We start from the raw sequence: 144,179 nt of genomic DNA on the forward strand, positions 1-144,179 counted from the left end.
CCCTAATTAGAAAGAGATACAACGGCCCACCTTGACTTCTCACGTGGACACACTTTGTGGCCAATGTACTATATCCAGATGATATCCAGTTAACTTTCTACGTACGTGCCTATTTCATATTTCAGTGCAATGCAATGGGGCCAATGTTGGACAATGAATGACCAGCATATTTTTTATCAGTGGCTGATTAAGTTAGTGCTTGAGCTTGTACTAGTGAAGAATTTTAAAACACAAAAAGTAGATACTAAATGTCAAAATTTTCATCTTGAAAATATTCTGATACAAAATTTGATATTTTTTAACTCTCTCCTGTATTCCTTTCCTTGAGATGTGCGCGATTCCTAATTCGGGAAAAAAATGTGTGATAAAACTGACATTTATCTAAATTAGAGTATTCATAATACAATAAATAATCAAAACATAAATTTTCCTAGCTAGAATTTAAACATATTCTAACATGTTTTGAGTTCTAAACTTCTCATTCTCATCTTCTCATTACCAAATTACAAGTGTATTATGAAATATTGTGCTAAATTTTGTTGTTTATTGTGAATAATATACGAAAATGCGGTTGGGCGTGTGCTCGGCACCCATTAGGTTGTTGATCAGTATTTTGGTTGTAGAATGATGTGTTGGAAGTGAAGTGTGGGTGGGGAGGGGGGGAGGGGGGAGAGGGGTGGACAGCATGAGGTTCAACAAGCAGGAGCTGCAGGCGCTGGCGTCCCAGACGTCGCAGAACTTCGATAAGGAAGGAGTGTTGACCTTCAGAGAGAGACAGGATGGTTTCTTTCGCAGATCTGAAGGTGAGATATTATGCTTCTCTTTCCATAAAAAACTCAACACAGCATAACTTGTAGTGTAACATTCTGTGTGTGCTATGTAATAGGGAATTTAAACAGGGTCTAACTTTTACCTTTAGGTTTTGTACTTAATTATGTTAGTATAATATTGCATTGTTAATGAATAAATACATTTAATGTTACATCATACAATTTGATGAGGGGCCTGTCAAAATGATATGTTAAACTAATATTAATACAACTACCTTGAAACACATCTGAGCAAATAAAACAACAGCTAACATAAGTCTAAAACACACTATTTCAAATTTGAAACTATTTTTGGTTTAATTTAAGCTATTAAAACTAGAGATGGACCAAATATGGACTTTGCCGAATACGAATATCGATATTTGGTTGGACTAAAACTCCCTAAAACCACAGAATAATTAATAGTACAGTCATCAGCAATAGTATCTTACACAACTAGGGCCGCAAAAATATGTGACATGTTCTTATTTGGAGCGCAATAAAAGCGCGTCATATATTTTTGCGGCCCTAGGTGTGTAAGATACTATTGCTGATGACTGTACTACAGTGCAGAAAGGAAACTTCCTACAAAACTGAAGTTTGACAGCGGTTCAGGGTCGAATCATGCTGTTCCTTCCTAATATATGGCACTATCCCTTTCGGCTATTTAGGGTTGTCAAAAATCAAGTGATTATCTTATCTGTGATCGTGCACCCAAAAGGAAGTCAAGTGGTGCCAACCCTAATAATTGCTCAGAGCAATGCTGAGCCGAGCAGAGCCGAGTTTGACTGAAGTCAGGAGTTTCGCACCCCTGCTAAAACGCTGTAAACAAGTTGATACAAGTCTGCAATCTGCACTCTGCATTTGTTTTGACCTTTCCCCTCTGGACCGGCCCGGAATGTTTATGAAAAGAAACGGAACTGTCTCACACCAGGCCGCGCCCAATACGAACATTGAAAAATATGTGGAATACCAAATAATTACTGAATATTCAGCCCATCTCTAATTAAAACAAAAGATGACTCTAAAAATGCATAATGTAATTTTTAGGGTTCCGTAGCCAAATGGCAAAAAACGGTACTTTTATGGATTCGTCATTTCTGTCTATCTGTCTGTCTGTCTGTCCATCCGTATGTCACAGCCCCTTTTTTATATTTATTCCTCATAGCAAAGCAGTAGCAAAAGAAAAATCTTTTAGAAAACCATTTTCGCTCATGTTGTCTCGGATATGGGTGAATATGGTAGGTGTCTATGCATTCAGTGTATTGTCCTGAACACAAATATATTAGCTGGGGGTCTAAGGTCCACCACCTTGCATTTTGGAGACAAAGCAAACCGCTTGGAACAGGTGTTCCTGGGGGTGATCTGAGCCGATTAAGCCCGGTTGCCAAGAGGTTCCACCCAGCAGGTGGGCAGGGGAGGGGGGAAAAAGTGGCTCCGGCGCGCCTCACTCTAAGCTATATATCTGCATACATCTAGCAACTATATCAAGTTTGGTGTCTTTTTCGTGTAATTCGAGGTTGAAGAATTTTTTTTTCGAAAATCCTGTACATAATTAAAACTGAGGATTTGCTCTAGAAAAAAAACACCTGTGAATAGCCCAGTTATCCTACTATATAGAATAGTAAACTTGTTAAACATTTATTTTCATAACTCTGTTAAAAAAAATGTTTTGTGTAGCGCGGCGAACCTGCATTGTAAGAGCGATATGCAGCGTTTAGGATTTTTAAGTATGTTTCGATGGTTTCTGATAAGTTGTTATTCTTCTGGTTGTAGAAAATTACTTCTGGACGTGATATATATACAAATATAAATTAAATGCATAAATATAGATGTTGGGAAAACTTTCGCCAATAGAGTTATTATAAATGTGATAAAATTAACAAAGCAGATATTTGACAAAAATGCGGGTTAAAATACGAGTAAGATATATATTGTTCGCAATTGCCACTACATGCCCATGGGTCCGTGCATTTTAGTTTTTTCTTAATGCAGTTGCACCTCCCTGCGCATTTTGTTTTGCAGCGGCAACGAATAAGCTTTTCCCGCAACCCTTTTCCTGCTCCACATTAACGACATGCTGCAACCCAGCATTGTAGGTTATGCAGATGACAGTACGGTTGTTGAGAGATATTTGGCTAGTGCAGGGGACAGCAGGGAGGATATACTCCTTCTTTCCGGGGTGCATCTGTACCTATTGCCGACAGCCTGGAACTCCTCGGCATGGAGCTGAGTTCAGTCCTCAGCTTCGGCAGCTTCATTGAGTCTAAAGCACAAACTGCGGCCAGAAAGCTGGGCGTCCTAAATAAGGTGAAGCGATACTTCACACCTGGACAGCTTCTAACACTTTACAAAGCTCAAGTCCGGTCGTGTATGGAGTATTGCAGCCACCTGTGGGATGGCTCAGCTAAATACCAACTCGCCGCTTTGGACTCAGTGGAGCGCAGAGCCAGGAGGATGATTGGCGACAAGAAGCTAACGGCTAAGCTTCAGTCTTTGGCCCATCGGCGGAAAGTCGCCAGCCTGTCGGTATTCTACAGGCTGCACTTCGGGGAGTGTGCCCAAGAGCTACACGAGCTTATTCCACCGTCCCCATTCTACCATCGGACTTTTAGACGCACGGCCGGTTTCCATCCTTACATGGTAGATATTCCACCAATTCGCACGAAGCGCTTTGCTTCTACTTTCCTTATGCGCACTGCCAAGGAATGGAATTCCCTGCCGGCGCCTATATTTCCGTGTTCTTATAACCCGGCAACCTTCAAATCAAGAGTGAACAGGCACCTTCTGGGCGAGCTCGCTCCATCGTAGGCCACGTCTACGCCTCGGCTAGTCTGTGGCCATGAGTAAGCCCATTCATAATAAAAAAAAAAGCTCTAAACAAGCAGCAGCCGCCGCAGGTAGGCTTGTACATATGGGCTCCCAATAACCATTTTGTTTGGACCAGCTCCAGTCAGCAGGACATGGTAGCTGTTGCTGAGGGGCTATAATCTGTCCCCAAACATAGCCTCCTTGGTAAACTGCACGGAGAATATGTTTACGTAGGTAGCGCATCTTCCATTGGAGGCAGATTCTCTAACTGAAGATTTCTTTTTGTAAAAAGTACTTTTCGGCACTCTTTTACACTTGTACTTGTACCTGATCCGAACACAGTAACACAATGCATAGTATCAAAATAATGTCTAAGGACCAATTCACATCTCATAATTCAAATCTGTTCAGATTTTATATTGTAAGACTCTTACTTGTCATACAAGACAATAACAATTTTTTCCAAAATTGGGTGCTCAATGTTGTTTTGTTTACCGTATTTAAATCCCTCCGGAACATTACAAGGACCACTAAAACCAGGATTGTCAGATCCCTCATATTTCCCACTTTTCTGCATGCTGTATGTCTCACATGGACACTAAGGGCATCCAAAAAAGAGAAAGTGAATGCACTAGAGATGTGGTGCTGGAGACGAATGCTGGGCATATCATGGACTGAGCATCAATTATTGAGGAGCTTGGCATTAAAGAGCGGTTGCTTTCTACGGGCAAAACTCGGTACTCAACTTCTTTCGACACGTGTCTCGTCGAGACGGAACATCTACAGAACGTCTAGTTGTGCAAGAAAGAGTAGGAGGTGACAGGGCTAGGGGAAGATCTCTAATGAGATGTACTGACCAAACCAAATCAGTGTGTCGGTCAAAGTAAGCGAATGCTTACGGAAAGCAGCTCTACAGGAGGAATGGCGACGTGTCGTTAAATGAGTCGCTCAAAAGTTTTCATAATGGCCACGACCACTCTATCAAGAGTGTAACGAAGAAGAAGTCCCTCCGTTACAGCAGGATATGCGCTTTAAGCTTGATATACGCTTTTTTTCCCTTTCCACACACAAAAGAAACTGTGTTGTAACCTGAAAAGGCGTGGAAGAATGGCAAGACTACTATCCTTTCTGGTCCTGTAAAATAAATCATATATCTATGAGTTACAAATAAAATCATATATTTAAAGAAAGTTTGCAGCACGTGACCATTAGCCCAGTTGACCTGTCTCTTATTGTGGTGACATATTTATTTATTTTATTTACAATGAATGGAAGAACTACAAACGTTAGCTTAAGAAAATGCAATAGCATGGCAAGAGAGGAACAGGTGATTCTTTCCTGTGCCAATCCTCCATTAATTGTAAATAAAATAAATATGTCACCACAGTATACGAGACAGCTCACCAGGGCAATTGGTCACGTGCTGCAAACTTTCTTTAAATATATGATTTTATTTGTAACGCATAGATATATAATTTATTTTACAGGACCAGAAAGGTCAGAAGTCTTGTCATTCTTCCACACCTTTTCAGGTTGCGACACTGTTTCTTTTTTGTATGGACAGGGAAAAAAGCGTATTTCAAGCTTGGAGCGCATATCCTGCCGTAACGGAGGGGTTTAAATACGGCAAACAAGGCAATATTGAGCAGGCATTGCCAATATTGATAAAAAATGTTATTGTCTTGTATGGCAAGTAAGAGTCTTATCTACAATAGTAAGTATGGATAGATTTGAATTACGAGGTGTGAATTGGCCCCTAGACGTTATTTTAACAAAATGCATAGTATTTTGTTACTGATTTTACGAGTAGATCAGGTACAAGTACGAGTGCAAAAGAGTGCCGAAATAGTATTTTATACAATCGTGATATAATAGAGAGCTTTTCAGTCGAGTACCGTGTTTAGGCAACGAAGCTTGCTGAGTTGCCTAAGTCAGGTACGAGATTGAAAAGCTTGATTATATCACTATTGTATACAATACTTTTTCTACGAGCCAACAAAAATAATACTTTAAACTAGTAGAATCATACAAACAAACCAAACCAAAAGTATACACAGCTAAGATACGCAAGCAGCCGCGATACCTTCATACTGGAACGCGCCCCCGCCGCCGCGCCCGGCGCGTTGGTCAACGACACCTTCTCGTAACTCATGAGGCCCTGGTACTTGCTCCGCGCTAAATTAAATTTTTAGACAGTTGTTTTCTCGATTTTGGCCACCGTAGCCTATGGAGACTAACAAGCAACACTAAGTGGTTTTCGTAGTCTATGAATGTTGCTATTTTAAGGGTATCACATGCGCGTTTCTGACTTATGAACCAATTGTTTCTACTATACAACCTAAAATAAATAATTAATTTGAGCTATGGTTTTGTTTCGTCCTGTTGATCGCGGAGAGCTGTGATTGGTCAATTTCATTATAGTTGACTAAACTGTATCGTAATGAATATTATAGTTGAGTTGGGAGCCCACACATTAAACATACCCAATTGAAGTTTGGTATAAGAAATCTTAATTCAAGAATTATAGTCGACGAGTAGAAAAAGTACTTTTTACAAAAAAAAATCTTCAGTTAGAGAATCTGCCTCCAATGGAAGATGCCCTACCCACGTAAACATATTTCTCCGTGCAGTTTACCAAGGAAGCTATGTTTGGGGACAGCTTATTCGTTGCCGCTGCAAAACAAAATGCGCAGGGAGGTGCAACTGCGTTAAGAAAAAACTAAAATGCACGGACCCATGGACAAGTAGTGGCAATTGCGAACAATATATATCTTACTCGTATTTTAACCCGCATTTTTGTCAAACATCTGCTTTGTTAATTTTATCACATTTATAATAACTCTATTGGCGAAAGTTTTCTCAACATCTATATTTATACATTTAATTTATATTTGTATATATATCACGTCCAGAAGTAATTTTCTACAACCAGAAGAATAACAACTTATCAGAAATCATCGAAACATACTTAAAAATCCTAAACGCTGCATACCGCTCTTACAATGCAGGTACGCCGCGCGACACAAAACATTTTTTTTAACAGAGTTATGAAAAAAAAATGTTTAACAAGTTTACTATTCTATATAGTAGGATAACTGGGCTATTCATAGGTATTTTTTTTCTAGAGCAAATCCTCATAGTTTTAATTTTGTAGAGGATTTTCGAAAAAAAAAGTGAAAAGATTTTTTTGGAATTTTTAATTTCTCGATTTTTTTGTATGGAAGAGTGAAAATTTAGTCACAGAAATGAATTCTTCATCCTCGAATTACACGAAAAAGACACCAAACTTGATATAGTTGCTAGATGTATGCAGATATATAGCTTAGAGTGAGGCGCGCCGGAGCCACTTATCGATATCATTTTATCGACATATACCCCTGACTATTTTTTCTTTGCTATTTCTGGTATCATTTTATTTGTCAAACTTATGTCAATTTAGTTCGCGAGTTTCTGGAGGCAACTGTAGTGCAACCTGTATAGATAATATTTTCACAGATATTTTTCCTATTGCTAAAAAAGTTATCAGCAATTTAGAATCAGACCAGGCCAATTAATGGTATTTGAGGCATTAAGGAAAAATACCATGAGAAAACAAATAACTTTTGTACCAGTAACCTCGGACCGCGTGGAAAGAATGAAGCTAAGTTTACTTCAGGCGCTACTAGGGCTTGCATTCCGGAATTCCCGAATTTCGAAATTCCGGAATCTCGGAAATATTTTCCGATATTACAATTCCGGAATTGAGACCACTGAATATCGAAAATTCCGGAATTAGATTTAAGTACTTTTATTAGATTTTAGTACGTTTACTATTGGAGATTTTTTTGGAATTTTTAATTTCTCGATTTTTTTGTATGGAAGAGTGAAAATTTAGTCACAGAAATGAATTCTTCATCCTCGAATTACACGAAAAAGACACCAAACTTGATATAGTTGCTAGATGTATGCAGATATATAGCTTAGAGTGAGGCGCGCCGGAGCCACTTTTCCCCCCCTCCCCTGCCCACCTGCTGGGTGGAACCTCTTGGCAACCGGGCTTAATCGGCTCAGATCACCCCCAGGAACACCTATTTCAAGCGGTTTGCTTTGTCTCCAAAATGCAAGGTTCCCTTAGAAAACGGGACCTTAGACCTTCTGCTAACATAACCGAAGTTTGACAGCGGTTCAGGGTCGAACCATGCTGTCTCTTTCTAATATATGGCATTGTCAAAAATCAAGTGATTATCTTATTTGTGGTCGTGCACGCAAAAGGAAGTCAAGTGGTGCCAACCCTAATAATTGCTCGGAGCAATGCTGAGCCGAGCGGAGCCGAGTTTAACCGAAGTCAGGAGTTTCGCACCCCTGATACAGGTCGACCTAATAAAAACTTGGTTCTGTCAGCATCATCAGATCAGCTCGATGGTACCATAATATTGCATTGTCATCCGATTTATACATGCAAGCAAAATTTCAGCTCAATCGGAAACCGGAAAGTGGATCAAATTTAACTTGCAAGATTTCATTACATAGTTACATACAGGTCGACTTAATAAAAGCTTGTTAAAAAGAGGTTTTATTGCCTAAGTTCAATTGTTTCTTTCACTTAAGATCTACCTAATTATTATACTGTTTAAGTAAATGCTTAAGGTAATAGTTATTTGTACAACAAGAGATCAAAGTTTGATATTTCTTCGTTTGCTCAACCTAAGCCTGTGTGACATTTTACCACAACAGCATGTAAATGATAATATTGATAATAGCTCCTTCCACACTACACAACAAAGCACACCTCAACCTAATGTTATGTTATTATGTATTCTGATGAAATTGGAAGCAATATGAGCTCATTTTTAAGCTTTTACCTAAAGGGACTTAGTACAATCAGTAATTGCCTGCCTCACAGTAGCTTTGAAAATATCTTAAAACAAAATTTTAAATCACAGTAATATTAATTCTAAGACAACACTGCTTATTCTTATGGGGAATAGGGGTAATGTGAACAAAAATAATTTAATAAATACTTTGAACAGTTAAACTCGCTTGCAGTGCACGAAATTATTTTTTTCACATGATTCCCCTATTGTGAGCAAATGTCAGAGGCAGAGAATACAGTGAACGCATATATTTAGTATGGAAGCCGCCTTTAGGAACATTACCGTTCAAATTCTCGGGCCAAATTAGCACACTTACAAAATTACGCCTACATTTAAATAAGACGACGCGTTTACAGAGCCTGTAATCAAAGCTGGTAAACAAAATAATAGTCATCTTCATTACACTAATGGTACATAGCTAAGTGTAGATGAAATGCATATAATGTCAATAACTACCAATCAGCGACATTAATCCGCTAATAACCTTCTTGCTGTACGTACTGGCCGCTGAGAGTTTGCGGTTCATATTTGATTAGAATATGACTTGGACAGGGATAGGTTTATGCCATATGCCGGCTACATACGTAACGATAAATCGTTGCGATAAAACTGTGCAGTCCGACTGTGCAGATAAATCGAACCGTGTGTATGACAAATCGTTGTCGATTATCGTAACGATTTGTCATACACATGGTTCGATTTATCTGCACAGTTGGACTGCACAGTTTTATCACAACGATTTATTCATATTTCATATTTCATTTATTGCATAGTCATGAACATAAATTACATAATAAGATGTTACAGTCAAGTTGGCCAATTCATGACACCCTGTTAGGGCACACAATATTTAACTTACTAGCTAATAGGTACCTATTAAACATTTCATTATAATATATCTACCGTATAATTAGCGTGTATAAGAAAAAAAAAGTCCAATAAATTTAACATTGTAAAAGTCAACAAAAGATAAATTAAATAACATAGCACACATTAAGTTTTAGCAATAGTCAAAGTAATATAATTACATTTCATGCAATAATTTAAAATTCAATGTCACAATAAATAAGGTTAATTATAATAATAAAATAAGAATTATAAATTATCATTAAAAAAGTCAGTAACACAATAATAACATTTATCTAGTAATAAGTTTTTTAATTTATTTTTAAAGATCGCATTTTGAGGTTCTTGCTTAATCGAGTCAGGAATTTTATTAGTTATTAGGATACACTTGTAATGTGGACCATTTTTACACATTTGTAAGTTCGTTTTGGGTAACAGCAATTTATTCCTGTACTGTGCTCTAGTTGTTTGCTTATCCTGTTTTAGTTAAAATAAATGAGGGTTTTCGCGAACAAAAAGAGCAGCTTGCAATATATAGATGCAGGGCAGTGTTAAAAGTTTGTAACGAACAAAGTACGGACGGCAGCTATCTGGTATACGCACATTCGCCAAAATTTATCGTTACGTATGTAACCGGCAATACATTGAAGAACCTATACCTATTATACTTACTTTACTCTTTGCCCCAGAATCTCGCGAACTAAATTGACAGGTCAATGTGCACAAATGATACCACAGTTTGGCCAGTGCTGTTCATATCGATATTTTCAAAAAAGTTTGAATTAGAGAATATCGCGAGAATTCACCGCTAGCGGCGCTACTGTTGCGCGGTCAGTTAAAATGTATCTTTAAGTAATTTAAATTATTTTACAAATGTTACTTGGTATTTCGAAATTTGTGCAATATTATAGTAATAGATACAAGGATATTGGATAAACATATTGTAGGTAATTAAATAAATATGTTAGGTTATTTGTTAGGAAAACTTACAGCTAGACTAGCTAGAGTAACAAGTTGTAGGTGATAACATAGAAACAGTGATTTTGGCTCAAAATCCAACCCAGACGGGGAAATAAGATAAGATTTCTCATTTATTTTGTGTGGTTTGGACGTAAAAATTAAATCGTCTCGGTGATCCCTATAGCTTCGATTGTAAAAAAGACCAGTGGCCTATTTTATAAAGCTACAAGTTACAATTTACAAGCGGAAGTCTCGTTCTAACACATAGGGTTAGAAAGAGACTTCCGCTTGTAAATTGTAACTTGTAGCTTTATAAAATAGGCCACTGGTCTTTTTTACAATCGAAGCTATAGGGATCACCGAGACGATTTAATTTTCGGAAGTCTCGTTCTAACACATAGGGTTAGAAAGAGACTTCCGCTTGTAAATTGTAACTTGTAGCTTTATAAAATAGGCCACAGACCAGTCCCTAAACTGGACATTCAAGTTGACAATTAGGTCAGAATTTAAATACAGTTAGACCAAAAAAAGTGTGCAGCGATTTTAATAGCCCACGCAGGGCAAGTATTATTTTAAAGGTCAAAATTCTATGAAATTATGACGTATAAAATAACAGTTGCACTGCGTGGGCTATCAAGATCGCTGCAGACTTTTCTTGGTCTAACTTTAATTATAGATCAATCTCATCTAGCGGTCACATTGTATAAAATTAAATCACCAATTTTAGATTTATAGCGACAATCGCGAGCCCTTGATTTATACAACTTGCCCCCAAGCCTGCATATTAAGAGCCAACAGGAGTGGTCGAATCTCCATACAAACGTACTCGACTGTTTCCTCCGTGGATTTTGATGCTAGAGTAATGTTTTTTTCAACACAGATTAATATTGTCAATATCTGTGTCCGACCGTTTTGCTTTTTTTGATATTTTTGTTTTTTTAAGGCGCTAGAGCCTTTCAAAAATGGCCAAAATGGCCTCATTGACTATGCCGCAATGAGAGGCGTAGTATTCAAAACTGATATCAATTAGCCAAAAAAGCAAAACAGTCCGGCACAGATAATTTCATAATCATTTAGATTTCCAAATTTGCTTACGATTGGTTAAGTTTTGGAGGAGGTTAGCGAGATGGGTATATTTACCTAAAATATTTAAAACTCGGCTCCTGTTTCGTTTTAACATTGAAATTTGTCAGTTTCACATCCGCACCTCCTGATTTGATTGGTAACGTCACAATCTTACAATCGAATCAACCACTTTTCTCGTCACATTCATACAAATCGAAATCGTTTGTGACCCCTTTATAATTATCACATGGGTAGTAAGTGCATCTTACTTATCGATATCATTTTATCGACATATACCCCTGACTATTTTTTCTTTGCTATTTCTGGTATCATTTTATTTGTCAAACTTATGTCAATTTAGTTCGCGAGTTTCTGGAGGCAACTGTAGTGCAACCTGTATAGATAATATTTTCACAGATATTTTTCCTATTGCTAAAAAAGTTATCAGCAATTTAGAATCAGACCAGGCCAATTAATGGTATTTGAGGCATTAAGGAAAAATACCATGAGAAAACAAATAACTTTTGTACCAGTAACCTCGGACCGCGTGGAAAGAATGAAGCTAAGTTTACTTCAGGCGCTACTAGGGCTTGCATTCCGGAATTCCCGAATTTCGAAATTCCGGAATCTCGGAAATATTTTCCGATATTACAATTCCGGAATTGAGACCACTGAATATCGAAAATTCCGGAATTAGATTTAAGTACTTTTATTAGATTTTAGTACGTTTACTATTGGAAATTGCCAAGAAACTACACTATGCTGGTGGTATTAGTCGTGGCTGACAAAAGTCTGATGTCTAGCAGCATGCCTCAATAAATTAACCATTGAATTTTTTACTTTTGATACTTGCTAAAGCAAAGCCATACATCTACTTGCACAGAATCCTACCTACGCGAAATCTTTGAATTAAAATTTATAAATATTTGGATATTTATTTCTCGGTTCAGAAATAAATTTCCTCAATGACAGATTTCGGATCACAAGACTAAATGAATGATAATACAACGTGGGATTAATTTTATTGTTATTCGAAATGATTATTTATTTATTAGGTATATTTGATTATTGATGAGGAAATGGATATTCCGATGTAATACTTTCTACTTCTTTTGTTAGTTATGCTTTTTTTTGACATTTAGATTTTATTCTAGAAATTCTAGACTAGTATTTGTTTTGTACAATTTTTTAAATGTTCGACGATCCTTTTGTGAAATTCTTAGTGTTAAATTTGATATGTATAATAATCCAATTTTATTATGGAACTAGACGGGCCCGCAGCTCCGCTCGCGTAAATGAAATAAAGAGTTTATCTTATGTTTATTTAAATACCGACATTATTATGTATTCAACTCTGCTAGGGTTCATAACTGTGATAGGGATTCCTTATTTAATTGTAGCCGTTATTTGGATAACTTAATTCGCAAATTTCTCAAACAATGATGTGATGTGATTTCATAAAAGGCAAGATTATATTTTTTCATTTATGTAGGTATTTATTTAAAACTTGTTTCTACATAAAATTATTATTTATTTTTATAAGCCTATAGTTCGTTTTTTTAGCATAAGAAAGAACTTGCAAGAAGGTAAGCGATCTTGACATGTCTTTTAATTGACAACGCTTTTTAAAATTCAAAAACTATTACTTATGAAAGCAGAAGAATATAAATGATCGTATTAGATTCATAATTGTTACATATTTGCCGTAACTTATTTTTAAAATGTGTTTTTCAATTAAAAGACACTTCAAGATTGTTTACCTAATTTCTAATGCTAAAAAAACGAACTATATTTGCAAAAACGTTCATTAGATTAATTTCCGCCTTAAGAATTAATATGAACGACCACCGCCCATAAATCGCCTTTTCATACAAACGTAGTCCCCATTTCCCTTTCTGGATATTAACATTATACTTACCTACTACGGCTACGGTGACGCAACGACGCAAAGTGAGTCCTGGCCTCCGACACCGGATCACGGCATGTTTCTCGGTCTTGCGATAGGTCTCGCTAGTCGGAATGGCGGAGGTTGAGCAGGTCTTGAGCAACTACGTCGTTTATGCGGTACCTAATAGGACGTCCATCGGCTGTCTCTCATTTCGTTGTCCCAAGTACGCTCTCGGCACGATCCTCTCCCATTCTCTCAGTGTCCGAGCCGCTGAGTTCTCTCAATATTTCGCCACTATGTCAGAACACATCCTTATTTCTATGGCAACAAAGTTATATTACGATATTTGGCGGACTGCTGACGGTACATTTGCTTATTTTCATCTGGTCGCTCAAAAATATCTGAACATGCACTTTATCTACCTACGTTATAACTTGCTATCAACTTTGTATTTTTGGCCCATCTCGGCAGCCCGTTCTCCGGACGAATAACAATGTTTGCCGAAGCTATAAAAGTCATTCTGAATAGGTAATATAACTCAAAAAGAAATTTAATACAACAAAATACATATTATTAATAATATGATAATATTAACTTGATTGATAAGTCATAAATGGCATATCACACAATATGTCACTCGTATGGGGGGCATAACTAAGGTTAAGGTTGACATCACGTTTTATTTTACTTCGTATAAAAACATGTAGAAATAATTGTATACCAACATGACAAACATAATTTAGATTACTTACACCGAAACGAAACGAACCGAGAGTTTCCGAAAATAGTCGATAGTCGTAAAATGAAGAATGTTATGAAAATTTCTTTTGCTTATTGTAAATTAAACACGCATCGAAAGCGGTCGTTTTTATGTTCTAGTTCTAATCTCATATAATAGATAATAGATTGGAACAGTTTTTTCTTATCATACGTGCGTCGTATTTGAGAAACGTGTCAAAAACTTTTTTAGAAATTTGTAAGGCGCTATCTCGCTTCTTCCCCCGTTTTTTGTCCCGTTCTGGTTTTTCAATTTTATATATATGATAGATAATATTAACATCAATAAATTGCTCTTATAATTAGATTAAGATTAATTACGATTCATAAGAGCTTGTTGCTAGGCCTACATGAATAAAGTATATTTTGATTTGATTTTGATTTGAGTGCTTATTTTGAGTCACGTGCAAGCGAAAGATTCTATAATCTAATTTACAATCTTCAGCGTAGTAAGGGACTCAAAAGCGCACGAGATGTAAATAACTTTGATCTCGTGTAGTACTCAAAGTTTTTCACCCTAAGCAGTGAGAACATACCTATTAGACAACTTGCAAAATGTAATCCTTCTTCATCACTTAATACCTGCACGCATGTATTCTTAAGATATACAATTAAGTTTAATTACCGCAATCAAACACAAAAACAAAACGTAATAATACATTTCAGTAAAATTATATGGAAATAACGAACACCAACTGAAACTTCAATAAACAACTTTTTTTTGTCAAAAAAAAACTTTTTAAGATACGGTCCGAATTGCGGATACGTACTATTTGTCAACTACGGTAGAAATTCTTAAATGTAAAATAATTAATTTTGCGTGATAATCTGTATATAGGTATTTTTGGAGTTCATTGTTTTAATTGTACAATAAAATACGTAAAATATAGTATTTTATCAGTTTTTATCAAATCTTTAACTTTAATTTTATTAATTAATTACTTAGAGGATATATATAACCAACGGAGACGCCATGTCTAAAATTGTCGGTGTTTTTTCGGGGGAGGGGCACATCAAATGTATAGGTACGTCATGTCAGATAAACGTCAGTCCATACATATGGTTGACATGTGGTTGACCATTGGCCGCCTATTTTCGACAGAGGGGAACGCCTGTTAATGGCGGCTCCATTGTTAATTACTCCGAGATTAATTACTAAGAATTCCTACTGGTACATGGTTTGGAACGATGCGGTCTGAAGTTTTCGGGGGTCTATTATAAACCGTCAATATACCGTTGAATGTCGTTCTAACTTTTTTTGTCCGTTTCTTTTTGCTAACAGTGTGAAAGGGACAGAGATCATACAAGCCAAGTATTTCGAACTTGTATTAGACCCCGCATGTTAAAATGACATTTGACTATAAAGGTCACTTGAATGTCATTTTGTCTCACTCAGTGAGCATAATGGCATTTTGCTCACTGTTTTTAAGAAGCAAAGTACCCTTGTTCGAGCTGCTGAGGTGAAAAAGTTATTTTAGTAGTTGCTTTGGAAAACCGCAGTGTTTGGGGTCGCCGGCAGATGACATCTTCAGGAGCGCTGCCCGACAGTCGACACAGGCGTGAGTAGGAACCACAGCAGAATACCTTCAAGTATTATACAAGACATGCTCTATACCGACCGATACGACCTACACACCTTCAATAAATGTGCGTACATCCCATCCCCAACCCCTCTGGAGGTGTCCATGGGCGACGTTAGGTAGAGTTACCCCAAGACAACTGTGTGACGATTTTAATAGCATACGCAGTGTCAGTGTTATTTATACGTTATGATTTGACTTTAAAATAAACACTTGCAATGCGTGTGTTATCAAAATCGTTGAAGACTTTTCTTGGTTTAACTCTAATCGCTTACCATAAGGTGATTCGTGTACTCGTTTGCCTCCAAGTTAAATCCTTTATACGTTGTCAGGCAGATCCGTTGAATCATAAAATAAATATCATAGCTCGGTTTTACGGAGGTCTGACCTCTGTCGTTGTACAGTCCACGTCACAGATATGTTTACACTTTTGCACCTTACTCCAAGTTTTAAGGCGAAAAATGTAAACATGTCTTTGACGTCGACTGTACTGACTTTTACTCTGCAAGTGTTAACAACATCTTGATCAAACAGTATATACGGCTTGGCGAACAGGACATTCTTCTTGTCCAGTCGTTCCCTCAGTGTTGAGGATCGTGACAGCATGTCCTTCCGTTGAAAACCAGGTTAGATAGGCTTCTGTTCCTCGCCAACTGCATGACATTATACAGCTTGTTTTTGTTATAGGGTGCTCTCTGCGCTGGTTCCGCCTGCGCGGCAACTTGCTGTTCTACCTAAAGGGCCCCGAGCCGTGGTACGAGCCCATGGGCGTCATAGTCCTGGGCCACCACCATGTCAAAACCCAGCCGCCGGATGAGAACGGCTACTGGCCTTTTCAGATAGGTAAGTTTGTCAAAAATTTAAGGTAAAAATGTAGGCCACATCTCAAGAATTGAAAAGGGTTAAAAAGAAGAGAAGGAAAGAGAAGAGAAGAAGTTTATTATTTTTCTCAAACATGCAATGAAATGTCGTCGCTCCGAGCGTTATAACAGGCTTCGAAGTATTAGCTCGGGAAGTAGTGTCATAAGGTGTAAACTTTGGTATCGGATGAATTCACTTAGCATAGATGTAATATATGTAAAGCTAAGCTATTTGAGCCCGGTTGATATCCGCCACCCCCTGGCAGGTAGGCAGGGGGGGGGGGCAGTCAAAGTAATTTGTAATGGATTCAAGCTTTCAACTCCTTTTTAACCGCGTTAGAGGATGAATTTTTAAAAACGCTGAAATTACTTTTCTTGTATTCTAATAATGAGACCCATCGCAAGATACCTAACACTCCTCCTCGCTTCGCTCGTCGTCGTACCTAACGGTGACTCTGGCACTGTATTTCGTTTTTGACAGCGAGTTAGGTGTGTTGTGAATGCAACTTCAAACACGTATAAAAAAACTACGCGTCTGCTAGATACAAATCGGGTGTCATTTGAATGGGGTGACCAACCCCTATAAAATGCCATCCTTCCCCCCGCCCCTCCCTATAATGCGTGATTCAAATGCTAAGTGCTAACTAGAGAGGCCCCGAATAGTGAATTTGGCCGAAAACTGGCCTCACCTCTCGGCCGAATACTGCATATTCGGCGACCGAATATTCGGCATGAAATGCGAACATTTCGAGTCACAATTATTATGAAAACTGTTCGCCAACAAATCACAACGTTTGCTAACATATATTTTTATGTTGAACAGAATCAATTAATGTAGTTAGAGTCAATCAAATCAGACCCATGATAAAAATAAAATAATCTGTAATCAACAAATGCTCAAAAACGTACCATGGTATTTAACTAACTTTCCAAGAATACATTTGTATACCCAGTTTTTGGTTATTTTTTTGTGTAATTTTTCTTTTTAGGTAGGTGCAACAGGTATTCGGTATTCGGCCGAATAGTAGGCAACATTCGGCCGAATACCGAATATTCGGCAAAGTGGCCGAATAGGCCGAATACCGAATAGTTGCCGAATATTCGTGGCATCCCTAGTGCTAACCCAAAATAGTTATTTATTTTTATAAGCCCAATTGCAAACACTTTGCGAATAATTTCCGCCTTAAGACGAATATGTACGACCACCGCCCATAAATCGCATTTTCGTACAAATGTAAATAGTCCCCATTTCCCTGTCTGGATATTGACATTACATACGACGGCTACGGTGACGCAACGACCGAAAATGAGTCCTGGCTTCCGACACCAGATCACGCCATGTTTCCCGGTCTTGCGATAGCTCTCGCCAGTTGCCATGGCCGAGGTTGATCAGATCTTGAGCAACCCTTGAGCTCCAAAATATCTGAGCATGCACTTTAACTACATCATAATTTACATTGTTCAGATATTTGTGAATACCTCAGCCGTTCCGATATAATATATCTGATGGTGACTGTTCAGCAAGAAGAAAAAATCCTACCTGGTCGAGTTATTTATTTATTCGTATGGCATTTACAGAGTCGCTAATTATCAATTACAATATTTACAATACGATATCTAAATTCTTCACCCATTGGGCAGCGTGTGCATTAGGCGAGTGAAGGTCTAGGGCCTCTCCGACATATTTCCGTTTCGGGCAACTATGTATAATGTGGTGTATAGTCTGTACTGGGGCCCCGCAGTCACATGCTGGTGAGTCTCGCCAACCACACTTAAACAGGTAGTCCGCACAGGGTCCATGTTCGGTACGGAGTCTGTTTAGTTGGCACCATTCCTTCCTAGATGCTGAAAAGCCATACGGCTTTTTGGTAGGATCGTAGGCATTTAGGCTGGGGTTTGGCAGGTTAGATTGCCACTCATCTTTCCAAGCGTCTTTTATATTGAAGCCACCTTGCGTCAGGTTTTGAGCGGTTTGATAGGGCGGGTGTCGAGACTTCAGACGATGCTGTGGTGGGTTAAGGAATTCCTGGTGGCTCGGCAGGTTCGGGTCGCTGTGAATTTTGTTTGCTTCTTTTACCAGTGCCAATTGTCGTCTAAGATGAGGTGGTGGGATGTGGCTTAGGGTTGGGAGCCATTGTACGGGTGTGGATTTGATCGTGCCTGATATACATCGCTTAGTATTACGCAGTTGCACGTCAACTTTCTCTATGTGTGCGCTATTGAGCCAGACTGGTGCGCAGTATTCACCAGCAGAATAGACTAAGCTCAGCCCAGTTGTACGAAGAACGTCCGCTTTTGCTCCCCAAGTCGTGCCAGTTAATTTGTGGAGAATGTTGTTTCGGGTCACAAGTTTTTTGCTCAGCTTTTGAAGGTGGGGACCGAAAGTAAGTGAGCGGTCCAGCGTAACACCAAGATATTTAGGGTGCGGGTTGAAAGTTAATATTTCACCATCAAATGCTACCGTTGGAATATAAGCAGCTTGCTTGTTGTTGAGGTGGAACGTCGACACTTCCGTTTTGCTGGCATTTGGAACAAGCCGCCATTTCCTAAAGTACTCGTTTAGAGAACCTAGATCTTTGTTGAGCTGCTCTTCAGATACCTCGAATGTCTTGTGCTGGTGCGCAATGGTGATATCATCTGCATACACAAATTTCCTAGAGACTGTTTTAGGTAGGTCATAAGCAAAGAGCATATAATCACTACGTTTTAAGAGTCGGCACTCTCGAACAATCCTCGAACCGAATTATGAACGTACATATCCCAACACACCAAATACATGCTTAAAGATCTCGCATCCAGGCCATAATTGTTAAAAAAAGAAAAACCACACAATACTACCAACACAAAAAAAACAACGCTAGGGCTCGACACTTCCAGTACCTACTGTTTATCGATATCGATAAATGTGCGATACGTGCTGCTGTATTTACCTACTGTACTACCTATTAATAAAATAAAAGAACATTATATATATATGAACAATTTTATTTTACATGATAAAAATAACATAGTTTATTATTCAAGTAGGCATATTACAATATGCTGAATTCGGGCGCATTCTTTTTTAATCTGGTCCCTTTTTATTGAAGGCACTGGATGGAGAATGATTTCCACAAATGAACTTGTTTCCATTCAGCTTTTGAATAGGTAAATAAATATGCCAAATCCTCATTTCCTTTTCCTCAGCTTTGCCCATAATCGACATCTGAAATAAAGAGATTATCGATAAAATTGGTCGTACACTATTCGTGTCATAGGTTACTTAGTTTTTTACTTAAAAATACTTTATTCACAAAATATTTTCGTTTTAATCATGGATTGTACACGACTAAAACTAATTAAATTAGTAACTGTTAACGACTCAAAGTAAAAAATGAAAATATTGCATACAAACATCAGTTTACCGACCTGTTCGGATCAAGTTGGAAATTTGGCCAAAAATGCGTCAGTAGTTAGTCTTCTTACACACCCACTACAAACTTCACATTTCCTTAAAGATTTGGCCCCCATTTAAATAACAGCTAAAGTTATTTTACCAATTACAATAAAAAATAACCACGTATTTCCACGTTCACGACAATTCAAATGACGTTTGACGTTTTACTACCAATCATACCAACCTAAAGAAAAGTAAGTATAATACGTCTATGTTAAAAGCAAGTATGGTATGTGCCACCAAAATGCAACAGCAGTCATTTTAATTCGATAAGATTATTTCTATGCCTCAATGTTGGTAACAAGGGCTTTCATAATTTATCAAAGTATGGGGTGTCGATGGGCTGGTCATAAGTATATAGATTAAAGAGCAGTGGGGCCAGTGTAGATCCCTGTGGAATGCCATTGTTTAAGGTTCTAAGGCGGCTTTGTTTATCTCCTAGGTGAACTACAAAATTCCTGTTCCTAAGCATATTGTCAATCAGGCAGGTAATTTTACGACACGGAACAGCCTTCATTAGCTTATAGTAGAGTCCCTGTCTCCACACAGTATCATAGGCTGCACTTAAGTCAATAAAAGCAGCTACAGTTTTCAAGTTCTTCTGGTAGCCAGCTTCTATATGCGTTGTGAGAGACAGAACTTGATCCGTGCAGTTACGTCCAGTTCTAAACCCTGCCTGTTCGACGGGGACCATGCGATCGATGAGAGGGGTGATCCTATTCGAAATTAGTTTTTCCAGGAGCTTGAATAATGCGCTAAGTAGTGCGATAGGTCTATAGCTTTTCGGGTCTTCAGCTGGTTTGTCGGGTTTTAGGATGGCTATTATCTTGGCATGCTTAAAGCCTGGGGGCAGCGTGTTTCTTTCTAATATGTCCGTGTAGAAAGCAGCCAACCACTTGCGGCAGTTGGCACCTAAGTTCTTAATGAATTCATTGTAAATGCCATCTTCTCCTGCAGCTTTGCCCAAGGACAGCTGTTTGATCGCGGTATAGGTTTCCTCGGCAGTGAAAGCTTTTGAGATATTTTCGTCCGGAGTCATCGTTTTTGCCAAGTTTCGAGTACATTTTTTAATCATCTTAGTGTGATGCTTGTCGCCCTTGACTCGAGATGTTTCAACAATACGGCTTGCAATGCTATTAGTCAGAGTTTGGGAAGTGCAGGGTGACCTTGTGCCTGTTTTACCCGTGAGCCTGTTGAGAACTCTCCATGCTTTCCTGCTAGACACTTTAAAATCCATCTTTTCTACGGTGGCAATCCACTTGTTCTGACGCTGGGTGTCTAGGGACCTTAACAGACTTTTCCCAATTTCTTGGTCTCCAGTTTCTTTGTACAGCTGATACAGGCTTTCACTGTCATTGTTCCAGCATGGGACATACACTTTTCGGAAACCTCTAGGAACATGTTTCTTTGCTGTAGCCTTAAGTAGCCCCACAAGCCTTGCATAGTTCTCTGATTTCCGAGTTATCTCTGATTACCGAGTCCATGTCAGCAGCAAAGGAGGCCCAATCTCCTTTCTGAAAATTCCATCTGGGCAGTGGCATGGAGTTGACGAGTGGGATTTGCTCTCCTACTTCCAGTAGGACAGGTCTATGCTGGCTGTTAGGGAAGTTTGAAAGGATTTTCCTTTTTGTCGCGAGGGGCATATCACCATCCCTTGAGACGAATGTTAAATCTGGGTTATAGTCTCTCTTCCATCTCGCCGATCGAAAGGAACCCTTATCTTTGGCATCAAAGACTAGATGGTAATTATTAACCTCAGCCCACTGAGTGAGTTGGATTTCATTTGTGTCATTGGCGTTATAACGCCATGTTGTGTGGTGACTGTTGAAATCCCCCGCGTAAATACATGGGTGTGGGTACACCGGTGGGCTGACTTCCCAAGTGGAGTTGGGCGGCTTGTAGATGTTGGAAATTATAAGGCCACATACTTGTATTGTAGAGATAAAGTAATTCGGATGTGAGTCTTGGGGTAGGACAGAGACATCGGTAATATTTTCTTTTACATAAGTTGCAATACCGTACTTTGGGTGGTTTATGGAGTGAACAATGTTATATTCTGGGATCTGGCCTCTAGACTTCAAGTTGTCCTCATCTTTAGCGTGGGTTTCTTGTACCAGTAAGACATCAACTTTATGTATCGTCAAAATTTTGTGTAGGTGTTCACACTTTGCCAGACTTATTCCCTCAATGTTTAACTGGCAGATTATTAAGTTAGGCCCAATATCTATTGTGGGAGGGGTTGTATTGGGACTTTGTGACATAGTGTTCGAAGTATCCATCATATTGCATTCCAGTGAAGCGACTCCGTTTACGTGCTGTGAGGTCTATTCAGACAGGTACAGCAGCCAAAGGTTGTTGCTCGATTAGCGCCACCCAGGGGACACGTGTAGGGTTATATGGTGGCAATTCCTACGGACGTGAGCAACTTCCATCCCCCAATAATATAACTCAAAAAGAAATTTAAAACAATAAAATACAAATTATTAACACGATAATCATACGATAATATTAATTTGATTGATATGTCATAAATGGCATAAGTCACTTGTATGGGCTATGGACTAAGGTTGAGGTTGGCAGCACTTTTTATTTTACTTCGTGTGAAAAAACTCAGAAATACCTGTATACCAACATGACAAACATAATTTAGTTGACTTTAACTTACGGATTTTTTGGTCTAATCTGTAGCACCGCCAAACGAAAGCAACTGAGAGTTGCCGAGAAATGGCCGATGTCGTAAAATGAAGATTGTTATGAAAATTTCTTTTCCTTATTGTAAATTAAATACGCACCGGAAGCGATAGTTTTTATGCTCTAGTTCTATTCGCATATTTAGATAATTGATTTGAACAGTTTTTTCTTATCATACGTGCGTCGTATTCGAGAAAAGTGTTAAAAACTTTTTTATAAATTTGTAAGACGCCATCTCGCTTCTTCCCTCGTTTTTTATCCCATTCTGGCCCCAATTTCACATCGGTGACAGGTGCGACGAATTGTAAAATCACTGTTGCTGACGTCACAGGCATCCATGGGCTACGGTTACCGCTTACCATCGGGCGGGCCGTATTCCTGTTTGCCACCATCATTGTATTATTTAAAAAATCTTTATTATATCGGAAAAAAACAGATATTTCTCCTGCGAAGTTTCTGACAATTGTCAAAGATTTAGAAGAATTGTAGGTAATTCTTGACAGGTAATAAGTTATATGTCGGAATTTCGTGACAATTGTAGTGTTTCTTGTGACAATTGTCATAAACTTAGCAAGATAAATATCTGTTTTTTTCCGATATCATAAAGTTTATTTAAATAATACAATGATGGTGGCAAACAGGAATACGGCCCGCCCGATGGTAAGCGGTAACCGTAGCCCATGGATGTCTGTGACGTCAGCAACAGTGATTTTACGATTCGTCGCACCTGTCACGTTGGTGAAACAGGGGCCTGGTTTTTCAATTTTATATATATATGATAATACATTATTATCCAAATTCTATAATTTTAAATTACAAATTTAACTACACAAATAAAAGCATTTAAAATATTTCATCTAAACGTTAGCGGTAAAAAGTTCTATCAAACACGCGTAGTTATTTTTTTAAATTGTTATGGAGGCAAAGTTGAAAAATTTTCATTCTGTATTTCTGTTTTATTGGATTTATGGTGCGTTGTTGATTTTTTTACTTTAATATGAGTTCCGACAAAATAATGAAATTAATATTAATTGTAATCGTAGGAGTTGGAATTGGCAGCGTAAGCAGAATTGATTTTAAATAACTTGCTGCCTTTGCCGCCAAGTCAAAGACGAAGTATGTATATGGTTGCTTATGGCAATTTTATTATTTGAGAAACTAAGAAAAATGGCTTACAGTTTATTAGAAACAGTTTTGTGGCATATTTTAAAGAAATGAAAGTAACTACAAAATCGTCAACACTGTGGAAATTATACTTATTTACTCAATGCATAAAGAAACGATGTATGTGAAACATATCAACATGAAAGACTATGTAAACTTATGTGACGAAAACGACAGTCAGACGGATACAAGGCGAAAAAATCAAAGATACATGAAAAATATATGGGTAGTAAAAATACACGACTCGTGTAAAACATACGCGTGATAAGTGTTAGTTATATTTTGGGTGTAGTTTACTTTTAGTTTTTTCAATGAATAAAACTTGAGTTTCGTGGATTTTTTATTTAATTTATTTCATTGCATGTCTGAGAAAAGCACTATACATACCTCGGCGGGAAATGGGGCTGCCCGCCTCAGACCTATCCGTCTTCGGCCGGCAACCCCTTTCGTCCCGGCCTCTGTAGTAATGTACTATTTCACCATGAATACTTTGGATGTTGGTGATTAAACTGTATATAATTGTATTTTTTTTCCCGCCATGAAAAAAAATTAAACCACAGCTAATTATGTCCCAATTCTATATGAACTAATCTTTATTCGTGTCCCGACACTATTAGCAAGCATGTTCTCGTACACTGTAGGTACAGGTACAGCTGCCATCCGATACTATATCGGAGTGACCGAGGTGCTCAAAGATATCTGAACAAGCACTGCAACGCCTTGACAATAGAGGCGTGTTGAGATGTTTGTACCTCGGCTGCTCCGATATATCTGATGGCTTGCCATGTGCCAGTTTTAATTATCTCTTCCCTTTCAGTATGGGACAACGGTGTGAGCTACCGCATGGCGACGCACCACGAGTCGGAGCGCACGCTGTGGCTGGAAGCCATACAAATGGCGCCCTACGACAACATCAAGGCGCAGATCGCGTCGTTGAGCGACCGGCTAAACAAGATACGACCTCATGTTGATATAGCCACCTATAGGCTGCAGAGAGGCATTGTCACTGGTAAGTATACCTTTAGGTATTTAGTAGAAAGACACGTACTGGGACCCAGATATATTCCCTGCGGTACTCCTCAATAAACTATAGGAAAATATCAGACTTCAGAACGCTACCTTGTGGCAGCCCCAGGACAACATTAATGAGTTATCACTTCGTTGAGGGACCGGCTTAACAAGGTCCGGCCTCTTGTTCATATAGCTACCTATAGGCTTCAGAGAGGTATTGGCACTGGTAAGTGTACTTTTATGCCATTTAAAAGTAGAAAAACATTGGGATCAGATATGTTCCCTGCGGTACTCCTCATTAAGATATATGACAATTGACATTAAGGCACAGATCGCCTCGTTGAGGGACTGGCTTAACAAGATCCGACCTCATGTGGATATACTAGCTACCTATAGGCTGCAGAGAAGCATTGTCACGGGTAAGATTATTCATTTAGTTGATATTATATAAATTCAGTATATAAAACATATTTGGGCCTAGATGTGTTCCTTGCGGAACTCCACAATAAGCTGTAGGAAAACATGAGGGCCTGCACGACTTTGTACGATGAAGACAATAGCTTTTCGTAGTCTTCCCAAATCAGTAAGCCTTACGGCATTAGCTAATAAAAGTTAGCATAATGAATTATCCAGGTACAGAGTGAAGGACGCCACTCCTTCTATAATACCTCAAAGTCATATTAATCAAAATAGTATGAATGACGTTTATATTGACGTTCCACACTTAGTACGTGTCCACATCTCTAAATGCCTTATTTGTTGGCAGACATGAACGAAGTGCCTCTCTGTGAGCTAGCGCTGTCCTGCGACAATCTCCTCTGCGATACGCACGGTCGCCCGCCCTCCCCTCTCGTGGTCCTCTACGTTCGCTACCCGAAAGGCCTCTGCGTTCGGTATGGTACCACCGAGGTTGTAGAGGTAAGTGCCTTATAGTCGTACAAACCTGTTTGCTAGATGATCTAGTGCGACAAGCTCTGCGACACGCACGGTCGCCCGCCCTCCCCTCTCGTGGTCTACGTTCGCTACCCGATACGCCTCTGCGTTCGGTATGGTACCACCGAGGTTGTCGAGGTACTTCTAGCCTTGAAGAGGCATTCACACTTGCAAATCTAGTTCTAGTATTAACGTTAGGTACTCTCAGTGCTCATCATTAGCCACTTGACAGATGATTGTTGCAGCGACAGTTTATTCAGAAGAGGTCTGTGCGCCCGTCGGAGATCGGAGGTGCGGCACACCTTTTCCTATGGCTGTAAAGTCCATTCGCAGCACGACACTTCCTGCCACAAAGAACGCGAATCTGTTGATGGTTCCTGTGACGCCTGAAGTCTTTTCTGCTTTAAATCATCGAGCCAGACTTCATCGTGCTTCGCTATTCAATTCAATTCAATTTATCTTTATTACAGATAACAAATGATCCATATTACATTAAAATCACGAACACAGCTAAGATAGTAATAAATAGGCTAGACTTAGCTCACGAGATAACCGCCATGTGGGATGTTGACTCGACGATCATTGTTCCTATAGTCGTGTCAGCGAACGGTCTCATAGCGAAGAGTCTCGACCAACACCTAGAGAGACTCTCGCTGGGTGGTTGGATAAAGGGTCAATGCAGAAGGCGGTAATTTTGGACACGGCGCGTATAGTACGTCGGTTCCTCACTCTGCGGCCCTGACCACCGGCAGCTTGGGCCCTGCCCCGCTGCCGGCGGCACCCTAGGTTAGGTTTTTTATAATGTGATTATATGTATTTTTTATTGTTTTGTAAGTGTTTTTATATTTTACTTTTATATTCATATTATAAAAACCCTAGCCTAAGAAGAATGACGAATAAAGAAAATAGGTAGGTACATTTAAAAAATATTCAAATAATAACAAAATTAGTAGGAAATCTAGAAATTCCTTTAAGGTCGGCAAGTCACGTGGGTTCTTTAATGTTGCGAAGACGACGAGTTGCGATTTATTGATAACCAAGGTGTATGAGTACTTGCTAGGATCACGTATAAACGTAAACTTATTCATAAATCGATGTATAGCGTAATCGCAACTACAGCAATTATTATAAAGTCATTATATTTAATGCTGACGCGAGAAATGTGCGATGCTTGCATTGTACACTGGCACTGCATGATGCTGTCAAAATCTCTGCAGACTTTTCTTGGTCTAACACTAGATAGGTACACTACCTACTAGGGCTTGCATTCCGGAATTCCGGAACTTCGAAATTCGTCACGTCCAAAATTAGTCACATTAAATCAAATTAAAATATTAGTTATAATACAACATATAAAGGCTAAAATTCAGTCAAATCACTACACGAAAACTGTTCCAGTGTCTCGCTATGGGGGAGTCCAAACTGATGGCGATCACGCCTAGAATGCTTCCGCAAACATGCCCGATGCGCTGCAGTACCTGGGCAGTCCCAACAGCATCCTGAGTGTGTTATTATATTGCACCCTTAAGGCACTGACTGCCTGCTGAGTATAGTGCACCCACATGCAGGCATCACGAATAAAAAGACTGGCAAAACGCCTTAAACAAAGTAATTTTAACTTATTCCCCCGAACAGCCAGCGCCCTACGCTCGCTCTCAATGTCCAGGTCGTCCGAGAGACAGAGTATTATTCTTTTGGTGTTGGTTTGTTATATTTATTTGCATATAAATTTTTGCGGTGGGAGGGTGGGAAAATTAATTGCATGCAAAAAATACGCAAGTAGTTAAGTATAACGGGTTAGCACTGATTGACTAGCACGTTATCTTTTTACGCGGATTAGCAAAGTAATATTTTGGTTTTAATTTTTACTCCATTTAATATAATATTCGGGAACCTATCCACTTTAAAACCGCGCGACTGAAATACGAGTACCTCACTCTTTGTCGTGTTGTACTTAAGACGATAGGTAGGCCCAATGCCCTTGAGCGTCTGGGTGGAGCTAAGCGCTCTGTCCCCGCACCACCCGCTTACCCCGCTCACTGCGATCGTACGTGAATTTCGTATCGCTGCACCGCCACGACGTTCAAAGAATAAGATACAGCCTAGAGGCGCGCAGTTGGCGCTATACTCGTATATCTTTTGTTTGCAGATATTTTGTTTTCAAATATGATGATGTAAGAGTAGATCATGGATTTAGTGGAGGTCATAAATTACATTTCACGGTCAATACGACAAATATAAATAAATCATTGTTATAAATTAATTATACCTAACAATGATTGTCAAAGAGAATTAAAGTTTACTGATTTTTAAACCTGCCTACCTTTGTAACTTTCTTAATACATGTGATTTTGCTTATGTCCATGGGCGACGATGACCGCTTCCCAACAGGCGGCTCATTTGCTGACTATCACATAAAAAAGAACATTTCTCGGAAGAAGATATTTATAATATTACACATGGCCAGGATATCTCTATTATATGCCTGCCGAGTATGATTTTAATTAAAGTCATTAGATATATACCGTAGCCACCAAGGTCGCTCAAAAATATCTGAACATGCACTTTAATTACATAATACATAATTTACATGGTTCAGATATTTGTGAATACCTCATCCGCTCCGATATATCTGATGGTGACTTTCAGCAAGAAGAAAAATCTTACCTGGTCGAGTCGTATCGTATTACGCGAGAAAACAGTTCCCGAATTGATTATATCTCTAAAGTCATCCCTTGAACTGATGGACTTCATATTAAATTAACGTATCAACTTTTTATTTTTTGGGCTTTCTCGGCAGCCCGTTCCCCGGACGAATGGCAATGGTTGCCGCAGCCGTAAAAGTCAATCTGAATAATATAACATTTTAAACATTTGTTTTGGTTCTTGAACCACTACAAATGTTTAAAATTTTTTGGTGAAACATAACTAATCCGAATTAAATTTATTTGAAATAAATATTATATGTAAAGATTATTTTGCTAGGTATTTGAAATTACTTGAAAAAAATTCTGTAAAACGAAAATCTGCAGAAAAATTGCTGCCTAAATAATGGTAAACCTTATAAGGTTATAATTGATTATCCGACATGGAGTTAATTACAATACCGGTGTCTTATTTAATTTAATTTTAATACCGCAGTTACTAAATTTAAGTTCAGGAATGCACCCTTGAATTGAAATTAACGAAAAAAAAAACACGGTGTACTTACTGAATATTTTAGCGGAAGCAGTTATAAAGTTGACCCAAAAATTTTTTATTAAGCTATGAGCTTCATCACATATGTTCCTTGAGTAATTCTAAGCATTTCAAGCCTGGGAGCCAATAAGAAATGTGTGTCTACTCGGATTTGTAATGGATTCAAACTTTCAACCCCTTTTTAACCCTGTTAGGGGATGAATTTTACAAAACGCTGAAATTACTTTTCCTGTCTTTTAATAATATCCCCAAATACAAAGATTCAAGTCCCGCGTTCGAAAATTTTTTTGATATCCATACAAACTTACAACTCCTTTTTCACCACCTTAGGGGATGAATTTTCAAAAACGCTGAAATTAGTTTTCTTGTATTTTAATAATATATCGTTTTACGAAGTTTCAAATTCCTAGCTTAAAATAAAACTTGAACCCCATACAAACTTTCATCCCCTTTTTAACCCCCTTAGGGGTTGAATTTCTCAAAATCGCTTCTTATCTCTTGTACACTTTATAAATGTAATCTAGTGTGCAAATTTCAACTTTCTATCTTTTGTAGTTTCGGCTCCGCGTAGCAAAAATCTCCAACCAAATTTTTCACCTTTTTACGTTTTTCTTGTAAAATTACTATGAAATTGAAAAAACAAATATCAGCAATGAATTCTACGTCTTTGGTTTATACGAAAATGATACCAAACTTGCCCTAGTACCCACCAGGATCAGAGTAGATTTTTTTTAAAGATGACGGATGGCGGCCGTCTTTGTACCCCACCCTCCCCCCCACTTCAGGCTAGAAATGCTTAGAATTACTCAAATATCAGATGTGATGAAGCTCATAGCTTAATAAAAAATTTTTGGGTCATGTATGGCAGCGTTACATAACTGACTCCAGTATTTATGTCGATTCGGTTATTGATTTTTTTTAATGTCGGAGGTAACTAGGGGAATTTATTTTACAGACGTGCAGCAATCCCTGCTTCTCAAAGACCATACTGTTCCTGGCGAGCGACGGCCTCACCGGGGACGCGGTGGTACGCATAGTGGTCTACGACGTCAAGGAGAGGGTGTCGGAGACTGCCGTGCCTATGGGATATACTTCGCTGACACTCGCTACTATACAGGTACTTGTAGTCTTGTAGTGGATCAAGACGTGAAGTGGCCTGAGACAGACGTGCAGCAATCCCTTCAACTGTCTAGCTATCACGGTTCGTGAGATACAGCCTGGTGACAGACAGACGGACGGACGGACGGACGGACGGACAGCGAAGTCTTAGTAATATGGTCCCGTTTTACCCTTTGGGTACGGAACCCTAAAAAATCGTATGTGATACGTTACAAAAAAACCGGTAAAGTGAGAGTCGAACTCGCGTCCCAAGGGTTCCGTACTGCACACATTTTCGAACGAGCGAGCAAAGCGAAGTTCATAAGTCAAACATCAAACATCAACATTTATTCAGCAAATAGGCCACAAGAGCACTTTTACACCTCAACATTGAATTTACATACAAGCAAAAATAATCTTCTTCTTCTTCCTAGCCTTATCCCATTTACTAGGGGTCGGCTCGCCTTATATGGCGTCGCCAGGAGCGTCTGTCCTGGGTCGTCTCTGGTGGTATTCTTTTTTCTTTAAGGTTCTTTTTTACAAAACCTATCCATGTTGTCTTGGGCCTTCCGCGACCCCTAGACCCCTGACGTGGCCATACCATCGGAGTCGATTTTCGGTGAGTTTTTCTTCGATTGGCGCTACTCTGAAACTGCCTCTAACGTGGATATTCTTAACATGATCCAACAGCGTTACTCCGCCAGCCCATCTCAGCATCCTCATCTCCGCTGCATGCAGTTTAGCGACTTGGTCTTTTTTGAGTGGTTACGGTTAACGATATCTGCATCTATGGATCCGTCGTTTTGCATGTTCGAACCAAGATATTTGAAGCTCGTTACTTCGTTCAGAGGGTTGCCGTCCAAGTTAATTGTGCTGCGGACGTTGGCACCACTGAAGTTGGAGTGCATCACTTCAGTCTTCTGTCGGCTTACTCGCAGTCCGCCGTTCTCCAGGGCTACTCTCCAAATTTCTAGAATGTTTTGCAGCTCTTTTACGTCTTCGCTTATCAAAACTATATCATCTGCATAGAGTAAATCCCATGGGGGTGGACGTTGTATGTGCGACGTAAGGTGGTCCATCACCAAATTGAATAACAACGGGCTGAGAGCTGATCCCTGGTGGACACCCACCCCCACATAGAATTCATCGCTATTGCCAGCAGGACTTCGGATGGTTCACTTCACGTCTTTGTACATGTCCATCACTATAGAAATACTAGGCGGGCCCGCGGCTCCGCTCGCGTAAATGAAATAAAGAGTTTGTCTTATGTTTAGTTAAATATCGACATTTAATATTATGTATTAAGATGAATGTGGACGACCACCGCCCATAAATCGCCTTTTCATACAAATGTAGGTAATAGTCCCCATTTTCCTTTCCGGAAACGTCCAATCGGATGTCTCTCATTTCGTTGTCCCAAGTACGCTCTCTTCACGGCACGATCCTCTCCCATTCTCTCTGTGTCCGAGCCACGGAAGCTCAGCCGCTTTGGTCTCTTCAATACCCAAATATATCGCCAAATAGTTATATCGGAACACATCCTTATTTCTATGGGAACAAAGTTATATTACGATATATTTGGCTACTTTAGCCGTCACTATCTATTTCATACTGACTGTACATTTGCTTTATGAATGTGTAGTCGCCATTAGATACATATCGTAGCCACCAAGGTCGCTCAAAAATATCTGAACATGCACTTTAATTACATTATACATAATTTACATGGTTCAGATATTTGTGAATACCTCATCCGCTCCAATATACATATCTGATGGTGACTTTCAGCAAGAAGAAAAATCTTACCTGGTCGAGTCGTCTCGTATTACGCGAGAAAACAATTCCCGAATTGATTATATCTCTAAAGTCATCCCTTGAACTTCACTTCATATTAACGTATCAACTTTTTATTTTTTGGGCTTTCTCGGCAGCCCGTTCCCCGGACGAATGGCAATGGTTGCGTAAGCCGTAAGAGTCAATCTGAATAATATAACTCGAAAAGAAATTTAAAACAACGAAATGCAAATTATTAGTAATACATTAATACAAATATGATTAGTCATAAATATGACAGAAATCACTCATATACCAAGGTTGACATTGACAGCACTTTTTATTTTACTTCGAGTAAAAAAGGCCGAAATCACTGCATACCAACATAACAAACATAATTTTGGTTATTTGAAGTTCAAAACGAAACCTACCGAGAGTTTCCGAAAATGGACGATGGGCCCGGCCACATGTCAGCGGCGCGTCGCCGCCACCGTCGCGCGGCGCGGCACCGCAGAAATCTGCGGTGCCGCAAACCGCTCTGCGGCAACGCACGCCGCACCGCAAAATTTAGCGGTGCCGCCCGGCGGCGCCGTAAGGCGGTGCGCGGCGACGCGCGCGGTGCCGCCGAGCGGCGCGCGCGGCGCGCTGCATAGTAAAGAATAAAATTCGACTAAGGTCGCCTCCAGAAACTCGCAAACTAAATTGACATGAGTTTGACAAATAAAATGATACCAGGAATAGCAAGAAAAAATAGTCACGGGTATATGTCGATAAATGATATCGATAAGTAGGTAAGTTATTGCAATTACTACCCAAGTCATAATTATAAAGGGGTCACAACCGATTTCGATTTATATGAATGTGACGAGAAAAGTGGTTGATTCAATTGTAAGATTGTGAATCACACAATTTGTGATGTGACGTTACCGACCAAATCAGGAGGTGCGGATGCGAAATCTATCCTAGAGTCGGACCAAGAAAAGTCTGCAGCGGATTTGACAGCCCACGAGTGTAAGTGTTATTTATACGTCATAATTTCATAAAATTTTGACGTTTAAAATAACACGTGCACTGCGTGGGTTATCAAATCCGCTGCAGACTTTTCTTGGTCTGATTCTATGCAGGTTTGGGGGCAAGTTGTTTATTTCAATAGCTCAGTTGTCGCCATAGGGGCTGTCCATAAATTACGTCATCGATTTTTGACGATTTTTGACCCCCCCCCCCTCTATAATCATCCAAAAATCATGCTTCAAATGACCCCATTTCCTCCTACTTCATGGTACCGTCATCCGATGCCCAGACCCCCCCCCCCGTAAAATGAAAAATTTAAAATTGGTGATTTAATTTTATACATGCGGCCAGTAGATGACACAAATTAAATGAGAAATTAATCACATTGTACGAAATATTTCCCCGTCAGGGCCGGCCTTGTTTTGAATTTTGTGCCAAAATCACTGTTTCTATGTTATCACCTAACTTGTTATTCTATTTGTATTTGTAAGTTTTCCTAACAAATGAAACAAAATAAATAAATAGATATTTAATTACAATATGTTTATTAGAGATGCCACGAATATTCGGTAACTATTCGGTATTCGGCCTATTCGGCCACTTTGCCGAATATTTGCTATTCGGCCGAATGTTGCCTACTATTCGGCCGAATACAGAATATCTGTTGCACTTGCACCTACCTAAAAACAAAAAGTACTCAAAAAAAAAACCAATAAGTAGGTATATTTCATATTTAAAACGTATTCTTGGAAAGTAGTTAAATACGAAGGCACTTATTTGAGCATTTGTTGATTACAAAATGTTTTATTTTTATCATGGGTCTGATTTGATTGACTCTAACTACATTAATTAATTCTGTTCTACATAAAAATATATCTTAGAAAACGTTATGCTTTGTTGGCGAAAAGTTTTCATAATAATTTTTACTCAAAAGGTTTGCATGTCATGCCGAGTATTCGGTATTCGGCCGAGAGAGGGGCCGAATATTAGGTATTCGGTATTCGGCCAAATTCACTATTCGGGGCATCTCTAATGTTTATCCAATATTCTTGTCTCTAATACTATTAAATTGCACAATTTTCGAAATACCAAGTAACAGTTGTAAAATAACTTAAATAAGCAGAACACGTGTGAAGGGATCCATGTCTGCCATGTCTGGTAGTCGAATTTTATTCTTATGCAACGCGGCGCGCACGACGCTCGGCGGCACCGCGCGCGTCGCCGCGCACCGCCTTGCGGCGCCGCCGGGCGGCACCGCTAAATTTTGCGGTGCGGCGTGCGTTGCCGCAGAGCGGTTTGCGGCACCGCAGATTTTTTGCGGTGCCGCGCCGCGCGGCGGCGGCGGCGACGCACCGCTGACATGTGGCCGGGCCCGTAAGTCGTAAAATGAAGAATGTTATGAAAATTTATTTTGCTTATTGTAAATTAAATACGCATCGAAAGCGATAGTTTTTATGATCTAGTTTTATTCTCATATGTAGATAATAGATTTAAACATTTTTTTCTTATCATACATGCGTTGTATTCGAGATACGGTATCGTCTTGGGTCGTCCCATTCGTTTTTCGTCAAGTTCTTAAATTAGTCCTATTCTGCTTTTGTCACTCATTCTACATTCATCACAATCGTCGGTGGCTTTCATTGTAGAATGAGTGACGAAAGCAGAATAGGACTAATTTAAGAATTTGACGAAAAACGAATGGGACGACCCAAGACGATACCCGAGATACGAGTCAAAAACTTTTTAAGAAATTTGTGAGGCGCCATCTCTCTTCTTCGCTCGTTTTTTATCCCGTTCTGGTTTTTCAATTTTATATACATATATGATAGTAACTATTCTGGTACATTTTTGGCGCGTAGTGAATGCCAAATGAGTTTTCTGGGCACGCGGTCGAAAGCTTTCTCCAGATCGATGAATACCATGTGGAGGTCGGCTTTGTTATGTCTGTAATTTTCAATCAGTAACCTGAGTGTGTGGAGAGCATCAGTAGTGGACTTTCCGGCTACAAAACCACATTGGTTCTCACTGATATTGGTCAACTGGCTAAGTCTTTTGCTTATAACGCGTTCCCAAATTTTGAAGGAGTGTGGTATTAGCTTTATTGCTCTGTAGTTCCCACAGTCTCTCAGATCACCTTTGTTTTTGAAAAAGTAGTAAGAAAAGTAGCTACGCCTCCAACTCCATTCGTCCGGAATACCATCTGTCAGAATACCATTAAATAAATCCGTCAGATAAGAAACTCCTTCATCGCCAAGCCTTTTCAACAGTTCCGCTGGAATTTCGTCAGGCCCAGTAGCTTTGTGATTGGCCATCTTTTTTATAGCGGTCTCGACTTCTTCTTTGCTGATGCTCGGTATTGGCCCTTGTACACAAGGGATTTCTGGTAGTGGTTTACAAGGATAGGTTTCGTTGAGTAAATTCGAGTAATACTCCTTCCACGTCTCTTGTATTTCCTTATTTGAAGTTAGTAGTCGGTCACTTTTGTCTTTAATGTATTTGATGGTTTTGGTATCTTTTGAGTTGTTATGCCTTTGCTTAGCGATTTGGAAGATCTCTTTATCAGTTATGGCTGCTTCGAGTTTGGTATAGAAATCGTCCCTTGATGATGCTCTGGCTTGCGCAACTGCTCGTTTTGCTTCCTTTTTTGCTACTTTGTACAAGTCAAGAGCTTTATCGTCCTTGCTATGTTTCCAGATTTTGAAAAAGATTTTCTTTTGATCAACATCTCCTTGCCACCACTAAGTGTCTTTTTTGTCGTGAATGGGGCCCTTGGACATGCCTAGATGATGAATGGCTCTTTCAGTGCATAGCTTCCGAAAATGGTCCCATTTTGCGTTTGTCGAGTCTAGTTTTTGCATTTCTTTTAGATGGTTAATAGTGATGTCTTCCGTTAGATAATTACCCTCTTGCCTGTCCAGTTTATGCCAGCGTATATTGGTGAGCTTATTTTTGACAACGTTAACAGGTTTAGGCATTGTAAACTCAGCAACAAAAATATGATGCTGTGAGGTTAGTGGCTCGCCCGGGATCACCTTGCAGTCCTTGAAGGTTTTCAGCCGGGGACGATCTGCTAAGATGTAATCTATTTGGGTACTACCACTTCCACTTTTGTACAGTCAGCAGCAGAAGTCGCTATACACTCCAGGTGCTCAAAGAGAGGTAAACGTTTAAACTGTCAAAAAGTTGTTGACTGTCATGGTAGTATTTACTTGTGAGCGCTCAACGTGTCACAAATATGTTAACAGTCGCTATTCATTAATTTCTACTCTTACAACAAGTCATTGATACCTTAGCTGTCAAAAAACCAATGGTATCTAAGCGGTCAACGTGTCAAATATATCTGAACAATATGGAAAAATAGACTTTAAAGCATACAAGTATGGTCGAATATTGAATAAAAGATAGCCATGCTAATTTCAGGTAAAGCGTTTTGACAATCATCGAAAGCAGTACAGTCTTGTCATCACATACATCTATCTCACGTTTTGCCCTTCAACCGACAGGAGCCTCTCAAACTATTTCTTTTAACAGAATCGTCAAGACGAATGACACATAGCAAAAGCTAACTGAAGCCGAATTTAGAGCCAATTGTCAAGGCACGTCGTGGTCTCAGTAACAGGCGTTTGCTTTTCAAAGCAGAGACCGCGGGTTCAAATCTCAGTCGTACGCACCTAGAGATTACAGCTTTTTGTTTTTTTTGGGTTTCACATCTATCTTATTAATTTGTGTCTTCTGGTTTTATGTTAATTTCGCATTAGTTTATATAATTTTTGAAGATAATGTCACATGTAGCGTATGTACGACTTTATATCAGGACGTTGTAGGTTTGAACCCGCAGTGCGTTACTTAGATTACTCCTGTGCGGAATGCCATTTGATATTTCCTACTCAAAAATCACGTTTGTTGTATGGGAGCCCCACTTAAATCTTTATTTTATTCTGTTTTTAGTATTTCTTGTTACTTATAATAGCGTCAACAGAAATACATCATTTGTGAAAATTTGAACTGTCTAGCTATCACGGTTCCTGAGATACAGCCTGGTGACAGACGGACGGATGGATGGACAGACGGACGGACAGCAGAGTCTTAGTAATAGGGTCCCGTTTTACCCTTTGGGTACGGAACCCTAAAAATGCTGGTCTCTCCGAAAACTGACTAAATTAAATTAAAGGATATGAAAACAATGCATTTTATTAATTTCAGACATCATGTTTCATAGTAACATTTATTGCTTAAGACCTACACAATCGATATCTAAATAGAAATAGTCTTAGTTTTATTTTTCAAAACGTTCGGGGTTCGATTCCCGAGCTGAGTTCACATTTTTTTTAATGTATGAATGCAGTTTTTCGTGTTACTAAAATCGATGACATGATTCCTAAGAAGAGATCGGTGTATATCGTATAGTATCAGATTTTCCCATACTGGCCGATCTAAATGGGCCACCCTGTATAGTATATTTTACTACAATAAGTGGGCTAAATAAATATATTAACATAGGTATATAATATGCTCTACGGTTTGGAAGAACAGCTGCATATGACAGTTAAAATAAAAAGACCGATCATTCTAGTAGAACCTACTTATTTATTGTATAAGTTTGACACTTAACGATAAAATACTTCTTTAAGAAATGAGGTGTCAATTCGTAGTGCTACAGTATTTATTTTAAAGTTAAACAGATAAAATGTTGATGCTTGGTTACCATTGAAATAACAACTGCTTAGCAACTGGTGGCACCCTGGCTGCTGACGTACGTGATTGGCAGTGCGTGTAGGTATTCATGACAGCAGCTTGAATATGATTGCTTAGTTACAACTGACTTTTTAACCGTTATTGTCATTGTGATTAAATAAGGGTGTATGTGTTAAAGAAAAACTCAGAAGTTAAGGTATTTGTGACGAACTGAAAGCCTACGTGAAAATGACATCTTAGATGTCTTTATTTTTGTGACGATTGAAGTGTATATGTTTTCTTGGACACCTTGCCCGCTCAGGTATATCTGCTGCTGACTGTAGGTTATGAGATGTTTTAGTGGCTTGGCAAAAAAGGTATTAACAATAGCAAGGTCATGTGTTATTGCAAACTGCAGTATGTTCTCACCTTCCGCATTCATCTGGCCTATCCCGAAGTTGCCGTGAACTCTACGGTAGGAAGTTGAGGTGTTTCCAACGTGGCCATTCAGGTCTCCTCCTATGTATTTTGATTCGTTCGGGGGTATGGATTGTAAGGGATCGTCAAATTCCTCCCAGAAAATTTGTTTCTCATGATTTGAGCATCCCACTTGCGGCGCATATGCGCTTATGATATTCATACAAGATTGATCATCCAGAGCAAACTTGATAGCGATTATACGATCGCTAACCCGAGTGACTTCCACTAAGCGGTCTTGGAGGTCTTTATCGATCACAATTCCTACTCCGTTCCGTGGCCCACTGCCGTGGTAGATGAGTTTGTAATTATGGCCTATGGTGCGCGCTTTCGACCCTTTCCATTTCGTCTCCTGGATGCAACAAATGTTGATGCGTCTCCTGTGCAAGACTTCGCTCAATTCTGCGCTGTGTCCCGTCATAGAGCCCACGTTCCAGCTGGCGAAACGCATTTTAGGCTGTCTTTTGGTCTCTCTAGTGACGGCTCCGTCGTTTTGGCGCCCTAGCATTATTATTGCATCCTTGATCCTTGTCGTCGCCTACAATACATACAAGCAAAAATAATAACATCGACAATTTTATAAAATAAAACTAACAATTCCATCTAACGTATTACCTTCGACCTTCGCATTCAGACACTTGTACTATAATTGTTCTGTGTTTGAACACTAACCTCCCGCAACTCGGCCTTCGGCCGTGCGTTTCTAAAATCTGGGGTATGCTTCGGGCCTTCGGCCCTACGCGTAGCTCGGCCTTCGGCCTTCGCAAAAGCTGTCCACACCGAGTTTCACGTAAACCATTACGGCTGTGTCCCTAAAACAGCCCAATCGCGTTTTTTTTCTTAAGTCCGACTCACGCTTGACTCTAGTTTTATAATAGCCTACGCCTATGACTACGCCTCTCATTGCGGCATGGTCAATGATATTCGCCTTAATAAACAAAAATATCAAAAAAAGCAAAACGGTCCGACACAGAGTAATTTTTTGCATATTTTCTTAAATAACTTCTAAACTATTTCATATAAAATTATAAAAAAATATATTTGAGATCTTCAAAATAAGCCGTTTCATTTAATATGTAACACGATATGGATTGCAAAACTTTGTTTTTTTTTTCTTATATTCCCCTTAAAAGAGCCCCATATGCTTAAAATTCATTTGTTTTTATTACATGCCCGTCTTTGGGTCACAGACTGCCATAATATATGTGTACCAAAGGATGATGATCCGCTCCCATACAAGTTTGGCCTAACACTCGCTAAACATGGGTGGTATATTGTTAGGCTCCAAACATGAAATGAAAGTCCCGATAGTTATTAGAAATTCACGGACACTTCACAGATTTAAGCGGAGCGACTGCCCAAATAAAAAGAGTGTATTGTTTTCAGCGTTCATGTTTGTATGTATATATGTGAGTTTCTTTATTCCACCTTAACTTCTGAATGCCTTAACCGATTTAGACGTATGATACATCATTAGAATCCTTACGTCATCCCGGGTGACATCATTGCTATGTGACGTCATTATTAAAACCAATAGTGCGGACGTAATACCCAATTTGCGTTACGTTTAGAAAAAAAATAGGCGCAGGTAGCCCGACGTAGGTGGCGCGCTGCACGCGGTCCAAGGGCAGGTGCCTTCGATTTTCTCATACTAATAGTGTCGAGCGTAGCCAGACGTACGTGACACGTTGAACGCTTACCAAAGCAAAAAGAATGTGAGATCTTAAAGTAGGTTAGATTTGACTTCGCCAGTTTTCATTACATGAGTCATTTTATAAAGTTTTTCAACATAAAAACTGGCCAAGCCAAATCTAACCTACTTTAAGATCACACATTTTTTTAAAATAACAGCAATTGTTATATATAGGTATCCAATAAAGCAAAGAAATAGAGTTTAATACTTGTTTATAATGTTATTTTGTTCCTATAAATACATATTTGGATTTTGCATAGAACTTGGCACTCATTTAGATCTCCATTCTTTTTGCGACGAAGCCCAAGCATAATTTTTGTATTGAACTTGGCTCTCCTTTTACATTTATGTTTTTGGTGGGATATCAATACTTTTTGTAAAGAATACTAGGCAGGTATTGAGATTTAATGTTTTTTCTTGTGTTTCCGCTGCATGGTTTTTACTTCTGTTCTTTGTATAATTATGTGGTGCCGCGCGCCGCCGACGACACACCGTTGGCCGGTTGTTTAGCGCGTATTACAAGTTTTTTGTATGGGGACACCACTTATTTTTTGACAACTTTATTTTTATATTTCTTTTACATAGCAAATATAATAATACATATATTGGGATGTATGTATTACGCTACGGTACGTCCTACGCTATTTGTCTACGGAACGTCCAATTTAGCAAGAACCCAAAATGGCATAACAACCCCGTGTGGTGTACTTACTGTACGACCTTTGCTGGAGAACCGTTTGATTCACTCTTGTCATAATCTTCGCACTCACAATATTCCCCCCCACAGGATTCTCAACGTGTACGAGTAGCGTTATCAACCCGCGAGAACAAGACCGTCGGCTTCGTGACCGTCAACGGCTGGAGCCTGGAGCCCTCCTACATCGGCAGCCCAATGCACACAGACAAGAGTGTAGACATTCACAGGATACAGTGTCACCGACGCTCGCACTCCCTACCGCCTCGATTGGGCTTGAAGCTAAAGTTCCCGGCGTACGGAAATGTGTTGAAGCAGAACTTCGTCAACAGCCACCAAGTGACGTACAGGTTCCACTCGGGCCTGGGCGGGGACATCACGGTGCACGAGGTTATGGCTGAAGCCAAGATCTGCTTCCAACTGCCGGCTGAACTACTGTAAGCAGTATTTAAACTCATTTGGACCTAAGTGTTTTAAGATAAGAAGCCTTTCTGAGCCGGCCGCCGTCTACACTAACTCTGCACTGACTTGATCTTGCAAGCGACCGCGAGCAAGGGCTACTAGATAGAGATACGTCAAGTTCCTATGAACATATCCAGTTTATAGGGGCGCTGCTACACTTACTCGATGCCAAGATGGCGTAGAGTTAGCTAAGACGGATGCTAAGGTGACATTTTGATTGCCCAACCGATCTCTTATTGTAGTCCAAATTGGGCTTTAAAAACACAGATGAGCGAGACGGCGAGGCGAGTCAGCTGCAGAGACAACTGACCCGCTCTGCATAGAAATTTATTTGCAGGTTTAACTATCTCTGGAGCTGACTGTACATAAAAATTGTGTTCTAGGTATAAAATGGTGTAAGATTATAACACCCTAGTTCTTTTCGCGGCGTACAGGTCGATTCACAAAAGCTGGCACGAATTGGAATGAATCATCATCATCATCATCATCATCTCAGCCATAAGACGTCCACTGCTGAACATAGGCCTCCCCCTTGGACCTCCATTCGTACCGGTTGGAAGCCACCCGCATCCAGCGTCTTCCGGCGGCTTTAACAATGAATGAATGAAATGAATGATTGGAATGAATGAGTGAATGAAAATATATTATGAATGAATCACATTAACCATCAATAAAATGGGGGCTCTAACTGTATACCGATGCAGGTGTCACTCATTCAAGTTTCGTTGATTCCATTCGTGCCCAGCCCCGTGGCCAACATGCCAACCGCTATCGCTACGTAGCGAACGAAACACAACTGTCACTCACACTAATCTGGAAGAGTGATAGAGAGTCACAAAGCAATTCGATGGCGAAGCGCAAGCGATCGTCACCTTGGCTAGGCCGCCAGCTTTCGTGAATCGACCTGTAGTATTTTACAGGTAAAGGTGTACCAATGTGTAGTGACCGCTTATATACGTTAACCTTTCATAATACTGTCTGTTGAGTCTGTGTCAACAAGTTGCTCTTCTCAGGGACATGTTCATCCAGCGCGAGAAAGAGTTACTAGAGCAGCTCCTCTCCGTGGGCGAGATCTGTGGGCACTGGCAGCACAAGCAGTTGGAACTAGTCGGGGCACATGTGGCCCTGTTGAAGCATTACTGCCGGTGTCGACGGTGTTTGGCCACTCCGGAGGCGCATTATAAGCCGAGCGCCAAAAAAGGTAATGTTGAATCATTTGAAATAAACGTTATCAATAGGGAATATTAGGCAAAGCTCTGCGTAGGTGGCACCTTTGTGGCACATACAGTATACAAACCACATTGACACATCACATGCACGTCACGTCAATCACATGGCCTACCGCGAAACAAGAAAATCGAAATTTCGTTATCTAATCTCTCTATCACTCTTGCATATTCGAGCCATAAAGAGGCAGATAACTAAATATCGATTTACCGGTAGGCTGTTGTTAACCCTTTACCAGGCTGACAGTTCAGAAATAACAATCGAATGTCAGTCTTAATGATCGAAAATAGAACACATGTTAGAAGTGCCGTATGTGGGAAATATATATCCCTTAGCCTGGTAAAGGGTTAACAAACCGCCTTGATGCATCCGCTCGGACTGCCGGACTTCGCCACATTGACCTTACTGGGTGTAATCGTTAAGTGTAGCCAGGCGATAACTCCGTAAATGTAACAGATATCAGAAAACAGGTTTGAAGTTAATGTTTGGGATATTTATGCTTTTATTTCAAAAAAAGTTATTAATGTAATTCTAATTTTACTCAATGGGTAACGCACTTTCAATATCAATTTGAAGTTTTCTGATATTTGTTATATTTGCGGAATTATCGCCTGGCTACACTTAACGATTACACCCTGTATGCTAGCTTTTACGGGTCGAAGCGCACTTCAAATCTACTTTATTCATTTTTATTACATAAAAGTATAGCACATTGTAGGAGAAGCAGGAAAACCGCTCAAAGATGGACGAGTAAGTTTGAGTCCTCAAATAATACGAGTCCATCTTTAGCGTTTCCGGCCGAGGCATTACATAGTGCTTTTCACGCCTACTGCGAGGAAATAAGAAAACATTTGCATAACTATTAAGTACTAGGCCGCGATTTCTCTGATAGCAAATCACTAGCCACTGCCTGTGCTGTCTCTTGAATTTCGGTAGGCGTCAGCGTAAGAATATCATTTTCTTCACTAGAAGAACTTATTTTTATAGCGAGCGTAGATACGTAGTGTTTATTGTATTTTTTAGTCAAACACAATTTACACTATCCAATTGATTAAGTATTTTCCGATCCCGCCTTTTTTACTTTTATATCACTTTTAAGAGGCGTTTTTCTGTTGTTTGGTTCAAACCGACTCTAAACTTAGAAGCATTTTTGCTAAAAAAGACACAGACAGCTACAAAAGTAAAAACGCCTTAAGCATGAAGTAAATGGTTTTGCGTTTCCTTTAAAACAAGTAATTGGTCCTATAAATAACCTAATTTTATTTTTGAAGGAAAAAGTTGCGCCAAAAAAGACATTTTATTGATTTTTATGTTTTAAATGATACTCATTGCTGTAGCATCTGAGCCATCACCAATGACAGATGGTGATGATAACAATGAAACATTGTAGTAGTGGTGGTTCGGGTGCTACAGCTATTGCCTACTTTCCAGCTTGGTTTTAGACCATCTATTGTCACATTTCCAAAGTGGCGTGAAAAATACATTCCTGCCGTGGTCTTGGCTACCTATCTATTTGAGTTAAAATCACATGAATGAGAGTCTCCCATAACCTTACATAGAGTCGTTATTAGTTCGTTCATCCTTGTTCACAGAGCACGTGAGCCTCGAGTTCGCGCCGATCAACCTCCACCTGCAGCGCATGTGGGTCCACAACGACACACTCAACAAGTCCGGCTTCCACGACGTTATCACTGCCGGTGCATTCGCCGTGCATACTAACAAGAACGAACGCACCGGAGGACTTATACGGTGAGATGCTTGCTCTTATTTGCCATGTCATTTCGCCATGTCAAGTCGATCAACCTACACCTGCAGTGCAACGCATGTGGGTTCACGACACCCGTTCTCATCGAGCATACTAATAGTAAGCGGTTTTGACTTATTCTTAGTGTTAGTGATAGTATTTGCTATAACTATTCCAAGGTACCTTACCTACATCAAACGGCTTTTGAGAAAAACGCATTTAACCGATTTGCAAGACCGAAGTGATCCCACAAGAGCACCGTGAACAAAGTTTTGTTAGGAGCACTAGTTAAAATTGAGCGCGCAGGGAGACTTGTACGGTGAGACAGGTCGCCATGTAAGTTTCATATCATTATCGGAGGGGTATTCGCGGTACATAACTACGAATGGGCATACCGTTGGGTACCATAAGGTAAAATTAGACCAAATTAAGTCTGCAACGATTTTGATAGCACACTCAGTGCAAGTGTTGTTTTAAACGTCAAACTTCTATGATTTTTTTTGATAGCCTATATTGTGTCCCACTGCTGGGCAAAGGCCCCCCCTGTATGAAATTATGACGTATAAATTACCGGATCCCTTTGTTTGACATGATTTTTGAAAGTCATAATGTAATGATTGTCAGATTATCATTCGTCTTAATTCTGAAACCGTTAACTTTTCAGGATTTTCGTAAGCTTCAGTTCGAAAGTACCATATTTTATTTTATTTTATTTTATTTATTTGGGGCATCAACAGCAATACAAAAAGTACATGATACATAGCACAGTGAGCAAAAAACAAAGCCAATAACAGATGTCCACAATAATACAGTTAATATACAATAACTAAGTGGAATCAATATTATTGTATTGTCATCAGAACTACGTACAGCTGCCAATTTTCATAACGCTCCGATCCTTGGAAGATGGTTAAATTAGTTACCTTAGATTCCATTACATAGTTAGTTACATACATGTTGACATTCCTATGGCCACCTCCTGTCTCCATCATCAGATCAGTTCTACAATACCATATTATTGTATTGTCATCAGAACTACATACAGCTGCCAATTTTCATAACGCTACGATCCTTGGAAGATGGTTAAATTAGTTACCTTAGATTCCATTACATAGTTAGTTACATACAGGTCGACCTAATAAAAGCTTGTTAAAAATGCAGACAAACAATCGGCGACGGAATATATACAGGGTGATCAATCCAAATGGGTCAGTATGGAGAAGTCAGAAACTATAAGAGATAGCGAAATCTGTTCTTAGGAACCATGGCGTCGATTTTAGATCTAATAATAATGGCATTCAATTTTATTTTATTCTATCATACATAACCGGGATTCGAACCTGGTCAGTATTTGTTTGTATGGCAACTTTTAAACGATGCGTGATAGGTGGGGGGTGCTCGACCAAATATCATAGAGGTCCCCGAGACAAAACAAACTACATAAAAAAAAATTAAAATGGCCGACTTTTTCTTTTAATTTTTTCAAGTTGGTCCGAGCGCGCTGAGATTTGGCATGCGGCGAGCCTTGGGCCCAAGATAACTATGTCAGAAAAAAAATTGGAAAAATCCAGAATGGAGGCGGACACGGGCAAAGTCAAATTTCCAAGTAGGTAAAGCGAGCCCGAAGGGCGAGCTTCAGGCCGGGAGGCCGAAGGCCCGGAGCCTCCACCCCGACTCCCAAAACCCGACTCGCAATAGGAAAAGTGTTGGGTCGTCTTTAAGCTCCAACTTTCCCCTCTCATGTGACTACGCGGAACTCGGCCTTCGGCCTTCGCAAGCCTCGAGACTTCGCCGTCGGGCATTCGGCCCGCCGGATTCCCTCATCAAGACAGTTGACTTGGTAGAACGCTTGGAAGCACCGCATTCACGCAGCTCGGATTTCGGCCTCGCGTTTTGGGAGTCGGAGTGGAGGCTTGGGCCTTCCGCCGGGGTCGGCCTTTGGCTTCCCGGCCTGAAGCTTGCCCTTCGGGCTCGCTTTACCTACTTGGAAATTTGACTTTGGCCGTGTTCGCCGCCATTTTGGATTTTTTCAAATTTTTTTTGACGTGTTAAACTTGGGCCCCCGGGCTCGCCGCATGCCAAATCTCAGCGAGCTCGGACCAACTTGAAAAAATTAAAAAAAAAGGCGGCCATTATGAATTTTTTAAATGTTGTTTGTTTTGTCTCGGGGCCCTCTATGATATTTGGTCGACACCCCCCACCTATCACGCATCGTTTAAAAGTTGCCATACAAACAAATACTACACGCGATTACATAAAGAATATTAACCAGGGACGAATCCCGGTTATGTATGATAGATTAAAAAAAATTGAATGCCATTATTATTAAATCTAAAATCGAAGCCATGGTTCCTAAGAACAGATTTCGCTATCTCTCATAGTTTCTGACTTCTCCATACTGACCCATTTGGATTGATCACCCTGTATAGACACATCGCTCTCCATAGAAAATTGCCTTCCAAAAATGACCCCAGCCACACTGACGCTGACAGCTATTCGTTCTCTATGTAGTATGTCTAATGGGACATATTACCTGCTTTTAATTATATGAATTATTATATCCAATAAACAATTTCTGTTGTCTGTCTGTCTTATGTTTCTTTTTGTACAATAAAGTATTATACTACTGCTACTAGTACTACTACTACTTAAATTTCCCGCAATTAAAAAAATTGTGATTAGTCATTGTATAAGATTTGATTGGCTATAATGACATTCTATGCGTCAAACCTCTTGCGCGGCGTTACAATATTTTGGAGTTGTCAAATCTTGTAAGGATGATACTAACCAGGAGGGAACCAATTCATATATGCGTATTTTTTGTTAAGATTACGCATGTTTATACTTTATGTGTATATCGGTACATTCAAAAGTTGAAATATAATATTAATGCCTTATGTATTTTGGAACAGTGTCAGTACATACATACAGATTTCTATAATATGCCAGTGGTCAACGTTTCCCAATTTTATTTAAAACGCTTTTCGATGAGTACCTACTAGGTACTACCTAGGTATCGTTAAAATGATATACAAAATCGTCACTTCAATTCGTGGCACCTATTGCTGTGTGGTTAGATTACTTGTGAGTCACAACGGGTTAGCTCTAATTGGCTAGCAGGTTATTATTTCGCCATTACAAAGCAATATTGTTGTGGGGTGTGCTAAAGAGTAACAGTTTTTATTATATACCTACTCGCTTACAGTTATATGCGTGCTTCGTGGCGTGATTATTTTCAATACGAGATTTTTTTTATTAAAAAGTAAGTAGGTACCTAATTGTCACCAGAAAATATAGTAATACATATGTATAAAAAAAACTGAACAGTTTACGTGTACATTGATCATTAATAAGCGTTTATCGATATCACACCGAATCATGCACATCCCTATCGCATGTGTCAACCTCATAGTCGAATATTTTATCTTATCGCATTCACTCTTGGAAAAGCCATGCAAGTGTAAAAGGGATAGAGCATAAATGACAATTTGTCAATGAATTGTGTATTTTTACAATAAATAAAAACCGTAGTGCAATTTCGACATAATTTTCTTGACTGTAAAGTTCAAATTACTGTGATGGGCAAGGGCTGATAATTCCTTTCGAAATAAGAAAATATGGCCAATTTTTGTGATAGCGTTTTGGCGACATAGGTTCTCATACTAATCCAGGCACATGCCGTTTCCCGTCAGAGCGCGGCGCGCTCATTCTTTCTTCCGTGTGTTTTACTATAAAAAAACCTTGTTTTTATAAACCAATTTAGCATGTGTCACTGACTGTCATCTCGGTCGTACTGAGGGTGCCAATCGAATAGTTTGTAAGTACCGCCTACAGTCGAATAGTTTACGTTGGGTCATAATTGAGCGGACAGAATACTTCCTTGTATATTCGTTCACTGACTGAGTGAGGTTCGCAAACTATAGGTATTATTTAAGCTCGTAAATAATTACGACAATGTGGGAAGTCGACATGTAGCGCTGTATATCGCAATACTGCAATGTTTACAACTCCTAAACAAATGTAAACAAATTAGGAGGTTGGTGCTCTATATAGGTACATATTTTGATACTTAGTATTTAGCATATTTGGCATAGTACTTATAAATGTATTTTTTTTTTGTGATGGATTAATATTACCGTATTATCGAGCTAGGTCTTATTTACACTAGGTACATTTCATTTTTCGCCTTGTTACAATGGTATATGGTGAGAAAGTGTTAACATATGTGTTTATCGTTGACTGTGCTGTACATAGTGGTAGAAATGATGTGAGCTGACGTTGACTTCAACGTATATTTAACTCATATCCTTGGATACCTCACGTGTGCACAGAAAATCAAAAATATTTTCTAGTATCAAAACTATAATTCCTACAGTACTACACAAAGTGTGACCAGCTCAAGATTTTTTGAATTTCCCGCCAAACATTTGTGGAATATTTCAGCAGCCAGACTCTATAACATATATTTGAATTCATCGTTCCCCAGATTACTCCAGCAAGCCAAAGACGTGAATAGCACCAAAGCCGCCATAGATTCAGCCACCGCCAACAAGATACAAGCGGAATACGACACCGTACTGGCCATTAGGACGCTTCGGGACGAAATAGCGGACGGCGCCGCGCGCGTGTGCATGTATGTGCAGGCCGGACGGGGGGAGGAGGCTACGGCGCTTGTTGACGGTACGCCATACATTACAATATAATATGTCACTTCAAATTTTTAGGATCGACCACTTTACACTTACCACTAGGTGATTTGCCTTCTATTATCATCACAAACGAAAAATGATAATAATAAAAAAACGTAATTGTTTACAGATATAAAGAGCAAAGTAAAGAAAATGATCACTCTTTGGGACCCGAACGCTATAGAGGAATCTCTCTCAGTCATCGGGTGGCCTCAGAAAATCAGCAACGAGTCGGAAATACAGGTAACCATAAGAAGACAAACTGGCATCGTCAACATACCTAGGTGTATTACGTGGACTTATACAAATACAACGAACTACATACACACATACACCGTTTCCAATAAGTCCGAATACACATCTTTTTACCTTAGCTCCAAAGGCATACGGATTACAGGCCATCAAATTCGTTTTTTATTTAAAATTTTATTTTATATTGATGGTGGATCTTGGATGCCATGCTTGATAAAAAGCGGCCAAGTGCGAGTCGGACTCGCCCATCCGTAGCAGCAAGTAACATAATAAAATTGCGGTTTACGATTTATGACGTATTAAAAAAGTTTGCATGGTAATGTACAACATGTTTATTTTTTATTTTTATCATTATCTTATTTTGGAAGCTACAAGGGGGGGGGGGGGCACATCTTACCACTTTGGAAGTGTCTCTCGCTAAACTATTCAGTCTAGAAAAAAATGATATTAGAAACCTCAATATCATTTTTGACGACCTATACCGACACGTACCGTACGTTTGAGTTTCAATTCTAAGTATGGGGAACCCCCACAGTTTATTGTTTTATTTTCTATTTTTGTGTGAAAATCTTCATGTGGTTCACAGAATACATCTACTTACCAAGATTCAACAGTATAGTTCTTATAGTTTCGGAAAAAAGTGGCCGTGACATACGGACGGACAGACAGACATGACGAATCCATAAGGGTTCCGTTTTTTGCCATTTGGCTACGGAACCCTAAAGAGAGTGCAAAGATCTAACATAATACATTTTAGGCACGCAGGCGACGAGTTTGTTTTTTCTGACGAGAAACTGTTTGTGTTAGAACAGCCTCATAATGCCATAAATGATCGATTGTGGGCACCACGGATAGAAGACATTTCGGACATTTCGGACCCAGAAAAATGTTCCTAGGTTCCAGAGCTCACCATCGGTCATGTTGTGAGGTGAAGTATGTAAGAGGGATAAACTAGTTTTAGTATTTATAGATAATACTAGACGGGCCCGCAGCTCCGCTCGCGTAAATGAAATAAAGAGTTTGTCTTATGTTTAATTAAATACCGATATTATTATGTATTGAACCCTGCCAGGGTTTATAACTGTGATAGGGACTTCTTATTTGTAACCGATATTTGGATAACTTAATTCGCAAATTTAAATAAAAATATGTGATTTGATAAAAGGCAAGATTGAATTTTTTCATCTACGTAGGTATTTATTTAAAACTTGTTTCAACATAAAATTATGGGGTTGCATTACGCATTATAGGGAGGGGGGAGGGAGTAGGACCCCCCCCCCCGAACCCATCCCCAAAGTGAGGAAATCAATAGTTACCACTGTGGCGTTTAGCGTCACATGTAGATAGAGATGGATAGGTTAGAAATGAAAGTTTATTTTAGAAAAGGTATTTAATATTATTTATAATTACAGGAAGTTAGCTAGGGTCGTGAGTCCGTAAAACTGAGCTGACACAGAAAGAAATATAGAAACATGTCCTTAAAAGAAGGCACTTTCCTGAGGCTCTACATCGTAGGCGGGCCGTTGTAGATGGCTCCGCGGTACAGCGCAGGAGTCCCAGTTGGTCCAGAGTAGACTAGGATGGCTTCCCGCTGTGGTTCAGGATCCTCAGCTCGGAACGGAAACCTTCCGGGATACAGAGCTTGCGCATAGCGCAACCCGGGGTAGTGCAGGATAGAGGGTTTTCAGGCAGGGTGCAGGCAATTTCAAGCCAAGACTTGATCCCTAGTATTATTGGTCATATTAGAATATGCACACAACAGTGACTGCTACATCCGGCCCACAAGGAAAGAAATATCAGGAAAATTAACCTTTCAGCATTATTTTAGTGTCCACGGATGAAGCAGTCAGAAAATAACAGATTAGTTAACAGTATAAAAGAATACAACGTAAAATTATTCCTAGTAGTAACTTAAATGAAATATTCACAACACTTACCCGATCCGGGGAAATGTACACAGCATAATACCAATAAGGCACGATCTAGATAGATTAAGTTAGGTAAATTATATTATTTTAGAGATATTTAGTATCTTATTTGCAAGAAATTGTCGTAAATGTTCATCAATTTTCTTCAAGTGACAGATTCCAGAAAACTATTTAAAAATGTTTTTAATTTTTTTTTACAACCGGCCAGCACAAAACGCTTAGCGCAAACGAGGTTTTTAGCAAACCGTTACACCACGAAAATATATATTTTAATTTTTTGAGGTTATGTTCAATAATACAACCAAAGCGTACGAAAGGGTAACCAATTTGGAATTTTGTATACATATTTTATGCTAACCCAAAATTATTATTTATTTTTATAAGCCCAATTGCAAACACGTTCATTAGAATAATTTCCGCCTTAAGACTAATATGTACAACCACCGCCCATAAATCGCATTTTCATACAAACGTAAATAGTCCCCATTTCCCTGTCTGGATATTGACATTTGACATTACTTACGACGGCTACGGTGACGCAACGACCGAAGATGAGTCCTGGCTTCCGACACCAGATCACATCATGTTTCCCGGTCTTGCGATAGCTCTCGCCAGTCGCCATGGCCGAGGTTGATCAGATCTTGAGCAAACCTTGAGCTCCAAAATATCTGAGCATACACTTTAACTACATCATAATTTACGTTGTTCAGATATTTGTGAATACCTCAGCCGTTCCGATATAATTTATCTGATGGTGACTGTTCAGCAAGAAGAAAAAATCCTACCTGGTCGAGTCGCATCGTATTACGCAAGAAAACAGTTCCCGAATTGGTTATATCTGTAAAGTCATTAAAGTATAACTATCACACACACATTATTACGGGCACCATCCCTTAAACTGATGGGTTCTCTGGCCCATCTCGGCAGCCCGTTCCCCGGACGAATGGCAATGTTTGCCGAAGCCGTGAAAGTCAATCTGAATAATATAACTCAAAAAGAAATTTAAAACAATAAAATACAAATTATTAACACGATAGTCATACGATAATATTAATTTGATTGATATGTCATAAATGGCATAAGGCACTCGTATGGGCTATGGACTAAGGTTGAGGTTGGCAGCTCTTTTTATTTTACTTCGTGTAAAAAAACTCAGAAATACCTGTATAACAAAATGATAAACATAATTTAGGTTACTTTAACTTACGGATAATTTGGTCTAGGCTGTAGCACCGCCAAACGAAAACAACCGAGAGTTGCCGATGGGCGAATATCGAAAAATCAAGATTGTTATGAAAATTTCTTTTACTTATTGTAAATTAAATACGCATAGAAAGCGATAGTTTTTATGTTCTAGTTTTATTCCCATATGTAGATAATAGATTTAAACAGTCTTTTCTTAGCATACGTGCGTTGTATTCGAGATACGTGTCAAAAACTTTTTTAGAAATTTGTAAGGCGCCATCTCTCTTCTTCGCTAGTTTTTTATCCCGTTCTGGTTTTTCAATTTTATATATATGATTAGTTACAATTAACGCACTATACTATAAAACCGAGGTTTTGGAGAAGTTGTTGTCCCAAATTTAAAATGTATGTTTGGGAATGGATATTATGTGTTCCAACAAGCTCCTTCACTTACGGCAAATGCTGTTCTAGCTTGGTGTCAGGCTAATTTGACAGATTTTTTGCCGAATCATGAATGGCCACCCTGTTCTCCAAACTTGAACGGATTAGATTATTTTGTATAGTCGTACATGCTTTTGCTTTCGAAGCGACATGATTATAAAACCATAAACTTGGAAAAGGTTATCGATCGTATTTGGGACGAAATGCCAATGGAAATGGCGCGTGCCGCGTGTGATTCGTTCGAGAAGCGTTTGAGGCTGGTAAAAAAGTTAAAGGTGGTGTTATACCGAAACATTTGTTGAAAATATATTATTTAAGTGTGCCATTAATAAAATATAATTTTAATTGTAGTAACTATTCGTAGGTACAGTCATCTGTAAACATATGAGTGTACAAATCATCTCAAAAATATGTCCCATAACATAACTCGTATGTCAGTGAATTAAGAAATATGGGCCATATTTTTGAGTAAGTTGTCTTCACCCATATTATTACAGTTGACTGTACATGTATTTTATTCGATATTTGTACTGTATTCGGACTTATTGGACACGTTGTAGAGGTACAGGTACTAAATGCAGAAAAGGGGAGTGAATGAGTGAATATGATTTAGGTACACGCGGCGACGGAATGTATATAGACATCGCTCTCCATATTGCCGATTTACAATCGCGGCTCGTGGTCCGGCTCGCGGCTGGTCTCGTATCTTGGTAACAGCTCGTAAGCTCGTCGTGCTAATCGATTTTAAACAGAATCAGCACGGTATAAGGTTTAATCGAATGAACGACAGCCGAACGCAAATGTAAACAGCAAGCACGCGTCCCGCGTGGGCCCATTTGACTCGTGCTCAAAAAACCGTTGCTCTACGCGAGCCGAGCCGCGAATGTAAATCGGCTTATAGAATAATGCCTTCCAAAAATGACCCCAGCCACACTCACAGCTAGGTATTCCTTCTCTATTATTTTTAGAATTCCGTACGTCAAAAGGAAAAAACGGAACCCTTATAGGATCACTCGTGCGTCTATCTATCCGTCTGTCACAGCCTATTTTCTCCGAAACTACTAAACCAATTAAGTTGAAATTTGGTACAGATATGTAAATTTGTGACCCAAAGACGGACAGGTAACGTAAACAAATGAATTATAAACATGGGGGCTACTTTTGGGGGGTAAATGAGAAACTTAAAAAAATAAAGTTTTTCAAACTATATCGTGTTACATATCAAATGAAAGTAAGTGCTCATAGTGAGAATCTCAAATACATTTTTTTATAATTTTAGAATAAACAGTTTAGAAGTAATTCAAGAAAATAGGCAAAAAATGACCATTCCCCCCCTTTATTTCCGAAACTACAGGGTCTAAAATTTTGACAAAAACATAATGTAGGCCTTTAACTATAGATGACAGGAAAATCTATTAGAAATATGTAGTCAAGCGTGAGTCGGACTAATTGCTTAGTTTTTGAACCGGCCCCTACGGGTTTATTAAAGGCAATTCACTCGCGTTTCACATATAAAAAATACTTTGTTAAAAAATTGAGTAATGTACCCTTAGAACGCGAGTCCGACTCGCACTTGACCGGTTTTTTATTATATCCTATCCAGCTTTTAACCTCCTGAGACTAAATTTAATGTACATTACAATGTACATATTCATGCAACCTAATTTGAACCAAATAAAGAAGCATTTCTTTTGTTTCATTGCTTTTTAAAACAAATAAAATTCGTTCTAATTTACTTATGATTCGGTTAAATTGTGTTCTAATGTATGGGGAAGACAAACTAATTATAGCCAGCCTTTTATGAATGTAGTATGATACCTGCCCACTACACCGTATCATACCATGACCGTGCTATGAACGTGTCAGGCAAAAAAATATTCTTTGTAAGAAAAAGTATGAGACTATGCCCACTAGCCCGTTCCGTCACCGACCATGCCCGTCGCGTGCCATGCACGGACCGGCAAAAATAGTCGGCGAGGATATTTTACCGGTGCCGAAACGCTCCGTGCATGGCACGCAACGTTGCCAGAACGGTGCGTGCATGCGGCGAAACGGTGGGCATACGGGTTTTAACCGCGTATGGTGACCGTTCTAAGCCCGTTATAAACGCGTTGCTATATTTCTTGCTCGCTCTTACCAGTCTGATAACTATTCGCTGGCTCTTTCTGATGAGTATTGCTCTCGCGAATAAAACGCGGGTACTAAGGGAATGAAACGCGGATGCTACGGGGATTATAGGCGGATGCTATGGGGATTATTGCTGTGTGGTGTCGGCCTTTAGAATAGCACCAACCCAACTCTTCCCGTGGGTGTCGTAAAAGGCGACTAAGGGAAACATAACCGGGGGGTGGGCAGCAGCGCCCCCTGCAGAATAATTACTAAACTGCGATCCCCAACCCGCATGCCCAGCGTGGGGATTATGGGCATTACCCCCAAATGAATAGACACGCCAAACGAAAATGGCCCCTAGTTCCCGGCCGCCTCGCTATTCCTGGCCATGGCACCGGCCACGGTAACGGCGGGGCAAGGTGTGCTAAGAATCCCCGGGCTACATTAGGCTGCCATTCACTACATTATTCGACCCTGGCTACGTTTAACGGACGCACTCTGAGGCTTGACCACCATCTAGCGCAGTTGGAAGTGGAGTTAGAGAACATTAAATGGCATGTTTTGGGGTTATGTGAAGTCCGTAGAGAGGGGGAGGACACCGCGTAACCCTAGACTCGGGCCATCTTCTCTACTTTCGCGAGGGTGATAAAACATCCCAGGGTGGCGTAGGTTTCCTCGTCAATAAGGCCCTCTCTAACGTTGAAGAAATCTCCAGTCTGTCGACCAGGGTAGCGTACCTGATCCTTCGGCTGTCCAAGCGCTAGAGCATAAAGGTAATTCAGGTTTACGCACCGACCTCGGCAAACTCGGATGATGAAGTGGAGGATATGTACGAAGACATATCCAAAGCCTTGCACAACACCACCAAGGCCCACTTCAATGTTGTTATGGGGGACTTTAACGGCAAGGTGGGAACCAAGATTGGCAACGAATCCCGGATAGGCCCGCATGGTTACGGAGTTCGGAATCACAGATAGAGAAAGAGGGACTGTTCTTAATGAACTCCTTCTTCAAGAAACAGCCTCAAAGGAAGTGGACATGGCAAAGCCTCGACACTGTGACTAAAAATGAGATCGACTTCATCATGACGGATAGCAGGCACATATTCAGAGATGTCGCAGTGATCAACAGGTTCAATACCGGATCTGATCACCGACTCCTCCGAGGCTCTCTGAATATCAACTTAAAGGTTGAAAGAAACCGTCTGATGTAGTCCACGCTCCGTCCTAACCCAACCCAAATCATGGCGGGTACCGAGAAGTTCCAGCAGCTTCTCAGGGATAGATTTGTTGCCTTGGAACCCACCGATGACGCTGACGAGACCCTACATAATCTGATCGAAACTCTTGAGGGACGAGGGCATCAAATTCTGCAGAACGCAGCGGAATGGCAGGAAATCTAAACTCTCGGCCGAGACCCTCGGCTTGATGACAAAAAGACGGGAAACTACCCAAGCGACTTCGTCTGAGAGGTCAGACCTGAATAAGCGAATTGCGAGATGGTACGGCGTGACCTTCGGAGCTCCAACACACGCCTCATTGAAGAGGCGATAGAGCGAAACCGAGGGTCCAAAGTATTCACTCAGCAGCTTGGCAGGAGCCACCTGACGAAGCTTAAAGCGCGCGACGGTAGAACCGTATTGTCGAAACCGGAGATCTTCGACGAGATTGAGGATTTCTATGGCCGACTATAGGCTGCACATGCCCCACATTTCCGACGAGACGGTCGCGATTCCAGAGCCACCCTGACACGCCACTACACCGACGAACTGCCAGACATCAGCCAAGACGAGATAGTGTTAGCTCTGAGGCAGCTTAAAAATGGAAAAGCCCCCGGTGAGGACGGAATAACATCAGAGCTTTTGAAAGCTGGAGGAGCCCCTGTAAGGCACTGGTCCCACCGCGAGCTAGTAAGCTATGAGCTATCGGCTATAGACACGAACAAAAGATAAGCACTCCCGTGTAAATAAAAGAGACACGGCGATATTTATAGCTCACCGCTGGGCGAGTAACTATAAATATCGCCGTGTCTCTTTAATTTACACGGGAGTGCTTATCTTTTGTTCGTGTTTATAGCCGATAGCTCATAGCTTACTAGCTCGCGGTGGGACCAGTGCCTTATACAGGAATTACAGAACCTCTTCAACGCCGTCCTTCACAGTGGGAGAACTCCAAAGGCGTGGAGCGGGAGTTTGGTGGTGCTCTTTTTTAAGAGACCCACTCGCTCCTGAGCCACGTCTATAAGCTGTTCTCACGAGTGGTCACGAACCGTCTCGCTAGGAGACTCGACGAGTTCCAGCCGCCAGAGCAGGCAGGGTTTCGCGGAGGATATGGCACCATAGACCACATTCACACAGTGAGGCAGATTATACAGAAGTCCGAAGAATATAATCAGCCCCTGTGTCTAGCCTTTGTGGACTATGAAAAGGCCTTTGACTCTGTCGAGACCTGGGCTGTTCTGGAATCCTTACAGCGATGCCAAATAGACTATCGTTATATCGAGGTGTGGAGATGTCTTTACGAAGCCGCCACCATGAGCGTCCAAGTATAGGGTCAGCAGTCTAAACCCATCCAATTGCGCAGAGGAGTGAGACAGGGGGATGTTATATCCCCGAAACTGTTCACAAGCGCGTTGGAAGTTATGTTTAAGACGCTGGACTGGAAAGGTAAGGGCATTAACATAAATGGCGACTACATCTCACACCTACGATTCGCAGATGATATAGTCTTAATGGCGGAGTCGCTAGAGGAGCTGAACCAGATGCTGGACGGCCTAGCTTCAGCCTCGCGTCGCATCGGTCTTGGCATGAACTTGGATAAAACCAAAGTCATGCATGATCAATGGCCACATTGATCCAATACCGATAGTCGTAAATGGTCACCTTCTCGAAATCGTCTACGAATACACTTACCTCGGGCAGATTCTGCAGTTAGGTAAAAACAATTTCGAGAAGGAGGCCAAGAGGAGGATCCAGCTAGGCTGGGCAGCGTTTGGGAAGCTACGCCGAGTCTTCTCGTCATCCATACCGCAATGCTTGAAAACAAAAGTTTTCAATCAGTGCGTCCTACCTGTCATGACCTACGGAGCCGAGACATGGACACTCACGGTAGGGTTAGTCCACCAGTTCAAGGTCGCTCAGCGAGCTATGGAGAGAGCTATGCTCGGAGTTTCTCTGAAGGATAGGATTCGTAACGAATACATCCGACAGAGAACCAAAGTAATCGACATAGCTCAAAGAATTAGCAAGTTGAAGTGGCAGTGGGCTGGCCATATCGCACGAAGAACCGACAACCGCTGGGGTAAACGCATTCTTGAGTGGAGACCGCGACTTGGCAAACGTAGTGTAGGACGCCCCCCGACCAGGTGGGATGACGATCTGCGAAAGATTGCAGGCAGATGCTGGATGCGGCAAGCTGAAGACAGGGCGCTATGGCGCTCTTTAGGGGAGGGCTATGTCCAGCAGAGGACTGCTCTAGCCTGATGATGATGGGGATGATGCGCGGTTACTACGGGTACTAAACCCGTTATGTACAATTTGGAAACTGTCTAGTGGGCATAGTAGGCCGTATCGCGTTACATTCCGTGCCTGATACGTTCATAGCACGGTCATGGTATGATACGGTGTAGTGGGCAGATACCTTTACGGTATGGTGCTTTACGCACACTAGCGTCCCTTCCCCTCCCCCTGACGCAACCCCCCCTTTTTGCATGAAAAATGTCCCGGTTCACAGTTTTTTACATTTTTTGAGGAAAGTTTACATTTTAGGAAAAAAGTGTCAATGAAAGAAATAATCCTTAATAAATTCTTAATAAAAAAGGTCATATTTTTTTTATATGATGTACCATATTCATGTATTAGCTTGTTAAAATTCGAAATAACATAGTTTCCACTCAGGGTTCGAAACTCATTTACGGTGTAACATGAGGAAACCGAATAATTATAACAGCGTATTCCTGATCATATTTTTTTTTTGTTCTGTTTTGAACTGCCATCAGTCGGTATCGACTATAATCAGTTTTGCTGTATATACCTATTGTTTTTGGGTTTTGGAAACCATCGTCTCACTTAACCACTACTTTCATATTGCACAATGTGCTTCCTTTTAAGTCTTTGCACTGTTTCAGTCTTGTCCAGTAATTTTGAAGCCAGTGGATTAGGATGCTTTGCTAAGCGCTCAATGTAATTCTTAGTGAATTTTTTGATCTCTTCCTTTATGGTGGGCATATTGAGATAGTCGTGTACTTCATCGTTACGAGTGAACCAGGGTGCATTGGCAATCACACGAAGGATGGCGTTCTGTGCTCTTTGATTATGGATCATAATGATCTGCGAAACTTTCCACGGCCCAGGAAAATATCCTATTCTGAAGATCGCGTTGAATAGGCAGGCGAGGAAAGTGATGGTTTTTTAGGCAGTTCTTTAAGAATCTTAGGTGTGATTAGATCATAGCCTGGTGCCTTTTTGCTGTTTAGGTTACGGATCATCCTTGAAATCTCCCTTGGCGACGTTGGTCTTATAGGCAAGCATAGCTGTAGAGTTGAGTATCTTATCCACTTCACTTTCGTCGTTGAGACTTTCGTCACGGTTGGGCTGAAATACTTTTGACAAATGTAATGCAAAGGCTTCTGCTTTTTCTTGGTCGGTTCTTGCCCAGCAGCTACCAGTTTTTATAGGAGGACAGTGCGATTTTGATTTGTCAACGGTTCTGGAGGCTTTCCACAGTTAGTGTTGATTGCTGCCATTTGGGGACATCATTTCTAATGTGTCTTTCATAATATTGTTAGAATGTTCATGTAACATGGTTTTAAGCTCCCTTGTAGCTCGATTGTAGCTAGTTTTATCGGCTGGATGATGTGACTGTTGCCATTGTCTCCTTAAGCGTCGCTTCTCTTCGAGTTTCTTTTTGATCTCTAGGGGAGGCGCACAGGTTTTGTGTTTGTGTGAGACTGGTAGGTCGGGTGTGTTTTTCCAGGCAGCCACTTGAATTAAGTTAGTAATATTTAGACACGCTTCCTCCACATCATCACTAGATTTCAGTGGAACTTTCAAGTTTATATTTTCATCTAGATAGGAACGAAAGCCCTCCCAATCAGTTTTAAAGTTGTGCAGGGACTCTGGTTTTTCGTAGCTGATCACGTTTGAACACAAATTAAGGATAAAAGGGGTATGATCCGATGACGCATCCAGAAAAGTTTCAATGCTTGTGTAAAGGTCACTTAAACCTTTGGCGATAAAAAAAGTAGGTAAAGAAAAAGCTAAGGTAGGTAAGGTAGGTAGTAGTAAAGTAGGTAAGGTAGGTAGGTAAGGGTTTTTAGAGTAAGTGAGTTGACGAAGCCTGTTGCGGATTTTATCGCTGTAGTTTTTTGTGACGATGCCTGTAGCTGATTGTAAATTTGTGTTTACCTGACGAAGCCTGCGTTGCGGATATAAAAGTTTGGTCTCTGAATAAATGATAAAAAGGTCAAGAAGATCTGGCATTCTATTTGGATCAGAGGGCCAGTCTGCAGTTTAATTTTGTCGACGCATTGTTTAAGTACTCGACCTCTCGTTACCGTGCATCGTGAGCCCCAGTATGTGTTCTTAGCGTTCCAATCGCCACCGGCGATATAGCGATGGCCAAGTGTTTGGAAATAATCGAGAAACATTTCCTCGGAGATTCGATGTTTCGGTGGGCAGTAAACCGCTGAAAGAACAATTGGTCCTGCACGGTTCTCTAGCCTTATCGAGGTGGCTTGTAAGTGGTCAGTGGAGTAGGCTTCCAAGAGAGAATGTTTCAAGCATGACCTTATAACAATAGCCGTTCCTGCATGTGCTCTGCCGTCAGGATGAGGAGTTATATACACTTGATGCCCTCTGAGGCGGAAGGAGCTGAGAGTAGTGACATGAGATTCTGACAGTAGTGCCACGTCAATTTTATTATTTGGAAGTATAGTTTCAAGTTCTAAGATATTTGGGGATAAACCATTTATATTCCATATAGCTATCCGTAGTGGAATAATTTTGGAACTAGTTTTGAAATAAGTGTTGTCAAAAGTCCCATAAGGGAGCTTATTTGTTGTAGGAGTATGTCGAACTTTTCACTTTGTTTTATTAATAGTTGTTCTACCATAGTAGGTTGTTGATAGTGCATTTTAGTCTCATTTGGTAAATTTTCAGTGGGTCGAAAGTCAGGACTTCGTCTAGCAGCACCTGAGTAGTTTTGATGCGAGTTCTGAGGAGCTAACGGAGGTTGGAGTAGTCTTGCGGCATTCACATCAGCATGTTCGGTATCCGGGGGATTTTTATCAGTGGCCACGCCAGGTGTTGGTTTGCTGGAGCGGGATTTCTGCCGTTTCCTTTCAAGTATTTCTTTGTACACCTGACAGCCTTTATGGTTAGCTGGATGGTCTTGGAGGCATAGTGCACATTTCGCTGCTGTTTTTCTATCTTTCTTGGGACATTCAGATGACTTGTGTCCCCCAGCACACTTAACACACCGATAGGGTCGCATACAATAGTTCTTTGAGTGGCCGTATTGTTGACAACGTTGACACTGGACTATTTGTCGTTGATTTGCGAGGGTCTTCTATTTTAATGCGTTGGTGGTAAATGTATTGAATTTTTTTGACTTCTTTATTGTTGATGCCCGGTTCTACATTAACGAAGAATGCGGAGGTTGGGATTTTGTCAGGGCCATAGCGTGCGTTTATAATTTCTCCTTTTACTGTATTCCCAGTGTTCTCAATAGCTTCTATAATAGCTTCGTGAGGAGTTGTGTGGTGTAGGTTTTTTATAACAAAGCGGCTGCACTTTGTGTCTTTTCTTGCAAACGTATGGCCTATAAGACCCTTAGCTCTTAAAAGGTCCATTATCTTTTTATAGTTTTCGATAGTGTTGACCGTTATGCGAAGATGGTTTTTATTTAGTATTTTGTATTTAAAATATTCTGGTTTGACTATAGTCTCCAACAGATTAGTAAGTTCATTCACGTCTTCAATCCCGTAAAGGACGATGTTTGGTGGTTTGCTAGGAGCCTTGGGGGGAGGGTCACCACCCTGGTCTATAGGAAGTCCTTCAAATCTATTTTCTATTCGAGTGCTTTCAGGCGAGGGGGAATCCTGACAAATTTTGCGTTTTTTGCTTATGGGCACACGCTGCCAGATTGGTGGTTGGTTCTGCCTCTTCGTTTATTCGAAGTATTGTGTTGGGTAGATGAAGCATTGCTTGAAGGTTCAGATAGTGATGATGATCGAGGTCTGCTCTCGAAGAAGCTTTTATGGAATACTTGCTGAGTGTATGTCTTGCGACTGTCTTGCTTATTGTTGGGATTGGGTGATTGATTGTTGGATGCGTTGTTTGGTTGATTGTTAGGTTGGTTGTTTAGTTGATTGTTAGGTTGGTCGTTTGGTTGATTGTTAGGTTGGTTGTTTAGTTGATTGTTAGGTTGGTCGTTTGGTTGATTGTTAGGTTGGTTGTTTAGTTGATTGTTAGGTTGGTCGTTTGGTTGATTGTTAGGTTGGTTGATTGGTTGATTGTTTGGTAGGTTGTTTGACTGGTTGTTTGGTTGATTGTTTGTTTGATTATTTTGTGCCATCATTTGGTTCCCACGAGTAGGGTCGATCTAAGTGGTCGCTCACAGGGTAACGCCCATTCCTATGAGAAGGCTCAATACACCAACGTTAGCCGGGTCCGTCGAGGTTGGCGCTTGTGACTGAATTCCCTTCAGCCATGCATCCTATCGGCACGGTCCACACCTTAGGATTGGGGTAATTTTTTAGAGAGGTTTTCTTCCTCGTGACCCAGGCAACTAAGCCAAGATCCCCGGTCTCACTAGGTTACGGGTTGTGAAAGTCATTTCCTACCTTCACCATCAGTGGCTGGTTAGGCCACTGGTCAGGTTAGTTAACCGCCGCCTGATGCTCGGCGTTGTTACTCGTTTCGCACCACTCAGGGGACACGTGTAGGGTGGGCCTAGGAAAAGGTGGTAAATCCTACGGACGCGAGTAACTCCATCCCCCTCCATGATCATATTTAGAGACAAAAATGTCCTATAAACTTTTTTCAAATTCGCCTAGTTTCAGAGTTAATTCCAATTATTAACAAAAACAAGTTTTTATTGTTACATAGTGCAAAACGCCTTTTTGATGGCGATCTTGCTACTATGGGATTTAGTCTAAATATCCTTATTGATAGATGTCAAAAAGTGACAAGTAGCACTTTGCAAAAACTAAGTTTTACGAAAAAAAAAAAATAGTTTACCAATAGCATTTACATCTTTTTCTTCTTTTGACCTCGTGTATACATTTTAGGAAATAAATGTCGATGAAAGAAATAATTCTTAATAAAAAAGGTTAAAAATAATGTGAGAAACAAGAAATATTTATTAAGAATATTGACAGTATAGTGAAAAGATCATTAACTAATCACGGAAGTTGACAAGTAAAACTCGTATGAAAATCGATACTCGCACGTACGTGAAAAAATGTCATACGAGAACCGGTTTAGACGAGTCGAGATGTATGTAAATATTTCCCTAGAATGCAGCTCCCCGTGTAAACTATTTCGCCTGGCGATAATCTCCGTTCGAGTATCGCATGACATTATCGTAAGCGAGTTTTTATTTCTCGCTGACGATTATTGCATACGATAGTGTCATACGATTTCTCGCCCCATAACGTGCGAGAAACTGGCACCATGTAAATGCGTCTTAAATTCTAATACCAAATCGCGACTCGCATATCCATTGTGAAATCAAAAAATGAGACGCCCGTTCTCTCCAAGCGGTCGCCAAAACTCGGCTTGCCGGCCGTGATCGACAAAGCGAGCTGAGTAAAAAAATCAAACATACTTGACGAGCCCCGAGCCCGGCTCGGCGGTATATAATACCGCGGTATTGCAATGATACACCGGCGAGCATTACCGATGAGCTGCACAACCGCGGTTTTACTCGCCCGTCGATCAGGGCCTTAACAGCGCTTGGTATTTTTTATTATTACATGATCCGTCACAACATGATCCGTAAAAGCCATTCGGTCGAATTGGCTGAAATATTGTGAAAATATATACTAGTGGTATAATAACGTAATAAATATTTAATGAAATAAGGCGTTTTCATAATACATACATAGATACCGCTAGTTTTAGTTTCATGCCGCATTGGTCGTAACTATAATATTGTGAATAAAATAACTCAAACTTTTTCCAGACAACGTGCACAATAAAGCGCCTAATCGAGCAGCTGACCTCCAGCGACACGCACAGCTCTGACTGCGACACGCTCTCCTCCTGTTCCTCCTCCAAAGACCCCTCCCCTACCACTGACCTCCCTCCCATCTCCTCGAGCGCCCCTAACATAAACAAGAACCTTGAGTTCCACAACGATTACTTCGAGAGTGAACGGAAACTGTTTAACCATTCATTCCGTTCAGTTCGTTCGCAAACGCCGAAATTGAATGAACAATGTAAGTCGCTGGACGCGAACAATAAGTTTGGCAGTGTGGAGCTTGCGTATAAGTGCTTGGATTTGAGTACGGGGAAGAAGACGGTGAGTGGGTTTTAAATAACAAGTTAACTATTTATTAATACCCAAAAGTGCCGAAAAATTTCTAAGATTGTCCGTTTGACAGATTTCAACGCACGAGATATCGTATGCGGACGTAACAAAATATTGATAGAAATGAAATAGATACCTATATTTGCTTTAATTATTTTTTATGTGTTTAAAGGACTTATTTACTTATACTAATAATTTTAAAATTTAGAATGTACCACGGCATTATAACAGCGCGCAGCGCCATCTAGTGATTACTAAAACTAAGAACCGCTGGAGCAGCCTTTATCAAAACGGCAACATGCATCGGTTTGGGAGCTACAGTTCCACAGACACGCATGTTAATCTTATATCACCACTCTTTTTGTGTTAGGTTAAACTCTAACCTAAGGGTTAGAGGCTCCCCCTTATTCATATACGCGCTACAAACCTCAATTTGATTTGATTTGATTTATTTATTTCACAACATATGATTACAGTACAAATTACATTAATGTCAATTTATAAGAATCTATATTGTGATCGTCAGAAATAAATTTAAATAATAGCAAAATAATCAAAATTAATTAATTTCATTAATAATACATAATATGAAAAATTTCACCTGAGAAGGATCGTCAAATAATAACAATAAAAAACAATTAGCTAACAATCGTTTGTCTTTATCTGTCATTATTACTTAAGTATTTGTAAGAAAGAAATAGTACATTATTGCAGAGGCCGGGAAAGGGCAATTCGTGGATGAGTTTCGATTTTGTCGGACGACGCGAAGCGGAGTCCGACAAAGAAGACGAATCCACGAATTGCTATTCCTGCCGAGGCATATATAGTGCTTTTCTCCAAACATGCGAGGAAAGAAGCTAAAATAATTATTATTTAACCATCAAGCATCACTCAAATCAAACCTTCACATCCAAAATGTCAAAAACAATTTCCCTCTTTAATTATTTTTTAAAAGTTAAAGTTACAAACTTATTCTGTCATTCAGTATTCGTTCATTCAATATAATTGTGCAATATAGTTGGTCAAACCAACTTTTCAGTCAGTAAGAACCAAGAAAACTATACCCATCCTTTTCTTTTGGGTGCTAGTACTAGTGTAAGACAAAGATAGAGAAATGAGAAAGTCCTTTGACAAACTATATAAGCTTTATGAACAACGGATGAGATATAAAAAAAATATAAAAATAATCTTTGATTTTATTAAGCAGTATTCGCACGATCATACACGTGAAATGATAGCTGATCGGGTCGTGTAGAAGCGGCTCGCGGCAATAATAATTGGCCGTTTGCGTTTTTTATTATTAAAAAGTAAAAAACACTACAGTAATAAGTTATTACTGTAGTGTTTTTTTACTTCCCGTCCGCTAGAACAGGACAGCGATGGTTTGATGTTTTTTAATTAGAGTTTGACATTAACGAAGAACTTCCCGTAGTATTTTTGCTACAGTAAGGTGAACATTTCCGAGCATATTGGAGAAAATATAATTTAACTAAACCAGGCCCTAAAAGTTTTATGAATAAGGGGAAAAATAGTTTATAAACAGGAAATTATTCGCGTTATTTTTATGTTTTCAGTTTTGCATCTTATTGGCTTGTGTAAATCGCTTGTTAGTGAAACACTATTTTATATTCAGTTTTTGCGCGGCTGGCCAACTATACAGGGTGGAAAGATAAGTCGGGCCCTGGAGGGACACTACCTTAAATCCTTAAGCTGGCTCATTTTACTTAAAGGAGACATTCCATTATTTTTAAAAAGAAACAAAACTGCATTCAAAGATTTATTCTTTTTTTCTTCAATTTTGCTTGTCTAAAAAAATCTTGAGTACTAAATATTAGATTTTATTGATATTTTGTACGACAGACGAGTGTAAGACCTAATGTTTCTTGGAGAAATGTTATCATTAACATTAAATGTACCGACTAGTACAATAAAATTGCGAGTTTTTATTTTTCGGAATTTTTGATCGGTTCGAGTCCCGGGCGAGGCAAGCGAGTTTTAGAAAATCTTTAAATGCAGTTTTGTTTCTTTTTAAAAATAAAGGAATTTCTCCTTTAAGTAAAATGAGCCAGCTTAAGAACTTAAGGTAGTTTCCCTCCAGGGCCCGACTTATCTTTCCACACTGTATACATTTAATTTATTACATTACATTGACACGACAATGATTGTAAACTTTGTTCTGTGAAAAGGCAATGCAATTAATAAATGCGAAGCGGAGGCGATAACTATTTTGTGTTTATTTGCGAGGCGAAATTTGATAAAGTGAGCTTTGCGAACAAAATGTGTGGTCGAAAATTACTATATGATGATTATTTGATTAACTAAGTTGTACGCAGCGTAATAATATAGTTTCATCGAGCTGATCTGATCATTTATTGCAACATAAAGTTAAATAAAAGAATACAAAAACTGAAATATAAGCTTAAGACTAGGTAACAACAGGCGGTCTTATCGCTAAAAACCGATCTCTTCCAGACAACCTTGGGGTAGCAGGAAAGTTAAGTACTTACAACTTTGAACGAGTAGTGCCATTACATATAAATTAGCAAACCGAAGACACAGATATTTGTATAGGTAAAGTTTACTCAACATGTTTACAAAAAATAGTGAGGATGTTAAGTGCAAACACCTTTTTTTTCTTGATTAAAGCATGAAACTTGGCACAGTTGTTCCTTATATCAAATAAAGCCGATTTCGATCGGTAGCCCGAAGGAGCCCCCCCCCTGGGGCCCGAGAGGGGGGGTCAAAGTACCGCTCCGCCCGGCTTCATTCTTAAAATTCTAACAGTCCCCGTTAAGCTAATAGGTCATATTTGGTATCAATTTCGGATAAATCAATAACGTAGAATTCATTTCTGATATAAAAAAATTGCAATTTGTAGAAAAAAAATTAAAAAAAAATTAAAAAATCTAATTTTTCAAGTGTAATATTTATTTTTTATTTAGTATCAAAATTAAACTGCCTGGTTTTTCTACATATAAAAAATATGACAATAAAGCCTATTTAATGCAGATTTTAAAAACGTAACTTGTCCTTACCTTTATTAAAAGAAAATTGCATAAAAAAAATCTTATATCGTCTCGCGCGGTGAATATCTTTTTACCGACATCGGCATCGTTATGGACAACATCCGAAGTACACACTCTGGAGACCGATTAAATGTATTGTTTGTTGTTGTAGATCCTTTATAGATCCTATTATAAAGATAGAAAAGTGTACAAATACTATTTTTTATGTGTGGTTCAGTAAAAAAAGGGACCTAGGAATAAATTATCATAGAGCCTCGCGTTTGTATAGAAGCATACTCGTATTCAATTGGGTAGGTAAAGTTTTTTGAAGATAGGCAAATTATATTTTTTCCCGATAGTATTCATTATAGCGATCACGGAAATGCAGCTCTTTTATTTTTATATCATTTTATTGATTAAATATAATTTTTTAAATGATCGATATGACGTTTGTGAGATGGAATGGCAGTTCCGACTAATTCCTTTGCACGTAGTAAATGGGACGGGAAAGAAAAAAAAAACGATGTCAACTGTCAGTGTCACTTAGCTCTCATTCCCGAAAAATAACGGACAAGCCTCATGTTACCTTGCGAATTGCTATTAATGTTATCATTGTGATTTTCGACGACCTCAGCACGACCCACGGACTTCTGATTCCCCACGACATCTGCGCGTATTTGGACAAAGATTGAATATACTTTCGATAACTTGGCACTGCATAATTATTGGACAACGTTTTCTTCCCCACCCCTACACGACGGCCCCTACGCTGACCCTTGGACAGAGTTTTGCAAGAAAAATAAGCGAGTTCATACGAGATTGCGAGCAGATTCTACAAATTTGAAATTATTATCATAACAGTGATAAGCACAATGCCGTTGAATTAGAGGAGGAATGGCCGTACAGGAGTACGTATCCGTGAAATACATAGGTACATAAAACTTTCTTCACTTGTGTTTTGATTTTTATTATTAAATTGCCATGAGCTGTTAAGTTCGTAAACAAGAAATCGGTCTAATTTTTTCTAACAATTTCAACCATCTGTTAGTTTTGTGTGGTTATCCTCATTTTATGAATGTTGTTCTTATTTTCAGGTGGATGTAAACATTCATTGGCGGTATTATACTGATGGCTAATTAGAACCATTGAGCCATGACATACTTCCTTGCAGTGTTATTCGGCTAAGCCTCAAGCATCCTGTGAATCTGAAGGATATAATTATTTCCATAAAAAAGAGCAATCGAATTAGGACCAAGATATCCCGAGAATCTAAAGACATTTTATAAAAAATGCAATAAAATGAAAATGGGAGACTCTCTTATTTTAACAATGTTACAAGATCATGACAATGTTATGGTCTATACTTATTAAAATTTTAAAACCAACATGTCTTTATCTTTGACTTGAAAATGTACAAATGATTTGGGTTAAGTTTTATGAAATGCAACTTATGCTAAAAATCTATTATTAATTATATGTCAAATTATCGTGAACTCGATGTTGCTTAAGGCGTATCCAGATTAGTCAATTTTTCGCCAATCTGATTAAATTGCCCGATCGAATCGGGACGTACGGACGCAAACGCCAATTTGGCTCGCCCAATTCAACCGCCGATAATGACCAATAAAATGAGGTGCGGACACAAGAACACCAATTTGTGAGGCTAGTATTTTCGTTATGGGGCATTTATTCAATTTAAATGGGTCTAATATCACCATAAATCTGAAATTGGAGATTGACGCCAATTTCATTTCTGATCAAATCGACCGATTTGATCAGTCCCGTCTGGATACCGCTTTAGCACCGCGAAAGGGCGCTGCGCGGTGCGCGCGGATTGACGCATGCGCGTACCGTATGCTTTGTATCTATGGTAATATAATTTAAAAAAATATGCAAATAAAAGGCGGCAAAGTTTATTCGTTGTGCAATACTCAATAAGTTACCGCTTGTTATTTTAATACTCGTAATAAACAAAATGAGTTCAAGTGACGAAAACGACCTGGAATAGACGGCACACCGCCTCATTTGAAGGCAGAAGCAAACTTAATAATGAATAACTAGTTTCCTGCTAAGTCCTGGGACAAATACAACAGGACTTACGACATGCTCATGCTGTGGAAGGACACAAGAAGGACAGCCAAAACGCAAGAAACACCTACTCTGAAACTTCTGTGACCAAGTGAAAACTAAAAAGCCATCTACATTTAATATAAACTAAGAATATGCGTTGTTTTTTTAATTGTATTCGCGTCACTTTACCCCTATTAAATACGCTTTACTAAATTGAATTTGTTTTATTTCCTCACATAATTTGAGAATAGTGCTTACTATGTATACCTCAATGGAAGCAAAAATGTAGTATTTTTGCGAGTTGATTTGATACACTTGCTACTTGTGTATAGTGGCAAATGTATTAAACCCGCAATCAACACTAATCAATATGTAAACAGGCCCCAACGTGAAGCACATTTACCCTACAGACATACTTATCCATATTGACCATATTTGAACCTCTCAACTCTCTTCAAGGGCACGCCACACAGCGTGATTCTATATACTGTTGTAATGTTAATGCTTAAGGATAATAATTTGTGGATTTATGAAATAAAACGAAACGAAATTTACTGGATTTATATTATATTATTTTGGATTTATATTATAAGTTTTCTAAAGTACAGTCGCCATCAGATATATTGGTGCAGCTAGGGTGCTCATAAATATCTGAACACGCCTCTATTATCAGGGCGTGCGTGTTCAGATATTGTGAACACCTTGCCAAGCCCATATATAATAGCCAATAACGACCTAGTTATAAGACTATTACAATCTTAATCATTATGTATGTATAATACAACAATCACGTTTATATAGTCCTCACAAACGTATAAGTTACCATTTTGGCCAATATATCTTCAAAGCTTGGCACCGAATCGCTGTTAAAGACTTTGGTGTGCTCAAATACGCTGAATTTGGAAAGTAACGTCTGTACTTCCTACAAGACGGTACGACGCACTTTGAGTTCATCTCTGTAATATTCTATTTCCATTCGAACGTTTCCGGGATCGTCTCCATCTATTGTGTTGATACTGAGATCCAAAATGACTCGTGTAGCAGTCCAAGAGTCGTGGTGGAGGCGTTAATGAAAATGTTCTCCAAGAAGCAGTGCCAAGTAGTCGAAAGCAATCGTTATCATTATCAAAATATCCGTGTTGATCGTGCTAGGGACGTTAAAAATACTTATTCTAGAAATCACACCGACATCCAATTACAAGAAAACACAAATGTTTCGTCCGACCATTATTTTCCAATTATTTGCAAGTTATTTTCCAAGAATGACACTGACAGTTGACATCGATTTTTTTTCTATCTCGTCCCATTTACTAGGCGCAAAGGAATTAATTACTCGAATCTGCCATTCCATCTCACAAACGTCATATCGATCATTTAAAAAATTATATTTAATCAATAAAATGATATAAAAATAAAAGAGCTGCATTTCCGTGATCGCTATAATGAATACTATCGGGAAAAAATATAATTTGCCTATCTTCAAAAAACTTTACCTACCCAATTAGTGTAAACCACTCCATGGACTCCATGGTCGCTATTCTCAATGAATAAGAACTGTAAGTATTATTAAATATTTTTATTACACTATACCACACTTTAATTTTGCGACTTGTGTATTAAAAAAACAATTCCTTCCCCCGGCACATGAATGCGTACATTTCATCATTCACGTATATAATATATGTCAGTTTCAACCATATTCTGGCCACAGCAGGGTTGTCAGAACAGTTTGGAAACAGTCATCTGCTCCTTGCTTCCATTCCCAAGAAGACAGACTGAGCAAGTTTAAAGAGGAACTAACGTCTGCCCCCAAGCCCCAAACATATAATTCTATCCTGATAAGGCTGCTTCTGTTTCAATAGTCTATTCAAGTAAAGAATTATTTCAGGCATTTTTTTTTATTATTTAGCAACGGCTTTATCAGTAAGGTATTCACTTTACAAGGCTATTTCACATATCATCATATGAAGTTATAATAAACTTTTGGCGAATGTTATTTATTAGATTTACTGATATTGCTCTATCCTGTAGGAGCTTGAATCCTTGTATCGGCCAAGCTAAAAAGGGTCTATGCTTAGATCTCACTTTTATACACCATATATTAAATGGGGAACCCGGTTCAAATCCTAGAAGGCATATATTTGTGTTTATCGTGAAAGCTTGTTCCTGAATTACCTATGGATGTTTTGAGTGTATTTATCAAATACATATTATCATATATATACAGGGTGATCAATCCAAATGGGTCAGTATGGAGAAGTCAGAAACTATGAGAGATAGCAAAATCTATTCTTAGGAACCATGGCTTCGATTTTAGATTTAATAATAATGGCATTCAATTTTTTTTTTAAATCTATCATACATAACCGGGATTCGAACATGGTCAATATTCTTGTTGTTTGTTTGTATGGCAACTTTTAAACGATGCGTGATAGGTGGGGGGTGCTCGACCAAATATCATAGAGGGCCCTGAGACAAAACAAAGTACATTAAAAAAAATCAAAATGGCCGACATTTTTTTAATTTTTTCAAGTTGGTCCGAGCGCGCTGAGATTCGGCATGCGGCAAGCCTGGGGGCCCAAGATTACAATGTCAATAAAATATTTTTGGAAAAATTCAAAATGGCGGCGGACACGGGCAAAGTAAAATTTTCAAGTAGGTTAAGCGAGTCCGAAGGGCGACCTTCATGCCGGGAGGCCGAAGGCCGACCCCGGTGGAAGGCCGAATGCCCTGAGCCTCCACCCCGACTCCCAAAACGCGAGGCCGAAGGCCGAACTGCGTGAATTCGGTGCTTCCAAGCGTTCTACCAAGTCAACTGTCTTGATGACCGAAGCCGGCGGGCCGAATGCCCCACGGCGAAGCGTCGAGGCTTGCGAAGACCGAAGGCCGAGCTCTGAGTAAGGCCGAAGGCCCGAAGCGTCACACGAGAGGGGGAAGTTGGAGCTTAAACACGACCCAACACTTTTCCTATTGGGAGTCGCTTTTTGGGCGTCGGGGTGGAGGCTTCGGGCCTTCGGCCCTCCACCGGGGTCGGCCTTCGGCCTCCCGGCCTGAAGCTCGCCCTTCAGGCTCGCTTAACCTACTTGGAAATTTGTCTTTGCCCGTGTCCGCCGCCATTTTGGATTTTTCCAAAAATATTTTTTTGACATTGTAATATTGGGCCTTCAGGCTCGCCGCATGCCAATTCTCAGCACGCTCGGACCAACTTGAAAAAATTAAAAAAAAGTCGGCCATTTTGATTTTTTTTAATGTACTTTGTTTTGTCTCGGGGCCCTTTATGATATTTGGTCGAGCACCCCCCACCTATCACGCATCGTTTAAAAGTTTCCATACAAACAAACAACAAGAATATTGACCATGTTCGAATCCCGGTTATGTATGATAGATTTTAAAAAAAATTGAATGCCATTATTATTAAATCTAAAATCGGAGCCATGGTTCCTAAGAACAGATTTCGCTATCTCTTATAGTTTCTGACTTCTCCATACTGACCCATTTAGATTGATCACCCTGTATATCATCTAGTCTTATTATCACAAGTCTTATTGAGCTTACAGTATTACAAGGTCGATCGAGAGAATGCTTGGAATACGAGTAAGACTCCTGGTGTTTCAGAGCCCGATAGATATAAGAGTTAAATTTACCATGATGATAAGCTTCACTTATAACCACTGATATTTTATTGAAACTCATTTCTTTAGCACTAGGTAAATCATTTTGAGACACTGTGTTGACAAAACTTCGAAGAGTTATAAGTCCTTATTTATGCCATCGCGAAATTGTGTAGAGAAACATGTTATAAGTAATGTTCCTCGTGAGATTCCGAATACTCCAAGAACCATGAAGAGTCCGATTCATTTCATATGATGGCCCTAGTTGCAGATGCTGTAAAACAGTCATTGCAAGGTATTGATAAGCACAGTAGACATAGACGATGTAGTTATAGCAGCTAAACTAGATTCATGCGTACGAATATTTCCCCAACTACAGGATTTGTGGGCTCACGTTGACACAGTGGAAAACTCAATTATATCACATGTCACTCCATTGCATCCACAATAGGCCAGGGAATTCTATTTTTAAGCCAATAAAATTATCTATTCTGTAAGCTACTTAAATAAACTCTTTTATTTACCCTAAAAGAGTTGAAGTCTTACCCCTGTTTCGAGCATTCAGCTGAAAGGGTAGAAAAAGTGAGTTCGAAACATGGAACCTGTTCAGAGTTCAGCCATGCTACTACAAGGATCCAAGCTCTTACAAGATGGAGCAATAGCGGTGGCTAAAAGCATTCCCCTAAAATACTAAAATGAGATATTATATGTTCGGTAATAAGTGCAATATTGAAGAAGACAAGTTACACCGGGATATTGAAATGAAGAGTTGTATAATGTTATACCTGTTCAAAAGGGAGCCGTATAAATGCCTCATTACGCGCAGTGTACCGTGTGGTTGATGTTTGGGATCAGACATTAGTTCGTCGTCAAACTTGCTCAGTCCGTCTTCTTAGGAATGGAAGCAAGGAGCAGATGACTGTTTCCAAACTGTTCTGACAACCCTGCTGTGGCCAGAATATGGTTGAAACTGACATATATACGTGAATTGTGAAATGTATCCATTCATGTGTCGGGGGAAGGAATTGCATTAATACACAAGACGCAACATTAAAGTGTGGTATAATGTAATAAGTAAGCAGATTAAATAATACTTATAGTTTACTTCTTATTAATAGGGAATATTACGCAAAACTCTGCGTAGGTAGCGCCACTACCACTATCTGTCAATCACTAACAATCTGGGGGTCTGCCGCGAAACAAGAAAATCGAAGTTTCGTTGTCTAATCCCTCTATCACTCTTGCATATTCGATAAAGAGGCAGATAACTTAATTTCGATTTTCGCTTTTACCGATAGGCCCTGGTTAACAAACCGCCTTGATGCATCAATGTCATATTTTATTGTCTGTGAAAACTTGTCAGAAAACAGTTTAAGGTACAGTATGTATAAGTTAGTTTATGAATTTACTAGAGTCGGTAGTGCTGCACTTTGGCGGCAGAACATTGCAGTAATATCCCCTATTGAGAACAGCGACCATGGAGTCCATGGAGTGGTTGGCACTAACTAAATACCTACGAGTATGCTTCTATACAAACGCGAGGCTCTGTGATAATTTTTTCCAAGGTCCCTTTTTTCACTGAACGACACATAAGAAAATATTTGTACGCTTTTCTATCTTTATCTATCTACAACAATAAACAATACTTTTAATCGGTCTCCAGAGTGTGTACTTAGGATGTTGTCTATATCGATTCCGATGTCGGTAAAAAGATATTCACCGGCGCGAGACGATATAAGTTTTTGTTTATGCAATTTCCTCTTAATGAAGATATGTAAAATAGACCGGGAGATAGTGACACATTTTACTGGGTCATTTGTACCAGTATGGCGGTTCGTCAGGGGTCTAAGCATGTAATGAAGGAAAGAAAAATGATGGTCATAGCGCTGGTACCGGCGGCCCAATCGCGTGGGTGTTAGTCGAACGTGTCGGGTAAAATACGAGTGTCGAACGATTTGTACCACAAAAATCTTCGTATTATTCGATAGTCCATAAAAAAGAAGTAGACGGTAGCGTAATGCCATACTTCTCCGGTGTGGCTTACAGCCCGCCATACTGAGGCGAACACGTTAATTAAAAAAAAACAATTCAATCATTTGTGCCAAGCTAATTTTTGCACAGGTGATCATCGTCGAGCAGCCATTCATGGATTTGACGATTTGTACCAGTATGGCATTTGGATTTTTGGAAATTGTATGATGCAATGTGACCATTATTATATTTGCCATACTTCTAATAGGGGGAAAAAAGGGCACCATACTTGAAATTAAAAAAAAATTATTGTACACATTTGCCACCTCCTACAGGTATGGCATTATGAGATTTCCATTTATGATCACACAGAAAGTCTTGAAAAAAAATTACAAGATGGTACAAATCGTTTAGCTATAAAAAAAAATACTCCTTTGCGGCGGTATGGCGGCCATTTGGAACCATCCGAAAAGTATGGCATGGTGATGTCCATGAATGGCTGCTCGACGATGATCACCTGTGCAAAAATTAGCTTGGCACAAATGATTGAATTGTTTTTTTTTAATTAACGTGTTCGCCTCAGTATGGCGGGCTGTAAGCCACACCGGAGAAGTATGGCATTACGCTACCGTCTACTTCTTTTTTATGGACTATCGAATAATACGAGGATTTTTGTGGTACAAATCGTTCGACACTCGTATTTTACCCGACACGTTCGACTAACGCCCACGCGATTGGGCCGCCGGTACCAGCGCTATGACCATCATTTTTCTTTCCTTCATTACATGCTTAGACCCCTGACGAACCGCCATACTGGTACAAATGACCCAGTAAAATGTGTCACTATCTCCCGGTCTAAAAGTTATGTTTTTAAAATCTGCATTAAATAGGCTTTATCATCATATTTTTTCAATGTAGAAAAACCAGGCAGTTTAATTCTGACAATAAATAAGAAACAAAAATTAAACTTGAAAAATTAGATATTTTGAGTTTTTTTTTATTTTTTTCTGCAAATTGCTAATTTTTTATACCAGAAATGAATTCTACGTTATTGATTTATCCGAAATTGATACCAAATATGACCTATTAGCTAAACGGGGCCTGTTAGAATTTTAAGAATGAAGCCGGGCGAGCGGTACTTTGACCCCCCCCTCTCCGGCCCCAGAGGGGGGGCTCCTTCGGGCTACCGATCGAAATCGGCTTGGTTTGATATAAGGAACAACTGTGCCAAGTTTCATGCTTTAATCAAGAAAAAAAAGGTTCGACCTTTTTTTGTCACTTAGAACCCTAGCTAAAAGTTGTACTTCTCAAAATAATACAGCATTTTCAGAGTTGCATAGACCTTCATTCCTTCACAAAGCGATGTATGTCGTTAAAAAATGTAATTACAAATACAGAACAAAAAATACAAATAATTTATTGATTTATTGAATTGTGTGGTTTCAGAGTTCCCAAAACATGGGTGAAACGGACCCTGCCGTGAAGGAAAGCAATCTGTCCTGTCTAAAACACTTGGCCACCGAATTGCAAGAAGCTTTAGAAGCTTACAGCTCCACTGCGGTGGACGCTGCGCAGTGTAAAGGTGAGACCTACTGAAAATCAAACCCATCAAAAAAATTACATGTAAAAAGATGCAAGTCTCGCAGGCAATTCTTCTACTACAAAAAAGTTTTGAGATATTATGTAAAACCAAGTCGGTTGTTTTAATCAGTGCCAGAGGGTGTTAAACCGTATCAGTAAGATATCTTTATTTTTTAATACATATAATGACTTGGTCATCGCACGGCTGCATAAGGACACAAGGATCATCGTCAACTATTAAAAATAATTAAACGTGCCGCTAGCGCGCTAATCGCATTATACATATTTACGACTAGCTATTGCCCGCGACTTCGTCCGCGTGGAATCTTATCTTCAACATTTTACATCTCTAGTTTAGTACCTATAATTTTCAAACCCAAGCAATGTTGAAATTAGGTACTTTTATTTCTTTTGCAAGTTGTATGAAGTTTTTATAAATTTTCAACCCCCTTTTAACCCTTTTAAGGAATAAAGTTTTAAAAACGCTGAAATTGCCTTGTATTCTAATTGCATGCCCGTATACAAAGATTCAAGTTTCGCACTCACAAAATATTGATCTCCATACAAACTTTCAACCCCTTTCTCACCACCTGGGGGGATGAATTTTCTAAAATGCTTAAATTCGTTTTCATATTTTTTTATTTAACACCTTTTTGCAAAGTTTCAAGTTCCAAGCTTAAAATAAAATTTACACCCCAAGACGAACTTTCATCCCCTTTTTAACCCCCTTAGGCGTTGAATTTCCAAAAACGTTGCAATTACTTTTTTTTAATCGGCTATTATGCCATTTTAAGAAGTTTCAAAGCATTTGTAATGGATTCAAACTTTCAACCCCTTTTAACCCTGTTAGGGGATGATTTTACAAAACGCTGAAATTACTTTTCTTGTCTTCTAATAATATCCCCAAATACAAAGATTCAAGTCCCGCGCTCGAAAAAATGTTTGAGATCAATACAAACTTTCAACCCCTTTTTCACCACCTTAGGGGATGAATTTTTAAAAACGTTGAAATTAGTTTTCTTGTATTTTAATTTAATACCTTTTTGCAAAATTTCAAGTTTCTAGCTTAAAATAAAATTTGCACCCCAAGACGAACTTTCATCCCCTTTTCAACCCCCTTACGGGTTGAATTTCTAAAAACGATGCAACTACTTTTTTTTGTGATCGGCTATTATGCCTTTCTAAGAAGTTTCAAAGCATTTGTAATGGATTCAAACTTTCGACCCCTTTTTAACCCTGTTAGGGGATGAATTTTTCAAATCCCTGAAATAACTTTTCCTGTCTTTTGATAATATCCCCAAATACAAAGATTCAAGCCCCGCGTTCGAAAAAATGTTTTATATTCATACAATTTTTTTAACCCCTTTTTCACCACCTTAGGGGATGAATTTTCAAAAACGCTGAAATTAGTTTTCTTGTATTTTAATAATATATGTTTTTACGAAGTTTAAAATTCCTAGCCTAAAATAAAACTTGAACCCCATACAAAATTATGTCCCCTTTTTAACTCCCATAGGGGTTGAATTTCTCAAAATCGCTTCTTATCTCTAATACACTTTATAAATGTAATCTGGTGTGCAAATTTCAACTTTCTATCTTTTGTAGTTTCGGCTCTGCGTTGATGAATCAGTCAGTCAGTCAGGACACTTGCATTTATATAATAATATATAGATTACGGTACGAGTAAAGCATTATGTGCGATTGCCAAGTCATTATATGTATTAAAATTAAAGTTAACACCCCCTGGCACTGACTAAAACAACCGACGGTTTTACATAATATCTTAAAACTTTTATGTAGTAGAAGAATTGCCTGCGAGACTTGCACCTTTTTACATGTAATGTTTTTGATGGGATCTCATCTCTTTTTGTAGGTAGTCCTCCTTTTCGGGTACCACTTCTTGTACGTCAGCTGTCACTCTTATCAAAGCTCATATTCATACCCATCCCGCACTCTACTCGTACTCATACCTATACAATACTCATGGCCATACCAAACTATACTTGTAGTCATACATAACACTTTAAACTCTCGCGTTTTGTACACATATTCAATTACACAAACGGGTCTACCGCGATATAATTTCATTGTTTTTACCTTTAATTCCGACGTTTCAGCTGAGTTGCACCAGCTGTGGTCACGGAAAGACTGACGTCCCAACAAATCAGTCAGTCTTCCCGTGACCACAGCTGGTGCAACTCAGCTGAAACGTCGGAATTAAAGGTCAAAACAATGAAATTATATCGCGGTAGACCTGTTTGTGTAATTGAATATGTTGTACTCATACAATACTCAATACCCAAGTACCCCTCCTACAACTCGCACACCATACCTGCACTCATACCCATGCCATATACATATCCTTACCATACTCATAATAGCCATACTATACCTACTCGTACTATACACATGTAATCTATATATACATATAAATGCAAGTGTCCTGACTGACTGACTGCTTCATCAACGCAGAGCCGAAACTACAAAAGATAGAAAGTTTGAATTTGCACACTAGATTACATTTATAAAGTGTACAAGAGATAAGAAGCGATTTTGAGAAATTCAACCCCTAAGGGGGTTAAAAAGGGGATGAAAATTTGTATGGGGTAGGAATTTGAAACTTCGTAAAAAGATATATTATTAAAATACAAGAAAACTAATTTCAGCGTTTTTGAAAATTCATCTCTAAGGTGGTGAAAAAGGGGTTGAAAGTTTGTATGGATATCAAAAAATTTTTCGAACGCGGGATTTGAATCTTTGTATTTGGGTATATTATTAGAAGACAGGAAAAGTAATTTCAGCGTTTTGTAAAATTCATCCCCTAACAGGGATAAAAAGGGGTTGAAAGTTTGAATCCATCACAAATGCTTTGAAACTTCTTAGAAAGGCGTATTAGCTGATTAAAAAAAAAAGTAATTGCAACCTTTTTGGAAATTCACCCCCTAAGGGGGTTAAAAAGAGGATGAAAGTTCGTCTTGGGGTGCAAATTTTAATTTATGCTTGGAACTTGAAACTTTGCAAAAAGGTGTTAAATAAAAAAATATGAAAACGAATTTAAGCATTTTAGAAAATTCATCCCTCCAGGTGGTGAGAAAGGGGTTGAAAGTTTGTATGGAGATCAATATTTTGTGAGTGCGAAACTTGAATCTTTGTATTGGAGGATATTATTAAAAGACAAGAAAACTAATTTCAGCGTTTTTGAAAATTCATCCCCTAAGGTGCTAACTTGAAACTTTGCAAAAAGGTAATAAATTAAAATACAAGAAAACTAATTTCAGCGTTTTCGAAAATTCATCCCCCAAGGTGGTGAAAAAGGGGTTGAAAGTTTGTATGGATATCAAACATTTTTTCGAACGCGGGACTTGAATCTTTGTATTGGAAGATATTATTAAAAGACAAGAAAACTAATTTCAGCGTTTTTGAAAATTCATCCCCTAAGGTGGTGAAAAAGGGGTTGAAAGTTTGTATGGATATCAAAAATTTTTTCGAACGCGGGACTTGAATCTTTGTATTTGGGGATATTATTAGAAGACAGGAAAAGTAATTACAGCGTTTTGTAAAATTCATCCCCTAACAGGGATAAAAAGGGGTTGAAAGTTTGAATCCATCACAAATGCTTTGAAACTTCTTAGAAAGGCGTATTAGATAATTTAAAAAAAAAGTAATTGTAACGTTTTTGGAAATTCACCCCCTAAGGGGGTTAACAAGGGGATGAAAGTTCGTCAGGGGTGCAAATTTTATTTTAAGCTAGGAACTTGAAACTGCAAAAAGGTATTAAATTAAAATACAAGAAAACTAATTTCAGCTTTTTTGTAAATTCATCCCCTAAGGTGGTGAAAAAGGGGTTGAAAGTTTGTATGAATATCAAACATTTTTTTAAGCTTTCTAGCTAGGAACTTCAAACTTGGTAAAAGGTCATTAACATTATATTAAAAGTTTGTATTATAAAGTTTGTAACGATGAAAATTATAGATACCTACTCGTACCTACTCAAGATGTAAAATAATGTTCAAGATAAGAGTCCACGCGGACGAAGTCGCGGGCAACAGCTAGTAACTACATATACACAAGTGTGCATAAAGCACCATACTCAAAGGTATCATACTACATTCATTGAATACTGGCTATAATTTGTTTGTCTTCCCCATACATTAGAACACAACTTGACTATACAGTAGGTTCGGATACTGTTAAAAGTTATTTATAACAAATATCACACTCTCGAGGATCAGCTCACGCAGTCCGCGCGCCGTCGCCGTCGACTGTCGCTAGTCTCTCAGCAAGGCTTTGGGCTCATAGATAGATACCTATTGATAAAACGTCATATTTTTCCTTACTTTTATTTGGGAATAAAAGAGACACTTATTTAGAAATACGTTTACGAGGGTCATGCTAAAATGATATGGACTCATAAAACTTATGACTCAATAATTTTTAGCTGAATGACCAGTCTTCCCAATGGTGTAGGTACCTGTAACATGCCAGTATCAAACAGATGAGCATAGGGTACCCCTATTCACCCCGGTTGATGGTATCATTTTTTTTGCCAGGACCATTGAACACCCTACAGTCCCTAAACTGTGTCATCACTGATAATATCAAACAATAAAATTGTCTCTTGGATTACTCTTGCCGCAGAATGATCCTACTTACGGGTCGGGCACGACATTACACGACTGGCGACGGCGGCAGCGACAACCATAGTTGGGAACGAAAGCTCCGATCGCTGTGTCTCGCTCCAACCTATGGTTATCGCTAGCGCCGCCGCAAGTCGCTCAGTGTCGTGGCCGAGCCGTTAGTATGTTCGTCTTTTTAATTATAAAACGTTAGTTATCATTCTCTCAAATTATATTTCGACTTTAAATTGATAATTATTTGTTTGCAGCCTCCCTCGAGCTTCTAGAAACGCACGCAGCGCGGCTGCTAACAAGCGCGCGCGCGCTAGTGGCCCGCGCGAACGTCGCGCACGCGGCGTTGCGTTTACGCTGCGAGCCCGCGCAGTGGACGCGGGATCACGCGCAGCTGCAGGCTAGAAGAGACAAGTGCTTCAGTCAGGCGGTCAGTAAAGTCTCTTCTTCTTCCTCGCTCGCGTTGTCCCGGCATTTTGCCGCGGCTCATGGGAGCCTGGGGTCCGCTTGGCAACTAATCCCATGATTTGACGTAGACGATCAGTAAAGTACTGCTATATTATGTAATATAATGTAGAATCAAAATACTCATCGAAACCAATTAAACAAGCCCAAACTTGATGGGGTTACGTCCTTTTACTACAGAGTTCACATAGCCACCTTCCAGTTTCATCATCAGATCAGCTTCATGTCAGAATAATGTTGTGTACAATATTGTCACCTTCTATTCATCGGAAACTGGAAAGTGGGTCAAATTTAACTTGCATGATTTGACCCGTACAAACATAGGTACATAGTTACTTATACATTTCAAGTTATTTCTTGTCATGGGTGATTTACTATATACTGATTGCTGACAAACACGATTTGCACGTCAACCGAGAATTATAGGATAGAACCCTTCAGGTACAGTCACCTGCAATAATATGTTACACAACGAAGGCCGCAAAAATATCTGACACGATCTTATTTGTAGAGCCATAAGAGCTTGTCACATATTTTTGCGGCCTTGGAAGAGTATCATATTATTGCAGGTGACTGTACATGGTAAGATTTTTGTCAAAATTCTATTATTTTGATACTAGTTTTTATCGTTGACTGTACTTTTTCATCCGCAGTCAACTAATACTCAACGAGACAATTCTAACAACCCTAAACACAATTACGTTGTGTTATATCACCGAGTTCCTATGGCCACCTCCTGTCTCCATCATCAGATCAGCTCGATGGTACTGTAAAGTGGGCGGCCTACCGGGAGGACGTCGTGGGCATAGAAAACACGAAGTAGACTTTCTTTTAATATATTTGAGTTACATTACAAACATATGTGTACACTAGACAGCTGCCTCCGATCGAATCCCGAATGCGCACCGCGTTCTATTTGACAGCGGGCTCATATTCTAAATTTAAATATCATAACTAACCAGTCACAGATTAAAAAGGCTGTAAAGGTTGCAAACCTTTACAGTACCATAATATTGCATTGTCATCCGACTTACATACTTATGTAAGCAAAATTTCAGCTTCATTGAAAGTCGGAAAGTGGGTCAAATTTAGCTTGCAAGATTTGACCCGTACAAACATAGTTACATATTTAGATAGGTACATTGCAAGTTAAATAAAAGCTTGTAAAAATGACCCAATGTCAGTATAAGAAAAAGAAAAGTAAAGAAAATATTTATTAGTAACATCGTTACAAGTCGGTTTGTAAATTTGCATTTAAAGCATTATACATAGTTATAACTAAATATGATTATAAGTATTAGTGTATTAAATAACATCAGCATTAATGTAGATACTCGTATTACAATCTGTATATATATATATTTCATACATTTATTTATTACTTACTAATTCATTTACATCATAAAATTGCGCCTGCAGGAGCCATTTTTTAAGTTTGGTTTTAAATAGGGTACATCGCCAATTATTAGCCAGTTTTCAATTACTGGCCACCTATACTAAAATGAATTCTGTGTATAGGTGAATAGAACTCATTTTTGTAAGAGGCGGCCAGTTATTGAACGAGTGGGTTGTGGATAAATTTCAGTTACTGGCCATTTTCCTTATACTGAAAATGAGTTTTATTTATCTGTAAATAGAATTCATTTTTGGAATAGGTGGCCAGTAATTGAAAACTGGCTAATAATTGGATTTTCGTACCTTATATACTAAAATGAACTTTGTTCACCTATAAATAGAAATCAAATTAAGTGGCCAGTAATTGGGGGGTGGCTAGTAATTGGCGATGTACCCTACATGTGAGGAAGGTGCATCCCTGATACTGTCCGGTAGCTTACTGTATATTAGAGGGCCGAGGACGTAGACTGACCGTTTGGATTTCGCGAGCTTGTGGGGACGGGGGCAAGCTGGCCCGCGTTTTTATTGCTACGCAGACTATGTCTAAAAACAGGACAAGCGCGAGTCGGATTTGGTCACCGAGGGTTCCTTATAAATTTAACTTATAATTTTTTTCATTTTTGAGATTTTCCCTGTAGTGTAAGACGACATTACTTGAGAATTTCGAAGTTCTAGGTCAACAGGAAGTTATACATTTTGATTCCCTTGAGAGTTTCGATATAGGGTACATCGCCAATTACTAGCCACCCCCCAATTACTGGCCACTTAATTTGATTTCTATTTATAGGTGAACAAAGTTCATTTTAGTATATAAGGTACGAAAATCCAATTATTAGCCAGTTTTCAATTACTGGCCACCTATTCCAAAAATGAATTCTATTTACAGATAAATAAAACTCATTTTCAGTATAAGGAAAATGGCCAGTAACTGAAAATTATCCACAACCCACTCGTTCAATAACTGGCCGCCTCTTACAAAAATGAGTTCTATTCACCTATACACAGAATTCATTTTAGTATAGGTGGCCAGTAATTGAAAACTGGCTAATAATTGGCGATGTACCCTATACGTTTTTTTGTGGCATAAATGGCCGTATATTTTTTTACATTAAGTAACTTAGAAGTTTGATTGTTTCACAGTCACAGCTTCAAGTCTTTGGATGTAGTGAGATTTGGCTTGCTACCCTTTATTTTTCCTTTACAACCGAAAGTTAAACGGTCTGGTTTAACGTATCCCTCGTATAAGTACCTAAACTAAAACATCACCACATTAAAACAATATATATGCCGCTTTATACTTCTATACCGCAGACTTTCTTCGTTCCGCTTATACGATTCCGACTATTGGGTTTCGGAATGGAAGTTTCGGAATACTACCTCCGGCGATATTTAACTAAATATTTCATTACATGGTCTTAAATATCGTTTTAAATAAGATAATTTGAATTCTGTATATGTTATTTGTATAAGTAATCAATGTAAAAAACATACATTACGTAATTATTACCGGCAAATTTGGTTTCGGAAGGTGGAACCAAAAAGAATAGATAGTATAGAGGGGTCCTGTCAAATTTTGTAGTCACGGTACATTTACTGCCATCTATCGACACACGATTAAAACTTAAAATAAAATTGAAAATGTATAAATGAATTAAAATATGTTTACGGATATATGATTATTAATTTTTATTGTTCCACAATGACCCATGTTCTTTCACTGATACGTGTTAAAATTGTTAAATATCAAACGGTGTCGCCAACGCCATCTAAACGACAATAGGCCAAAGGTGTATGGCGCCATCTATTCGACAGTGACTTTTGCTTGACATCCGAGGCACGTTTTTTTCTTAGACTTTATTTATCTTATACGGAGTTATATATATCTCTGGTGGAACGAAAAAATGTTACCACTGCGTACATGCATTTTCGATGAGTGTTTTTCGGGCAACTATTCAATGAAAAATTGCGGATATATGAAGTTTTAGATTAATTTTGCCATTCAAAGTAAAATGATACCAAATAGTAGCAATAATATTTTAAATTACACCGTCAAATAGCGGTTTCGGAACGGAAAATTCTGCAATGTTCAGATTCCGTCTCAACAAATTTTAATAAATTTCAAATAGTGTGTTAGAGTTTAACATAATATGTTTTAATAACATAATAGCGCATATATCAGTCTATATACATTTTGCCGTCGTTAAGTTTTTATACGCAAAGTTTTTGAAAAAAATACGTAAGAAGTTCAACAATCGAGTTGGGACAGCAAAAAAAACATGACGTTTTTTACCACACAATATTTTTTATTTCATGTATTATTATACTACATGACTAAATGAATACGCTAAATAACTAAAAAGTAAATGTGGATTTATTTAAAAAAAAAAACATTAAATTAAGCCCTATAAATATGCAAAAGATTAAATCAAAAGTATGGGACAACCCGAAATCACTGTACTTTACAACCACGGACTAGCCTATAAAGACTAGCAATCGCCATATTGGGTAGCGTGACTTTATATTTAGTTCCTAAAAGTAAAGCAGATGTCTCTAGTAGTGTCAAATGTTGCAATAAGTGTGATTCTGTATTAATGTCAACTGACGGGTTGGAATGACAACTATCGTCATGCTCTCGTCTTGCCTCAATGTTGATAATAGATTTCGTGAGATGGCGCTTCGACCATACCCGTACTTGCCCATACTGAATGCGTTTCGTTTGACGTATATTTTTGAAGCTGTTTGATATTTAAAAAATATAAATATATTCATACGGATAATAGCATTAGCGATGTCTTATTAATTTTAATAACTGTAATTCATTCATATTCATTATATTTGTATTAATCATACATTGTCAGTGTTATAATTAGGTACCATAGGTATGCAAGATGGATGTCAAACATAAATACATTAATACAAAAAGAAAAATACAACAATAAAATTCTCAGAACGTCATATAAATTTAAAAATAATAGTTATGCGATAGGCAGACACTCATATTGGCACGTCTGTGCATATTGAGTGATCAGCACATTTAATGTAGATCTTGCGCCTCCACTCGATAAGGGATTTCCTCTTCGATCACGTAGAATAAGTATATATAATGTTAGTATAACAAGTATTAGGGGATTAGAGGGTAGAAGCTGGAAGGTATTACATATGTCAACCGGTATACTGTGTTTCCTGAATCGCCCCTTCCCACCCCGGCGCTCCGCCTATTACAGTTATCGTCGAGCTATTCATCCAAGAATTCAGCAACAGAATAATAGGCCTTTTGGATTAAAAACGACTTCAGTTTTAATATAAATCCTAAGTTGGTGCGAACGTTTTTTATACTCGTGCCATTTGCTTTATAAGCACCTCAAGTTGAACAGCTGGCATCCCTCACACTCACTGCTGCCGTCTCCAGACTCCTGGGTATCCGACGACTGTCCAATACCGATATTACTTACACGACTGGATGTGCACACTTTCTTAAGATGGCCTTTTTCGTTACACTTTTGACACCGGTAATTTTTATACCTACACCTATCTGCCGCGTGATTACCAAGACCACAAATACTACAACGGGTAGAAGACTCCGCGCTGTCTGCCGCGCGGCTGCCATGCCTGCCGCGGCTCCCGTGACCTCCGTGACGCGGCCACTGTTGCCGCTCTTTGTCGTGCTCGTCCGGAACACTGGCTCCTCCTTGAGCACCGCAGGGGTGGCCTTGGCCTGTCGAGCACAAGTCGCCTGCTGAGCTAGCTCCAACGCCTTAGCGAACTTTAACTTCTCCACGGCCTGCTCGCAGAGTCGGTCTCCTTCTGGACCCGCATTAAATCCCAGAACAAACGGTCGCGAAGCATCGTTTCCAGAGCAGCTCTGAACTGACAGTGAACTGCCAGTCCACGAAGTCGAGCCGCCCAGTCTTCGATATTTTCGCCTTCTGCCTTTACCGCATTGTAGAATTTCGCTTTATCGGTGAAGGTTGACCTCTTTGGTACAAAGTGTCCATTGAGTAATCCGAGCAGGTCATCGTACTTCTCCGTTTCTACATCCTTTGGGTGCGCGAGGTGTGTAAGTAGCCGATATGCGTCATCCGAAAGATGTGTTAATAAAACCGCTTTCTCCTTTCCCTCGTCCGTAATCGCATTTAACCCTAAAAACAGCTTCAATCGACTAACAAATATTTACCAGTCCTGAGTATTAGGATCTAAGTTAGAAATACTGCCTAAATAACCGGACATTATTATTACATTGCGCGCGGGTAAGCACTATGCACCAGCCTCGTTAGCCACTGATAGGTATGTACTTAGCAATGAAACAAGTGCGTACGTCGAAGCTCGTTTATTACTGGCGCGCAGGCCAGGATACAGCGGTCGCGCGGATTGAGGCGCGGACTTCACATGCATACATGTCAGTTTGTCTTATGTTTAGTTAAATACCGACATTATTATGTATTCAACCCTGCCAGGGTTTATAACTGTGATAGGGATTACTTATTTCAGACCGTTATTTGGATAAATTAATCCGCAAATTTCTCAATAAATTAAGTATGTGATCTCACAAAAGGCAAGATTGTATTTTTTTCATCTACGTAGATATTTATTTAAAACTTGTTTCAACGTAAAATTACTATTTATTTTTATAAGCCTAGTTGCAAAAATGTTCATTAGATTAATTTCCGCTTTAAGACGAATATGGACGACCACCGCCCATAAATCGCCGTTTCATACAAACATAGGTATTCTAATCCCCATTTCCCTTTCTGGATATTAACCTTACTTACTACTAGAATACTAACGTAGATAATAAGTTTATTGTGTTACTAACCATGTATTACTATGTATTATGAATCTTTGTTATTTGAAATAAATGATTATTGATTGATTGACTACTGCTACTGTGACGTAACGACCCAAAGTGAGTGCTGGCCTCCGATAGCTCTCGCCAGTCGCCATCGCCGAGGTTAAGCAGATTGAGCACTTGAGTAGGTTGAGCAGAGAGCTTAAGCAACTACGGCGTTCCAGCGGTAAACAGTTGTTTCTTCCTAGTAATCTAGAGGTCGAGGTCGAGATCGGTGATGTAGTGAAGCAGTGGTGGCCGAGTGGATATGACGTCTGACTTTCAATCCGGAGGTCGCGGGTTCAAATCCTGGCTCGTACAGTCAGCAGCAGATATACCTGAGCGGGTAAGGTGTCCAAGAAAACATATACACTTCAATTGTCACAAAAATAAGGACATCTTAGTTGTCATTTTCACTTAGGCTTTCAGTTCGTCACATATACCTTAACTTCTGAGTTTTTCTTTAACACATACACCCTTATTTAATCACAATGACAATAACGGTTAGAATGTCAGTGGTAACTAAGCGCTCAAATTCAAGCTGCTGTCATTAATACCTACACGCACTGCAAATCACGTACGTCAGCAGCCAGGGTGCCACCAGTTGCTAAGCACTTGTTATTTCAATGGTAACTAAGCATCAACATTTTATCTGTTTAACTTTAAAATAAATACCTACTGTCGCAGCTATGAATTGACACCTCCTTTCTTAAAGGAGTATTTTATCGTTAAGTGTCAAACATAGACAATAAATAAGTAGGTTCTACGAGTATGATCGGTCTTTTATTTTAACTGTCATATGCGGCTGTTCTTCCAAACCGTAGAGCATATTATATATGTTAATATATTTATTTAGCCCGCTTATTGTACTAAAATATACTATACAGGGTGGCCCATTTAGATCGGCCAGTATGGGAAAATCTGATACTATAAGATATACACCCATCTCTTCTTAGGAACCATGTCATCGATTTTAGTAACACGAAAAACTGCATTCATACATTTAAAATTGTGTACTCAACTCGGGAATCGAACCCCGAACGTTTTGAAAAATAAAACTAAGACTATTTCTATTTAATATCGTATCGATTGTGTAGGTCTTAAGCTTAAATTTAATGTTACTTTGAAATATGATGTCTGAAATTAATAAAATGCATTGTTTTCATATCCTTTAATTTAATTTAGTAAGTTTTCGAAGAGACCTCCATTTTTAGGGTTCCGTAGCCAAATGGCAAAAAAACGGAACCCTTATGTCCCTCATGTCTGCCTGTCTATCTGTCCGTCCGTATGTCACAGCCACTTTTTTCCGAAACTATAAGAACTATACTGTTGAAACTTGGTAAGTAGATGTATTCTGTAAACCGCTTTAAGAGTTTCACACAAAAATAGAAAAAAAAATCGGGCAAGTGCGAGTCGGACTCGCGCACGAAGGGTTCCGTACCATAAAGCAAAAAAAACGGTCACCCATCCAAGTACTGACCACTCCCGACGTTGCTTAACTTTGGTAAAAAATCACGTTTGTTGTATGGGAGCCCCATTTAAATCTTTATTTTATTCTGTTTTTAGTATTTGTTGTTATAGCGGCAACAGAAATACATCATCTGTGAAAATTTCAACTGTCTAGCTATCACGGTTCATGAGATACAGCCTGGTGACAGACGGACGGACGGACGGACGGACAGCGAAGTCTTAGTAATAGGGTCCCGTTTTACCCTTTGGGTACGGAACCCTAAAAAACAATAAATTTTGGGGGTTCCCCATACTTACAACTGAAACTCAAAATTTTTTTTCATCATCACGTATAGAACGTGTGGGGTATCTATGGATAGGTCTTCAAAAATGATATTGAGGTTTCTAATATTTTTTTTTCTAAACTGAATAGTTTGCGCGAGAGACACTTCCAAAGTGGTAAAATGTGTGTCCTTCCCTGTAATTTCTAAAATAAGAGAATGATAATACTAAAAAAAATATGTGATGTAAATTACTATGCAAACTTCCACCGAAAATTGGTTTGAACGAGATCTAGTAAGTAGTTTTTTTTAATACGTCATAAATCGTAAACCGCAATTTTATTGTTGCTTGCTGCTATGGAACCTTTCATGGGCGAGTCCGACTCGCACTTGGCCGCTTTTTTCCGCACAGGAGTAATCTAAGTAACGCCCACTGCGAGTTCAAACCTATTACAACGTTCTGATAGAAAGTCGTACATACGCTACAGTGACATAGCTTCAAAAATTATATAGCATAAAATCAAAAGACACAAATTATGAAATTAATAATAGATATGAAACCCAAAAAAATAAAAAGCTGTAATCTCTAGGTGCGTACGACTGAGATTTGAACCCGCGGTCTCTGCTTTGAAAAGCAAACGCCTGTTACTGAGACCACAACGTGCCTTGACAATTGGCTCTAAATTCCGCTTCAGTTAGCTTTCGCTATGAGTCATTCGTTTTGACGATTCTGTTAAAAGAAATAGTTTGCAGTAAGTTGACCGAGAGGCTCCTGTCAAATGGTTGAAGGATAAAACGTGAGATAGATGTATGTGATGACAAGACTGTACTGCTTTCGATGATTGTCAAAACGCTTTACCTGAAATTAGCATGGCTATCTTTCATTCAATATTCGACCATACTTGTATGCTTTAAAGTTTATTTTTCCATATTGTTCAGACATATTTGACACGTTGACCGCTTAGATACCATTGGTTTTTTGACAGCTAAGGTATCAATGACTTGTTGTAAGTGTAGAAATTAATGAATAGCGACTGTTAAGATATTTGTGACACGTTAAGCGCTCACAAGTAAATACTACTATGACTGCCAACAACTTTTTGACAGTTTAAACGTTTACCTCTCTTTGAGCACCTGGAGTGTATAGCGACTTCTGCTGCTGACTGTACCAATGAGTTTTTCGGAACTTATGTACGAAATATCATTTGATATTTACCACTAGCTTTTCGGTGAAGGAAAACATCGTGAGGAAACCTGCATACATCTGCGAAGAAATTCAAAGGTGTATGTGAAGTCCCCAATATCCGCATTGGGCTAGCGTGGGGACTATAGCCCAAGCCCTCTCGCGCATGAGAGGAGGCCTGTGCTCAGCAGTGAGTCGTATATAGGCTGAAATGATGATGATGATGAATCTAGAGGTCTCTATCTCCCTCCATGCCAAATCTCAGCGCGCTAGGACTATTTCGAAAATTGGCCGCCATAGGGAGTATTACTGCAATGTTCTACCGCCAGAGTGCAGCACTAATTTATTTAGTAAACCATAGAGTAACTTATACATGCTACTCCTTAAACAGTTTTTTACTATGACATTTTACAGGTGGCCTACCGCGAAACGCGAAAATCGAAATTTCGTTATTATCTGCCTCTCTATCGATCGAATGAGCAAGAGTGATAGAGAGGCAGACACCGAACTTTCGATTGTCATGTTTCACCGTAGGCCATGTGATTGAGTTAGTGACGCCCTCTACGCAGAGTTTTGCGTAATATTCCCTATTGTTATCACATTTAGCGGCTTCGATTCCCCGTTCAGACATGCGATTATTTAAAATTCTGAATGCAGTTCGTACACAGACTTGAAGTTCGTATTATTGTCTTAAAAATAAAAATTGAGTAGAATTTCCTATATACAGTATTTGAGATACTTTCCTTCCATGTGGCAAAGTCGTGGGACGCCCTGTATACGATCGGAAGTATTAATTTATGACCCATTTCGTACCATGTCACTGTGACAATCAATGTGAAAGTAGCTAGAGACCTCATACTATTGTCACTGTGACAATCAATATGAAAGTCGCTAGAGACCTCATACTATTGTCACAGTTACAATCAATATGAAAGTCGCTAGAGACCTCATACTATTGTCACTGTGACAATCAATATGAAAGTCGCTAGAGACCTCATACTATTGTCACTGTGACAATCAATATGAAAGTCGCTAGAGACCTCATACTATTGTCACAGTTACAATCAATATGAAAGTCGCTAGAGACCTCATACTATTGTCACAGTTACAATTAATATGAAAGTCGCTAGAGACCTCATACTATTGTCACAGTTACAATCAATATGAAAGTCGCTAGAGACCTCATACTATTGTCACTGTGACAATCAATATGAAAGTCGCTAGAGACCTCATACTATTGTCACAGTTACAATCAATATGAAAGTCGCTAGAGACCTCATACTATTGTTACTGTGACAAGGTGCAACATGGGTCATAAATTAAAACATTCGACTGTACATATTACAGTTAACAACAGTAACAACGGGCCTTGTATCCTGGCTATGCGGGGCGAATGTGCACATCGTCTCGCTCCTCTCGTCGGGGCTGGGCCCGCTGTGCGGGTTCGAGGGGCTACTTAGTCTGTACGCGGCCGAGCGCGCCATGTGGGGCGACATGGCCGTCGCGGTCGAGGACCTGCACACGGTCCGGTTTACGTTGACTAAGAGCGATCACAAGTAAGTTGCACTCATCCATTGTATGTACAGTCAAGGAATTTAAATTCCGATCCATTTCGTACTTTGTCACAGTGACAACCGTATGAGGTCTCTAGCGGCTTTCATATTGATTGTCACTGTGACAAAGTACGAAATGGGTCGGAATTTAAATTCCTTGACTGTACAGTACATTGTCTAAGTACCGTTGGGTTACGTCTTCCGCACCTTTTTGGCAAAACAAGTTTTGACTAATGTTTCGGTTTGCATGATAATCAATTAAAGTCCTACTGATCTTGACGCCGAGTTTATTGTCTCATAGGAATAAGGAATTTTAACGAAAAAAATCCACCCCCTAAAATTTGTTATTTAAGTAACTTACCTATAAGTTAATGTTTTCTTTTTTAAATTGAAAATTCAAATACTATTGCCGGATTTTTGTGTATTGGACCCTTTTTCCTAAACGACATCTACTTAATTATTTATGTTGTCATTGATTTTTCTATTGCAGCAATGTGTTACCTCGCGTATCGGGGACGCGCGGCTCCCTGGTCGTGCACATACCAACATCGGACTCCCTATACGCCAAATTTACTAATAAAGAGGTAAGGTTTCAAATGTAAAACCACTTATCTGAAATTGTCTTTCATTCCAGAAATGAACACAAAAATAAAATTATAATTAGTTTCGAGCTCCAGCTCGTATGAATGAGTTTCTTGGAACTTATTGAAATACCTTTACTAAATTTATTGAGAATAATGAAAGTTCGTAGCGCCATCTAGCTTTAAACTTTTTTAGTTAAGAGCTAACTAGGTGGGGCTGGCTAATTGAATGCCTAAAATTTCATAATAATGACACTGTTGTTTTTTCAGCACCTAACTTTCACAATAACCGCCGTATTCTTTAACATCGGCGTGAACGAGAAGGCCACGCTGGCCGAGGCGCTGGGCGAGACCACGCCGCAGTACCACTCCAACTGCGACAACTATGATCGCCTGCACAAGTACTATCTTAAGTACTGCAAGGTGTGCCCGCAGGATCACACGGCTAGAGGTAAACATACGCATTTTGGTGGGCGGAATGTTCAGTTTTGAGTGATGTGAAGTGAACGAGAAGGCCACGCTGGCCGAGGCGCTGGGCGAGACCACGCCGCAGTTCCACTCCAACTGCGAGCACTATGATCGCTTGCATAAGTACAGATATAAGGCATAATTGTTTTCCATCGTATTTTCTCGGAAATGTTCGTATTTGTCATGCTAGTTCAGTCTATGTTAGTACTTTTCGTTCCGAGACTGACTCTAATAGCAAGACACGTTCGTAAGTTTCCGTGAAAATACGATGGAAAATAACTATGCACTACATCTATAATATGCACCATACTAGTTTGTTTGGTGGTCGGAATGTTATTTTGCATAAGATAATGTCACAGTCAATAATACTAAATAATAGCATAAAATCCTAAAACATCTTAAAAAAAAAAAGGAAATATTGGTTATAAGCAGTTTATAAATAAAATAAGTTACTTGCTTATGTATAAGATTTCCTATAAGTAATAACAAGACTGTTTAGTTATGGAGGAGCGGGGCACCCTGATACAGGTTCACTCACCTAAAAGGAAGTCCCAACCACTGATGGCAATTTGTAGAAGTTTAATAAGGAAATAAATAATTTTTCATTTTTTCATTTTTCAAATTTTCATAGGTACTGAAATGAAAGGTGCAGCGCCCTTTTGGATCAAGATACTGATACATTTTATTGGACAGAATGTTCTAATCTGTTGTTATAGTCTGGAAAACAATATTATTGTCGAAGAAAAAGACGGCGGTAGACAGATTGGTTTGTCAGACTATAAATAATTTCTGCACATATTTATACAATTATATCGTATAAAACAAACTCCTCCGCCGCGTCTGTCTGTTTGTGTTTTTGTATTTTCGTGATAGACTCAAAAACTACTGAACGGATTTCCATGCGGTTTTCACCTATTAATAGAATGATTCTTGAGAAAGGTTTAGGTGTATAATTTGTTAACCCGTGCGAAGCCGGGGCGGGTCGCTAGTAATTATAAATAACCCTACTTTTGCGTTGCCGTAGTCGGGTAAAAATATCTAGCTGAGAAAAATCTAAAAGAAATATTCAATGGATATTAAAAGGTCGATTAGATATTAAAACCTATAACTAAAATATCAGTACATTTTAGCGTCATCGCGAACAAAGCCGCTGGAAGAAGTAATGGAGAACCTCAGGATAGCGGTGCACAAGAAGGTGCCGAAAAACGTCGAGGTGCTACATCTTGCTGCGCTTGCCACGAGACTCATGAACGGTGAGTGAAATTATTTATTTGTATATTATTTTTACCCCATTGTGATTCATTTTACCTAATGAATATTCATAATTTTCATAAACTTTAGTGAGAGCCATACAGGCCTATCTATGACCCGTGTATATAGTCCTCATCGTTTTCGATGACGGCGACCCTGAATAAATATCATGGACGTTGTCTGGCGTGAGCTCTTATGTGGCTGGCCATTGGCCAGGCCGGACTTGGTCTTAAATATTCTATTGCACGTGTGACAATAAAGTCGGCCAGCTTCGTTGAGCGTGTATACGTAGGAGGCCTTAGGTCTCTCTTTCCCTATTTGGCGTTTTGTGTCTAGGCTTGTGAGGCGGTTATCCTCGAACATTTTGACACCGTTATGGATGGTAGAACGCCAAGATGACCTTCTTCCAGCAAGCTCCTCCCAATGCTCGATGTCGATGGCGCAAGCGCTCAGATGCCGTTTGAGCACGTCCTTGTAGCGCAGGTGCTGACCACCATGCTTCCGCTTACCCACTGCCAATGCCATGACCCGTGTAGTAACTATCTGAACAGTATTAATATTGAACTTGTTTGTCGTGTACTGCCAGGCGTTAGATTCACGTCGTGCAAGAGCGCCAAGGACCGCACGGGCATGTCGGTCACCCTCGAGCAATGCTCCATCCTCGCCTCCGAATATCATCTCGCTGACACCGAGACGAGGAAAGCACTCGCTATAATGAGAAGGTAGGTACAGTCAAACGCTAAAATATGGTACAGTCGCCATCAGATATATAGGAGCGGCCAAGGTGTTCACAATGTCTGAACACGCACTCTAACGCCCTGACAATAGAGGCGTGTTCAGATATTTGTGAGCACCTTGGCCGCTCCGATATATCTGATGGCGACTACGGTGCATACCATTAATTTTAAAATATATCTCAAATAGTTTTTCATTCGCAACAAGTACCTAACTACTGGGAATTTTTTCCAACAGTTTACCACTGTGGTAACTGCTGGGAAATAAATCCCAATAGTTACCACCAAACCGTGTTTCTGGTAACTACTAGGAATTATTTTTCCCACGTATCCCACCTTTACCAGTGGTACCAGTGGTAAAGGTGGGATTTTTTCCCAGTAGTTTCCACCAACATTTTGATAGTCTGGCTACTGAAATTTTACCCCAATGTTTGGCGGGAAATTCAAAAAGTCTTGGGCTGGTCACACATTTTCTGTGCACACGTGAGGTACCTAAGGATATGAGTTAAATATACGTTGACGTGCACTCAAAGTCAGCTCACATAATTTCTACCACTATGTAAAGTACGGCCAACGATTAAACACATATGTTAACACTTTCTCACCATATACCATTGTAACAAGGCGAAAAATGAATTTTAGTGTAAATAAGTCCTATCTCGATAATACCGTAATATTAATCCATCACAAAAAAAATACATTTATAAGTACTATACCAAATATGCTAAGTGCTAAGTATCAAAATATGTATAGAGCACCAACCTTCTAATTTGTTTACCTTTGTTTAGAAGTTGTAAACATTGCAGTTTTTCGATATACAATGCTACACGTCGACTTCCTACATTGTCGTAATTATTTACGAGCTTAAATAATACCTATAGTTTGCGAACCTCACTCAGTCAGTGAACGAATATACAAGGAAGTATTCTGTCCGCTCATTTATGACCCAACGTAAACTATTCGACTGTAGGCGGTACTTACAAACTATTCGATTGGCACCCTCAGTACGACCGAGATGACAGTCAGTGACACATGCTAAATTGGTTTATAAAAACAACGTTTTTATATAGTATTACAGGTTTTCATGTGTCGTGAATTGTTACAGAAGTTATTTTGCTCATACCAAGGCCAGTGGCATCACTTTTCACGTGTAAGTAAACAGATAGCTTCAGCAAAATTTAGAATAAATATGACGACCTTTTTTTCAATACTAGCGTGCTAAACTAAAACGTAACAACTGCATACGACTTTCATAATAACATACGACTTTTCTAAATTACGAGGATAATAGGGATGATGTTATGCCAAATGAAGTAGACAATTTTATTAACTTATGTTTGATTTAGGTATCCTACATTGTAATAAATTCCTTCTTACATATTTCGATCATCCTTTTTTCTTTCATGGGATGGAGGTATAAAAACTACATAGTTATTTCTAGCGCGCTGGTGGCCTAGCGGTAAGAGCGTGCGACTTTCAATCCGGAGGTCGCGGGTTCAAACCCCGGCTCGTACCAATGAGTTTTTCGGAACTTATGTACGAAATATCATTTGATATTTACCAGTCGCTTTTCGGTGAAGGAAAACATCGTGAGGAAACCTGCATACATCTGCGAAGAATTCAAAGGTGTATGTGAAGTCCCCAATCCGCATTGGGCTAGCGTGGGGACTATAGCCCAAGCCCTCTCACGCTCGAGAGGAGGCCTGTGCCCAGCAGTGGGACGTATATAGGCTGAGATGATGATGATGATGATGAGTTATTTCAAATTACCTAATTATCAAATTTCTTATTGTTATTCTAGTATTTGTCAGAGTCAGAGTCAGAAATACTTTATTCATGTAGGCCTAGTAACAAGCACTTATGAACGTTTTACATAATAATATATTATCTTAAGCTAATTATCATTTGTTATGTTACTTTCCATTCAGATTCCCTTAAAATCCTATTCGCAGAAAACTATAGACAAATGCCTGACAAGATCCGAGATCTAGAATATGTTCAATTCATTTCAAAGATGAAGATTTCCACTTGTCAATAAAAGGGTTCACGCAGCTTAATAACTGCTGTACCGATTTGTACCCGTGAGATAACCATACCCGGTCTCTTATACTATGTACGATAAGAGCGTGACCGGTAAAACTTGTTTTGCCATATTTTAAACCATTTTCATTCAAACGCCTTCTGATTGTATCTCTATCTTTATACCTTTTTCTTTAGTTTGACTTGCCCAGAAGGCCCAGAACGCAATGATAGAAGTGGATTTTTTGAAAACATATGCAAGACCCGTTTTAAATCCTATATGGAGCAGGTTTTTTTTAATTTTTCCCGCGTTCTGGTAAGTCGTAAACATTTTTATACTCCATATAATGCTTCATTTACTTAATTACAAACGCCTTTGATTTATTTATATGCAATCAGCTTGGTTTCATGACATTTTGGGCCCTTTCGGGTACGTACAGAAGAACGTACTGCCTCATTAACGTGAATCGTAAGCGACATTCCTTTTTTTTATTGAAGTTTAGGTGGGATACTATCAGATGTTTTTTTATTATTTTTTACGAAGCATTGTAGGCAAAAGAACATTCTATTCAGCCACTACTTTTTTTTCTATGCCACATCCTTAAAATATACATGTACACCGGTCACGCTCTTGTCAAACACACAATCATAGACCTCGTGCTGATAAAATTCTCGTAACATTCGGTCTGCACCAACAAAACATGTACCGTTGTCAGAATATACAGTATTGGGAGTTCCTCTTCTACAGTAGCGACCAAAAGTATTTTGACAATGATAATAACTTTGGTATTGTATGAAACATATTAGTTTTTTCAAATGAATTTTTGATAATTTAATCATTGGCTTAAAAGCTTCTTGAAACACGTAAAAAGCTTAGTTTCATCGAATGAAAATATAAACTTGGCAACAAAAAATGACAATTTACGGGTTCAAAAGTATTTTGACACGGTTCTTTTTTTAAATTTTTTTGAGAACAGAGCCGCAGAATTGAAATATTTTGGAAGTAATTACATCTGAATACTTCTCTTAATATGCCAAACATAAAGCATATTCGAACGATTTCAAGCAAGCTGGTGCGGCTGCACTTTAGAAAGATAAGTAGCAAGCTGAGGTTTCGCGGACTTTTGGTGTATCACTGCATCTGATTTCTGTCTGGAATAAGCAGTTCAAGGCTCGAAACTGCATCACAAATAAGCATAGAAGCGGTTGTCCTCGATAAACGACTTCTACAACTGATCGTGTAATAAAAAAGATTTCAGTAGAACACCCATGGAAGCGGTACAGTAACAATTAAAAATTAACTAATAAATAACTATAATGTAAAGGTTGTTGTTTTTACTATTAAACTACTCTTATTAGAGCATGGATTACATGGTCGACGCCCATTAAAAAAAATATACATATTTCGACAAAGAATAAGGTATCCCAATTAGCATTCGCGATTCGTGACAAGTTGTGGACAAGTTCCGATTGCTCAAAAACTTTATGGAGTGACGAAAGCAAGTTTAATTTAATGTCGTCGGATGGTATCAAGTATGTGCGTCGTCCAAATAACAAAAGACACGTTGTGCGATACCAGGTACCCACCCAGTCTAGCCTGGTGGCATTGGTGGCCCTAACGTAATGGCTTGGCGATATTTTTCTCGCCATGGAGTCGGGCCTCCCGTACGAATTGATGGGATAATGGATCGATATGTATATGAAAATTTACTCTACACACAAATGATACCATATACAAAAGAATAATGCCACTTCGCTGGGTTTTTCAGCATGATAACGACCTCAAACACAAATCCGATCATGTAAAGGCTTCTTTAATGCAAAAAAATCTAGGTTTTTGAGTGGCCTAGTCAAGGTACTGATCTTAATGCTATAGAGCTTTTATAGAAAGCGTTGGATCGTCCAGTGTGAGGTGCAGAAATAATTCAAACAATGGGGTTTTTTCCAAGGTCTTCAGTCAGAATGGGCGAACATACTATATGATCATATACGGAAGTTAGGGGACTCTATGCCGTCTCGATTTACTGCTGTGAGGAAAGCCAGAGGATATGCCATTAAATATTAATGAAATGTTTTTTTTAACCGTCTTGCCAGTTCAGCAAAACCATTTAATTAAAGTGTCAAAATACTTTTGATCTACCTGTAGCGCAAATTATCAGTTTTAATTCTAAGTCTGTTGTTTAGTTTTTGTAATCTAAGTGGAAACGTAACAAATGAAGGGTGAATAAAATATAATCGTAACGCAATGATTAAATATATACCCTATTCATAAACATATTGAAAGAAGTTCGTTTGTCAAAATACTTTTGATCGCTACTGTAGCAATAAACCGTCGCAGGCTCATTATTGCGGAGTCAGCAGAAAGGGAATGTACAAGCTCCAGGTGAACGGCTCTGGATGTCATGCAGGTGTACAGGGCCACATAACATTTCTCTTGTCTTCGACCGATCTTGGTATTTATCGGGCCGAAATAGTCCAAGCCACTGTACGTGAATGGGCGGCGGTGGTGGGCAAGCCGCTGAGGAGGAAGGTTACCGGTCATCGGATTCATTGGCTTTGCTCTTTTGATGCGACAGAACAATAAGCGCACTACTGGGTGTCGTCCATCTAGAATAATTGGAAACTTGATCTCGGAGCCGACGTCTTGTACAGCAACGATTCTGCCAGCTAGGTGCAACAAGTTGTCTGGCCCCATTCTGGGAGAAAGCTTCGCCAGGCGACTACTCTTTGGTATCAATTCTCCACGTTCAATTATTGGGATTTCGTCACTAAGTGATTCAGACAGTACTTTCTTCAGTACGTGCCTTTCTGCGGCTTCCATAAGTTCCGCTGACAGGGGGACTAGAGTGGTGGACGCAGGTGTATTTGTACGTTGACGAAGCCTAACATCGGTGCTAGGAGCAACGCGATCTACGCGATCTAAAGCCGGGCGAAATTTAGACGCAGCTTGCAAAACGCGAGCAGTAGCACGAAGTAATCGTAGCCAGTCACTAAAATGACTAAAATCCGCGGTAATTGCCAGATGACCAACCACAAGTCCAGAAGTCTGCTTCCGCTCTTCCTGGACTATAGGCTGACCAGCTGGTTCAACAGGCCAATTCTCCGGTGGATCGAGAAGGAACGAAGGGACCTGTAAACCATCGGTGGTGTATGTAAATATGTTTTTTCTGTCACTCTTTCAATGAATTAGTTTATCAAATACACACATTAAGTATCTGAAAATGTTGATCATTTGAAGCCACACTCTGCTGTCACGACTATATGCTACGACTAGGTACTCTCTCAGGCCATTTCTGTCAGCAGAAAAGAGCACCAAATTTAGAAAATGTAAGCGCGCGTTCTTTAAAAAGGCGCGATTTAATTTCGCGCCTTTTTCTACTGACAAACTTGCTTGACCGGCTATATACATATAAAATATTTCCATTGGAACTGAAAGTGGGGATGAGCCTTTATTGTGTCTCCGCCTGTTCAAAAAATTTTGACCCGATTCTTGTACCCATGTAAATTGTGCAGGCTGAACAGCCTGTCCTATTTCTAAGATCAAACTCGCCATACATTTACTATACTTGATCTTGATCTTAGAAAAACGGACAGACTATACCTGAACGTCACTTCGCTCTGCTATACAGATTGATATTTTAATAAAATATACCTAGCTGTAAAAAATACTTATAATAGCGGAATACATTTATACAACAATGAATATTTACTTATATTGAGTTAGTCTGTCATTTCGTAACAAAATTTTAACTAGTTACCTTTTAATAGCATTAAATTACTATACGTGATTTTTTTGACTGGTTCTTCAATGTATGGCATAAACCTATCCCTGACCAAGTCATATTCTAATCAAATATGAACCGCGGACTCTCAGCGGCCAGTACGTAAAGCAAGAAGGTTATTAGCGGATTAATGTCGCTGATTGGTAGTTATTGACGTTATATGCATTTCATCTACACTTAGCTGTGTACATTTGTGTAGTTAATAGAAATGACTATTATTCCGTTTACCAGCTTCGATTATGGGCTCTGTAAACGTATCGTCTTATTTAAATGTAGACGTAATTGTGTGTGTGCTAATTTGTGCCGAGAATTTGAAGGGCAATGTTCCCAAAGGCGGTTTCCTTGTATATTCGTTCACTCTACTCAGTATATACATTATTAATATTATTTAAAATAAACCCCTTATAAACCGTAAACAATTTGAATGAATGACATGAATTGACAACTGACCTTTAGCTTTTTAGGGTTCCGTAGCCAAATGGCAAAAAAAGGAACCCTTATAGATTCGTCATGTCTGTCCGTGTATGTCACAGCCACTTTTTTCCGAAACTATAAGAACTATACTGTTGAAACTTGGTAAGTAGATGTATTCTGTGAACCGCATTAAGATTTTCACACAAAAATAGAAAAAAAAAACAATAAATTTTGGGGGTCCCTATACTTCGAACTGAAACTCAAAATTTTTTTTTTGATCAAACACATACGTGTAGGGTGGGGTATAGGTCTTCAAAAATGATATTGAGGTTTCTAATATAATTTTTTTCTAAACTGGATAGTTTGCGCGAGAGACACTTCCAAAGTGGTAAAATGTGTCCCCCCCCCTGTAACTTCTAAAATAAGAGAATGATAAAACTAAAAAAAATATATGATGTACCATGCAAACTTCAACCGAAAATTGGTTTGAACGAGATCTAGTAAGTAGTTTTTATTTAATACGTCATAAATCGTAAACCGCAATTTTACTATGTTACTTGCTGCTACGGAACCCTTCATGGGCGAGTCCGACTCGCACTTGGCCGCTTTTTTCAAATCATAGACAATTGATGATACAACAACGAAATATCTGTCAACAATTTTTGGCTAGCCAGACTCTAGAATTCTATACTAATAAAAACAGAATAAGGGCGCGTGTACACGGTGCCGCCTCCGCGCCGACACCGCACCGCCGCCGCACCTCCGCGCTATGTACACGAGACGCGTAAAATCCGCCGCGGCGGCGGGCTTTACGTCTCTCGTGTACCTACATAGCGCGAAGGTGCGGCGGCGGCGCGGTGGCGGGCTTTACGCGTCTCGTGTACATAGCGCGGAGGTGCGGCGGCGGTGCGGTGTGGGCGCGGAGGCGGCACCGTGTACACGCGCCCTAAATAGTTACCGCCTAACCGAGTTGGTGGTAACTACTGGGAATTATTTTTCCCAGTGGTAAAAGGTGAGAATAAAATTCCCAGTAGTTACCACTGGTAACAACTTGGTGGTAACTAGTGGGAATAACCCATATTTTCTGGTACTTGACTTTACTGTGAACTTACAGACACTGTACTATGGAGCGTTCACGCGTACGTCCTCTCCCCGCGCAGTTTACTTGTAAATTGCTTCGTGAATTGCAATCGTATTATACTACAGCAGCCCATGAATTCTGGAACTCAATTTATGTAGATATTTCGAACTTTCATGAGTGCAGGTCGTAATCGTGGACGCAACTGATATAAGTACACGGCACAAAATTAGTATGGGAACGCCTATGTGCGGTGATCGCGAGTTGTTTTAAATGCTCCATCTATAAGTTGTCTGTGGTTGACCCGTAGATAATACCTTCATAGTTTTTTGCAGCTTTTAGCAAAGCCCCATTACAATTTCAGCGAGGGCTGCCGCCGAGAGAACACGTTCAAGAACATCGGCGTGAGGAAATACGCTTTCACGAAGAAACAAGTCGCAGCCCTGCCCGAGGACTATAGGCCTCCCCCCGGCACCTTCAGCTCTTCGCAAACTTAAGTACTTCCCTCTTAGATCGTGACTGAAACATCCCCTCATAAGGGGCGAAGCCCCCTTTTTAGTTAGTTTACGGTGAAGCAAGGAGCGGCACCCGAGGACTATAGGGCTTATCCCTGGCACCTTAATATGTTCGCAATCTTAAGTACTTTTGTCGAAAACTTTACCCTGAGTACCCTCGCAAGTATAAGTATCTCCGAAGGTAAGCGAGGACTTGCCTCGGTGTGTCACGCGTTAACGAAGGTAAGGGAGGACTTGCCTCGGTGTGTCACGCGTTAACGAAGGTAACCGAGGACTTGCCTCGGTGTGTCACGCGTTAACGAAGGTAAGGGAGGACTTGCCTCGGTGTGTCACGCGTTAACTCCTTCACTCTCTTTAAGGGCCGCTACACCCTTAATTGTGTTCTTTTATAATTGTGTTCTTATAGAGGGACACGTCTGTGTGGAGGGACGTTGCCCTTTTATAGAGGGACACGTCTGTGTGGAGGGGCGTTGCCCTTTTATAGAGGGACACGTCTGTGTGGAGGGACGTTGCCCTTTTATAGAGGGACACGTCTGTGTGGAGGGGCGTTGCCCTTTTATAGAGGGACACGTCTGTGTGGAGGGACGTTGCCCTTTTATAGAGGGACACGTCTGTGTGGAGGGACGTTACGTTACCCTTTTATAGAGGGACACGTCTGTGTGGAGGGGCGTTGCCCTTTTATAGAGGGACACGTCTGTGTGGAGGGGCGTTTCCCTTTTATAGAGGGACACGTCTGTGTGGAGGGGCGTTGCCCTTTTATAGAGGGACGTGTCACCGTAAATTACTATGACCGTGCTATGAACGTGTCAGGCAAAAAAATATTCTTTGTATGAAAAAGTATGAGACTATGCCCACTAGCCGGTTCCGTCACCGACCATGCCCCTCGCGTGCCATGCACGGACCGTCAAAAATAGTCGGCGAGGATATTTTGCCGGTGCCGAAACGCTCCGTGCACGGCACGCAACGTTGCCAGAACGGTGTATGCAGGCGGCGAAACGGTGGGCATACGGGTTATAACCGCGTATGGTGACTTTTCTAAGCCTGTTATAAACGCGTTGCTATATTTCTTGCTTGCTCTTACCAGTCTGATAACTATATGCTCGCTCTTTCTGACGAGTATTGCTCTCGCGAATAGAACGCGGGTACTAAGGGGATGAAACGCGGATGCTACGGGGATTATAGGCGGATGCTATGGGGATGATGTGCGGTTACTACGGGCACTAAACCCGTTATGTACGGATATGAAACAACGTGGACACGGTGTAGTGGGCATAGTAGTCCGTATCGCGTTACATTCCGTGACTGATACGTTCATAGCACGGTCATGGTATGATACGGTGTAGAGGGCAGAGACCTATATAGTAAACCGACACTTTCATATCCACTTCAAAAATGTATTGGAGTTTTTAATATTAAATCTCAGTCACCATCTTTATTAGTTATTTAAATAGCAGTGTAGAAATACTGTAAATTGTACTTAATGTACGACTGAATGTAGGTACTTTGTCAAGTAGTACTTCTAATACAATAGGGATCAATAGTTTTATTTAAATAGGTCTTAAGAAGTAGGTATTAACCTCTCAGAGCGCAAGGTTTTATATATTTTTACTTGGTAAAAAATCAGGCTATGTGCATTTAGTATTAATTATCTAGATCGTACTACTACTACTGCTACTACCCTACTACCTACTTCTGCTGTACCGATTTATTGAGTGAATGGTTAAAGACTGCTAATTTCGTACAAAAAGGTAAAGTGAGTATCCGAATATTCCATATAAATAGGAAAAGTAAGAATCTACCAATAGGGAATATTATGCGAAACTCTGCGTAGGGAGCGCCACTAGCGCCACTACCACTATCCATCACAAACTGGGGGTCTACCGCGAAACAAGTCAATCGAAATTTCGTTGTCGAACCTCGTCTATCACTCTTGCATATTAGAGCGATAAAGAGGCAACAGGCCCTTGTTAACAAGCCGCCTTGATGCATCAATGTCATATTTTATTGTCTGTGAAAATTTGTCAAAAAATAGTTTAAGACACAGTAATGAAATGAAAATAATTTATTTGATCAATTATTAATTAGTTAATTTTAGTCATATGCCTTATGGGAATATAGTTCAGAGCCGGAAACCGCTACCAACTTTTAGTATGTTGTTGGGCATAGCATTGGGTCTCCAAAACTGCCGGGAGACGGCGGCGCCGGCCATCTACTTCAGCGGAATGACGTCATCAAAATGACTCCCGCTTCGTTGCGAATATTGCATACTGCACCCAAATTATGCATAGCACATACACGTGTCGGGTATTAAATGAAAGCCAATTAAATAAACTATATTTTATTCATACAAAGTGTATAAAAATATGCAACATTTTAAGAAAAATTTACAAAATAATAAAAATTACGTAAAAAAATATTCGATTATTTGGGTTTTGCAATCAAACCAAAAGTCGGACGATAAAGCAATGTACTACAACATTAAAGATGACGTCTCAAGCCATGCACTGATATCAATAAAATCAAAATTGAACCAAATATGTGGAAATTATGCATCAAAATGTAGATATTTGCCCATACAAATGCATAAAAGTTAAAAAAATCAAAATTGGTCATTTTCAGGATAATCCGCATAAGCTTCTAGTATGTTATTAGCAATATGACCTGGATTCTAAAACTGCCGGGAGACCATCTCTGTTCTTCCTCAGTTACAAATAATGACGTCATATAAATAATCACTGCCGAATTTCGTAAAATGTAAATTATAGCTATACCACGAGTCTCACATACACGTGAGTTACATGTAATGAAAGGTTATTAAATGTATTATGATTCACTTAAACATTGTTTGTAAAAAAAATGTACGGTTTCAGAGCTAGAAACAACGAAATACCACTTTTTATGGAAAAAGTAGATATGTATCAATTTTATAGCTAAACTAAATCGTCAAAAATTTTTTGCATATAATATTTGAAAAACTAGTTATTCAACGATATATCACAATTTAAATTTTACATTTCCGACAAAAACTGTGGTAGGTGTGGAAAAAAAACTAAAGCGCCCCAACAATTCTACCTTAATGCGCTCATATTATGCAAAGAATAGTTCTATTTATCGAGTATTAAATGAATGAACATTACATAAAATACATGAAAACGACATTTTCGAATGGAACCATAATTAAAAAAATAATAATTTACTTGATAAGTAAGCAATATACTGTTTCTTTAAGTATCTCCTTCTCCTCCTTTCAAAGTCGGTTAAAATGTAGCTTTTGTGACCTGGGCTACAAAGACAAATAAATTGACACCTAATTTATCAAAATCAGTTCAGTAGTTTCATGCAAACAGTACCTACACATGCACGCATAGATAGCAAATTCTGCCGTAGTCGGACAAAAAATTAAAATTCAATAATTAGACCTTTACTATTATGGCCTGGCGTGGCTTGGCATCTAACATTGAAACCCTCAGGCCGTAGATGTTAGCAGGCCTAGCGGGCGTCGCCTCGATGAGTTAGCAAGATGCCTTATGGAGGCTTCGAATGATCAGAGGGGTGACCTGTATTTCGGAGGATCAGAGGGAAAATTCTGCCAGCCTTCTCAGCTCAGCCTTGAAACCCTTGCACCAATCAAGATTCCACTTTTATAAGAATACCCAACTTACCCAGAATAGGGCAGAGTGACGCTCTTTTGTGCCAGAGGCCAAGATCCTCTTTGCTTTGGGTCACTGAGCCAGTGATGTATGTGTATGTACGAGGCTAATCGAGGCTTAAATATATAATTATGTATCGCATTAAGTGAACTGATATGGCATTTACCTCGATAAGGCATTTTGTATGTTGTTGTTAGGCATGTACCTACTTACTGACATGTACCTTTACATTTCTCTAATAATGTAGCGTTAGGCCATGACAATAAGAGTCTATTTCATATTAATATTTACCGCGACTACAGCAGGAGCTGCTATCTACGTATGTAATTATGTGTTTTTTACATGAAACAACTGAACTGATTTTGATAAATGAGGTGTCAATTTATTTGTTTTTGTAGCCTAGGTCACAAAAGCTACATTTTAACCGACTTTGAAAGGAGGAGATTAGGTACTTAAAGAAACAGTATAAGTATTGCTTACTTATCAAGTAAATTATTATTTTTTTAATTATGGTTCCATTCGAAAATGTCGTTTTCATGTATTTTATGTAATGTTCATTCATTTATAATACTCGATAAATAGAACTATTCCTTGCATAATATGAGCGCATCAAGGTAGAATTGTTGGGGCGCTTTAGTTTTTTTTCCACACCTACCACAGTTTTTGTCGGAAATGTAAAATTTAAATTATGATATATAGTTGAATAACTAGTTTTTCAAATATTATACGCAAAATTTTTTTGACGGTTTTAGTTTAGCTATAAAATTGATACATATCTACTTTTTCCATAAAAAGTGGTATTTCGTTGTTTCTAGCTCTGAAACCGTACATATTTTTTAGAAACAATGTTTAAGTGAATGATAATACATTTAATAACCTTTCATTACATGTAACTCACGTGTATGTGAGACTCGTGGTATAGCTATAATTTACATTTTGGGTCAATCAACTATTTCTTGTTGTTATTCTGTCCCATCAGCCAGGAGACAATAGTAGCATAGTTTGTTAGAAGAACTGCTGTACCATGTTCTACAAACGTGCTTAGTAGGTGTCCCATAATGGAAAGGCCTTATAACTACCAACAAATTCGAGTTTAGTTCATTTAAATACGAAAAAACTAGTATTTTAGGAGTGACCCAGGAGACCGTAACCATGGCAACTAGTGACAAGAAAAAGTTGATTCACCCTTTTACGAAATTCGGCAGTGACTATTTATATGACGTCATTATTTGTAACTGAGGAACAACAGAGATGGTCTCCCGGCAGTTTTAGAATCCAGGTCATATTGCTAATAACCAGAGAGCGCAACTTTGGTGCCGATGACAGACGTATGACGTGAAGCTAAATACAGTGTGTTGTTATCTAGATTATAGATACTTAAACAAATAACAACTTATTAGCCTCTTTAGTTTACTGATATTGAAACTTGAGTTGAGAGTTTTTATACGTACTGGCCACGTATAAAAACATAACTAACTGTCTTTGTCATGTTAAAAATAAGATTGTTGGAAATGACAACCAATTACTGTTTACTTATTTTTTTATTAGTAAAATATAACCGAAATATTATTGTTTGCAGTCGCTATGGAGTGAAAAAATGTGACCAAAATTTAACAGCAAAAGCAAGCAATATAGAGAAACATTTGAAAACAACAAAACATATTGAACGAGAACGAGATCGTTTCGTATCGTTTTTTAATGTTTACATTATATTTTGTGTAATTTATATTACCAAGCATTTTTATAAATAAACAATTAAATATATTATCATATATATATAAACTGGGTCAAGCAAATCTTGTCAGTAGCAAACGGCGGCAAATTTGAAAAATCGCGGGTTAGCAACACTGTGTTCGAATAATTCGAAAATCGCGTGTCATCTGTGCTTTATCTGTGGAATGTGGATCGCGAATGACAGCCATCATCTTTGTTTATATTTTGTTTACATTCTGAATCGATTCTATTTCAAGAGATATTTCTGCTGTGTCACCGTTAAATACCAATATATTAAATAAGATTGTGCTTAAACAAAGCTAAGATGCCTACAATGCCTACGGTGGCAACTGAGAAATCTAATAAAATATTAAAATCCAGTAGTAGGACATCTACCTGCTGAAGCAATGATTTTATTCATACATTCTTGTTTAACGGCATAGTCCACTTCTAATTTTATTTTGAGATCTTCAAATTAGTTAATCATTTTTATCAACATCACACACCGCTTTTAAATTGTCCGTCCATACCTATTAATAACAATTTCAAACATTTTCAATAGAGAATCCGCGAGTGACAATTTGAATTGACGGGCGCGCTCAGCGGAAAAAAAGTTTAGGTTCGATGTACATTGTACATTGCTGCTTTTCTTAGCGCAATACTACTCTTTGAGTGTTGCCCTACTTTAGTTTGCTTTACATTGCTACTGACAAGATTTGCTTGACGCACTTTATATTATCATTACTAAGAATCATTGAGGTGTTACAATGTTGTTTTAAAAAAACATCCTATATGCGACTTAACGTCATAATGACGTCATCGGCACCAAAGTTGCGCTCTCTGCTAATAACATACTAGAAGCTTATGCGGATTATCCTGAAAATGACCAATTTTGACATTTTTAACTTTTATGCATTTGTATGGGCAAATATCTACATTTTGATGCATAATTTCCACATATTTGGTTCTATTTTAATTTTATTGATATCAATGTATGGCTTGAGACGTCATATTTAATGTTGTAGTACATTGCTTTATCGTCCGACTTTTGGTTTGGTTGTAAAACCCAAATAATCGAATATTTTTTTACGTAATTTTTATTATTTTGTAATTTTTTCTTAAACTGTTGCATAGTTTTATACACTTTGTATGAATAAAATATAGTTTATTTAATTGGCTTTCATTTAATACCCCACACGTGTATGTGCTATGCATAATTTGGGTGCAGTATGCAATATTCGCAACGAAACGGGAGTCATTTTGATGACGTCATTCCGCTGAAGTAGATGGCCGGCGCCGCCGTCTCCCGGCAGTCTTGGAGACCCAATGCCATGCCCAACAACATACTAAAAGTTGGTAGCGGTTTCCGGCTCTGAACTATCTCTGCGACCGTTTCCCATAAGGCATGGCACTATTTTAATAAAATTAATAGATGACAAGCATGTTATATAGTTATGCAATTGGTTGTTCAAAAGAGGATACCACTCAGCATATGTCGGAGCACTTAGTGCAACGACGCTAATTTTCAGTATGTATAAGTTACTCTATGATTTACTAGCTGGCTTAGTGCTGCACTCTGGCGGCAGAACATTGCAGTGATACCCCCTATTAAAGGTAAATTAAATATTATTTTTATACCGAACACGGTTATTAATGGGAATGAAGAAAAAACGTTTAAAATATTTAAAATTTACCATCAATTAATTAAGTAGACACACACCCACTAGCGTCTAAAGTGAATCTCACAGTGCTTTAATTATCTCCAGATATCGCTAATTTTAGGGAGGGAAGACTAATCTGACTGCAGTGTGATCAAATATCTCATTTAACAACAATTATTTCGCAAATATAATATGCCACGTAAAATATAACTAAACCCTAAGACAAAGCCGTACAAAAAACAGTACCCAATTTTTGAGAATGAATTTTGAATCTAGTGGAGGAAATATTATTGGGTTTAGTTTGGGTGAAAATTACACGCCAAAAACAAATGAAAATCTACAAGTATATCGATTATAACGGATTTAAATTTCATCGAAGTTAATAGGGGATATTACTGCAATGTTCTGCCGCCAGAGCGCAGCACTACCGACTCAGTAAATTCACAGACTAACTTATACATACTGTGCCTTAAACTGTTTTTTGACAAGTTTTCACAGACATTGATGCATCAAGGCGGTTTGTTAACAACGGCCTACCGGTAAACGCGTAAATCGATATTTAGTTATCTGCCTCGTTATCGGCCGAATATGCAAGAGTGATAGAGAGATTAGATAACGAAATTTCTAATTTCTTGTTTCGCGGCAGGCCATGTGATTGACGTGACGTGCATGTGATGTGTCAATGTGGTTTGTTTAATGTATGTGCCACAAAGGTGCCACCTACGCAGAGCGTTGCCTAATACGTATTCCCTATTAGTTCTGTAGGTCGGTGAGCGATACGTGGCAAAAGTCAGAAAAAGTATCACATTTGATACGATAACGCGGTAATTTAATGAAATATCGTGGATACGATATTAGCAGTTTCTATTATTCACTCGCAATTATAGGAATAATACCGTATAAATATTAGAAATAAGTGTACATTATATTATAATGCGTCACTGGTGGTTGTGACAATACCCTCCTCTCGTCAGGGGTACTTATAACGAGTACTCATACACGGTGACATGAGGCAACCGAATAATTTTAACAGCGTATTCATGAACATATTTAGAGATAACAATTTCTATAGATGGCGCCAGCAAAGGTATTATATGTCTCTAGTTTAGTTCTATGTGATTTGGCTTATAAGGTTAGCATCTAGGTAATAAAACATAAAAAAAAAAAACAAAATTTGTCACTGTCAATCACAGGTAAAACCTAAGCTAGCGCCATGTGTAAATTACTTCGACCGGCCTACCACATTGGATGTGTAAAGATGTAATATTGCATTAGTAGTATAGAACATTGCACATTATTGTCATATCGATTGTAAGTAGGTAATGCAGTAGGTAGGTACTAGTACTTAACTAATTTGAGTTAGGTCCGAAGTATTGCAAAGAGAGAAATATTAAAAAGCCGTTATTACCGTACCGTCTACCAAAGTGAATAGGGATGCCTGGCGTGAATAGGAACAAACAGCAACACTCCCAACTGCACGTCCGTGGACCTTATTTATTACAAAAGGCATCAGGTTCACCTATGTACAGTTAACAGTGTGGACGATGGGACAAAACTTAAAATGTGATTTTACCTGATAATTACCTACACCTTAAGAAATACCCACACAAATTGTATCATTCGATTGAAAATAATAGCAGATTTTGCACATTATGATACAATTTGTGTTAGTATTTCTTAAAAAATTGTCAGGTAACAATCACATTTTAAGTTTTGTCTCTATTCACCCCAGCCATTCTTAATTACCCCGGTGGACGGTATGCAATGAACAGAAACAATTGTCTTTTTTCCAACTATGACCAAACTTAAACCGTTTGTGCCAAATATTCAGGTATTAAATTAAAATTTGTAAAAAAAACCATGTGCCATAATTTTGGGACATTTTACGCCTAAATTGTAGACTGCGATAAGTACAGTCACCACACGGGGTTATGCCAATTGGTGTTCAATTGGAAATTCTATAGCGCATGTATTGAACAACCAATTTAGCCAGGACCATAAATGGCGCACCAATTGCGGAGCGTGATGGTACGTAAAACAATATTTTTTTCAAGAACAGTTTTTTTTATCGAAGTGTAAAGTATATCTTTATAAGCGATTATCTTTAGAAAATTTTGGTAGGTGTACAGAAACGGTAGATCTACATATTTGTATATATAAAAGTCAAAAAATAAGTACCACTTTAGCACAATATTGCCGCCATAGTACACCATTGGTGGCGATTGGTGGACAGAACCCACGCAGCGGTGTCACGCCGATACTTGGCTTCCAGAACCCACGCAGCGGTGCCACGCCGCTACTTGGGTTCCAGAACCCACGCAGCGGTGCCACGCCGCTACTTGGGTTCCAGAACCCACGCAGCGGTGCCACGCCGATACTTGGGTTCCAGAACCCACGCAGCGGTGCCACGCCGCTACTTGGGTTCCAGAACCCACGCAGCGGTGCCACGCCGATACTTGGGTTCCAGAACCCACGCAGCGGTGCCACGCCGCTACTTGGGTTCCAGAACCCACGCAGCGGTGTCACGCCGTACTTGGGTTCCAGAACCCACGCAGCGGTGCCACGCCGATACTTGGGTTCCAGAACCCACGCAGCGGTGCCACGCCGCTACTTGGGTTCCAGAACCCACGCAGCGGTGTCACGCCGTACTTGGGTTCCAGAACCCACGCAGCGGTGCCACGCCGCTACTTGGGTTCCAGAACCCACGCAGCGGTGCCTCGCCGCTACTTGGGTTCCGCGCGTAACAGGATTTTTATATACTGAAATAGAAATCATATACTAAATAAAACTGTCTAAGCCCTTATCCTGGCGGCACTAGGTGAGCGGATAGGTATAGGTCAGTAATAGGCAGCTTACTATTCGAGAGTTTATTCCGGACTGAGTATGAGGATTTGACATTGACACACGTCAATAGTTATATCCACACGGTGTAACATGAGTAAACCGAATAATTTTAACAGCGTATTCCTGATCATATTTAGAGACAAAAATGTCCTATAAACTTTTTTTAAAAACGCCTAGTTTCAGAGATAATATTAATTCAAAAATGAACAAGTTTTTGTTGGTACATCATGTAAAAGGCCTTTTTTATGGTAATGTTGCTGCTATGGGACGTAGTCTAAATATCCTTATTGATGGATGTCAAAAAGTGAAAAGTAACACTTTGCAAAAAGAAGGTTTTACGATAAAAAATATAAAAATCAATTTTAAGTAGCAAGTTTACCAATAACATTTATTTTTTATGAACAAATACATTCAAAAAAATTTTTTTTTGGCGAAATTGACCTAATATCATATTACATTTTTTCCTTCTTTTGACCTCAGAAATGCGTGGTTAAAATTATTCGATTTCCTCATGTTACACCGTGTATAAATACCTACATACATCACAGCCCTCTAGCGGCCGAGGCCAGAATTGTACCGGCGCCTCAAGCCTACGCGGCTAACTCCCTCATCTTCCTCGCGTTGTCCCGGCATATTGCCACGGCTCATGGGAGCCTGGGGTCCGCTTGGCAACTAATCCCAAGAATTGGCGTAGGCACTAGTCTTTACGAAAGCGACTGCCATCTGACCTTCCAAACCCAGAGGGTAAACTAGGCCTTATTGGGATTAGTCCGGTTTCCTCACGATGTTTTCCTTCACCGAAAAGCGACTGGTAAATATCAAATGATATTTCGTACATAAGTTTCGAAAAACTCATTGGTACGAGCCGGGGTTCGAACCCGCGACTTTCAGTCGCACGCTCTTACCGCTAAGCCACCAGCGCTCTAAAAACACGACTCCCTACTCCCTCAACAACACTCAACTCCCTAAAAACACGAATCATAATATTAAATATAAATAATTTAATTTGTTCCCTAGTTATAACAGGATTCACAAAACATCAACTTAGGGTCAACAACTAGGGGCCGAGCCGAGCGACGTCTTTTTCTACCTAAAGCTTTTTTCTATCGTGTTTTGTCGATTCCGCGTCGGTGGGTGTGGGGTCTCCCCAGTCCCCTGTAAACATGCAAACTTGTGTTAAACTCTCGTGGCATGTTCTTGTTATCCGGCTGACGGCAGCGCCACCTAGTTAGTGTTCATTATGTTTTAGTCGAGAGTGTACATTGCGATCAAAATCTACAGTTCTTCCATCTTAGATGCCAAGCACTAGTGATGGGTAGGACATCAATTTAAAATGAGTTTGTATGAGTACCTCATTTTCAAAAATGAGGTGTTACAATGTCTTACTTCAAATGAGGTGAGGTACTGGCATATTTTCAGTATCGGGCGTATCGGCTACTATATTCTCTGAATTTCTCTGAACTCCATCGGCAAACAAAAACTAGATACAATGGATTTATTTTTATAGTCAAACGCAACTTGTCAGTCAGTAAGAACCAGGAAAGTTATACTCATCCTATTCTTTTGGGTGTATATGATGAATTTCTCTATGTTTGGTATGAGACAGTCCTGGGCCAAACCATATAATATAATTATACTCCTAACATCCTTTACACATAAAAATGTTTAATTTGAATGCAATTCTCGAGGTGAAGAAAAGAACTTGAACAACAGAAGACAGATAAAGTTAAGAAATAAGAATCTAACCAAGGACCTAGCCCCCACATCCTACATAGAAACTTTGATGCTTTTATGAAACTGGTTCTAATTTAGCTGTGAATTATTTTTATTGTTTGTTCAATTTTAATCCTTGCTACTTGATATTATTTACAGTTTAATAATAATATATTTCAATTAGAATAGTAACCTTAAAACTGTAAGACTGTTTTTTAACAAACTAAGGAGAACAAATTCCATATTTTCTTCTAATTAGATATCACTATACCGGGTGTGGCCTGTAACATGAGCAAATAATTAAAACATAGATTGTACTTCTCGAACGATGACACTTTTGTTCAACAACTTTTAAAAATTATGAAGTATTTAGAATCCCTATTTTTCATACAAAATAAATATTATCTTCAATGGACGCCATCGCCGCGCTATATCATTGTGATTGACGTTGCTTGTCACTCCTTAAACATAACAAAATTCGCAATACATTGCGTCTTAGAATAAACTTTAAAGTGTATTAAAAATCAAACCATAAGTTATTTTTAAAAGTTGCTGAACAAATGTTGGTCAGTATGAGGAGTACAGCCTACAGTTAAATTTTTTGCTCATATTACAGGCCACACCCGGTATATAAAAATAACTAACTTACCACTTCAGATGATTTAACAGCAAAGTGATGTAAATAAAAGCACACTAACATTCGCGCCGCCGGTAACGCAGGCGGCAATATTTTTCACTACATTTTTCCATGCAAAAGACACCAAGGTAGAGCCACGGGTATATTTAAACGTGTAAACAATGTCCCTGTTTAGATATTTCGGTATATATATTAGTATTACCACTATAAGACAAAACTAAATTATCTGAACATCACGATGAACTCGTTGCAAACTTTTGTTATTTGTTCCGTCACTGTGAGCTCAGTCAGCTGTCAGAGGGCCTACCGCGAACCACGTTCGACGTATTGCCTCTCTGTCGCACTTGTAAATTCGTACGTAAGTGTGACAGGGAGGCAACACGTCGAACGTGGTTCCCGGTAGGCCCTCAGCTCACAGCCGCCTATGATTTACGTTTCGTTTCGCACTATTTCCTGTGAATTCAGTTTTACTTTTATCATGATGAGATTGTTGAGTGAAGAAATAGAATAATTAGGTCTATAAATAAACATGCCAATTAATAATCACTATATTTTTGAATTACAGGCAGGCACTAACGCAAAAACGACAATCGAAATTGCTTTATCTGCCTCTATTATATTAATATATTAGCTCGATAGTGTGCGGAAGCGATATCGAGGCATATATGCCTCTCTATCGCTCTTGCATATTCGAGCTGTAGAATAGAGGTTAACGAAAAAACGCGATAAACAGGGTTTTTATTTCGAAGTTGTTTACGAAGAACGGTAACAAAATGTAAAAGTAACAATAACAAGTTCAAATCATTACGTAAAGTACATGTTTATTACACTTACTATTTAATGACTACACTAATGTAAATGATTACATTTTGTATACACCAGCACCACATTATGGACCGTATTATATTTCAATAATTTAAATAATATTTTGGTCGGTATTAATCCTTTACTGTTTTTAAGCATGCTTCGTAAATGCTCACATGCTCAGTCAGAGGATCTACCGCGAACCACGTTCGACGTGTTGCCGCCCTGTCACACTTACCTACGAATTTACAAGTGCGACAGAGAAGCAACACGCCGAACTACGTTCTAATGACTTACATTTCTCGCGCCATTCGGCCATTTTGACAAGTAAGTCAGGATCAAAAAGGCGTAAGATCTATGAAAGCTTGCAGCGCTTACGCTTGTTATCTTTCGAGTTTAATTTTTAACGTATTTTCGTGGTGACGCGAGGTGATATTGAAGTACGGCGCGTGTCTGTCTCACTCCCTCTTTGGGTATTTCTAATTCATTGTTTCATTTTGAAAGAATTTTTGAGGTACACCTCAAACACGTTCATGTCTCATGTCACAAAGAGGCAGTGAGTGGTACAAACTCAACGCATTTCTCGGTGGACCTTTTGTCGTTGCAATAAGGTTTGTAGTTCGGCAGTTGACAGTGTGGGCCATTACTCGTTTCTTCATTTGAGACATTTTGAGTTTTGAATGTCAGCGAGCATGCGAGGACCTAGCGCCTCGTGCCACTCTTTTGCAAGTTGTGAAGAGTGTATGAGTATTTGAGGTTCGCGAGTGAATTTGAAAGGATAAGAGTTTTTTGAAATTTGAAGTGTGTGAATGATTTGTGTGGCAAGAGGTGTTTGTGACGCGCGCGAGTAAATGAGTAAAATGAATAGAGGAGTGAAGTAAGACATTTTTGCGGTATGAAGTACTGCGACAAATTAACAAAATGAGTGGTACAAATGAGGTGCCTCACGAGTGAGCGACTCAACACTACCAAGCACATGCGTGTATATAACGATGTTATATATTAACTATATCGTAAGATGTGTGCATATATATTGTTCCGGGTAATCTGCATAATAAATAATAATATACATATATGTCAATAGGCATGTTGAAAAGTTTCTAGAACTGTATTCATTTTATAGATAGACACGTAATTATTACAAAAAAAATATTTAAAATTTTTATTCATTAATTTTAAATACTAAATAGAGCTTAATTAGTTTAGTGTTTAAAGTTTGAGCCTAAACGCTCCAAGCTGTCACGTGACATCACGAACAGATAAATAAACAAACTGCTGCCAAAATGTCAGTCCTAGCGTAGAACAAAAGCTGTAGTATTTAATTTATCTCTCTTCCTAAAAGATCAGTATTACGTAAATATATAAGCTAAAATAATGAATAACAAGTTTTACATGTCTTATGCAGTGCCTATGTGTAAAAGAACAACAATCAAGACCCTAGAGTATAAAACAAATATTTGTTACATGATACTTACGTTGCAGTTACGGATTTTGACTTGAATGATATTGTTACTTGCGAACTATATGTATACATATTACGTTCAGCGATGATAAAACCATTTCAAAAATGAATCACAATAACTGATTTCACACAAAAACACTTACAGTTACAGTTTAAAATGAATTATTATGATACAACTAAAATTGTGACTGCAAATATATTATATTCGGATATAACTTTTTAAATATTTTTTTTCCGACAGCCAACATGGCTATGATAGTTCCACGCGCTCCGATTGCTGTCACGTGATACTGGGCATTATTTTAAATACTTTTGATTATTTTTAATTAATTTATTACGCATATATACACTTGCAAAATATGATTTTCAGCATTCTAATATTCCCTGCTATGGTAAAAACATAACATGTTATATATTCGCGATTCATGTCAACATGCCTATTATGTCTTTGTAATGTAACAATTGAAGACAATGTCTAATACCACATTATTCAACATTTTTGAAAAAGAATCTATATTTACCTAAGGTTAATGTGGTGAAGACCGGCATAAATCTATCATATATATAAAATCGAAAAACCGGAACGGGATAAAAAACGAGGGAAGAAGAGAGATGGCGCCTTACAAATTTCTAAAAAAGTTTTTGACACGTTTCACGAATAAGACGCACGTATGATAAGAAAAAACTGTTCTAATCTATTATCTAAATATGAGAATATAACTAGAGCATAAAAACTATCGCTTTCGATGCGTATTTAATTTACAATAAGCAAAAGAAATTTTCATAACATTCTTCATTTTACGACTATCGGCTATTTACGGAAACTCTCGGTTGGTTTCGTTTCGAACTTCAAATAACCAAAATTATGTTTGTTATGTTGGTATGCAGTGATTTCGGCTTTTTTACTCGAAGTAAAATAAAAAGCGCTGTCAATGTCAACCTTGGTACGAGTGACTTCTGTCATATTTATGACATCATATTTGTATTAACATATTACTAATAATTTGCATTTCGTTGTTTTAAATTTCTTTTCGAGTTATATTATTCAGATTGACTTTTACGGCTTCGGCAACCATTGCCATTCGTCCAGGGAACGAGCTGCCGAGAAAGCCCAAAAAATAAAAAGTTGATACGTTAAAATGAAGTCCATCAGTTCAAGGGATGACTTTAGAGATATAATATAATCAATTCGGGAACTGTTTTCTCGCGTAATACGATACGACTCGACCAGGTTTTTTCTTCTTACTGAAAGTCACCATCAGATATATCGGAGCGGATGAGGTACCTATTCACAAATATCTGAACCATGTAAATTATGTATAATGTAATTAAAGTGTATGTTCAGATATTTTTGAGCGACCTTGGTGGCTACTGTATATATCTAATGGCGACTACACATTCATAAAGCAAATGTACAGTCAGTATAAAATAGATAGTGACGGCTAAAGTAGCCAAATATATCGTAATATAACTTTGTTGCCATAGAAATAAGGATGTGTTCCGATATATTTGGCGATATATTTGGGTATTGGAGAGACCAAAGCGGCTGAGCTTCCGTGGCTCGGACACAGAGAGAATGGGAGAGGATCGAGCCGTGAAGAGAGCGTACTTGGGACAACGAAATGAGAGACATCCGATTCGACGTCCTAGGTACCGCAGAAACGACGTCGTTGCTCAAGACCTGCGCAACCTCGGCCATAGCGACTGGCGAGAGCTATTACAAGACCGAGAAACATGGCGTGATCTGGTGTCAGAGGCCAGGACTCTTTTTGGGTCGTTGCGTCACCGTAGTAAGTATTATTTATATCCGGAAAGGAAAATGGGGACTACCTACGTTTGTATGAAAGGCTATTTATGGGCGGTGGTCGTCCACATTCATCTTAAGGCGGAAATTAATCTAATGAACATTTTTGCTGACTGGACTAATATGAGCTTATAAAGAAAAATAATAATTTAAAAAAATACAATCTTGCCTTTTTCAAATGACATTATTTATTGAGAAATATGCGAATTAAGTTATCCAAATAACGGTTACAAATAAGAAGTCCCTATCACAGAGTTATGAACCCTGGCAGGGTTGAATACATAATATTTATTGTCGATATTTAACTAAACATAAGACAAACTCTTTATTCCATTTACGTGAGCGGAGCTGCGGGCCCGCCTAGTATATGTATATAAATGCAAGTGTCCTGACTGACTGACTGATTCATCAACGCAGAGCAGAAATAAAAAAAATTAAAAAGTTGAAATTTGCACACTAGATTACATTTATAAAGTGATTAGTAGTAAAGTGATGAGATAAGAAGCGATTTTGAGAAATTCAACCCGTAAAAGGGTTAAAAAGGGGTGAAAATTTGTATGGGGTTCAAGTTTTATTTTAAGCTAGGAATTTAAAACTTCGTAAAAAGATATATTATTAAAATACCTACAAGAAAACGAATTTCAGCGTTTTTGAGAATTCATCCCCTATGGTCTCGGAGTAATTAACAATGGAGCCGTCATTAACAGGCGTTCCCCTCTGTCGAAAATAGGCGGCCAATGGTCAACTACATGTCAACCATATGTATGGACTGACGTTTGTCTGACATGACGTACCTATACATTTGATGTGCCCCTCCCCCGCAAAAAACGGCAGACTATTTTGTACCGATAATTTTAGACATGGCGTCTCCGTTGGTTATATCCTCTAAGCCTATGGTGGTGATAAAGGGGTTGAAAGTTTGTATGTATATCAAATTTTTTTACGAACGCGGGACATGAATCTTTGTATTTGGGCATATTATTAAGAGACAGGAAAAATGATTTCAGCGTTTTGTAAAATTCATTCCCTAACAGGGTTAAAAAGTGGTTGAAAGTGTGAATCCATTACAAATGCTTTGAAACTTCTTAGAAAGGCGTAATAGCTGATAACAAAAAAAAGTACTTGCAACGTTTTTGGAAATTCTACCCCTAAGGGGGATGAAAGTTCGTCTTGAGGTGCAAATTTTATTTTAAGCTAGGAACTTGAATCTTTGCAAAAAGGTATTAAACTAAATAATTTAATGAAAAAAAAAAATGAAATGAATTATGTATTTTAGTGTGACATGTTTATTCATATTACTTAATATTATTATACAAACTATGATTATGGAATGATGCATGTATGTAAAATTAAGGAAATAAAGAGGCTTTTTTTTTTTTATTTATTTATTTATTATTAAACTAAATTACAAGAAAACTAATTTCAGCGTTTTTGAAAATTCATCCCCTAACGTGGTGCAAAAGGAGTTGAAAGTTTGTATGAATATCAATCATTATTTTTCAAGCTTTCAAGCTAGGAACATCAAACTTGGTAAAAGGGCATTAACATTATATTAAAAGTTTGTATTATAAAGTTTGCGTCGATGAAAATTGTAGGTACTCAAGATGTAAAATGTTCAAGATAAGAGTCCACGCGGACCAAGTCGCGGGCAACAGCTAGTATAATATAAATATAATTTCAGCCTATATATGAATGAACGTTCATTACAAGAACATATGGTACAGTACAGCAGATGTTATAAAAATTAAAAGGTTTGCCCTTATTATGTTCTGCCATAAGGCATGTGAAAATTGTCTTTCCATGACATGACAAACCATGTCATGTGAACATTGACTGCGTGCATGCAAAATCTTAAGTACTAAGCATATTATGTTAAGGTAACCCTTAATATCTAATAGTAAATGTTACAAGTCATGCATATATTATTATTATTACATTAAATTTTAAATTCAATGTCAACGGTTCTATATAGGTATAAAATTATAGGTAATTACTACTAAAACTTATAAGTAACTAGAAATATTCGAATATGCACTTTTTTGTCTCATTTTGAACTTGCAGAAGGTAGCGTCATTTGATATTGCCTGAGTGATCTATACGAGGGTTGCACTGAAAATGTCGGGAATAGAGAAAACTGTCGCATCTAGACAGTCAATCTTTATTTTAATGCATACTTAAACTCAAACTGACCACGCATATAAATTTTCTTTTGAAAGTAATCATTCTGTAATGCACACGGCTCATAATCCCAAAGTCCTTTTTGTATGGCGATTTTGGGGCCTTAGTGGTTTTGTATGAAATTCGTAAAGTAGCCAACGGAATTGAAGTTTTTTTTACATATATCTATATATAAAAGATTTTTTTGCTGTTGTCATATGAATATTTAGGAATGTCGAAATCTGCCGATATGCAACTTTTTTGGCAGTCTTTTTAATTAACAGCACAAATGCGATTTTAAATTTTGACGTCGCTTTGGAATGACATGCTATTTTAAGATCACCCATGGGATAAAATGAAAGCGACTTTCATATATAATTTTAACTGCAAACGAGCGTACGATGAACTCTAGTTCATAAAAAAATAACAGAAGCCCATTGTAACTTTTATTTGTTCGCTGAGGGCATATTGAAAACCGTTTAAAAATGTGATCCGAAAAATCACTTGGCCAAAAATTCAAATAATGTTCGACATACAATTTTCAAATTGTCAGTAATTTTTAAATATAAATGACAACCAAATGGAATATACCTTAAAAGTTTTATAAAGAGTTACATTTTTATAAATTATATGCCTCATTCTATTATGTTATTTCTAAGTGTCCCATTCCCGAATATTTCAGTGCGACCCTCGTACGTCAAGTTGATAAATGATGGAAAAAGTTCTAAATTTTGTTTTACAAATACTGCTGCCTCATACGAGTATATAGGTATACAGACATGGGAGTGTTAGCAGTTTAAGGTCAGTAAAAATAAATCGGCATGGATCTCTTTATTTTTTGCCATATATCGTATTCGTCCTACTGCTGGGCACAGGCCTCCTCTCATGCGCGAGAGGGCTTGGGCTATAGTCCCCACGCTATTCCAATGCGGATAGGGGACTTCACATACACCATTGAATTTCTTCGCAGATGTATGTTTTCCTTAACCGAAAAGCTAGTGGTTCTTAAATATCAAATGATATTTCGTATATGAGTTCCGAAAAGCTCATTGGTACGAGCCAGGATTTGAACCCGCGACCTCCAGATTGAAAGTTGAACGTCATATCCACTCGGCCGCCACCTAGTCTGTTCGAGATCCGAAAAACGGTGAAAAATAGAAATAATACTCCTAAAAATACGTGTGATACCTCATTATGCCTAGAAAAATGTATCGGAAGAGTGTAAATAGCACACAAAAAATATCAAAAGTTATAGCGAGCATTATAATATACGTATAACGTGGTATCACACGTATCTTTACCGTTTTCAGGATCTCGAACAGACTACACCACCGCTTCTCTCACGCTGTCGGAAAGGTAGAGCTTCACTCGTGCTCTACCGACAGTACCGACATTCTGTAAGTGTAGTATGCGTATAAGAATCTACGGCCCTATAGTGAATAAGGGTACAAGTCTCGGGCAGCGCAGGTGTTAAAGAGCTAAAGTTCCACGTGACACTGATGCCCTTTTATAAGCTGCGCGAGACTTGTACCATTTTTCACTAGGGCCACTTAAAAACGACAAAAAAGCTTGTAACTGTGGGAAAAGCTTGTAGCTGTGGGAAAAGCTTGTAGCTCTGGGAAAAGCTTGTGGCTGTGGGAAAAGGTGGCTGTGGGAAAAGCTTGTAGCTGTGGGAAAAGCTTGTGGCTGTGGGAAAAGGTTGTGGCTGTGGGAAAAGCTTGTGGCTGTGGGAAAAGGTTGTGGCTGTGGGAAAAGCTTGTAGCTGTGGGAAAAGGTTTTCCCTTAATAGTCTTCTCCACGTTGACATTATTTTTCCTAATTATTCTGCTTTCTCGTTTTTTTAAAGTATTTTCTATTTACGGATCAAATAATACTTGTTAATACCTGATGTATTAAATAAAGTCATCTCGCAATTTTATAATAGCACAACTATTATAAAATTTATAAATTATTCTTTTTTTCGTAGTATTATGACACTGTCTTCACATTCGCAAGTGTAGATAAGTAATTATGTTATTATAGAATGTAAGTAAACATTATTCTTACAAGTAGTTTATTAAATTTCTTGTAGTATTAGGCGACCGGGAATGAGTTTAACCTCTTTAGGTAATAAAATAAGTTTATTTCTATTAGGCCCACTTACACCATTCCACTAACACGGGGATATGCGGTTAAACCGTTAACTCTGTGTCAAATTGATCTGGTAACCATGGTAACTCCAGGTTTAATCATTTAACCCCGGGTTAGTGGAATGGTGCAAGTGGCCCTTAGAATATAATATAATTTTGATGTAAGTTTGTTAAATTTATTTAGGTAAGTAATTATAATGATAGTTGATATGTGTTCACTTAAGTAATTTGATTTTAAGTAAGAATTTACTTAACTTATCTTTACGTTGTATTTTGTTCATTACCTGTGTACGGTCAAGGAATATAATTTCAGTCCCATTTCGTACCTTGTCACAGGGACAATAGAGGCCATATATGCGTGTTGGTGGGTCACATCTCGTCACCTGTATCGAAAGCAAAAACTTTACACGCTTCTAAGCAGGTGCTGCCCCCTACACTTCACGCTGGCTCTAGGTATTTCGCATATAAGGGTTTGCCATCAAGTGGTTTAAATCTAAATAAGTTTTTGGCAAAAAATATTTTTTGGTACAAGCTTTTATCGCCGACTACTGTACTTTTCTTACTAACAGGCAAATAATACTCATCGAGACAATTCTAAAAACCCCTAACACGATTAGGTTGCGTTGTTTCATCACAGAGTTCCTATGGCCGCCTCCTGTCTCCATCATCAGAACATCGCTCGCTCATGTTACGCTGGTTGGCTCGATTGCTTAAACACCCACACTAGCGGGATGGTAATAACACTCTACCAGAGGGGCATCAAGTAATCCTATTTTTTTCAAATAAAATTCTAATAAAATAAGATTTATTTGAAACCGGACTGGAAACGTTGAAGGTTACTTTGACAGCGCTTCAAAGTAATTAATACCTAAGCGTTCTTGGCGGTGCGGGTGCAGACGGCTTTAAGGATTCTTGGCGTCCAAAGTGTTAGCAATCATCATTACAGTATTTTGCATTTATAAAAAGAGAATTCCACTAATCGAAATTCGTAGACAAGACGCGTTTTGTAGAAGAAATGAAACGGGGTATCGATAGTAATATTAGTAGATTTGTTACATTTAAAGGGGTAGTATGGAGTTAACTTGACGACTTCACTTCTTTCTTTATGGCATTATATGTTTGTTTTTTAATTTCTTTCATGTTTCTTTTCACCACACCAGCTCGAAACGGCTTACTTTGCACTTCAAAAACGGATAGCAAAGTTGCACTTTGCTATCAATAAGTAATCCACATGTGAGGCAAAGTAATCAAATGCAAATGCAACCAACCAGTTAAATTACAAATTTTATATAGACACATTTTTTGAGTTGTTTTCTTATGTTTGCTGATAGAATTGACTTTTGAATTATGTTTTTGGATGATAAATATTTAATAACATTCATTTGAACTTGATTTTGTTTAATATATGTATTTACATTTAATATTTGCTTTGGGTTGGTGTGGCGAAAAATTATGTGTTTCACTCGGGGGCAAATTTTGTTTAACCCTCGTGCTTTTAAACCCTCGCAACGCTCAAGATTCCATTTAACGAACCACTCGCCACGCTCGTGGTTCAATTTTGGAATCCTTCGCTTGCTCGGGTATCAATATTAGCACGAGCGGTTAAACAACAACTTTGCCCCCTTGTTAAACAAATAACTATTATGGTTCTATCGGCGTAAGAATTAGATAATGACTAACAAAATCTACAAATTTCTAGCACATTAGTTTAAAATAGAGTCGTTAGCGTTTTTAATTATTTTTTCGTTTCCATTGTGTAACGATGATAATTTTACACTTAATTTTTTTGGACAACATTCGATGTATCGCGGGGGAAGGTCTGGATGAGACTAGGTCAAGACAGAGGCAAGTGGCGACTCGATAAGAGGCCATGCTCAGCAGTGGGCGACGGGAGGACGAAATGATGATGATGATGAGTAGTCACAATAAGTAACCTCCATACGACGATTTAATGCGCCTTTACGAGTAGATCGCTAGATTGTGCAGTGTAAGATATAATATAAGATACTATTTATGTATATAATTAACCTAGGGCTCCTGAAAACGTGGGAAGTGCAATTCAGTTATGTAATATGTTAGTTACAACCAAACTAGTGCCAAAACTTAACTAGAACAGTATTATCCTGTTATGTTAATTATTACTGTTACTTTGTGTTAATAAATCTTATATTGTCTTACGAGTATATTACCAAACACTTCACTATGCTGTTATACCTTCTTAATGTCGAGGAAACGTTCCTTTTTTTCATATATAAAAACTATAGTTTTATTGTTCTCCAATTTAACAGAATTCAGCGTGTAACGAAAATTGTCCATACATATATATGGTGTTACTATATGTGCCATTCTCAACCAAAAGGTTACTTATTGTCGGTTGTCAATAATGCGCTATTTCCAAATAGTTTCAATTTGAAATCAACCTTATCGACAACCGACAAAGTGGTACCTTTTGTTTGAGGACGTCACATATTTCGTTTTAACTATAAAGAATTTTGAAGGTCCTGCCCCGCTGCCGGCGGCACCCTAGGTTAGGTTTTTTGTAATGTGTTTATATGTATTTTTTATTGTTTTGTAAGTGTTTTTATATTTTACTTTTATATTCATATTATAAATGACCTAGCCTAAGAAGAAAGATTAAATAAATGGAATAATAAATAATAAATCATTTCCGGTTGTTCTCATCTTGCTAACGGCGAGTACTTGCACAGACATAATCTCGTAGCCAGGATTATTCACCAGCAACTTGCTCTTCTATATGGCCTTGTGGACCGCGAAGTACCGTACTACAAGTACTCACCTGCGCCTGTTCTCGAGAATGGTCGTGCCATGCTCTATTGGGATCGATCTATCATCACTGACAGGACTATTGTAGCCAATAAGCCTGATATTGTGATAATAGATCGTTCGCAACGTCGGGCCGTGCTCGTTGACATCACCATCCCCCATGATGAGAATCTCGTGAAGGCCGAGAAGGACAAGTCCAGTACGTACAGTCAGCAGCAAAAGTCGCTATACACCCCAGGTGCTCAAAGAGAGGTAAACGTTTAAACTGTCAAAAAGTTGTTGACTGTCATAGTAGTATTTACTTGTGAGCGCTCAACGTGTCACAAATATGTTAACAGTCGCTATTCATTAATTTCTACACTTACAACAAGTCATTGATACCTTAGCTCATATTCAATTACACAAACGGGTCTACCGCGAACGACGGACGGACGGACGGGGGGACGGGTCTACGGGGGGCGCGTTTGTGTAATTGAATATGTGTACAAAACGCGAGAGTTTAAAGTGATACCTTAGCTGTCAAAAAACCAATGGTATCTAAGCGGTCAACGTGTCAAATATATCTGAACAATATGGAAAAATAGACTTTAAAGCATACAAGTATGGTCGAATATTGAATAAAAGATAGCCATGCTAATTTCAGGTAAAGCGTTTTGACAATCATCGAAAGCAGTACAGTCTTGTCATCACATACATCTATCTCACGTTTTGCCCTTCAACCATTTGACAGGAGCCTCTCGGTCAACTTACTGCAAACTATTTCTTTTAACAGAATCGTCAAGACGAATGACACATAGCAAAAGCTAACTGAAGCCGAATTTAGAGCCAATTGTCAAGGCACGTCGTGGTCTCAGTAACAGGCGTTTGCTTTTCAAAGCAGAGACCGCGGGTTCAAATCTCAGTCGTACGCACCTAGAGATTACAGCTTTTTGGTTTTTTTTTGGGTTTCATTTCTATTATTAATTTGTGTCTTCTGGTTTTATGTTAATTTCGCATTAGTTTTCATAATTTTTGAAGATAATGTCACATGTAGCGTATGTACGACTTTCTATCAGGACGTTGTAGGTTTGAACCCGCAGTGGGCGTTACTTAGATTACTCCTGTGCGGAATGCCATTTGATATTTACTACTCAAAAATCACGTTCGTTGTATGGGAGCCCCACTTAAATCTTTATTTTATTCTGTTTTTAGTATTTCTTGTTACTTATAATAGCGTCAACAGAAATACATCATTTGTGAAAATTTTAACTGTCTAGCTATCACGGTTCCTGAGATACAGCCTGGTGACAGACGGACGGACGTACGGATGGATGGACAGACGGACGGACAGCAGAGTCTTAGTAATAGGGTCCCGTTTTACCCTTTGGGTACGGAACCTTAAAAATGCTGGTTTCTTCGAAAACTGACTAAATTAAATTAAAGGATATGAAAACAATGCATTTTATTAATTTCAGACATCATGTTTCATAGTAACATTTATTGCTTAAGACCTACACAATCGATATCTAAATAGAAATAGTCTTAGTTTTATTTTTCAAAACGTTCGGGGTTCGATTCCCGAGCTGAGTACACATTTTTTTAAATGTATGAATGCAGTTTTTCGTGTTATTAAAATCGATGACATGATTCCATTCGGTGTATATCGTATAGTATCAGATTTTCCCATACTGGCCGATCTAAATGGTATATTTTACTTACCCTGTATAGTATATTTTACTACAATAAGTGGGCTAAATAAATATATTAACATAGGTATATAATATGATCAACGGTTTGGAAGAACAGCTGCATGACAGTTAAAATAAAAAAAAACCGATCATTCTAGTAGAACCTACTTATTTATTGTATAAGTTTGACACTTAACGATAAAATACTTCTTTAAGAAAGGAGGTGTCAATTTGTAGTGCTTCAGTATTTATTTTAAAGTTAAACAGATAAAATGTTGATGCTTAGTTACCATTGAAATAACAACTGCTTAGCAACTGGTGGCACCCTGGCTGCTGACGTACGTGATTGGCAGTGCGTGTAGGTAATAATGACAGCAGCTTGAATTTGATTGCTTAGTTACCACTGACTTTTTAACCGTTATTGTCATTGTGATTAAATAAGGGTGTATGTGTTAAAGAAAAACTCAGAAGTTAAGGTATTTGTGACGAACTGAAAGCCTACGTGAAAATGATATCTTAGATGTCTTTATTTTTGTGACGATTGAAGTGTATATGTTTTCTTGGACACCTTGCCCGCTCAGGTATATCTGCTGCTGACTGTACCTAGACTTGGCTCACGAGATAACCGCCATGTGGGATGTTGATTCGACGATCATTGTCCCGATAGTCGTTTCAGTGAACGGTTTAATAGCGAAGAGTCTCGACCAACATCTTGAGAGACTCTCGCTAGGTGGTTGGATCAAGGGACAGATGCAGAAGGCGGTGATCTTGGACACGGAGCGGATAGTCCGCCGGTTCCTCTCTCTGCAGCCCTGACTACCGGTAGCTTGGGCCTTGCCCCGCTGCTGGCGGCACCCTAGGTTAGGTTTTTTATAATGTGTTAGTAATAGGTTTTTATATATATGTTTTTTTTTGTTTTGTGTTTTTATATTTTACTTTTATATTCATATTATAAAAACTTGCTTAAGAAGAATGATGAATAAAGGATAAATAATAATATATTCTTTATTGTGCACCACATAATGAAAAAGAAAACAGAAAAAGAACAGATATTACATTAGGTAACAACAGGCGGTCTTATCGCTCAAAAGCGATCTCTTCCAGACAACCTTTGGGAAACCAATAACTTACAACAATGAACGGGTAGTGCAGATAAGAGATTACGTAGAATACTAATAGAATAGCCTCACATATCATGAATAAATATAAAAGATATATTAAAGAATTATTCTAAGTAAAAGGTATTGTTGTTGAATTTGGAACAATAAGTTAGTCCATTAAAGTTCATACTAAAGTTGTAGGTACTTACGTTCTGTACAATACGTACAATATTTGACACGGGGTCTCGCGAGGTTAAGCGAGAAGGTACAACAAGTGTTTATCTAATTTGAGTTACAATTACTGATGTTGTGTCTGAAAGTTTCCGAACGTGCGAAATCTTCTTACTTCTGTAAGGAGATTGAAATTTCCAATCCCAATATGAGTATCCTTTTTATGTTTTTATTCATGTAAAATGTTCTTAAAATTCGCACATCTGTGGTTACAATATGTTGTATCAATGGGTTCAAGAATATGAGTATTAATCCTACATGTGTATATAATGTATATGCGCTGCCTTCGACGCATTTTAAACATCTCGTGGAAGGATCGAGTCACAAACGAGAAAGTACTTAGCATCGCACGTTTACCCAGTAGCACAGCAATCTTGAAACAGAGACGATTACGCTGGCTGGGGCACGTGCACAGGATGGAGCCCTCTCGTTTGCCACGTAAGACTCTCCTGAGCGAAATAGCGCACGCTAAACGACCGATCGGTTGGGCGACCAATGCTTCGTTTTAAGGATAGCGCAAAGCGAGACATGTTGTCCTTCCGGATCGTTCCCACCAACTGGGAAAGGGAGGCTGAAGATCGCGACCACTGGAGGAAAACCCTGAGTGAAGGGGTAGTTGCACACGATGAAGCGTGGTTTAGCCTTCTTCGTCACCGGGCACGGCATTCTCCTGCCAGCTATGCGGTCGCGGCTGCCGCTCTCGCATTGGACTTAAGGTGCAGTGAGTTCAGAAAACGGAGTTTTTTAAAAGCCGTAGCTCTTTTTTGGATCACAATACGGCTGCCATACATTCAATTAGCAAACTTGAGGGCTTTTTCTAGTGAGTGGAGTGATTAGAATCCTAAGTTTTTGACTTTTGCTCGATAGAAAACGATCACGAACATAGGTCTAAAACGGACTTTAAAGATTCGTAACAATTTGTGCACAAAAGATAGAAATATGAAAACTGCTTCTATGTACGCGCAATTGTATGCTTGAACGACTACCAGGATTACTTTTTTTTTAAATTTCACATTCACTAAATAAGTTCGAAAATATGATATCAGCGGTTCCGTGCACGCAACTTCTTTGATCAGATGCCCGCTGGGCTCGGATCAAAGCACACGTATCGCGAATTTAATTAAAATGATAGTTGGTTTTCGCATTTATTTCGACATTAAGTCATATACATATACGAAAAAGTATACCAGTAGACAAATAGTATTTAAAAAAACAGGGTAAAAAATTATCATCACATGGAGCTCGAGTCTCATCTTAGATTTGATTTGTTGGGGCATAATGGTTGAAAAACGCAGTAAACTATCTTAAAACAATACGATTCCAATATCATTTAAGTAATTTGCTCCTTGAAACCCGGCTTAGAATGAAAAAAGTTTGAAGACTCATACTTATTGATTGGAATTAATTTTCATTATGCTGGTATTAATATTGCATACCTATTTGACGTACTTTTGTACGTCAACGTCAATGAACTGTGATGACAATGTTGTGATCTTGTATTTATGTTAGAGAACTTTTGATCTTCAAATATTACCTATTAATACGGAACATTATGTAAATATTTCGTGTACTACTTGAAAATCGTGCAGTGGTACACCTATTTTGTTGCTGTGAGGTCCGTCTAAGATAGATGTATAATGCGGTTACGTGCTGTTCTGCAAACCTTCATGAAATCAAGAATAAATAAACGGCTATGGTCTAGCGTCAGCGAGTTTTTGCGGCTTGTGAGGCCGAGATATACATTATACATACTGGCCTACGAGGCTTACAGCCCAAAACCACTGCGGTGCCTGGTTTGTGATTGCCTATGTATCGAGTGTTATACTAATTTACTATAAAATAAAACAAAGTTTTTCGTTCAATGATATTCTGTGCATATTTAATTTTATACCTCGTCGATGACAAACAAGCATACGGCCCGTCTGATGATAAGCAATCTTCGTAGCCTTTGGATGCCTGCAACTCCATGCGCGTTGCCGAGTCTAACACTCCGCACCCCTCGTTGATAACTGGCAACCATACTCACCGGCAGGAAGGACACTATGAGTAGGGTCTAGTGCTAGTGTTATTTGGCTGCAGATTTCTGTAAGGTTGAGCTCTGCTCTAGATCTGGAATGACATCCGCTGTGCTGTGCCCTACCACACAAAGCGAGATGTCATTCTCAGTTCCCATTCCCATACCTCTCTTTGGACGTAGTTCAAGGACCATATATCTTAAATATGCCGATACCGATATGTCCATATATCTTAAATATTAACTATAGAGATTCAGAGTCTGAACATATAACCGTAAGTTTACCAAAAAAATGCCGTAATAGCTGTAGGTACAGTCAGATGCAGAGAGAAAGAATCCGCCAAAATGAAATTTCCACCCTGCCAGGACTTTATTTATTGATAAAGATAACGATATATTTATTTGCAAAAAATATAGTGATGAACATAGGTGGACAGTAATTTTGGATGCGTAGGGTAGAGCGGGGAGAAACGTAACACTATGTACTTTGACCTTAGTTTCTGGTTAACCATTATTATTTTGATGAGTTTAATGTAGTCATACTCGTATATAACGTCAGTGCATGTTCTGTACATTAACGTCTTGACTAACATTATAATTGTGTATTTTGTTTTAAAAAAATCGTCTTTTGTTACTAATGACCCCGTTGGCGTGCAGAAAGTAACACGTTGTGGGTCAAAAGTAACAAGACACAGTGGGCTGTAATTTAATATAATATGACATATCAAATCAAAATAAAAACCGGTCAAGTGTGAGTCGAACTCGCGTCCCAAGGGTTCAGTACTGCACACATTTTTGAACGAGCGAGCAAAGCGAAGTTCTTAAGTACATTCAACTATTTATTCAATTCGTCCACACACGGCTGGCTATCTTAGGATAGTTAGTTACCCATTTTTTTTTGTTCAAGTATTATGTTAAGCATAGTGCCTACATTTTTTTTCATTGTTAGGCGTATCTCTGTTAATTCAAGATAACAGGGCTATAACCGCGGCAATCGAAGTTCGCAAATTGCTGGCATTTCTCTCTGTCACTCTAATTACCTACGGTTTCATTGGTGTAAAAGAAAAATCCCCGCAATTTGCGAAATTCGATGGTCGCGATATACGGCAGTTCAGCCTTCTCACTTAGCTACTCGTACTTAAACCAATTATTTGTTCTGTTTGAGCACTAACCTCCTAAAGCTCATGCTTCGACCTTGCGTGGAGGTGCACCTCCCATATAACCATTCCAGTCGCAGAATCATCAAAGTGGTAACTAAATGTCAGATGTGTCGTAACAGAGTCCACACAATGTGTCTAGAATTGTTTCGAAACAAAGTGTCGTCGCCGTGTGTACACTTTTCCGTAACAAGGTGTCGACACATTTGTGTGCACTTTGCGTGCGGTTTGCGACTAAATCTGACAGCAAATTTGTGACAGCAAATGTCAATATAAAATACCTCTTGAAAACCAAGGTTTGACAAACTACTATTAGTGTCTCGTGTGCTCGTAAGTAATTCTAGTAAGTCATCATGGGCGATGCAAATGATAATAATTGACCAAAACCATATAAACACCCAACACCCGTCAACCTTTTACAGAAAAGTTTTTAAAGAAATGCAATAACATACTACTACTTAGGTCAGCCAACGAATGCTCCAAAAAGTTGTAGAGGGAAATGCTCGGAACACAATTTTTGACTCTGTAACTTGGTTTGGGCAAGTTAGGAGGTGAACATATCAAAAGTCCCCGGCCGTAGCCCTTGAGCGGGAGGAAGAGAGGGGGCTTTGTTTGAAGGTCCCATTTTCCGGTTTTTCGATTATATCTCGGAAACTATGCATCTTAGCGACATGGCCACTTATACAAAATGCAAGTTAATTTAATTTGTTACAAGTTTATTCAGTCAATTTTTTCGATATGTTGAATAGTTTTTGAGATATCCGCTCTTGAAAGTTTATTTAGGGCTCTCAATTTTATCTTCATATATCTACATCAGTGAAGGTGCTAGGCCGTGTATGGTATCGTTTTTGTATAAATCTGGGTTGCTGAATCCATTTAAGGTATCACATTGACACCATTCCACAAAATTAAAAAATATCTTTTTAGGGTTCCGTACCTCAAAAGCAAAAAACTTATAGGATCACTCGTGCGTCTGTATGTCTGTCCGTCTGAATACACAAAATAGTTCTTTACCTATAGATGACAGGAAAACCTATTAGAAATGTGCAGTCAAGCGCGAGTCGGACTTAATGTACGGAACCCTTAACACGCGGGTCCGACTCGCACTTGGCCGGTTTTTTTTAAACTCCTTTTGACGCTTAACCGCTGAACCGATTTCGTTGAAATTTGGTATAGAAATAGTTTGCGTCCCGGAACAGGACATAGGATAGATCTTATAACCAAAATCATCTTTTGAAGGTGTGAAAAGTGGCGTGGAAATTTGTACGGGAAATCAATAACCGCTGAACCGATTTATATGAAATTTGGGATGGTCTACATCTTTGATTTAGTTAAAAATGATAAAAAAACATGACTTCAAACCTAAACTTAAACAGTATTAACTTCAAGAAGTCAATTCTGAATTCCCCCCTACACCTCATTTCACACCTTTAAAGGATGATTTTTGAGATAACTTATTATGTCCTGTCTCGGGACTCAAAATATATGTGTACTTAATTTAAATTAAAACTGTTCAGCAGTTTAAGCGTGAAGAGGAGTTTAAAAGAAAGTATTTTAGTAAGTTTATATGTTATTACTTTGGAATGGTGTCAATGTGATACCATAACTAAATTTGGTACTGCGAATTTATACGAAAACGATACCAAACATGGCCTCGTAGCTTTACTGTTGTAGAAGTCAAAATAAAATTGAGAGCCCTAAATTCTTATTACTTGGCCAAACTTGTGTATAAGGAAAAGGAAAAATAAAAGTCTTCGGCAGGAATATAAGACACAAATATATATATTTTTTTCGCGTTACTATTTCAATCATCAAATATAAACATACCTTGATTATATTATTCTAGTGAGATTCTCATAGATAAACAAAAACATTTACTTAAAAAATTACAAGGTCGAAATATCACGGAACTTGTGAGAGTAATATGTGAAAAATAAAAACTTTTATGACAAAAAAATCTGGACACAATTTAAGAAGCATCCAATTGCGTCGAGGAATCATCTGTATTTTTGCTTGTTTCATTACCTCCTCGCTTCTTTTTTGTCCTTTGTATTCTGTAGCAATTTGTTAGATCTGAAAATAAAGATAACTTGCGTCGTCACGGATGTCGATTTATAGGTTTTAGGGAGTGCAGAATTCGAAAACGATGATCATTTTATAATCCAAGATGGCGGCTACGTATTTTGTCATAAAAGTCGTCATGAATATAATCTTATAGGTTTTAGGAAGTGCCGATTTCGAAAATGATGACCAGTTTGGAATCCAAGATGTGTGCCGTGCACTTTGTCATAAAAGTCGTCATGGATATCGTTTTATAGGTTTTAGGGAGTGCAGAATTCGAAAATGATGACCATTTTGGATTCCAAGATGTCTGCCGTGCACTTTTTCATATAAGCCGTCATAGATGTTGATTTATAGGTGTTAGGAAGAGCAGATTTCGAAAATGATGACCATTACCAATACAACGACATCCATGTCGACTTTTAACATAGTGCATGGCCGCCATATTGGATTCCAAAATAGTTATTATTTTCGAAATCTGCGCTCCCTAAAACCTATAAAACGACATCCATGACGACTTTTATGACATAGTGCATGGCCGCCATTTTGGATTTCAAAATGGTTATCATTTTCTAAATCGGGGCCCCCTAAAACCTATAAAACGACATCCATGACGACTTTTATGACATAGTGCATGGCCGCCATTCTGGATTCCAAAATGGTCATCATATTCGAAAGCGGGGCCCCCTAAAACCTATAAAACGACATCCATGACGACTTTTATGACATAGTGCATGGCCGCCATCTTGGAATCCAAAATGGTCATCGTTTTCTAAATATGCGCCCCCCAAAACCTATAAAACGACACCCATGACGACTTTTATGACATAGTGCAAGGCCGCCATTTTGGATTTCAAAATGGTCATCATTTTCTAAATCTGCGCCCCCCAAAACCTATAAAACGACATCCATGACGACTCTTATGACATAGTGCATGGCCGCCATTTTGGATTCCAAAATGGTGATCATTTTCAAAATTGGGGCCCCCTAAAACGTATAAAACGACACCCATCTCGACTTTTATGACAAAGTGTTTGGCTACCATCTGCATGCAAGACATTTCTATTATTCTATTATTTTTACGTACAAAAATGGCCCCCTGTCAACTTCCAACCGAGATTTATTCGATTAATATTCAGATTAATTCAATTTCTATCTATAGGTCGACTAAACTAATTGCGATTAAAATTTGAGGATGAACTTTTTTTATTCCATTAATTAGTCGAATAAACAGTTAATCTATTAAGTCCCATCTCTGACCACGGCATTTTTACACTTTGAGAATATCTGAAAACAAATGAACACAAGGAGCCATTTTGCAAATCCAGTAACTTTGTTATTACTTTTGACAGCGCGTGTCATGTGTCTACACAGAGTCGACACAAAGTCGAAACATTTGCGACTACTTTGTGACTGCAATATTTCTCAGCCTTAAACCATATTTATACATCATAATTAACAAGTTTCGTAGTATGTAAAGCGTTATTTCTGTTATTTAAGTATAGTATACGCATCGAAGTACTAAAAATGCATCAAATAATATGGTTATGAACACAGGCACTGAGAAGTAAACAATTTCATTTCCGGCTAAACTAAAACAATGTGGTGGCGCGTTGATTATATTACACTTAGTTTATCAAATCACTCGAGCAGTTTAATTCCCCATTATAATTTTAGTCCTATTGTAATATAAATGCAAACAATATATAATTACGTCTTGTAATCCGTTTTAGAGATGGCGTATTAATGTCACTTATTTTTATTTAACAATTTTTCCATCTGACAGTTTCCATTTGACAGGAACAAAATGAACGAATGAACGAATGATATTGGCATAAAGTAGTCGCAAACTCGAAACAATGTGTGCACACGGCGACCACACTTTATGTCACTTTGTGTCATGTGGCGACCCTTCCCCATTTCTGGTAACTGTGTCGACACGGCGACGACTCTGCGACTGGAATTGTGACCGAAACAGACGGTGTCGACACAAGATGTGTCTACACCGCGTCGTAACGGCGACTGGAAATGGTTGTATGGGCTCTCTCGGATGCTTCAGGCCTTCGGCCCAACGCAGAGCTTGGCCATCGACCTTCGCACTAGCTGTCCGCACCACGTTTCAGTTTCACGTAAACAATTGCGGCTGTGTCCCTAAAACAGCCCAACCGCGTTTTTTTTCTTAAGTCCGACTCACGCTGGACTCTAGATTTCTAATAGGTTTTCCTGTCATCTAGAGGTAGAAGGTTGTGTATTTTTTTTCAAAATTTTAGACCCAATTTTATCGGAGATAAGAGGGAGGGGGGGACGGTCATTTTTTGCCTATTTTCTTAAATAACTTTTAAACTGTTTCATATAAAATTATAAAAAAAATATTTAGATCCTCAAAATAAGCCCTTTTATTATGTAACACGATATGGTTTGCAAAACTTGGTTTTCTAATTTACTCATATTCCCCTTAAAATAGCCGCCTATACTTAAAATTCATTTGTTTATATTACATGTCCGTCTTTGGGTAGCAGACTTCCATATGTATACCAAATTTCAACTTAATTGGTCCAGTAGTTTTGGAGCAAATTGGCTGTGACAAACGGATAGACAGACGCACGAGTGATCCTATAAGGGTTCCGTTTTTTCTTTTTGAGTTACGGAACCCGACTCTCGAGCCGCGAACATTTAGAAACCAGAAATTTATTTGCTAAAAACATTGTCCTTACAAAGGTATACAAATGGAATACGCAGTGATAAAAAGTGAAATAAACTGTGTGAATCGTGTTAAATGTAATGTTTTGTCATAAAGGCTGCTTTTTCTACAATCAATTGTTTTATTTCCTAATTATACGTATTTATTTTTATACATGAAAAAAAAATTGGTATTATGAGATTTGATCCAGCATAATTCACATAAATATAATGAAATTCATTGGTATACAATCAAATAAGCCATTTTATGCTGAATTCAATGATACATAATTAATATCATTCATACATATTTTTAAAGAAATGGTCATATTTCTAACACACGCCAAATTCGCGATGACCACCCATGGAGGCCACGCCACTAGACGTATATTTTTCTAAATTGGCCGCGCCACTCAACCTCAAGCCACCGTTAAATCTGAGGCGCCGCCATTCAACGGCTTGTTATGACTGTCCGTCTCCCGGCTCCCCGCCACCATAGAGACTGGGAGCCAGACAATAACACTCTAGGGGATATGCAAATATTCAGAAAATGTATGAATTTTAATACAACATAAACATCAAATAACTAAAAGTCAAAAAACGTACTTTAGATTCGAAAAATCACGTTGCGTCCTCTCACACAACCTAATAGCACGTGGCGACCGTTTCGACTGAATGCGCTGACTGAGTGAAGGGGGCACCACTGTCTATCACTTAATAGCAGCGGAGTGGTATTTTGTCTATTAGATAAACCTACAGAGCAATAGTTACTTTCCACCCGCAGTTACCTTTGTCCCCGCTCTCCCCTATATTTCACTTGAAGAAGCATGCAAATTTTTCTTAGTAGCTAGGTAGTATAACTAAATATATACAAATTGAAGCTAAGCTAAGGTAAGTTATATAATAATAATATCATCGGAATACACATATGATTTTAATGAAATTGTCATTGAATTGATTTGTGCCTTATTTCGATAAGCCCTATTAATTAGAGTAGTACCTAAATAACTTTTTTCATTTGACGACTTCTGTATTTATTCGGTTTATTTAGTTCGAGTATCTAATTAATTCGATTATTTAGTTAATTTACATTTAAGTACGTCACATGTGACATGAACAGACAAGGAGAGCAACATAAAATATATTGTTTTGTCTTCCTTCTTTCAATGGAACTTTTTTAGAGTTTCTCTTCCTCAAAGGAGGCTAGTGGTTAAGACGAAACTCAAAATACTCTCATATGCATCTTAAAAAAATAGGATGGGTCACTGACCTGTCCCGGTAAAGTGAGGTAGTGTGCGTGACGTGTGCTTGTGTGTGAAATGGGGTAATTTGACAGAATCTGAAAATTTTCCCCGGGCATACCTCACCTTAATTAATAGTCATTTGTGGAAGTGCCGCACTCTTAATGTGGACGCTGTTTAAACCATCATCTTATTGATGTGACAGGCCAATGATGGTATATAAAATGTATAAATGAGGTATTATGTAGGTACGTATAAATATTATACCTTTAAACGAGCAATTCTTGTAGGTATCATATATATAAAATTGAAAAACCAGAACGGGATAAAAAACGAGGGAAGAAGCGAGATGGCGCCTTACAAATTTCTAAAAAAGATTTTTACGCGTTTCTCGAATACGACGCACGTATGATAAGAAAAAACTGTTCCAATCTATTATCTAAATATGAGAATAGAACTAGAACATAAGAACTATCGCTTATAAATAAATGAAATTTTCATAACAATCTTCATTTTACTACGATCGACCATTTTCGGCAACTCTCGGTTGGTTTCGTTTCGGTGTAAAGTAATCTAAATTATGTTTGTCATGTTGGTATACAGTTATTTCTACGTGTTTTTATACGAAGTAAAATAAAAAGTGATGTCAACCTCAACGTCAACCTTAGTCTGATGATCCCCATACGAATGACTTATATGCCATTTATGACTTATCATTCAAATTAATATTATCATCATCATCATCATCATCATCTCAGCCTATATACGTCCCACTGCTGGGCACAGGCCTCCTCTCGAGCGCGAGAGGGCTTGGGCTATAGTCCCCACGCTAGCCCAATGCGGATTGGGGACTTCACATACACCTTTGAATTTCTTCGCAGATGTATGCAGGTTTCCTCACGATGTTTTCCTTCACCGAAAAGCGACTGGTAAATATCAAATGATATTTCGTACATAAGTTCCGAAAAACTCATTGGTACGAGCCGGGGTTTGAACCCGCGACCTCCGGATTGCAAGTCGCACGCTCTTACCGCTAGGCCACCAGCGCTCTGTAATATTATCAATTATCATTAATAATTTGTATTTTGTGGTTTTAAATTTCTTTTTGAGTTATATTATTCAGAATGACTTTCATAGCTTCGGCAAACATTGTCATTCGTCCGCAGAACGGGCTGCCGAGATGGGCCAAAAATACAAAGTTGATAGCAAGTTATAATGTAGGTAAGTAGATAAAGTGCAATTTCAGATACTTTTGAGCGAAACGACCTGGTGAAAATAAGCAAATGTACAGTCAGCAGTCAGCCAAGTATCGTAATATAACTTTGTTGCCATAGAAATAAGGATGTGTCCCGATATAGTGGCGGGATATTGACATACAAATGTGGCTAAGCTTACATTCGCTCGGATACTTAGAGAGTTTGGGAGAGGATCGTGCCGTGAGGAGAGCGTATCTACTTGGGACAACGAAATGGATGACGCCCAATTCGACGTCATAGGTTCCGCTGGAACAACGTTGTTGCTCAAGATCTGCTTATCCTCGGCCATGGCGACTGGCGAGAGCTATCGCAAGCCCGAGAAACATGGTGTGATCTGGTGTCGGAGGCCAGGACTCACATAACCGTAGTAAGTAATGTAAATTCAAATTATTCAAGAAAGGGAAATGGGGATTACTACGTACGTTTGTATCAAAAGTACGTGGCGATTTATGGGCGGTGGTCGTCCATATTCGTCTTAAGGCGGAAATTAATCTAATGAACGTTTTTGCCATTAGGCTTATAAAAATAAATAATGATTTTATGTTGAAACGAGTTTTAAATAAATAACTACGATGAAAAAATACAATCTTGCCTTTTATCAAATCACATCATTTTTTTTCAGATAATTTGCGAATTAAGTTATCCAAATAACGGCTACAAATAAGAAATCCCTACCACAGTTATGAACATACCTGGGATAACTCGGGGCGAGTTCTAGGGATTTTATACCGATAAAAAAGATGTCGATATAATTAAATTCATACATGAGCTCATTGAACATTCTCGATTACTGTAAAAAGGTTTAGCAGTTTAAAGTGGGTATTTCTATCATTATCATTCATCTAGACGGCAAAGCAGTGGTGGCCGAGTGGATATGACGTCTGACTTTCAATCCGGAGGTCGCGGGTTCAAATCCTGGCTCGTACCAATGAGTTTTTCGGAACTTATGTACGAAATATCATTTGATATTTACCACTAGCTTTTCGGTGAAGGAAAACATCGTAAGGAAACCTGCATACATCTGCGAAGAAATTTAATGGTGTATGTGAAGTCCCCAATCCGCATTGGGCTAGCGTGGGGACTATAGCCCAAGCCCTCTCGCGCATGAGAGGAGGCCTGTGCTCAGCAGTGGGACGTATATAGGCTGAAATGATGATGAATGATGAGACGGCAATCATTAATACTGACGAATATGGAAAAAATACTGATTGTATATTATGAAAACTATTTTGAAACTAGCTGTTGCCCGCGACTTCGTCCGCGTGGACTTTTATCTTGAACATTTTACATCTTGAGTACCTATAATTTTCATCGATGCAAACTTTATAATACAAACTTTTAATATAATGTTAATGCCCTTTTACCAAGTTAGAAATTCCTAGCTTGAAAGCTTGAAAAAAAAAATGTTTGATATTCATACAAACTTTCAACTCCTTTTGCACCACGTTAGGGGATGAATCTTCAAAAACGCTGAAATGAGTTCTCTTGTAATTTAATTTAATACCTTTTTGCAAAGATTCAAGTTCCTAGCTTAAAATCAAATTTGCACCCCAAGACGATCTTTCATCCCCCTTTTAACCCCCTTAGGGGTAGAATTTCCAAAAACGTTGCAATTACTTTTTTTTGTAATCAGCTAATACGCCTTTCTAAGAAGTTTCAAAGCATTTGTGATGGATTCAAACTTTCAACCCCTTTTTATCCCTGTTAGGGGATGAATATTACAAAACGCTGAAATTACTTTTCCTGTCTTTTAATAATATCCTTAAATACAAAGATTCAAGTCCCGCACTCGAAAAAATGTTTGATATCCATACAAACTTTCAACCCCTTTTTCACCACCTTAGGGGATGAATTTTCAAAAACGCTGAAATTAGTTTTCTTGTATTTTAATTTAATACCTTTTTGCAAAATTTCGAGTTCCTAGCTTAAAATAGACGAACTTTCATCTCCTTTTTAACCCCCTTAGGGGTTGAATTTCCAAAAACGTTGCAATTACTTTTTTTTCTAATCAGCTATTACGCCTTTCTAAGAAGTTTCAAAGCATTTGTAATGGATTAGAACTTTCAACCCCTTTTTAACCCTGTTAGGGGATGAATTTTACAAAACGCTGAAATTACTTTTCCTGTCTTTTAATAATATCCCAAAATACAAAGATTCAAGTCCCGCGTTCGAAAAAAAATTTGATATCCATACAAACTTTCAACCCCTTTTTCACCACCTTAGGGGATGTATTTCCAAAAACGCTAAAATTAGTTTTCTTGTATTTTAATAATATATCTTTTTACGAAGTTTCAAATTCCTAGCTTAAAATAAAACTTGAACCCCATACAAACTTTCATCCCCTTTTTAACCCCCTTAGGGTTTGAATTTCTCAAAATCGCTTCCTATCTCTTGTACACTTTATGAATGTAATCTAGTGTGCAAATTTCAACTTTCTATCTTTTGTAGTTTCGGCTCTGCGTTGATGAATCAGTCAGTCAGTCAGTCAGTCAGGACACTTGCATTTATATATATAGATAAACATATACCTACACGTTTTAATTTGTTTATTTTTTATTTAAAAATGAGGAAAAAATAAGTAATACTTATTTATTTATGTCGAATAACATTTAGATGTTAAAAGTAATGTCGATATATTTTTTTGTCGATAATATATTTTGCTACATCACTTACGTATAGATGCCCCGAGTTATCCCAGGTATGGTTATGAACCTTGGCAGGGTTGACACACTCTTTATTTCATTTACGCGAGCGAAGCCGCGGGCCCGTCTAGTATATATATGTATTTATATTTAAATTTTTATACATTTTCGGGGATCTCGAAAATCGCTCAAACGATTTCGATGAATGTTGCTATATGGGGGTTTTAGAGACCGAAAAATGAATCTAGGTAGGTCTTATCTCTTAGAAAACTCACATCTTTGAGTTTTTATATGTTTATATATAATATGTAGCATTGTGCTTAAAATATGATATCTTTAGCTGTTGAGATACATTCATAGGTAAGGCAGGTTTTCTTTTTCTTTAGTTACTTTTTTGTTGTCTTCCAATAGATCAGAAACCAAAATAACGCAGGATGGTGACGAAGTATCTTTAAGTGTTTGTAGTTTTCTTTGTTAAAGATCCCTAGCTGTAGGTTTCTGTATTAGCTTTGGTCCTTAATTAGGTAAATAGCACCTAGTAGGTACATAGTAAAACATGGCACCTGATTCACATACAGAATAAGTTTAGTTTAACTGCACAAGGAGACATTGTTATTAACTATGTACATCTACATCTCATAGCTAAGTACACAACAAAAACATACAACATGTATTTTGAAGTAATATTAGTTGAGGTGAGGTTACTAACCTTTATACGATCTATACATATACATTGATGTTATTGCCGTGCGATTATTTTAACTTGGAAAAAGTTCATCGAAATGTAAACGAATTTCAATGGAGGAATTCAATTTCGGTGCCAAGGTACTTATTGTCACAGTGACAATAGTATGAGGTCCCCATATAATATAGGGACTCCTTAGAAATAGTACTGAAATTAAATTCCGTGGCCGGACATAATCTGCTGAATGTAACATTTCTAACTGAGCTAAGAGAGCTTGGCAAAAAAGAGTAGAAATTAAAAAGTGGCAACACTGTAGTGTCGTCCCTTTCAAACCAATGTATATCAGAAAACGGGACGACGCTACAGTGTTGCCACTTTTTAATTTCTACTCTTTTTTGCTAAGCTGTAAGTATTACGAGCCGCGCAGAATATTTTGTTGTTAGAATATTAACTAAGTAGCAAGTACCTTGTTTGGCCAAAGTTAACAGAATATATATATGTTACGCTTAATTTAGGGTACTTACATTAGGGTTTGCAGTAAGTTGCACGGTAATACAATTATTATTTACTTAGGTGTTGTTGTGTCATTACAAACGGGTCTTGTTGATTTATACAGAAGTGTTTTAATTTTAGCTGTAACTTTAGTTTCACTAGGCGGACGAACCAAAAAGGTTTTTGGAGCTAGGTAACTGCCGTATTAAATACATTAAAAGTTAACTTATAATCGAACGAGCGAGCGAAGCGAAGCGAAGTTCTTACATTCGACTTTGAACACGCGGCTGGCTAGCGGCACGTCCCGGCATTTCGATGTTTTTAAGCTGAACTGTCAGAAGATAGTTTGATACTCAATAACTAAAGTAAATTTGTTCTAATTTAAATGAAATTGGGTAAACGTGTAGTCGAGGGCATTATATTTTAGTCATTAAATTGTGAGCAGGCCCGATAAAGGGGTTATTGATCTAGAAAAGCTTAGAAGGCCAAAAAGCTGTTTATGAGAGGTAATGTTTTTCTGGTCATTTTATTTGCAAGAAACTTGGTCGAGTTTAGTATCAAATGAAAGTGCTCGGTTCACACTTTAATAATATCGTTTTTAAATTTACCATTTTGAAATAAATAATTAGCAACATATAAATAAAATAAAATAAACATAATATAAGTATATGACATTTGACAGGAAATATTTCATTTTGGCACACATACAGTTTATTTTAACATCTAATGGTGGTGACTTAAATCCAGAGGAGGGACAGCCGTACTTATACAAAGCCTTTTATTCGTAAAAATAGCGCCATCTATATTACTTAACGCTAAACTATTTTTTTATAATTATTCAGATAAATAAAAATACTTTAGGTTTT

General features: G+C 38.6%; 1 protein-coding gene across 1 annotated transcript; it reads left to right on the plus strand.

Moving 5' to 3' along the window:
- Nucleotides 1-677: 677 nt before the first annotated feature.
- Nucleotides 678-103,400, plus strand: LOC134678965 (type II inositol 3,4-bisphosphate 4-phosphatase-like). Its single transcript, XM_063537721.1, has 19 exons — nucleotides 678-803; nucleotides 16,277-16,432; nucleotides 24,558-24,749; nucleotides 25,518-25,669; nucleotides 29,838-29,999; nucleotides 40,396-40,739; nucleotides 41,778-41,965; nucleotides 43,584-43,740; nucleotides 48,222-48,415; nucleotides 48,554-48,666; nucleotides 63,524-63,862; nucleotides 75,975-76,110; nucleotides 80,995-81,167; nucleotides 91,683-91,891; nucleotides 92,379-92,472; nucleotides 92,740-92,920; nucleotides 94,068-94,190; nucleotides 94,775-94,910; nucleotides 102,580-103,400. Exons 1-19 carry the CDS (start codon nucleotides 686-688, stop codon nucleotides 102,710-102,712), a joined length of 3,300 nt encoding a protein of 1,099 aa, XP_063393791.1. The 5' UTR covers nucleotides 678-685; the 3' UTR covers nucleotides 102,713-103,400.
- The last annotated feature ends 40,779 nt before the right edge of the window (nucleotides 103,401-144,179 follow it).

This window comes from Cydia fagiglandana, chromosome Z, assembly GCF_963556715.1.
Source record: "Cydia fagiglandana chromosome Z, ilCydFagi1.1, whole genome shotgun sequence".
In the NCBI taxonomy this organism is placed as follows: Eukaryota; Metazoa; Arthropoda; class Insecta; order Lepidoptera; family Tortricidae; genus Cydia; species Cydia fagiglandana.

What these genes read in the sequence shown, in the direction of transcription:
- LOC134678965 (XM_063537721.1), top strand. Translation starts at nt 686, where the DNA reads ATGAGGTTCAACAAGCAGGAGCTGCAGGCGCTGGCGTCCCAGACGTCG. An exon ending in TTTCTTTCGCAGATCTGAAG is followed by an intron (nt 804 to 16,276) that starts GTGAGATATTAT and finishes TTTTTGTTATAG; the next exon opens with GGTGCTCTCTGCGCTGGTTC. An exon ending in CGCACCGGAGGACTTATACG is followed by an intron (nt 43,741 to 48,221) that starts GTGAGATGCTTG and finishes ATCGTTCCCCAG; the next exon opens with ATTACTCCAGCAAGCCAAAG.